The following is a 109,012-nucleotide window of genomic DNA, read 5'->3' as shown; positions in this document are numbered from 1 at the left end:
ATGGGGTCAAGAAGAGTCGGACACGACTAAACAACAACATAGCCGAGTCAGATTGTCTTCCATTAACACGTTTTTTTTTACAGTGAGAACAAGAAATAGATGCAATACTCAAGGCTGTATGTGGGCCACTGAAGGATGGGCTTCTGCGTCAGAGAAAGCCCCAGCATGGCCTCGGGGAAACTGAACCCCCAAAACTGGGGCGCCAGAGGACATGCCATAACTTAGGATCTCGACTTCGTAGGCTTTGCGAGGCGGGACACATGCACACCTATTCCCACGACCAAAATCCCAAACAAGAGTTGTACTGAAGCTTTTGGAAATGTTGGGGAACTCTTACACCTAGCTGAACAGAGCTTTTATCTTCTTATTTTCCAAACAGCCTTTCAGAAAGCAACCCCCTTTTCTCAATCACGCTGTAAGCATAAGAGGCAACTCCTAGGGGATGAGGGGTCTTCAGCCCCCCAATAAAATATTTGAGGGGGCTGCCCTCCAAAGTTTTGATGGCCATTGCCATTCAAATGGTGTGTACATTATGTGATCGATTATGTGGGGCAGTACTTACCTGCCCCCCCATTTTTTTTATTCAAGTTGGCACCCCTGACTTTAAGAGTTGGTTACTTAGCAGGCCTCCTTCCTCAAAGTCTGCTTGCCTAGGGGCAACTCTCCTCAGTTGATGCCATTGCCTGTTTGGTCTAGGTGACTAATATGGCCCTTTTTGCTCCAGTACAAATATTATTTAAGTAACTATTTAGAATATATGAGGCTCCACTAGCTGCCAGGTCTACAACCAGGGGTGGCCATACCATTAGTTACAGTGAGGCTATGTCCTCGAGCCACAAATGCCAAGGGGAGCCCACACTTCCAGGAAGAGGGAGGCAATTTTATGACCAGAAAGGAACAGAGGCACTTGGGCATCTTCTGCCTCAAGTGCCAAAATACCTTAACCAGCCTTGGGTACGACATACTTTGACCTGGGGCAGGCGGGGAGAGAGAGAGAGAGAATTTAAAGCTCTGTCTCAGGCAGCAACATATTTTGGGCTAGCTCTGCTGGCAGCCAGCGCAGTTGTGGCAGGATTGGCCAAATGTACTTCCTCCTCACAATATCTGTATGGCAGGTTCCCTTGCCCCGAACAAAAGCTCTTCTTGATATCAATGACTGGGGATCATGCAGCCCATTGGCCTTCCCTGGAAATTTGAGGAAAAAGAGTGATATTTTTAAAAGTATCTGATTTTCAGAACACAAGATGTAACAGCTCCACAACATAGAAACTGAGAGCTGTTTTAAAATCTCTTGGATGTTTGTCTTGCACTCCGAGGCTGTTAAGGACAAGGAAACTCAACCACAGCACCATATTACTGCAGACAAACAACCTATAATTTCATCCTCCAGATCCAGGAATGACTCTCAGAGGCTGGCAACAGGCTCGTTCCTCCCTGACAATTTAAATGGGCGTTGACTCTGCTGTGGTGTGAGCTTTTGTCTTTCATAGAATGTGCTGAGACCATTTAGGAATATGCTCTCCCAAGGATCAAAATGTATATCCATTGCTAGAACAGAATTGTTTAACAGACAGAATTTCCTCTCTTTCCTTTGTTTCTTCTGAGCTTAACATTCTGAAAACAGCTCAACTCATTTGCAGAACACAGGTTTCTTAATGTGAACAGGTAGGGAAATATACACTTTGAAGTTAAGGCTGCCATAAATGTTTAACTTGAACATGCCAGCCCCCACAGCCCACAAAAGCAGCTTGTTCATGCTGCTCACCTACCCCTCTAATTTATGTCTGATCTATGATACAGGACGCGGGTGGCGCTGTGGGTTAAACCACAGAGCCTAGGGCTTGCTCAGAAGGTCGGCGGTTCGAATTCCTGCAACGGCCAATAAAACAAGATGAGCACCGCAACCCCAGAGTTGTCTGCGACTGGACCTAATGGTCAGGGGTTCCTTTACCTTTACCTTTATGATACAGGAAGACAGGTACTCATGTATGCTGAGACCATTAAGAAATCCAAGGACAGGCATGTAGTGGTGAATACACACAAGTTCTTTTTCCATAGTAATGCAAGCAAACAGGGATGCATTTTACAGTTTAAACCTCAGTTGCTGAAACAAATTAAAGCAAAAGCTGAGATCATTCTGGCCTATACCCTCTCAGGATTATTGCAGGACCTAATGTGCTCTGTCATCCAAAGGAAATCACACCCAGCAGCAATGAACTTGTAATTGCTCAGGGAAATACAGCCCAAGGCCACTCGAGTCCCCAAGGAAAGCATTTTCAGTTCAGCAACTTGGCCATCCGTTTTTGGTTGCCTATACAGACTGAGGCAAAGAAAAGAAAAGAAAAGAAAAGAAAGTCTGTGAGTTAGTTGTTTGTTTTTGGCTTGTTCTTTGCTTTCAGGCTAGCTACCAGAAAAGCAAGGCTCCTCCATGCCCATTCCCCAGCAAATTTTAAAAGATGTGTCCTCTGAGTATACATCTTTGCTGCTTGGCTTTGCCTCCAGAAATTGCAAGAATGAGGACCTGCCTCCCCACAAAAGCCAATTGGGTTCCACCTCCCAACTCAGAGTCGGCTCTGCCAAAAGACCTAGGGGGCATTGCCCCAGAACCCACCCAGCTGTATTTCAAGAATTGGTGACCCTACTCCAGCCCACCAACTGAATAACAACTTTGCAATCAAATTAGAGTTTCTGGCTGGGAAACCTCTGAGTGCATAGCTTCTTTGTGGTGAACAGCAGACTGTACAACATTACCAGGCAAAGGAAGGCAGGAGGATAGAATACTTACTTGGGTCCTGCACTGAAAAGGAGGAGGGCAATACCAATGTACTTTCTGACAATCATATTTTCTACACACTTTGCTTTCTACTCTTGCTTAGATGAAAGTGTCATAGGCAGTGGCAGCTGTGTGTCTGGGAAACCCACAGCAGCAGGAGATTTAGTCAGTGTGGTGGAAAGGAGAAGGTTTGACCCCTGCCCCTGCTATGTGCATTTCTCCTCCAGCCCCTCCAAATTTTCCCCAGCAGGAATCCTTTATACCAGTGTTCCCCAACCTTGGGCCTCCAGCTGTTTTGGACTACAACTCCCATCATCCCTCGCTAGCAAGACCAGTGGTCAAGGATGATGGGAATTGTAGTCCAAAAACAGCTGGAGGCCCAAGGTTGGGGAACACTGCTTTATACTGTTGCTTAACAGAAAACATTGCAACAGCCCTGATCCTTCCCCCTCAGCTTCTTCTCTGCAGACTGCACCCACCTGGCTTTTAAAAAACAGAGAGCACAACGAACATGTAGTCAGCGGCGTAGCGTGGGGGGTGCAGGGGGGGCCGGCCGCACCTGGCGCAGCATCTGGGGGTTAGGGTTAGGGGGCGCAAATCCACGGGTTAGGGGGCGCAAATTACTTGCCTTGCCCTGGGTGCTGACAACCCACGCTACGCCACTGCATGTAGTTCTGTCTTCATGTTGCTTCCACATTAGAACCCTTTAACACTGTAGTAGAACTGATTTTCTGCAAGAAACCAGAAGCAGAATTATCACTGCGGTGACGCACTAGCAATGTCCTTCTCCACAGCTAAGATTCTCTTACATTGTGAATTCACAAATCAATCCCATCCAGGAAAGGCCATTTCCAATGCTAATTAAGTTTCCTCCTTGTAGGTTCACACAGCCTGTTTTATTGCTTTCCAATAAGCATGGGACGCGGGTGGCGCTGTGGTCTAAACCTCGCAGTTCAAAATACAGTGGTACCTCAGGTTAAGTACTTAATTCGTTCCGGAGGTCTGTTCCTAACCTGAAACTGTTCTTAACTTGAAGCACCACTTTAGCTAATGGGGCCTCCCACTGCCGCCGCGCCGCCGGAGCACAATTTCTGTTCTCATCCTGAAGCAAAGTTCTTAACCTGAGGTACTATTTCTGGGTTAGTGGAGTCTGTAACCTGAAGCGTATGTAACCTGAGGTACCACTGTACGTTAAAGTGCAAGTAGATAAATAGGCACTGCTCCAGCAGGAAGGTAAATGGCATTTCCGTCGCCAATAAAGTGAGATGAGTGTGGGGCTGCAACCCCAGAGTCGTCCGCGACTGGACCTAGCGGTCAGGGGTCCCTTTACCTTTACCTTTAATAAGCAAGGAGGTGGGGGAATGAGTGATCAATGGTTTTATTAACTGCATCTCTTAATTGTCCCTGTCAAGTTTGTGATCCAAGGGGAGCCTTTTTTGTTTTCTTTAGAAAAATAGCACTATTTTGCTAGGGGAAATGGAAGGAAAATGTAATGATGAGAGGAAATGAATACGTCTGCCTGCACACACGTAGCAACCGAAACTAACTTTCAGTAACGGGAGGCTGTGATGTCCCTGGTTTAAGAAACTGGATGGCTCTTAACTGGATTGTTGTTCAACCATGTCTGCTTCCACCCACATTGATCTTCTTCCTGAACTATTTAATATTATTTACAGTCCAGGAATAGTAATAATAATTATTATTATTATTATTATTATTATTATTATTTATTCTTTATACCCCGCCCATCTGGCTGGGTTTCCCCAGCTACTCTGGGCAGCTCCCAACAGAATATTAAAAACATGATAAAGCATCAAACATAAAAAAACTTCCCTTAACAGGGCTGCCTTCAGGTGTCTTCTAAAAGTCAGATAGTTGTTTATTTCCTTGACATCTGATGGGAGGGCATTCCACAAGGCGGGCGCCACTACCGAGAAGGCTCTCTGCCTGGTTCCCTGTAACCTCACTTCTTGCAGTGAGGGAACTGCCAGAAGGCCCTCGGAGCTGGACCTCAGTGTCCGGGCTGAACGAAGGAAGGATCTCAGCATTCCATGATTCATTATCCAGATGCTGGATAATTTAAAGTTCTTAAGCTTATTAAACTTATTTAAAGTTGTTGAGAGCAAATTAATTCATCCCTCTGCACTTTCTCAGAGGCACTGGTTACTACTTCCCAAGACCTCTGGCAGAGCACTGCTATTGAAAGAAGATTCTGTTACTGGATCAAACTGATTTTTATTTTATTTTATTGCTTATGATAATATATAGAATGTTGCACCCCACTGTTATTCCTTCTGTAATCTGTTATCCCAATGTGAAGACAGCTCTTCCTACCAAAACAATGTCCGCCAATCCTTTTGTTAAAAAGAAACCTATGCAATAGCTTCTAAACCTACGCTATAATAAAGAAACAATATACAATATGCATCAGTGTTAATGAGAAGCAAACCCTTTCTACTTTGAATATACTTTCTAGCCATTGCAAATCCATTAAAGATGCAGGAAATCCAAAACATCATGTTAATGTAATATGGAGAAATGTCCAGTCAGTTGAACAGATGTTAAAAGCATTGTGCAACCCTCTGCTGGTTATTGCAGCATATGACATGTGCCCGAAATGTTAATAATATTTGTGTCTTGGGACACATGGAACACACAGAGTAAGCACAATTTGATCTTCTTTTAATCCATATAATAATGCAATTAAAATGAGAAAAGCGAGCTTTTAAATCTCACATGCTTAATCATGTTCAGAGCAATATATATATATACTTAAGCTGCAGTCTTATAAACACTTACTGGGAGGAAAGCAGTGGAACTTATTTGCAAGCAGGCATGGAAAAGATTGAACTTCAAAATAGGCTTGATGTTCCTTTTATGCTCCTTTGATGATTTCTGAAGATCAGAAAGTTCAACCAGGTAACCAAGAGCCAGTAGCTACAGCAGACTGAGTGATCACATATGTTTTGTTTTTGCTCACCGGACGACTCAGGACATGGTAATCCACCAGAGACAAAGGATTACTGGTGTGTGTGTGTGGAAATTAAAACTATAAGAGTAAAGTATGTCTTTCCAGTCTGCTTTCAGAAGGAGTCCTGTGCTAATAGTTCACATATTTTAAACGGACACATGCTGGTTGTTATAAGACACTCCTTTATTCTGTTTTGCTGCTCTTCTCTTCAATGATCAGCATGGCAACAATTGTTTGAACCACCCAGACAACTAATTCCTTTTTTTAATTTATTTGTAGTTCTGTTCTGACAATTCACTTCTGGAACTTGGTGGTTGTAAGCTAGAGCAATTCCAGACAGAAGTGTGTTTGGAACAAAGGTGAATAATGGCTACACTGCCTTTCCTCCCCAGGGACCCAGGCCTGGTATGTACAGTACGATGCATCCTGGCAGAAGTTGAGGCGGGAAGCAAGATTGAGTATGGTGTCCCACTCTTGAACATTTAAAGTTAAACTGAAAAAAACAACAGAGGATTTGCTGCAAGTACATTCTTCAATATCAGTAAGGTAGTATGGTAAATGTAAAGGGACCCCTGACCATTAGGTCCAGTAGCGGACGGCTCTGGGGTTGCGGCACTCATCTCGCTTTATTGGCCGAGGGAGCTGGTGTACAGCTTCCGGGTCATGTGGCCAGCATGACTAAGCAGCTTCTGGCAAACCAGAGCAGCACATGGAAACGCCGTTTACCTTCCCGCTGGAGCGGTACCTATTTATCTACTTGCACTTCGTGCTTTCGAACTGCTAGGTTGTCATTAGCAGGGACCGAGCAACAGGAGCTCACCCTGTCTCGGTGATTCGAACTGCCAACCTTCTGATTGGCAAGCCCTAGGCTCTGTTGTTTAGCCCACAGCGCCACCCATTGTGGTAATACGGTAGGCATAGGAAAGAAGCATTTTTTTAAAAAAAGGTTCTGTGCTTTTGACATGTATACATAATGTATAGGAATAGGAGGAACCCCTAATCATTCTTCAGGGCCTAGGGGTACATTAGGAAATCTAAGAAACAGTTATTTTATTGTTTGCTAAGAAAATTATGTGTCTATGGTTATTCCTGTGTGTAATTTGGTATTTGTGTTTTTTTTCTTTTTTCTTGCTATATCAATAAAAATCTAAAAAAACAACAACAAAAAACAGTTCTGGACACCATAAAATACCCATTTCACAAAAGACAGACCAATGATGCCCAGATACACACAATAACAGGCAAAACACCTGCATGCACATTCCATAACAATATCTAGATTGATTTTCATTCTGGCAGACTGGAGCATGGTTTAACCCACAAGCTGTAACAAGACGATGGCAAGTGCTTTTGGAGAAACCATTAGAAGGCCAAAAGCAGGCAGTTCCGTCATTCCATTTGGCAACACTGTTAAGGAGAACTAGATGTTCCCTTCTTATATTGACCCGTCTCTGCTCTGCAACGTATTGCTAGAAAACTGCGCGCTATCTTTGAAATATGATTAGTTTCCTGCTTCTGTAAGCTTACGAAACTGAATTAGGATAATTGTATTTAAAAAGAGAATACATTTTGTGTTCTGCTTATCAAGGGGAAGGAATTGAGAACAGCTTCTTCTGCCCCCCCCCGCCCCCCACTTGCTAGCTTGGCTCCCAAATATGGTGAAAACATTAGAGCAAATCATAGCTTGATACTGAGTCACAGTGGAGACTTGTGTTTAGTTCTTCATGCAGCCATAGTTAAACTATGGTACTCTCCCCCATTCTTAAGGAAATCAGCCGTGAGTGCTCACTGGAAGGACAGATCCTGAAGCTGAGGCTCCAATGCTTTGGTCACCTCATGAGAAGAGAAGACTCCCTGGAAAAGACTCTGATGTTGGGAAAGATGGAGGGCACAAGGAGAAGGGGACGACAGAGGACCAGATGGTTGGACAGTGTTCTCAAAGCTACCAGCATGAGCTTGACCAAACTGCGGGAGGCAGTGGAAGACAGAAGTGCCTGGCGTGCTCTGGTCCATGGGGTCACGAAGAGTCGGACATGACTAAACGACTAAACAACTCTCTCCCACAAGAGGCAGTCATGGCCACCAGCTAGGGTGGCTTTTAAAAAAAGGACTAGACAGCTTCATGGATGAGAGGGTTATTGGTGGCTCTGCTCCGCTTCCACAGCTGAAGGCAGCAAAGCTTCTGAATACCAGTTGTTCTTGTGCTCAAATCCTGCTCCCTGGTTTCTGTAATAAACGAAAACCTGCCCTTATTCCCATATGGGGAACACAAGAGCCCTTATAGAGTCCTTTGCAGGTTCTCCATCACTCAGAGAAAATAACAGAGGCCAACCAGAGAATATTGAGAAGCAAAGCAGCTAGTAAGGCTGATCTTTATTGAACTGTTGCAACAGGGTGCTCCCCTCACACGCAGGAGAAGGAGGAGGAACCCAGAACCATGGTGTGCCTGCCCTTACACAGACATTTTTAATTGCCTGCTCTGGAGTCCAAGACCACCCCCAAGACACATCATACCTAAATCACAGAAAGGGCTGTCTACAACAGAAATCTGAGTGCGTTGTTTACCTCCTGTCTGGCAGGTTACCTGTTAATGCTTGATTGGATACCCTGGGGAGCCTGGCCAGTCTTTTGTAATGATAAATACTTAGTTCCTGAGCCAGGTCACAGGCTCACCCTATTCATACACAGACATACCCTTAAGACAGGATTTGTGAAGGAAAAGACAATGGGGATGCTTTTCCATTTTCCTTGACCTTGCAGAGAAATCATTTGGTCAGTTTGGGAGTCAAAATGGTTTTCAGGGCTATTTTTCTGTGCTGCTTCAGACATGTGGTTTATATATTTATGTACGTGTTTGCTTGGTACATTATGAACATTTATTATATATATAAGACCTTAATTTTTTTATTTCATTTCCCACAGATGGGCCACTGGCATGACCCAGTAGGCTCTTTTTATGTTCTTATATACTTAATTGAGACTCTGGCTGTTAGGGCTACATAGAAAAGAGAGCCCTGCTGGAGCAAACCAAGGTCTGCTTCCAACTGCAGCCTACCAGATGCTTCGAAGAAGCAGCCCCTAAGCAGGGCATGAAGGCAAAAAAAACCCCAAACCCTCCTTCACTGTCTGCATGCCAGCAGCTGGTATTCAAAGGCCCATTGCCTTTGGACAGGGAGATTCCATTGAGCTCTCTCTTTTTGGAAAAGTAAAATATTTATAATTGGCTTTTCAAACATCCAAAGCAGCATTCGTTTTTTCAGCACAACAAGGCAAAATTATAAAACAAAGCTGAGAGACAGCTCAGTTAGTAGAGCATGAGACTCTTAATCTCAGGGTTGTGGGTTTGAGCCCCACGCTGGGCGAAAGATTCCTGCATTGTAGGGGGTTGGACTACAAGAACCTCACGGTCCCTTCCAGCTCTACAAGTCTGTGATTCTGAAAGCAGCAGACAATAACCCCAACCCCAAACTCCTAAATCAACCAAACAACAGCTATTTAACAGACCATTGTATTTTAATATTTTGTTGGAAGCCCCCCAGAGTAGCTAGGGAAACCCACCCAGATGGGCGGGGTATAAATAAATAAATTATTATTATTATTATTATTATTATTATTATTATTTAACTGTCAGCATTTTAACAAGCCCCTGCTGTGCAAAGTTTGATCTATAGATTTCTGCATGTCAAGCTGGCAATCCTACACAAGAGGCTCAAAGCAATTTCTGGGTCTTCCTGTTGATATTTTACCCTAAACCTGGCAGGGCCATTTGTAGCAGCTTTGGCCTGCATTAACCAGCTACCATGGACTTGCTCCCAGTATGTGTGGTTTTCATGATTTTACCAGTCAGTCCAAATCTTGATTTTGGTTATACCCAGAGTCTGGGCTATAGCAACAAAAACAGATTTCTTCTCTTCTGCAACTGTGCCTGCAAACTGCTAGCCAGCCACCAGATCTTACTCATACTGTGTAATCTAAGGTGACTAGGTGCGGTCTGAGGACAGGGCTCTTTATGAATCTTTAACAGGTGTACAGAAGAGGGTACCTGGGGCGTATAGTTGGTGCTTGTTAACCAATGGGGATGGGAGGGGAGAGAAATGTGCTGGACAGCAGCTTTTCTGCAGAAGTTAACACACAAAGCTTTTTCACAGCATGGAGAAGGAGCATTCGCCAACATCTGGCAATCAAGTTGTTGTTAAAAGGCACAGGAGCCAGCTTGTGGGGACTGGTTTTAAAGGTTGGCAGGCTTATTTGGCAGGTGCAACTTGCCATGTAAGGGTTAAAAACACAAACACACACAACCTGATCTTCCATAATCGGCTTATCAGGTGCAAACAGGAAAACTGCCCTGCCACTTTAGCAGTGTGTGATAGAGAACAAAGGAAGGAAGGACTCAGGAACATAGCTGTCAACTTACAGATTTGAAAATAAGGGACCAGCAGCCTCAAAAATAAGGGATCAGCAGCCAAAATAAGGGATTTTGCTATTGTAAAAAGTTACATACATTGGCAGGATTGACAGATGCTGTCAATCCAGCATGAGGCAGTTGCGGCGCCGCGGCAGCCGCTGAAGCGCCTGTCAGCATCGCCCTTGAGCTAGTGCCACCAACTGGACTCACACACTTCAGCCCCGACTGGGCTAGGCGAGCTGGGTAGCACTTCCAGAGACCACCTTCTGCACAGGAACACGTCAAAGTGCTGTGGACTCACAGCTTAGAGTTGTGAGCACCGGATTCACTCCCACAAGAAGACAGTCGTCGCACAGCAGAGTACAGCAGACTCTAGCAGAGTATATAAACAACTCGGAGAGCAGCTCTGTAGAATATCTTCTTTATTCTATCTACAACTATACAAACTATATACAGAGCTTAATAGGTCTAAGCATAAATAAATGCTGCACTGCACTGAGTGTCTGCAGCTGCTCTTAGCAGCAACCTTATCTATACACACGATCTCTAACACTCAGTCTCTCTCTCTCTCTCTCTCTCTCTCTCTCTCTCTCTCTCCCCCCCCCCCCCCCCGACACTGACTGACTGACTGACTGACTCAGTGCTGGAGCAGAATAAGTAGAGAGCAGAACATGCCTCCTCCTCTCTGGAGAATCAGCAGACTCCTCAGGAGATTCTTGGATATGGGAGGGGTGAAATCTCCTCAGCGCCGCCCTTCTGCGTCCCTCCCCATCCCCTCCTCTTCCTCCTCCCTCAGGCTGCCTCCTCAGCTGCCACCACCGCTGCTGCCTCCGGGCTCATGGGCGGCGTGGGCAAGAGTCTCTCTCCCTCCCCCCCTCTCTCTCGGGCAGGGAAGGGCCGATGGAACTCCTCGCGCCAGGACAATGGCGCCAGCGCGCTCTCTCGCACGCGGTGGAGGATCCCGAGCCGCTGCTTCCCTCCTGAGCCGGGCGAGCATGAAACCCGGGAAATTTAAGGGACATCATCAATAAGGGACAGCAGCGAGACACTGGGATAAGGGAGTTTCCTGTCAAATAAGGGACGGTTGACAGCTATGCTCAGGAATCCAGTACCTCAAGAACCATCTCTTTCCATATGAACCTACCCGGACCCTGAGATCATCTTCTGAGGCCCTCCTTTGTGTGCCTCCTCCTTGAAAGGTGCAGAGGGTGGCAACATGAGAAAGGGCCTTCTCTGCAGTGGCTCCCCATCTGCGGAATGCTCTCCCCAGGGAAGTTCACCTGGCGCCTTCATTATACTCCTTTAAGTCCCAGGCAAAATTTTTCCTTTTTAACCAGGCATTTGGTTGATCTGATTTACATCCTATGCCCTTTTAAAATGTGTTTTTGGGGGTGGGGCTATTGGGTTATTATTATTATTATTATTATTATTATGTATTTTGTGGTTTTATATCTTGATTTTATTCTGTAAACCGCCCAGAGACCCCCAGGTATAGGGCGGTATATAAATCCAATAAATAAAGGAATTAAACAATAAATAAAGTGGCGTTTCCACTGGATCTGCTCTTCACCCGATCCCCTTGCCCAACCCCCAGCCAGTCTCCAGAAAAGTACAAGAATCCTGTCTGCTCCAGAAGGTGGGAGGAATTGAAAAGAGCTGGGGGAAGGAGAAAGCGCAGGTTAAGAACATAAGAAGAGGCTGCTAGATCAGGCCTGCATCCTGTTCTCCCAGTGGCTGGCCTGTGGGAAACCAGTGAGGAGAACATGAAGACAATAATAATAATAATAATTTATTATTTATACCCTGCCCATCTGGCTGGGTTTCTCCAGCCACTCTGGGCAGCTTCCAACAAAGTATTAAAATACAGTGGTCTGTTAAACATTAAAAGCTTCCCTAAACAGGGCTGCCTTCAGATGTCTTCTAAAAGTCTGGTCATTGTTTTTCTCTTTGACATCTGGTGGGAGGGCGTTCCACAGGGCGGGTGCCAATACGGAGAAGGCCCTCTGCCTGGTTCCCTGTAACTTGGCTTCTCGCAGTGAGGGAACCGCCAGAAGGCCCTCGGCGCTGGACCTCAGTGTCCGGGCAGAACGATGGGGGTGGAGACGCTCCTTCAGGTATACTGGACCGAGGCCATTTAGGGCTTTAAAGGTCAGCACCAACACTTTGAATTGTGCTCAGAAATGTACTGGGAGCCCTCTCCCCTCCTGTGGCTTCCAGCAACTTGTGTTTGACAGCATTGCTGTTTTCAGCTGTGCATGTAGAGCATAACCATCATAGTACAACAATGGCACATAAAGTACCAGGACCCACAGACAGAACACAGCATCTTTGGCTGTATGACATTTATTCATTCATATCCAACCTGAAAGCATGCAAGGAGCTTTTTAAAACAGTATTCCTCCCTCCAGGCTTCAGAGGTCCTTTGTCCAGCTTTTCTGGCCTTCTACAGGGTCTTCTTGTGGCTCAGACATAGCGTTACTGACATTGCCTGCAGTGGAGGAGTTGTGCACATTCCAGCTGGGATTAATCCTAGGTCTAGCGCGCACACATACACACAGAGTTCTCCTGGCCTCATAAAGCCTGGCATTGTGTGAAGGGCATTGCTGCCTCCACCGAAATATCACTCCCATGCAGTCATCACTGTCGCCAAAGCACAATGGAAGGCCTGCCATGCGCTGCCTCGTCAGCTGCAGAATTCCAGGCGGCCGGCTGCTTCTCCCACATTCACCCACCCGTCACAGCAGCTTCTCTGGGCTTTGCCACCAGCAACACACAGAATCCAGCTTACAGCTAAGGGGTGGGGAGAACATCAGCACTATGATTAGCGTTTATTATATTATTATCTTTTTAAATACCTGAAGGTATCCCAAGTAATTTGTTCATTCATAAAATTATTTATATATTTAAAAAATGTTTTTCCTCGACTGAAGCACTCCTGGGTACAAATACATTGAGAAGTGAAAAGGAAGAGGAGTCAGAGATACTTCCCGATGGATTTGTATTGTTGGGGGACACTGTTTTTATGTGGATCACTCTTGTTCCTCTTCTTCTTCTTCTTCTTCTTCTTCTTCTTCTTCTTCTTCTTCTTCTTTATTCAATTTGTATACTACCCTTCATCCCCCTTCATCTGGATAGCACAGGGTGATTCACAACAGAAAAAAACAAAATGAGAATACTAAGTGCATAATAAAACAAAAACCAATAACTCCCCACAAGCACATTTAAAAATGCTACTACAGTCATACCTTGGTTTTCGAACAGCTTAGTTCTCAAACGTTTTGGCTCCTGAACGCCGCAAACCCAGAAGTGACTGTTCCGGTTTGCGAACTACTTTTGGAAGCTGAACGTCCGATGGGGCTTCCAACTGGCTGCAGGGGCTTCCAGCAGCCAATCAGAAGCTGCACTTTGGTTTCCAAACATTTTGGAAGTCGAATGGGGTTCCAGAATGGATTCCGTTCAACTTCCAAGGTACGACTGTACTGCGGCCCATGTTTCGTTAGCCCAAAATTTGAAAACGAGCGAGGTCCCAACCAAAGAACAACAACTTAAATTGACAGACTATGCACAACTCACAGACTTAACATATAGATTAAGAGAACAAGAACAACATACGTTTAGAGAAGATTGGAAAACGTTTATTGCATATATGGGAAATAACTGTGTACAGCTGAAAACACTGGCAGCAGCGTTAAGATAAATTCAACAGTGTAAATAAGTTTTGATGGATGTAATAATGGAATACTGAATGGTTTAATTTCTGTAAAATATGCAGGGATTTATGATATGTAAAATGAACCATGGAAAGAGAAGAAGGGAAATCATGGATATCTTAAAGATGTAAAAATGAGTATTTTAAATTGTAAAACAGAAATGTTAATAAAAATTATATAAAAAATAAAATAAAAAGCCACTGAATGTTAATCAGCCTGGTTGAAGAGAAACGTTTTCGCCTGATGCCTAAAGATATATATTGAAGGCACCAAGTGAGCCTTTCATCAACATCATCCATGGGCGTATTCAGGATTTCTGTTGGGAGGGCAGAACCTCAGTTAATTAAGTATTTTTATTGATTTACTTGATTTAGGAGGGGCGCCCCTCTTGGCTACGCCTAAGCCGTCGTCATGATTATGGTTACTGTTTAGTATTTATTAAATTTGTTGCTCCCTTTATCTTGCCCAGGGCAACCCAAAGAGAACTTACAACCCAACCAAACTAAACCCAACTCATCATCCGGATTCAATGGGGAAACCGAGAGGAGAATTAAGAACGGGGCGTTCCTCTGCTTCCCAGCCTCTCTTCACACGGGATCGGGATCTCGGCTGGGATCCTATGGGGCTACTCGCTTGCGCGCGTGCACACGTCTGTCCGGCCCCTCGCTCGAGAGAGAGACTGCGACGTCTGTCCTCCCACTTCCTTTCTGTCGGAGGACTTCTATCCCACACCCTCCTCCTGCTGCTGCCTCTGCCTCCTCTCCTTTAAGGCAGCCCAGCTCACCTGTAGACGCAGCGCCCTCACCTAGCCCAGGTGGCTGCCGAGAGCGAGCGAAGAAGGAGAGGAGGAGGAAGTGGGCGCAGCAGGAGCAGCATGTCCGCCTCGGCAGTTTTTATCCTTGACCTGAAAGGCAAGGTGAGTGTGACCCCCAGATCTTCCTCTCAGGTGGGGCAGAGCAGCCTCCACCCTCCAGGCGAAGTTTCCCAAATAACTCCCCCTTCTCTCTACGCCCTCCAGTATTTCCGCTCGCCAGATCCAAGCTTCTGGGTGTTACCTGGTGCAGACCTCCATTCATACTGTGTACCCTTATCCCCCTCTTCACTTTTCAGCCTGGAGAAGTGGAAGTTAAAGCCTCTTGAGACCAGGTGAGGAGCTGAGTAGCACCCAGGTGTGCCTTCTAACTGCTAGGCCACCTTTGCCTCTGGGCACAAGAAGAGAGATGGGTGCTCCTGGCCCTGGTGCCAAGGTTTCTTCCTGCGGCTCCCACCTTCCGGGAGATGGGGCCCACCTGTGCTGCGTCTGGCTGGCACCCCCTATCCCAGAGCTGGGGCTTGTTGGTGCTCCATTGCAGGCTATTTTGTGTACAGCGGGTGTGAAGGAGATTCTTTTTGGCCCTCCTTTTCTAGGCTGAAGAGTGGTCTGAAAATTGTGGCCGCTTAGTGAACGGAGGCAGCCTGGGAATGTTGCTTCCGGAGCGTGTGGACCTGCTTGCTGCCACCCTGCTGGCTCTGGTTGCATCAGGGAGCCTGTTCGACCAGCTAGGTTGCTTCAAATGGGTGAAAGAGCAGGGCCAGAGCTGTAGCAGCAAAGCAGAATGAGCCCTGAGCCCATCACTTTAAGGAACAGAAACTGGAAAAAAAACATTTGCTTTCTCGGTGATAAGCTGTGCACACTGGAACTGCCTGCTGCTACCCGTTCAAAACAACAACAACAAGAACAGTTGATGGCAGGGTTCAGAACAGTAGTAGGCCAATTTGTGGAAGAGAGGAACAGCATCAGAGCTAGCGCAAGGTAGCAGTTAAGAACCTGAGCGGAAAAGTCAACATCTGAACACAAGATCGAGGAGATTGGTGACAAACAGATTTATTTGCTAGACTGCTCGGTTTGTTCAATACTGGAATGAAAAGCATGCTAATACTGTTCAGACATTTACTCCCTGCCCCCCGCTCTTATAGAATCCCCCCCAAAGCAATTTTATTAACAATTACAATTACAGTGGTACCTCGGGTTGAGAACTTAATTCGTTCTGGAGGTCTGTTCTTAACCTGAAACTGTTCTTAACCTGAGGCACCACTTTAGCTAATGGGGCCTCCTGTTGCCACCGCACAATTTCTGTTCTCATCCTGAAGCAAAGTTCTTAACCCGAGGTACTGTTTCTGGGTTAGTGGAGTCTGTAACCTGAAGCATCTGTAACCCGAGGTACCACTGTACTGTGTAATAATGCAAGTCTCAGCGCAGCTATAGCTTTACTACATGTTGTTAGGCAAACGACAGTCTACATCAGGCATAGGCAAACTTGGCCCTCCAGATGTTTTGGGACTACAACTCCCATCGTCCCTGACCTCTGGTCCTGTTAGCTAGGGATACTAGTTTGTCTGCATCACTGCCCCCCTCCCCTTCTGTAATAGGATGGTAATAAATATACATAAGGGGCTGTTATACTCTGATTAAGCATTTTTAAACAATCAAAAAATTCATCTACATGCATATTATTAATAATAATAATAACAACGACTATTAAGGCTGCATTGCTATACCTACCTTCATGGAAGTAAGCCCAACTGAACTCAATGGGACATACTTTTGGAGTAGTTAGCTTATAGGAGTTTGCTGTAAGTGAAGTACTTGGGGAACCTTCTGATGATGGGTGCCCCCTATCTTACACAAAGCTGAGTTTATGCACTGAATAGGATCTTGTGCGGGAAAGATCATGGAGGTACAGTATCACATTTTTTTAAAATAAGTGTGGCATGAAAGGGAAGCCTGGTCCATGACAGAGATAGCTCTGGGGGTGGTGAATATTATGGTACAGCTGCATTTTCCTTTTCCTCCCACCACATCTCTAAAATAACAACTTCGTTGAAGGATGAAAAAGACCAGGGGTGGAACAAGACAATTTGCTGCCTGAAGCAAAGGACGATATTGCCTCCCTCCCTGGCCAGATTGACAGTTGAATCTTACTTCAGCTGTGCCAGGGGGATGGTTTCCTCCATCGCACCTGACAGCAGCTGGCAAGTTTAGAGGGTACATGAGAGGCTTGTGGTGCACATCTCTGTTCTCCCACAGAGGCGAATGCTATGTGGGACTGTGACTGCTGTCACCTGAAGCGATTGCTTCTTTTACCTAATAACAGAGCCGGCTCTGAAAAGCACAAAGGAGAGAACTACAGGCCCGTTAGGTAGAGAAGATCTATTGTTTATTTGACCGGGATGTGCTTTTGGAGCATTCGCGTATGTGGCCAGGGAATATAGGGTGAGACTGCAACCTGGAAGACTTGCATCTAACAGCAGAATTCACTCGGATGTCTGTCCTATTAAGTTCTATGGGTCTTACTCCCAGGTAAGTGGGTAAAGGGTCCCAGTCTAAACCTCCTCCCTGGAAAATGGTGTGTGGGTGAATGACATACATGATGCTACTTAGAGGAAGCATCAGCGATAACGTGAGCAACGCACTGTGGGTGTCTCAGTGTCAGCCATGGAAGGCTAGCGTGACTTAAGCTTCTTTCCCATCCTCCAGCCGCTCATCAGCCGCAACTACAAAGGAGATGTGAGCATGTCAGAGATTGACTACTTCATGCCGCTCTTGATGCAGAAGGAGGAAGAAAGTGCCCTGACGCCACTCCTGTCCCGCGGGAAAGTGCATTTCCTTTGGATCAAGCACAGCAACATTTACTGTATCCTTTTAATTCCGGGGAGAGGGGTGGGATGCTGCAGCCCCTGTGAGGGGCAAAACCCAAGTCCAACTGGATTCAGAAACACTACTGCCTCCAACTGTGGCGCATAGCCAGCAAGGCTGGTAATCTTCGATAGCTTTTTCCTCCATGAATTTGTCTTCTAAAGCTATCCAAGTTAGGGGACCATTACTGCCTTCTCTGGGAGGGAGCACCACAGTCTATGTGCTGCGTGAACGGCACACAATATTCTAAATGCAGTTGCACCATAGATTTGTATAACAGCAATATAATGTTGGCAGTTTATTTTCAGTTAGCCTTGCCCTGTGCTCTTAAGTTTCAGCGAAGTGGAGATTGCAAGCCCTGCGTTTCTGTACTTCTTTGGAATGATGGAGAAAGGGCAATAATGGGGTAGGCAACCTAAGGCCCGGGGGCTGGATGCAGCCCAATCGCCTTCTAAATCCAGCCCGCAAATAGTCTAGGAATCAGCGTGTTTTTACATGAGTAGAATGCGTCCTTTTATTTAAAATGCATCTCTGGGTTATTTGTGGGTCCTGCTTGGTGTTTTTACCTGAGTAGAATGTGTGCTTTTATTTATAATGCATCTCTGGGTTATTTGTGGGGCATAGGAATTCATTCATATATATTTTTTCAAAATATAGTCCGGCCCACCACATGGTCTGAGGGACGGTGGACCAGCCCACGGCTGAAAAATGTTGCTGACCCCTGGGCAAGAATGAAGCATGTGCAGAATCCTTTTGATTAGACAGAAGCCTCATTTTAGGAGATGAGTTGTCAGATGAGAGCTGAAAGGCTGGTCCCAAAAAGGGAAAACTGCAAACTGGTGCAAGATCCAGTCCAAGGAAACAACCACTGAAGAATCCACATGTGGTTTCTGTGCATCCCAATGTTCATCTACTGCCTGGCATTGGTGGCTATGTCCTCTATTTAGGCTAGAGTCCCCCAAAGCCAATACTCCTTCCCGACCATTCCCAAGTCTCTAGTCCATCAGTTCAGAAATCTCTTTCTTTACCCTTAACCTTTTGTGCAGTGGTGGCCTTAACCATGAAGAATGCCAATGCCTCACTAGTGTATTCTTTTCTCTATAAAGTGGTAGAGGTAAGTCAAGGAGCCATTTTTAGATGTACAAAGAAGAACAGGGGACCAAGATAGGAAAGGCTGATGCTATCTTTGAGTTCCCCATTGTGTTATTCTGTTGGCTTGGAGTAGCATGCAGACAACACACACCCTCCCCCATAGGAGCCAACTCCTAGGGGCTGAGATCCCTTAACCCCCCCAATAAAATATTTGATGGGGCCTGCGTGCCCCAAAGCTCATGGGCATTGCCATTCAAATGCTGTGTGTCAACTGCATCATGTGATCGATTGTGTGGGGCAGGGCATACCTGGGGTCCCCCAATATTTTTGTCAGGTTGGCACCCCTGCCCTCCCCGCAAATGATCTTGAGGCTTTTGGTTTCATCTTGGCACTACAAACCCTGATAGTATCTTTTTGGGGCCAGGGATGAAAGGCCAGTTTGCCCTTTGTAGCATAAAAACTGGCCTCTTCTACCCCATTGATTCCAGCCTTTGAAAACTGAACTTGTATGCTGTCTTTTAGTGTATTCACTCTCAAGTTTTGTTAAAAGGTAATAATAACTTCAAGGCACAGCAGGGGTGAAGAATTTGTGCCCTCCAGAAGCTCCCACCAGCCTGAGCCAGCATGGCAAATAGACAAGGATGATGGAAATTGTAGCTTGCAACATCTGGAGAGTCATAGGTTCCCCATCTCTGATTTACAACAATTAAAATAACAGAGCAATTAAAAAACCCCAACATTTTAGCACCAATGGAAACCAGTTTAAAACAACACTCTTACACTTAAGAACTTTAAATGTAAATCCAATTTACTTTGGATTTACCTCCCATTTTAATTCAGAATAAAAGTGTGCCGCTTATCAGATGTTTGGGAAAAACTGAAGTAGAAGTCGCCATCTGGCAAGGCTGCAATGGGAGTATAGCAACCCATATGAAACCAACTCTCTGCCCCTTATGCATACCAGAAGGGCCCATCTGTCTTCCTTTCCCAATGACTAATGCATCCCACACTGGGAATTCTGCAAGAAAGATACGCTTGAGCCAAATGTAGGTGGATCAAAGTTCTGGAATTTGGAATTTGGGTATTGGGGCTGCGGAATTCTAGGCTCTTCACCCCTGGACCGGGGGGGTGGGGTGTCACCACTTCTGTATAAAATCCAGTAGGGTGAAACCTTTCATTCTCTCATTGTCAGGTCTTTTCTGAATATTTCAAAGAGCTGGAAGAAGAGAGCATCCGCGACAATTTTGTCATTGTGTATGAACTGCTGGATGAGCTTATGGATTTTGGGTTTCCCCAGACAACAGATAGTAAAATTTTGCAGGAGTGAGTCATTTGGTCTGCTCCCCCTCTCCTAACCTTTTTTCCCCTGCTTTCCTGCTACCTCTTTCTGACATTGTGCAAATAAATGACCTAACAGGATTTGAAAACTATATGTGCTGAGGATGGGTATATAGGAGTTCAAGTGGAACAAAATGTTTCCCATGTGTAAAATCTCAAGTGTTGAATTCAGATGTTAATCATTCTGCTTGGGCCAAACTTTATTTCTGAGGGGGCCTCAGTTTGGGGGAAATGAGATCTGAAGAGATACTTAAATTTCAGTGTTGGGGGGCTCAGAAGCAAATGTCAAAATCTGAACTATCAATGTTTCAAACATTCCTTTTATTCTGAATTGGCATTTCAGATCAGGCAATGTGAAGTTTTGCTGAGATTCTGCTTCTGCTTTAGATAGCAGAAGGTGCTCTTTACAGTCTTCCGCAATCCTTTGAAAAGGTGTGCTTGCTGGGAGGTGGAATGACTGCATCTTATGAGGGCAGTTCTGGATCTTGATCTCACCCCCTCTTCACCCTGATGTAGGTACATCACTCAGCAGGGCAACAAGCTCGACACGGGCAAATCCCGCGTTCCACCCACCGTCACCAATGCAGTCTCCTGGAGGTCGGAGGGCATCAAATATAAGAAGAACGAAGTCTTCATTGATGTCATTGAATCTGTCAATCTGCTGGTGAGTTATTGCAGGAATGTGGGTCCATCTGGCTCACCTAGGTACGTAGATATCCAGGCAACATTGCGAGGAGCCGAAAAAGTTGGCATGGCCTTTTGTCTTGCGGCGCCTGCCCCATTGGAATTCCCTTCCATTAAGTATTACATGGGCATCAACTCTGGTGGCATGAAGTTGCTGGGTGCTTGGCCTTTCTCAGCAGAGTGCAGGAGGAAAGCTGTGTCGTTGGCAGCTGCTCAGAGGAGGCCGTGTGTGTCTCCCTTGAGATAAATTCTGGTTTCCAATGGTGACGGTGGTGCTCCCACAGGGATGGCGGTGATCTGCTCTGAAACAGTATTTTCTCCTCTTAGAGCATCAGCTTCGACAGCAAACGAGCTTGGAAGAGATGATGATAAGATGAGAAAAGGAAAGTGGGCAAAAGGTAGCTCGGGATCTACTGGAGATCCCTGGGTGATTTCTGGGTTTCTCAATAGCAACAGAAGCTGCTCCACACCCCTTTCTGCTGAAATGAAGGGCAGGAATAGATTTCTCTCTCTTTGTGATTAGAGAGTGTGAGCTCCTGTTGTTCGTTCCCAGCTCCTGCCAACCTAGCAGTTCGAAAGCACGTCAAAGTGCAAGTAGATAAATAGGTACCGCTCCGGTGGGAAGGTAAACGGTGTTTCCGTGCGTTGCTCTAGTTCACCAGAAGCAGCTTAGTCATGCTGGCCACATGACCCAGAAGCTGTACACCGGCTCCCTCGGCCAATAAAGTGAGATGAGCACCGCAACCCCAGAGTCATCCACAACTGGACCTAATGGTCAGGGGTCCCTTTGCCTTTACCTTATTTATTTAGTACATTTCATAGAATCGTAGAGTTGGAAGGGAACCCGAGTGTCATCTAGTCCAACCCCCTGCAATGCAAATATCCCACCTCCCCCCCCCCCAGTACAAAGTGACTTTTATGGTTCTTCCCCTCAGTTCTAGTACTGAGATCCACTTCCTGGGCTGAGCTTGTTCCTTAATTTTGTGTGTTGTTTCTCTCTCCACCCCCATTTTGCACCTAGATCCAGTTGGAGGATCTCTGGTTTCTAGTGCAAAAACAAAGCAGATCTGATATGCCTGAGTCTGCCCACTCATATATGATTTTAGTTTGCACACAGCACATCTAAATACTGAGTAATGTTGTTTCCATGATGTTTTGTGTACTGGTGGGTGACTTCCCTGGGCTTTGAAAGTTCATTTTAAAAAGGGGCTAGTTTGAATTCCAATTTAAGGTGTCCAAAAAGGAACAAATTCCAGTTTATATTCGTCCCTTTAGTTCTGTTCGTGTTCAATTCAAATACATCCAATTATTTTACCCTCGGCATTCAGAATGTTACAAGCTGCTGGGCTGAAGTATAAAACATGCTTAAGAAAACACAGTGGAATGTGAATTGTTTGGCTTGTTATTCCCAACAATTATCATCCTTAAACTTCAAAGCCCAAAGATCAGTAGAAAATGCATGTAGGAGATTGAACCTGAAGCTAAGAAAACATTTAAAAGCTCTACCTCAAAATGAACAATTTACATTCAGTTCACTCGGCAGTTGTGGGAACTACACTAATGGCCAAAGTTGTGGAAACTTTTAGGAAAAAATGCATTTCCGAGGTCTGACGGCTCATAACACGTGATTACCTCTCTAAACACTCATGCTCATTGGCTGCATTAAAACGATGTAAAGCTACTGCATATCAACCTAAGCAAGTTGTGCTTCCTTTTTCTGGTTATTTGGCTATAACTTTTGATAGAATACAGATAATTGAACAAACTTTGTTGCATTAGAAGAAGAAGAAGAAGAAGAGTTTGGATTTGATATCCCGCCTTTCACTCCCTTTAAGGAGTCTCAAAGCGGCTAACATTCTCCTTTCCCTTCCTCCCCCACAACAAACACTCTGTGAGGTGAGTGGGGCTGAGAGACTTCAAGGAAGTGTGACTAGCCTAAGGTCACCCAGCAGCTGCATGTGGAGGAGCGGAGACGCGAACCCGGTTCCCCAGATTACAAGACTATCGCTCTCAACCACTACACCACATTACATTCTTCCTTAAATTATCCTTCTATTGATATGTAATTTTATGGTATTACTCCAAAAAAGTGGGGTTATGAGCCATCAAACCTCAGAAATACACTATTTCCAAATGCTTTCCACAATTTTATAATATAATAATTTTTATTATTATTTATACCCCGCCCATCTGGCTGGGTTTCCCCAGCCACTCTGGGCGGCTTCCAACAGAGCACTAAAAACACTAGTGTACTACAAGGCATAGATCAAAGATTTTTGAACTAATTCAGCAAACTGCGTTAAACTGAACTAGCTCATTCCAAGACTGGTGCTGCAGTTTCATCCTGGCTGTCATCAGGGACAGGAGGCAGAAGCCCCCCTTCTTCCAGGCAAAGAGAGGAGATGGGAGGAGTTGTGACCCTGAGACTCAGACCCTGCTCTGTCTTCCAGGTTAATGCCAATGGGAGTGTCCTGCTGAGTGAGATTGTGGGCTCCATCAAGCTGAAGGTCTTCCTCTCCGGCATGCCAGAGCTGCGTTTGGGCCTCAACGACAGGGTGCTCTTTGAGATCACAGGACGTAAGTCACCCAGTGCCCTGAAAGCAGGAGCACCAGCAGTTGGGTGGGCTGGGCAGAGAGAGCCTCCAGCAGCAGGAAGTGTTGGGCTGAATGACACTAGATTTGGCTGGATTTTGCTTATTGTTGCGGTTTTTCATTTTATGTAGACAAGGTGTAATTTCAGCCCAGGAGCTTATTTTCAAAAGTAGCATTCATACAGGTGCATTTTTTGGGGGGCATCTCTCTCTTTTCACTGAAACACCAGAGCAGCACCCACACATCTGGGTGTGTCTATGAAAAATGCAGTTTCTTTTGTTCATCATTAACTTTCTGGTAACTTTTAATGTGGACCTCGTGTTTTGGGAATGGACAGCCTGTGTTCTTTTCTGCCAAATACTCACATATTTCTGCTGCTTCCAGTCTTTGGGTGTTTGTGTTTTAAAGTTGAGGGCTTTAATAATGACTTTTTAAAAAAACAACCTCCTTTTCAAAGTGTTGGTGCTGACCTTTAAAGCCCTAAACGGCCTCGGTCCAGCATACCTGAAGTAGCATCTCCACCCCCATCATTCAGCCCGGACACGGAGGTCCAGCGCCGAGGGCCTTCTGGTGGTTCCCTCACTGCGAGAAGCCAAGTTACAGGGAACCAGGCAGAGGGCCTTCTCGGTAGTGGCACCCGCCCTGTGGAACGCCCTCCCACCAGATGTCAAAGAGAACAACAACTACCAGACTTTTAGAAGACATCTGAAAGCAGCCCTGTTTAGGGAAGCTTTTAATGTTTAACAGACCACTGTATTTTAATACTTTGTTGGAAGCCGCCCAGAGTGGCTGGGGAAACCCAGCCAGATAGGCGGGGTATAAATAATAAATTATTGTTTTATTTTATTTTTATTATTTGCAAGCACCTTCCCCACTGAATGCTTGGAGTTCTGAGTGTTGGCTATTTGCAGATTAATTGCGCTGCAGAAGGCGTGCTGGGGAGACCACACATTACAAGGAACACAAAAGTAACTTTTGCTAGGTTTTAATAACAAAAACAAAAACTCCTTTTACAGTAAATCAATAAGCATGACCCATCCACCAGGGTACCGAGAGAGCTACATACTGCTCTTTATATACCATACCCAACAGCTTAATTACCACAACTTAACAGCACCTGCTATACTGCTTCACAGCTGTAAAACTAGGTCATGTCATTTGCTCTGGCCTTTAAAGAAATACACATCTTGTGGAACAATAATGAACCTTAAAATTTAAAGAGACCATTCCACACTGAGAGGCCAAGAATCACAAGGACAGGCAGCTGTTTTTCTCTGGTTAGAGCGTAGTCTCTCCCCTGCTATCCCCTGGGCAATTGTGACAGCCACACTTCTGACTTCTCAGGTGGAAAAAATAAGTCTGTGGAGCTGGAGGATGTCAAGTTCCATCAATGTGTGCGGCTGTCGCGTTTTGACAATGACCGGACCATCTCCTTTATCCCACCTGATGGAGATTTTGAGCTCATGTCCTATCGGCTGAACACACAGGTTAGTCTGGGATTCAGACCCCAGGAAAAAGTGATGCCATGGTGATCTCATTGGGTACACAGGCAACTCCTTTGTGCATGGTTGCACTGAGGCAGTAGCTGCCTAATTTTCCCAGATAATCTTTTTCCTAATGATTCATGCCCAGCTAGGTCATTTGCCTACTTATCTATAGGCTGATGCTGCTGGCGAGGAGAGAGTTCTTTGCAGAAGGATGGCAGGTGTTATGTACTGAAGTTCTCACCCTGGGCCAGCAGGGGGATACTGTAGATAGTTATGCAAATGAAGGATCGAAAGTGACGTTCAGTGATTGGATAGTTTGTATGCAAATGAAGGATCGAAAGTGACGTTCAGTGATTGGCTAGTTACAGAAAATGGTTACTGTTGCATTCTAGTGGAGCTCTATATAAGCAGGCTGACTGTGCTCCTCAGTTCAGTTCTGTTCCAGCTTACAAATAAAGAGCTGCTTTGGAAGAATCGCTGTGTCGTCTGATATGTTTGCCCACAACTTAACAGCAGGAATTATGCCCAGCTGACGAACTGGTTCCTTGTTGAGGAAGCCATGTGCGTTATCTTCAGATCTTGAGCCACTCACGGTTGCAGCTGGCTGACCTTGTAGTGGTGCAGATTCTCTATATATAGAGACATCTATTTTCTGCCGCTATAAAACATGTGGAACAGCAATCCTATATATGTACTATTGCACTGTTTGGATAAACCACACTAGAAATAATCCCATCATTTTGTACATTCCCACAGGCATTGCTTTCTTTCTCAGATCTCTTTCCCCCCAGCATGACAGTTAATAGAACTCATTGTTGTTAAATGGTTAAAGCTCAGAGGAAGGCCAGGGATGGTTGCTGCCAAAACTCTCCATAGCTGCCAATGTTTCCCTTTTTTTAAGGGAAATTCCCTTATTCCGAATAGGATTCCTCGCAAGAAAAGGGAAAAGTTGACAGCTATGAAACTCTCTCTTCCTATCAGATGTGCCCTATTGCCCTGGCACTTGTTCAAGCAATTGGAAAAATAACTATTTGTAGTATTTATCTTGCAATCACCAAATGATGATGATAACAGTTATTTGGTGAATGCAAGATAAATACAACCTGGTTCTTAGAGTCTTTCGCCTGGCTGCTCCAAGGTGGCACAAGATTTCTCAAGTATACAGGACTGATTAAGCCGAGATGACAGGATTTGTAGGTGTTCTGAGCTTTTATCATGCCTGACACACCTTTTGCTCTTTGGCTCTAACCTGCTGGAGGCTCTGGAGCCCATGAATGAGATTCTCTCTCTTTGCTTGAAGGTGAAGCCCCTCATCTGGATAGAGTCTGTCATTGAGAAGTTCTCTCACAGCCGAGTGGAGATTATGGTGAAGGTGAGTTTTTTGGGGGGATACTGCTTCCTGTTACCCAAGGCTTCCATAATAAGGGCGATCGGAGGAAAACACATGATAAAGAGGACACAATATATTTGTGTATTTATTGCTATAGATTTTGTTCACTCTTAACAGCTGCTCCAAATCATCCAAAAAGCAGGATTTGTATGGGCTTTGGAGAAATGAGATCACTTCCCAGTCTTCCATGGAGCACTACAGCAGTGATGAGCTCTGCCCCTCCTGGCTCAAAGCTTGCTTTGGCTCGCCTTCTCTCTCTTTTAAAAAATATATATTTTATTTTCATTTTTTAGACAAAATTCATATACATTTAAATCATTTTCAATTTGTACATATCTGAGATTACTTAAATCCCTGGACTTCCCCCCACCTTCCCCTGGTTTCCAATTTTTTCTGTTTCTTCTATTGCATCTAATTACATTTTTCAAATTCATTTTGTATCCCGTTTTTAAACTTAAGTCATATTACATTATAAGTGTTACAACAATCCTGCTAACGTTTTTAGATATCTGCAGTGGTCTTTGAGATACGCTATAATTTTTTTCCACTCTTGACTAAATTTTTTATTGTCTTGGTGTCTGATCTTCACGGTCATCTTTGCCATTTCAGCATAGTCCATCATCTTGGTTATCTACTCTTCTTTGGTTGGGACTTTTTCTTCCTTCTGCTTCTGGGCAAAAAGCATTCTTGTGGCTGTTTTTGCACACATAATCAGTCTTTTTAAGTCCTTAGGTCTTTCATCTCCTGTTAATCCCAATAAAAAGGCTTCTGGGTTTTGGATAAAAGTTACCTTAAACATTTTTTTTCAATTCATTATATATCATTTCCCAGAATTCTTTTACTATTTTACATGTCCACCACATGTGGTAGAATGTACCTTGGCTTGCCTCCTCTTGTGGCAGAGACGTAGTCGGGAGGCGTGAAACACAGACTGTTGTGAGCATCTCTCTGTCTTTCTCCCTTTTGGAAAGGCAAAGGGCCAATTCAAGAAGCAATCGGTGGCCAATGGAGTAGAGATATGTGTCCCGGTCCCGAGTGATGCCGACTCGCCCAAGTTCAAAACCAGCATCGGCAGTGCAAAATACCAGCCTGAGAAGAATGTTGTCGTCTGGAGCATCAAGTCGTTCCCGGTGAGAGAGATGCCCCCTTTCCCACAAATCTCCTCCCCCATTTTGTCCTTTGAATTTTGCAGATGATTTCAAAGATGCAGGTTTAACTCCAGGACATTTCCATTGCATTTGGGAAGGGGGCAATTCTGTTACATGGTCCAGTGCTCCTGCAAGTTTGTTGGGTGGCAATGGAAGAGGTGAGCAGTTGGTACTGGTCAAGAGCTTATACTATTAAGTGTGCTGTAGCTGCTCATGAATCCCTGTCCATTAGGTGCCAGCAAACCTTGAGAAAACATGAATGCAACTGATCCAAAAATCCACCCACCCACCCTCCACTCAAACAAAAAACCAAATCTCACTACAGCCAACCAAAGACAACCAACCACACCCTTGGCCACCCCAACCTCTCTCACCACTAGGGAAGTACAACAAGCGAATAGCAAGAGAACCCATACAAGTGACGCTGACGCAAAACCCCACACATGCACTAAGTAAAAGAATAGACGTATACCCGAAGGAGTGTCTCTACCCCCATCGTTCAGCCCTGACACTGAGGTCCAGCTCCGAGGGCCTTCTGGTGGTTCCCTCCCTGCGAGAAGCCAAGTTACAGGGAACCAGGCAGAGGGCCTTCTCAGTAGTGGTGCCTGCCCTGTGGAATGCCCTCCCATCAGATGTCAAGGAAGTAAACAACTCTCTGACTTTTTCCAGTAGCACCTTAGAGACCAACTAAGTTAGTTATTGGTATGAGCTTTCGTGTGCATGCACACTTCTTCAGATAAATGTGTGCATGCACACGAAAGCGCATACCAATAACTAACTTAGTTGGTCTCTAAGGTGCTACTGGAAGGAATTTTTAATTTTTTTAAATTTAATTTTATTTATTTTGTTTTGCTTTGACTACGGCAGACCAACACGGCTACCTACCTGTAACTACCGGTATCTGACTTTTAGAAGACATCTGAAGGCAGCCCTGTTTAGGGAACTTTTTAATGTTTTATATTTTGTCGTGTTTTTAGTATTCTGTTGGGAGCTGCGCAGAGTGGCTGGGGAAACCCAGCCAGATGGGCAGGGTATTAATAATAATAATAATAAATTATTATTATTTATTATTGCTATTATTATTATTTATTGGCATTACCACCCCACTCCACTCACCATTCTCCCCTCCCCTCTTTTCTTCCCAACCTAATACTGCATGTGATACTAATGTCTCACAACAAATGAAACTGATCCGTAGGAAACGCAGCTTGAAAAAAAGAGACAATGCACGTACTTTTGTAAACTAAGAAATCTTTAATAAAAATACATTTTAAAAACACACAAAAACACACACATGGATGTGATCTGTAAGGACTTCCAGAAATGCCATGGTGGATTTTCTTACCCCTTCCCTGTGGCCATTGATGAACTTCATTCACACTTCTTGGTTATTAGGGTCAGGTTGTTGCATTGGCTGGCCTGCATAACCATTGACTTAAAGAAGAAGACCTTACCTTCTCTTGCATTTGGCTCTGCAGGGTGGCAAGGAGTACCTGATGAGAGCCCACTTTGGGCTGCCCAGTGTTGAGAATGAGGAGCTGGAGGGACGTCCGCCCATCTCAGTCCGTTTTGAAATCCCCTACTTCACAGTCTCTGGGATACAGGTGAGCTGGAGTTGACCGGAAGATGGAGAAGTGGGGCTCTGTACCAGGAGTCAGCAAACTTTTTCAGCAGGGGGCGGGTCCATTCTCCCTCAGACCTTGTGGGGGGCCGGACTATATATTGGGAGGGGGCATGAACAAATTCCTATGCCCCACAAATAACTCAGAGATGCATTTTAAATAAAAGGACACATTCCACTCATGTAAAAACACGCTGATTCCCAGACTGTCCGTGGGCTGGATTTAGAAGGTGATTGGGCCGGATCCAGCCCCCGAGCCTTAGTTTGCCTACCCATACTCTGTACACTTGTGAGAGCTAGCTTGGGGGGGGGGGTTGACTGAGAGGCAAACTGGGTTGACTGCAGACTCCAAGCTGTGATTTAGTGCAAACGGCATGTGGTTGGTTAAAACGTTAAGAGCAAGTAGCTACCATCTGCTGATATAGAGTGGTACCTCGGTTTAAGAACAGTCCTGTTTACGAACGATTCGGTTTACGAACTCCGCAAAATCGGAAGTAGTGTCCCGGTTTGCGTGCAAACTTTACCTCAGTCTAAGAACGGAATCCAAACGGTGGAAGGGCACTGGCGGCAGGAGGCCTCATTAGGGAAAGCGCACCTCGGTTTAAGAACGGTTTCGGTTTAATAATGGACTTCCGGAACGGATTAAGTTCGTAAACCGAGGTACCACTGTAAAATGGTTCTTGGAATTATTCAAGCTCTCTTCCCAAAGCTGCATACGAAAGGGTCATCTCGATTACACTGTAGCTGAGGATTTAAACTCTCTGGAAGTCCAATATTTGATCTTGTTTCAATGGCTCCTGCTGGTGATGGGAGAGAATACACTGGGAACGGACGAGGAGTGAGTGGAAGTACTTAGGGGAATATTTACAAAAAAATTGACCTCAAATAGAAATTCCAGGTAGGGGATATCTTGTGACCAACAGTTGACCGCATGGACGAGAGCACTCCAGGCACTCCTGTCTTCCACTGCCTCCCGCAGTTTGGTCAAACTCATGCTGGTAGCTTTGAGAACACGGTCCAACCACCTCTTCCTCTGTCGTCCCCTTCTCCTTGTGCCCTCCATCTTTCCCAACATCAGGGTCTTTTCCAGGGAGTCTTCTCTTCTCCTGAGGTGGCCAAAGTATTGGAGCCTCAGCTTCAGGATCTGTCCTTCCAGTGAGCACTCAGGGCTGATTTCCTTAACAATGGATAGGTTTGACCTTCTTGCAGTCCATGGGACTCTCAAGAGTCTCCTCCAGCACCATAATTCAAAAGCATCAATTCTTTGGCGATCAGCCTTCTTTATGGTCCAGCTCTCACTTCCATACATCACTACTGGGAAAACCATAGCTTTAACTATACGGACCTTTGTTGGCAAGGTGATGACTCTGCTTTTTAAGATGCTGTCTAGGTTTGTCTTCATTACATACATATATTTAGGCGCCAGGCGGATATGTTTCTCCTCAGCCAGGCGTTTGGCTGATTAACATCCTATGGTCTTTTAAATGTGTCTGTGGGGGGAGGGGTTATTGGTGAGCTTTGCTTTTGTTATGTATTTTGTGTTTCCGTTTTGTATTTTTATGTTGTGAACTGCCCTGTGATCTTTGGATGAAGGGCGGTAATAATGGTAATAATAATAATAATAATAATAATAATAATAATAATTGTAGCCAATATTTCTTTGGGAGAAGGTGGGGCAGGGGCAATTTGCCAAGATGCTGCGTAGATTTGAAGTGCCTTTCATTGTGACCTGATGGCGATGGGTGGTTTAGAGGAGGTTGACGGATGCCCTCCTTTGATATTGTCCTCTCCCCTGCCACCCCTCTCTAACCCAGGTGCGGTACATGAAGATAATTGAGAAGAGTGGGTACCAGGCTCTGCCTTGGGTCCGCTACATCACCCAGAGTGGGGGTAAGTTGTCAAGGAAGCTGAGCTGCATACAGGTTGTACAGACATTGGCTTTCCCTGGCTGAGCACTTTCCGTGTACAGTCATACCTTGGGTTACAGACGCTTCAGGTTGCGTTTTTTCTGGTTACGGACCCGCCAAAACCCGGAAGTACTGGAAAGGATTACTTCTGGGGTCGCACATGCGCAGAAGCGCCAGATCACTATTTGCGCATGCGCAGAAGTGCTGAATTGGTACCCACTCGTGCGCAGACGCGCCACTGTGGGTTGCGAACACTGCAGGTTGTGAACGTGCATCGCGCACGGATCACATTCGCAACCTGAGCTTCCACTGTACTAAAAGCTGTGTGACGAGTCTTTTCTGCTGGAGCCAGTGTGGTGTAGTGCTTAGAGTGTCAGACCATGACCGTGTCTAACAAGTCCCCCTAAAAGACTTGTCCCAAGATTCCCTGTGCAGAAGCTATGCTGATTCCCTTTCAGCAAGGCTCGTTCTTCGCCTATATGTTTCGCAATTCTAGCTGTGAATCTACCCAAGAGAGAAGCAATACAGGTTTGTAATTATTTGGATTTCTCAATCTCTGGAAATGCCCCCCCTTTTTTTAATTGACGCAGTATTGGCCACTTTCCACCATCCTATTAGCCCTGCGGGGGAGCTTGTCAGTGTTCCCATTTCACAGACGAGAAACTTTTGAGAGCTGGAGAGAGCACGTTGCTAAAGCTTCCTCACTCCTTGCAGGTTCGTTCCTGCCTGTCCTGATCGCTCAGCATCTCCTGCAGGCATAACAGCTGCTCTGGGAAAAGGCAGAACTTTCAAGAACCTTACTGGCCCGACCCAGCCCTAACATAGTCTCTACCTTTTTTGTTCCAGATTACCAGCTCCGGACACATTAGTCGTGATCTTGCAGAGCTGGACACCATCAAAAATGAAGAAGCCTGAATGGCCCAAGAATCCTTTGTTGGCACTCTCTGAAGCAAATTGTGTGTGTGTGTGTGTGTGTCCTCCTTCTCTCAAAATGCCACCCTGCTCCTCTGCCCAACCACAGCTCGATTTGGCAGCAGTTCTTGGGCTGGTTTGCCCAATGCCTGCAGGAGGAAATGATGGTTCTGTGGTTGTTGCCTGAGATGGCACCTGCATTGCTTCCCTACCTGAGTGGCAGTGGACTTACCTGTGGCAAAACACCGACCAGCTGTGCCTTTCCAGGATTCCTGGATGGAGAGACTCTTCCAGGTGCCTTGCCTTCTTTCAGAACCTCCCTCCTTTAGAAGGTTCCACAGAACCAGTGGTGATGCTTTGCTCCGAAGGTTTAGCTTGGCGTTCTCATCAGGGGGAGATGCGTTTGGCTTCACCTGCGGGTAGCATTCACCTGAGTGTAGCATTCGGCTCAGCCTGGAAGGTAAGCTGAGCTCCCCACAAGCACCTTGTTGCTCTGCGCCTTAGACTGGTGAAGAGAGAGGCAGGGAAAGCATGCCCTGCCATGGTGTTTAGAAGCTAGAACTAGGAGCTTCTGGGCACAAACTCACTGGGTGGCTGCAAGCAAGCCCCTTCCCCCCCTCAGTCTGTTCCCTAATTGTATGATGAGAATAGTGGCTACCTCATTTTTAAGATTTGTGACTCAAAACTACTTCCCATTGTCCTTTAGACCACAATGAGCTGTAAATAGAAGTTGAAATGAAATTGGGCCATTTCGACAGGGTGACCATGACGCTGTTGTGTGTCATTAGTCCTCATTTCCTTTGGTTTTCTGTTCCACCTTCTTCCTACATTCTAAGCATCCTCACTACAGCCAACAAGTGGAGCTGCTTGCAATCATACTGGCCAGTTCTTACAATAGTGGGAGTTATCATTCTGGACACCTGACAGCGAAAATACCAAATATTATTTGGAGAGGAATGCAGAAGCTCAGGCCTATTTGTCCTCTTCAGAGCTCCTTTTGCCTCTCAGTTGGTTTATTTGAAACCAGATACTCCACATGCAATTTTCCCTTATTAAATCTTTCTTTGGTTTCATCTCTAAGGTCAGGAAAAGAGAATGTCCAGCTGATTAGCAGTTAATCCACTTGCTATTTATTGATACTAGTCTATGCACATTTATATTGGAGTGAGCCCCATTTAATGCAGTGATGTCATGTTTGAGTAAAAACACGCAGAAATAGGATGCAAGAGTCTGATAACCTGTCTACCCATCGTCCTTTGATTTGCTCTTGTCTCAGTGATGTGGTTGCTACGGAAACAGTCTGAAGCTACTGTTGATTTGTACAGGAACCTGAACCTGAGTCGAGCCCTTTGAGAAAAGGGAATTCTAGTTTACCAACTTTCCCTTTTTAAGCCACTAAAAGCAAGCGGATAAAATAAATGTGGTTATACTGTGAAAAAATACCTCAACACAGTGCTTTTTTTCCTGGGGGTACGCATACTCCTAAACATTTTGTGAATCTAAGTTTGGCCTCATTGAGGGGCAGTATTTCAATATGAGTAGGAAAATGAGAGTACCCCTAAACATTTTTTTTAGAAAAAAAGCACTGCCTCAGCATATAAGTGGATCCATGTACAGATCTATTTCATTAGTAATGAAGCTGCCTCAAAGTGAATGCTGTCTATTTAAGTACGGTACAGTGAGAAAAATCCCAGAAAAGGATTTGTTGGTCTGCAGCAACAAGATGGCAGAAAGTAATTGCATTAGAAAGGCCTCCAATTTAAGCCTGTCCCAGAATCTTCCACCTGTTAGGATTTTGGCACTCCCTAATATAATGCAGTTCATGCCTGATTAAGTTCCCCTGCAGATCCAGCAGTACCAACTGCAGTTCAGAGACAAACTTGCAAGCCTCACAAACCAATTCCTGCAAAGTGGTCGGTGGCAGAGCAAATGCAAAGAATATCTTGGCACCTGGGTTCAAGCCTTTAAAATATCTGTGTGTGTCCCCCTCCCCTCAAAAAAACAAAATAGCAAAACCCCACCGTAGATCTTGCATAAAGGAATGTGTGCAAATCAGAGAAATTAGTTCTGGGGCTGCTGGGTAATTTGTTCCAAGTCTGTACAGTCGTACCTCAGAAGTTGAATGGAATCAGAACATTCAGAAACCAAGCCACGGCTTCCAATTGGCTGCAGGAAGCTCCTGCAGCCAATCAGAAGCCCTGTCGGACGTTCAAGTTCCAAAGAACGTTCCCAAACCAGAACACTCACTTCTGGGTTTGCGGCATTTGGGAGCCAAAACGTTCAAGTCGCGAGGTGTTCAACTTCCGAGGTACGACTGTATAAGCTTCCTATCTATGTTCAAAGAGAAACCTGCTAAACACAGCAAGCAGGGGAGCCAAAGCCCTCACCAGCAGATTTTGGCAGGTGCCCACTTCACGCAGGTATATAGGATTGCGTGCTGCTCCAAGCCCTGTGCATTCCTCCCTGAGAACAGTGGTTCCCCAAAGGGTGTGGCAGGGGAGGATGGAAAACATGGCCGGAAGATTCTAGAGAAATCAATATTCTATTTTGGGAAAGATTCATGTTCTTCTGTAGCTGCATTGTTTTATAATTTCTGGATGTCCTACGATCATAATATAAAATAGTTGTGTTCTGTGTTATAAATCAAGCACCGCTAAGAGTTGTTTGTTTTTGTTTCCCAATGTATTTCTTATCAATAAAAGAATTCTGTGTGGCAGAAGCAAATTTTTATTCTGAAAGTGTGGGAAAAAGTTTGAGAACCACTGCTGGGTGGAACATGAGACTCTTAATTTCTGGGTTTGAGCCCCACGTTGAGCAAAAGATTCCTGCATTGCAGGGGGTTGGACTAGATGACCCTCAGGGTCCCTTCCAACTCTACAGTTCTATGATTCTAATGACTCTCGAGTAAACATAACTAAGATGAAGGAATTGTAGGGATGCTCATCACATTTGCAGATGACACCAAACTGAGAGGGGTAGCTAATGCTGCAGAAGACAGAATTGGGATTCAAGATGACCTTAGCAAATTGGAGAACTGGGTCCAAACTAACAAAATTAATTTCAGTGGGGACAAATGAAAGGTTCTACACTTAGGCAGGAAGAACCAGCTGCACAAATATAGAATAGAGGACACCTACCTTGACAGTAGTGCATGCGAAAAGGAGGTAGGGGTCTTAACGTGAGTCAACAGTGTGATGCAGCAGCAAAAAAGGCTCATGCTATTCCAGACTGAATCCACATTAGTGTCCAGTACAAGAGAAGTAATAGTACCACTCTAGGTTAAAGGTAAGGTAAATGACCCCTGGATGGTTGAGTCCAGTCAAAGGAAACTATGGGGTGTGGTGCTCATCTCGCTTTCAGGCCGAGGGAGCCGGCGTTTGTCCACAGACAGCTTTCCGGATCATGTAGCCAGCAGGACTAAACCGCTTCTGGCACAATGGAGCACTGGGATGGAAACCAGAGCGCACGGAAACTCCATTTACTTTCCTGCCGCAGAGGTACCTATTTATCTACTTGCACTGGTGTGCTTTCAAGCTACTAGGTTGGCAGGAGCTGGGACAGAGCAACGGGAGCTCACCCCGTCGCAGGGATTCGAACTGCCAACCCTCTGATCAGCAAGCCCTGGTCAGACTCCACCTGGAGTCCTGTCCCTAGTTCTGGGCACCACAATTTAAGGATGTTGACAAGCTGGAACATGTGCAAACAGAGGTGCCCAGGTAAGCCCCACCCCACTTAATCACAAGATGATGTGCACAAAGACCATTTGAATGGCAATGCCCATCTACCTGGGGGGGGGGTGGCCCCCTCAAATATTTAAGGGGGGGCTGAAGGGACCTCGACCTTCAGAAGTTGGCTCCTATGTGTGCTGATGAGGACGACTGATGAGATGAACCAGGGTCTGAAAACTAAGCCTTATGAGGTACTGTTGAGGGAGTTGGGTATGTTTAGCCTGGAAAATTGAGATTGAGAGGAGGCATAATAGCCATCTTCAAATATATTAAGGGCTGTCACACAGAAAATGGAGCCAGCTTGTTTTCTCCTGCTCTGGAGGGTAGGACCCGAACCCATGGCTTAAGTTGCAAGAGAGGAAATTCTAACTCAGGCATCCCCAACTTTGGCCCTCCAGATGTTTTGAGACTACAATTCCCATCATTCCTAGCTAACAGGACCAGTGGTCAGGGATGATGGGAGTTGTAGTCCCAGAACATCTGGAGGGCCGAGGTGGGGGATGCCTGTTCTAACTAAGTGACAGGAAGGACTTCCCATAGTAAGAACTGTTCGATGGACTCCAATGAGAGGTGGTGGACCCTCCTTTCCTTTTGGTTTAAGTAAAGGTCGAGTGGCCATCTGCCAGGGATTTATCTAGTTGAGATTCCTGCATTGCAGGGGTCCCTTGGCGTCCCGTCTAACTCTACAATTCTACGATCTAAGCGAGCATGTGCAGAGTGCAGGGCCTGGCGCGCAGCCCTGGGAGCCGCCCGCTCCCCGGCCTCCCTCCTCCCGCCCCGCTTCCCGGGGGTCGCGACCTCTGTCGCTCGCCTGGACCCGGCGAGGGCGCGATCGGAGCCGAGGAGCCTCTTCCCGCCCGAACCGCGCGTTTGAATCGCGGAGGCCCGCCCAGCGTCCCGCCCCAGGGCGGCCAATCAGGAGGCGGCAGGCGCCTTCCCTTGCCCGGAGCCGGCTTCCGATTGGCCGGCGGCAGAAAAGGGAAAGCTCGGCAAAGGTTACAATTGTATCCGAAGCCGAGAGCGCAGAATGAAATGGGGGCGGGGCGAAAGAAACAACAAGGCGCGTGGGGGCGGAGCCAGAGGAGGAGGAGGGGCGGCGGCAGATTGCGGCTCCTGTCCGGGCCAGGCTAGGCTCCAGCTCGGTAGGTGGGGCGGGGTGGGGTTAGCAGGCTGTGCCGGCTTCACCCTTTGCACCGACGGGGCGGCCCCCCCTCCCGGCTTCCCGCAGCAGAAGCAGCCGCGGCCCCGACTAGCCAGCCGAGCCCCCCGACGGCGCCGCCGCCCAGGGCTCGGCATTCCAGCGCCGCCTCGCCCTCGGGTTGCGCGAGCGAGAGGGCGATCCTGCGCCTGGAGGAGGAGGAGGAGCGGACCGCGGCGGAGACTGTGTGCGGCAGGGTCGGCCGGCCGGCCGGCTGCTGTCCGCCGGGACCGGGGTCCGTGCGGTGTGAGCAGAGGTAGGCTGCGGCGGCAGGGGGTGGGGAGAGCCGCCGGGCGGCTGGTTGACAAGCGCCGAAGGGCGCGGGGGTGCATCTGAGCTTATGCAGAGTGCTTCTCTCCCTCTTTCGGGCGGAGGTGCATCTGTGCAAATTGGACTCACTGCGGATCTCGTCGTCTCTGGGTGCAGGGCGGGCGGGCGGGCGACCTGCTGGCCCTTCTCACGCCCGGGGCCCTCCCGGCTCTCCTCCCCCGTCCAGGCGTCGTCGCGGGCATGCAGCCGGGGAGCGCCGGGGACCTGCTCAGCGGGGCTGCCGCTCGGGGAGACACCGGCGAAGTGCGGCGCCTCCTCTTCGAAGAGCTGGTGCAGCCGGACGCGCGCAACCGCTTTGGCAAGACCGCGCTACAGGTAGGCGAGGCAGACTCTGGTTTTGGTCCTGGAGATGATTTGGGAGCCCGTCTTCCTTCTCGCTTCCCTTTAGAAATTAGCCCCAATCCTTGTCTGGAACTCACCTTTCCTTTGTCTCCCGGTGGCATCTTCCCCTTTGATTTTGGACCACTGCACCCATCTCTCTTCCCTTTTATTGCCTCCTCCATCTCATCTTAGAATCATAGAATTATAGAGTTGGAAGAGACCACAAGGGCCATCGAGTCCAACCCCCTGCCAAGCAGGAAACAATCTTTCTGCTAGTCTTGGGAAGTTCCTCCAAAGCATAGATACCAACAACTGTTGTTCTGTCAACAAGAGGCAGGCATAGATTCCACAGGCTGCCCTCCTTCCTGCTGGGGCTCAGCTCAGCAGGGTCACTTGAGGGGCACAGAGCAACTGCTTGCAACCAACATGTGGGGGAAAAGGAGGCAGATCCTGCCTTGGCTGAGTAATGGATGCCAGGTGGTGTCTGAGCTGAAGTCTTTAAAGTCGCCCCATCCGGTCCCTTCTTGGTTGCGTGACAATTGTCTCCATAGCAATTTCCACAATAGATAAAATCAAAATTCCAAAATCAAAGAAGCATGGAGTTTGTGCTGCTCTGGCCACAATCCATAAATATGATTATTTCCGTCAGAACGTGGCTTGTCTGCCCATCAGAAAACAGCCTAGCCAATTTGACAGCGGGCCCATCCCTCTCTGATTCCTTATTTCCCCCCCCTAGGTAATGATGTTCGGGAACGTTTTTGTGGCGCAGGAGCTGCTGAAGCAAGGGGCCAACCCTAACGTCCGCGACGAGTCGGGCACGGCGCCCGCTCACGACGCTGCCCGCACGGGCTTCCTCGACACCCTGAAAATCCTGGTGGAATACGGCGCGGATGTCAACGTCGCGGATGCTTCCGGCTCGCTGCCCCTCCACGTGGCTGTCCGGGAAGGCCATGCGGACGTGGTCCTCTTCCTGGCGCCGCAGTCCAAGTTGCAGCACCGAGACTCTGACGGGCGGACGCCGCTGGAACTCGCGCAGCACCTGGGGCTTTCGCACATCCAGGGCATCCTCGAGCAGCTCCTCTCTGCCCCAGCTTAACCCCAGGAGGGGCCACCTTGCCTGGGCAAAGAGAGCTGGATTGGCACTCCTGTGCTTTTAGGCCCCCTTCCCCAAAGACTCTCCCTTTCTTCCCAGGGCCCTGGAACAAAGGCAGCTTCACCTGCCCTACCTCAGAGTGTGTGTTTGATTCTATTTGCTGTTGTTGCTATTTATGTGTATTTTATGAGCTCTCTTATCCGCTTCTGAATTTCTCCCCGGGAGCCAGATGGCCCTTGTACCATCCTGCACTCAGCTTTGGCCAGCGTGCCTTAACTCTAACTACCATTTCCTGCTTCTTGTCTTGGGGAGGCCCTAGCCGCTGGTATACGCATCTCCTTGCAGTATTCAGGTGGGATGGGGAGGTTCTGATGCAGAGAGCATCCCTGAAGGCATTGCTAGGCTGGGGACCTTTGCTTCTCTCCCTTTCCCCACCCCTCAGTCTTCATGAGGAATACCAGCTTATTGGGAGAGCTCTGGGTGTGCTTTCTGAGAGCTATTCCTTCCTCGGCGTTTGGCTCCTCTTCCCCTGCAGAGTCCAGAACTCCACAGCATCTAACTGCACAGGATTCTGTTCCCAAAGAGATCTTTATCCGCCCTGCAATTTCTCCCTAATTTCTGTATGGTCTTCTCTGGGGGGGCCTTGTGGTCCCTTAGCCATTAACAACTGTTTCCATCTCAGCCTTGTAGTAGTTCTCTTCTGTTATCTTTGACTAAAAAAAAGTTTAAGCCTTGTTTTTGGCAGCTTGTTCCCTGTAATGAATTTGTGGATCTGAGCTGTGTATATAGTAGATTTTAAAAGGAGGGCAGATTTATTCTATTTATTGTGATTTGCAAGAGTTTGTTTTATGGGATGATTAATTTAATGATTAAAAAATATTAAATCCATTTGCGACTTAGTGACTTGTGATCCTAGGAAAACTTTTCCGGAGAGGAAGGCGTCAAGAAAGGCCTTCCCGTTGCTCTGTTTCCCTCAGAAAATGTGGATGCGAGTACGAGACTGTTGCTGAGCACCTGAACCCCAGAAAGCACATAGGGTAACATCGCTGGAACATTAGAACTCACCCTATGTAAGATTGATGGGGACACTCGTTAAGCTGCTTCCAGGATTATAATTCCTTGTAATGGGTTGCATTCCTGTGTTCATAGGGAAGTTGCTTTGCTCCTGAAAAGTGCTTAGTGACTATGGGTCCTGGCAGCAGGCAACAGAGGACCCTTAGTTTTTTTCCTCTTCATATTCATATTCCCCCAAGAAGCCCAAGACAGCATTTATGGCATTATATCCTCTTTTCCCTCTTAACAAACCCTGTTAGGAAATTAGGCTGAAAGGAAGCTTTTCAGCTAAGCAGAGATTTAGAGGGTGCGAACTGTCATGTAGCAATTGATCTTGCTGTGCCTTTTTTCAGCAGTGTAGTTAACAAAAAAAATTGGGTTGAAACAAGCCAATGGAATGGGCCTGGCCTTCTGCCCACTGCAGGCTGACTGGGCCCTGATGGCTGTAAGAAATATAGGGGAGCTGCAACTTTTCCTTCTAGGAATGCTGGAAACACTTAGCAGAAGGAAGGAGATGGAAGTGTGAGCTGGGATGGGGAGCCATTTGCAGTCGCACCAAATTTAGAGGAATGGTTCTTAACCTTTTTGGGCTCATAGACCCTTTGGGTATCTGATGAAAGCTGTGAATAACCCATTAACACATATATAAAATATTTTGCATGCACCTTTATTGCATTGGGGAAAGCTTTTTGTTTTTGCACCTGGTTCACGGACCCCTTAGGACTCCTTATTACTTCTGGAGCAGAACCTCAGTGAACAAGCAATTTATGGGTTCGTCATCACTTCTGAAATTTGGCTATAATTTAAACAGCTCCTCTCTGCATAAGTGACATATTCCATGCTGTTCATCTTCATCATCTACTTAGAGAAGCACACTGACCATTGCAACCCTTTGAATGATCCCCTCCTGTTCACACATTGAGCTTTCCTGGTGCTGAAGAGGTTAGTTGAGACTAGTTTCTGACCTTGCTTTCCGGCTGATTCTCCCTTTGAATATGGAGACCGGATTGAGGCCGAAGACGTTTATGTTGGGAAACAACTTTAAATCAGACCCTAAGCACAGCGGTGACTTCTACAGGAGGAAACTACAGAAGCCAAGTTGTTAGTGTTGAGTTTACGGTGCGTCGAAGTGGAGAAATAAACGACAAGGAAGGCTTTGGGTAAATCATGCTGAGAGTTGCATTAAAGCATCTTGATTCCTATGCTCTTCAGATAGAGTACAACTGGCCTAGAAGCTTCATTCTCTCTAGGTTAGCCTCTTGAGCAAGCCTGGAAGGGGTGAGCTATGCCTCAAGTACAACCCACCTCACTGCTTACTTCTCTGATACGTATATTGGTTGCTGTGGTTCGTGGAAGCCCTTGAAGCAATTTCCTGCTTCTCTCTGATGTTTGGGTGGGAGGCAGAGGTTTCGCCCTTTCAATCTGCGGTGGAATTCTACGGAGATCATATGTCCCAATTCTGCAGCAGTGCTGAGACACCAGAAATAGTACAGCGAGGGGCGGCTTTTGTGCCGGGGAAGGCAGACAGGCAGCAGCAAAAAACAACCTGCTGGGTTGAACTTTATCGCCCAGAATAATGTCCCAGCTGCTGGGTGTGGCACCCAGCGATATAGGGAAGGAAGGAAGCCAAGTGTTTTGTAACACCAGTTGTCTGCCTTCTTGCCAAGCGGGGGGGGGGGGGGTGCGTGTACGTGCAACCCCAGACGGAGATAGCAGACGCTTTAAAAATGAAAGCACAAACAGCTGAGCCTGTTTTGCAACTTCACCAGGTTCGATTCTCTGCCAAGTACCCAGCATTTGCCAGGAAACCACTAACAGCTGAGAGTGGGGATTACCGGTAATGCATGAAAAACTACTGCTCCTTGTCTGTGAGCTGGGTGATGTTCTGCCCTTGGGAGGGCTTTGAAATTCCTGGGTTTTATATGTACCATGGTGTTTCTCCTCTCTGCACTCCTCCCAGCAGTCATTCCTCTTCTGGTGACTGCTATGGATCCAGTAGTGATGTCTGGAAGTGAGAGCTGGACCATAAAGAAAGCTGATCGCCGAAGAATTGATGCTTTTGAATTATGGTGCTGGAGGAGACTCTTGAGAGTCCCATGGACTGCAAGAAGATCAAACCTCTCCATTCTTACAAAAATCAGCCCTGAGGGCTCACTGGAAGGACAGATCCTGAAGCTGAGGCTCCAATACTTTGGCCACCTCATGAGAAGAGAAGACTCCCTGGAAAAGACCCTGATGTTGGGAAAGATGGAGGGCACAAGGAGAAGGGGACGACAGAGGACGAGATGGTGGCACAGTGTTTTCGAAGCTACCAGCATGAGTTTGACCAAACTGCAGGAGGCAGTGGAAGACAGAACTGCCTGGCGTGCTCTGGTCCATGGGGTCACGAATAGGCGGACCCGACTAAACGACAACAACAATGGATGCATGACCTGATTTGTGCGTCTTCAAGCACTGTAGTCATCTGCAACGGATTCCCAAACGTTGCCAGCCTTCGCGTCATGTTTGCAGACATCTTTGTAACACAGAGTTGGTTTGTCAACGGGCCTGGTGCCGGAAGTTAGCTCCCCGTAGATCACGTCCTTGAGGAACCTGCCATCTTTTCTTTTGTGGACCTGACCATGCCAGGGTAGAGAAGGTCCACCTTCACCAGCACATCTGCCCCAGCTGCAACAAAACATGTCTCTCCTGTATCAGTCTCTGTAACTCTCCAACGGTTTGACTTCACCCCTGAAGGTGAACTCCATTGCCTCCCGGATGCCAGCCAACCATTGAGGTGGGAGGGGCAGGGCCTGCTGATGCCAGGAGGAAAAGGTAGACTTGACCACTGCTCAGCCCAGAGGCTCTCAAGATAGGTGTGCTCACATAATACAGATTAGTTAACCTTTCTAAATATAATATTTTGCATTGTACTTGGCCCCACTGAGCACACAGTAGCTTCCCACTAAATAAATAAATAAATGGGAGGCAGTGGAAGACAGAAGTGCCTGGCATGCTCTGGTCCATGGGGTCACGAAGAGTCGGACACGACTAAACGACTAAACAACAAAAGCAGCCTTGTTTGTCCATATAAACCAGGGGTCAGCAACCTTTTTGAGCCGTGGGTCGGTCCACTGTCCCTCAGACCATGTGGTGTGCATGACTATATTTTGTGGGGGGAAATGAACAAATTCCTATGCCCCACAAATAACCCAGAGATGCATTTTAAATAAATGGACACATTCTACTCATGTAAAAACACGCTGATTCCCAGACCGTCCGCAGGCTGGATTGAGATGGCGAATGGGCTGCATTCGGGCCCCTTAGGTTGCCTACCCCTGATATAAACGAAGAATTAATAGTATGATTGTTTATATATTTTACTAGAATTAAAACTGCAGCTCCATACAGACTTAAATGGAAGCAATGTCCACTAAGCTTCCTCAGATTTACTTCTTAGTAAACACACTTGAAAATGACCTACAAGAACGGCAAAGCAGTGAACTAGCAAAAAAAGAAAGGGAATAAAAGTATTTCAATTAGATCTACAGTCTGGAAAAAAGTAGTATTCCATCATGTTTTTTCATGAGTGAGTTTTTTAGAGCATCAGACCTGCAGGTGAAGAAGGCAGAGACTGAAAAGTTTTAAGACTTTAATAGCTCTGCTTCGTTAGTCACTGCAAAACTATATAATTACATGACAGTGTGACACGCACGCACACACATACATACATACATAGTGGGATAAAATCACTATGATTTCATTTATTTACTCCACAACATTTATACTTAAAACGAGAAAGCAAAGAAAAAATCCGAAACCATACTTTTAAAACATACGAAGGTAAAAATATTTCTGAATCGGCCGGTGTTTGCATGCGGTTTCCTCCACGCCCCAGATCCTCGGCGACGAACCGAATATTGTTTTCCTGACTCCAGTCCACGATTCGAGACTTTTAAATCGGAATTAGCCGCCCGATCTGCAGAAAGTTCTTCTCCTTCTGCTTTCCCTTTAACGGGGTGGGCGGAGCAGAACGCGCGTTTCGCAGCCGCGCGCATTCACGTGCCGCCTTGACCCGGAAGCGCTCCGTGCCCACGTGCGGGAAGACACGGGGCGGAGGGACCATGTCGGCGCAGCAGGAGCTGAAGATCAACGCGGCGTTCGCGGCGCGCTACGGGCGCTACCGGCGGCGAGAGGAGCTGCAGCGGCGTGAGTGGCGGGCGGGGAGGGAGGGAAGCGGACCGAGCCAGAGCAGCTAGTGTTGCCTGCACTGGCTGGCAGCGGCTCCGCGGGATTTCAAGGCAGGGGAGTCTCTCCCAGCGCTGCCTGGGCTCGAGCCAGTGCCGGATTTACGTATAAGCTAAACAAGCTATAGCTTAGGGTCCCACTCTCTTGGGGGCCCCCAAAATATTTGGGTGTACATTTCCAAAATATAAGATAAATAACAAATAAAATAAACCCTACATACAGCAACAGTGTTTTGTGTTGTGTAGGCTCCTATTTGTTATGTGCAAATGGCTTTAGATACCTATTAGGTCCATAAATTACCATATAGCATATATTCAACACAACATCTTTCCACAGGGCCTGCAAGACAGAGCTGTTCCGCCTGGCCTTTGGTTTGGACTCAGTCTGACCCTTATGTTTCCCTCCCCTTATGGTTTTGATCTGTGGTCTACTATTAAAATGAGGCTGCATTTTAAGTTATATTTTTAACCTGTATTTTAAATTGGTTTCCTCCCTCCCTATTATGTTTTTATTGTAATTTTACTGGTGTTAGCTACCCTGAGCCCGGCTCTGGCCGGGGAGGGCGGGGTATAAATAAAATATTATTATTATTAAAAAACAGCGACAATTTGTTGTTGACAAAAGACAGCTGGACATATAAAGGGCCCCATTACCTTCAGTAGATTAGGACCTCATCAAACCTAAATCCGGCCCTGCTTCTGCCTGGGCTTGAACCCAGAACCTTCAGGGGCTGGAGGGAGGGTTGCCCTTTGCTGTTCCTCTAACATCCTGCCCGGCTCCTTCCCTCCTTCTCTCCCTTCCACCCCTGCAGTGCAGGACCGCTACGGGGATGCAGGCGAAGGCAACGGGTCGAGTTCTGAGTCTGAGACCAGTTCTGAAGATGAGGTGAGTCCTGCTTCTGTTTTCAGCCGCGGAGAAGTTTCTGTTTTCTGTTTTCAGAAGTTCTGTTTTCTCTGCTGGGAAAACTTTTGGATTTTTTGTTTTTTTAAAAATTGGTTTTTCATATTAAAAATTTAAAGAGATTTTTTTCAAACATAAATCATAAAAACAAGATTCCAAGGCAAGGAATCTCCTGGACTTACATCCTCCCCTTTGTGGGTCCTATTATTAATCTAGAGGTCTGGAGGGTGGCAACATGAGAACGGGCCTTCTCTGCAGTGGCTCCCCATTTGTGGAATGCTCGCCCCAGAGAAGTTCATTTGGTGCCTTCATATCTTTAGGTGCCAGGCAGATACGTTCCTTTTTATCCAGGCCTTTGGCTGACCAGATTGACATCCAACACCCTTTTAGAATGTGGCTTTTTTGGGGGGGGGGGTTATTGGCTTATTGCTTTTGGTTTGATTTTTTATGTTTTGGTCTTGTTGTGAACTGCCCTGAGACCTCCGGGTATAGGGCGGTGTATAAGTTGAATAAATAATAATAATAATAATTCCATCCTGCACCTTATTATGATAACCCAAATCTTTTACATCTCCACTGTGTCCAGAATTCACCCTACAAGTGATATTCCAATCCCACTAACAATTTTAACTGTTTACAATGTTTATAAATTTCCCCCGTTCCTTATTAAAATTTTGTTCTTCCTGATTTCTGGCTCTTTCAGTCATTTTAGCCATTTCAGCATAGTGATGGACTAAGCTGTAACTTGGGGTCTTCTGGTTTATTAATCAACTGTTTCTCAATAACCATTATATTTTTTAATAGCTCCTCTTTGTTTCTTTCTTTTTTCCTCTTTAATATGCTATTCTGCTGCAGAAAAAAAACACCCCTCATCACTGCCTTGCTGCCGTCCCAAACAATGCCAATATCAGTACCTTTATTTGTATTCAAATGAAAATATTCTGGAAGATATTTTTGAGCCCTTTCAAAAGTCTCCACATTATCTAATAAATTTTCATTTAATCTCCACCTAAAGGATGATTTATCCTTACCTTTAAAGGCAATTAGTACCAAATTATGGTCAGATAGGGTTTTTGGCAAAATCTCAGCTTTTGTAATTCTTGGACTAAGTTGATGGAAATAATTTGGGTTTTGTTCTTATTGGAGAAGGCCAGGAAGGCAGGTCCTCCTGAATATCTTTTTCAGAATATATCCAATCTTAATTGTGCTCTCTCCTGCGGCAGGAGCTGGACCCCAGATTGGATCGTGCTTTTTACAGCACGCTGGCGTTGCTGAAAACCAAAGACCCCCGGATTTATCAGAAGGATGTCACGTTCTACCGTGAGGAAGGTAATCGCTGATCCAGGTTATGATTTCTTGCCTTGGGGGCAGCTGTGGAACATTCTGGCTTGGCCCAGGGAGACTTTTTGGAGGATTTTCTGAATTAGTTTGGGTCCCGAGAGCAGCTTGTTTTCTGGAATTGTCTGTTGGATCATCGATGATTGCTTCTGTCAGCAGATTCTTCTTCGGATAGCGAAGGTGAGAAGCCGCCCCCCAGGAAGAAAGAAAAGCCCATGTTTCTGAAGGACTATGAGAGGAAGGTCATTCTGGACAAGGCAGGGTAAGGCATGAAAATCAGGGTGCCTGCCGTGTTAAACGTGTTAACCTGGGGATCTTGAGTCTCGAACTCTTATTACAGTGGTACCTTGATTCTCAAATGCCTTGGTATTCAAACAACTTGGAACCCAAACACTGCAAACCCAGAAGTAAGTGTTCTGGTTTGCGAACTTTCTTCAGAAGCTGAACGTGCTCCGTTTTGAGTGCCACGCTTCCGTTTTGAGTGTTGCGCTGAGGTCTGTCTGTTTTTGCTGTTTATTTTGCGTTTTCGTTTTTGCGGCTCTTTTTGTTTTGTTTTTGTGACTGTGGAACCCAGTTCAGCTACTGATTGATTGATTGTGTGACTGCAGTACATTGTTTATTGCTTTCATTTTATGGCTCAAGGGTCTCGTTAGATAGTAAAAATCATGTTAAATTGCTAGTTTAGGGGTTGTTTTTAAAAGTCTGGAACAGATTAACCCACTTTGCATTACTTTCTATGGCAAAGCGCGCCTTGGTTTTGGAACGCTTTGGTTTTGGAACGGAATTCCAGAACGGATTAAGTTTGAGAACCAAGGTACCACTGTATTTGGTCACGTTACTTGGGGTGGGGAACAAATGTTAGGATGAAGCTGTCTATGTTGTTGTCCTTTAATGATGGCAATGCTTATCTCGTGGAACACATGAATAAGTCGTTCTGACTTTCAATCACTGGGTCACTACATATCTGCGGTCAAAAGTGGGAATGGGTAGTTCAATATGTGAAATCCAGCCTTTGTGCCACCACACTCTTCTGGCCACCCTGCTCCAACCCAGTCAGATGGGCTGGGTAGAATAATAATAAGAGTAGTAGTAGTAGTAATAATAATAATAATAATAATAATAATAATAATACGTAGCCACAGTCCATAAACAATACTAGTGTAAAGACACCACTCAGGCTTGCAAATTCTTAAGAAACTGTACGAAACAATTTAAAGAGAGAGGACAAAGATGTGAGCATTAGACCTCCAGCCTGTCTTCCCAAAAAGTTGCTATGTCAAGGAAACTGCGGAGTTATCTTCCAAGATGCTTCATCAGCTGGAAGGCCAACAGCACTCTGAAAAGGGTAGCTCCATGCCAAAGTCCTTTAGGTAGTTCAAAATTTCCTTTATAAAGGGTGAAATTTATATCGTTTCCCACCTAATTCGGAAAATGTTGTTTCCGTGGGCTGAGATGTGCAGATAATATTTGATATTACGGAACATCTGTTTTGTTGGCAGGCTGTGCTTATGGAAAGCTGAACTTTCCATAAAAAGAGGAAAAGAGTGTTCCAAGATACCTTCCCCTGTTTGGGGAAGGGGGCAACTGATACTTCCTAAAATTTCTACTATCGCCGTTGCCATTTGCTTGTTGTGGCAGTGGTCCTGGTTCCCCAGACTCCATGTTGTTGTTGTTTAGTTGTTTAGTCGTGTCCGACTCTTCGTGACCCCATGGACCAAAGCACGCCAGGCACTCCCGCAGTTTGGTCAAACTCATGCTGGTAGCTTCGAGAACACTATCCACCCATCTCATCCTCTGTCGTCCCCTTCTCCTTGTGCCATCAATCTTTCCCAACATCAGGGTCTTTTCCAGGGAGTCTTCTCTTCTCATGAGGTGGCCAAAGTATTGGAGCCTAATCTTCAGGATCTGTCCTTCCAGGGAGCATTCAGGGCCGATTTCTTTAAGAATGGATAGGTTTGATCTTCTTGCAGTCCATGGGACTCTCAAGAGTCTCCTCCAGCACCATAATTCAAAAGCATCAATTCTTCGGCAATCAGCCTTCTTTATGGTCCAGGTCTCACTTCCATACATCACTATTGGGAAAACCATAGCTTTAACTATATGGACCTTTGTTGGCAAGGTGATGTCTCTGCTTTTTAAGATGCTGTCTAGGTTTGTCTTTGCTTTTCTCCCAAGACCAGACTCCATAGCAGACCTGAACTCTGACTTGGAGGCAGACAACTTGAAAGACTTAGCAAAGTTACCTGACACAGAACCTGGTTCCCAAACTGAACATGAGTCTGTGTAGACAGCTTCTTTATACCCATCTACCTCCCTTAGTGCTGCCACCCTTTCAGCAGGACCACAAATATCTCCTCCCTCTGGACCTGTAAGGAGGTGAAGGCCTTCTGGGAAATGATATGTAATGAAATGAAATGTAAAGAATGTTGAAATATACGTTTATTAAAAAAACCCAGAAGCCTTTGCTATTAAGTATTGTTGAGAAATACATAAACAGGATGAAACATTATTTTTATATGCAACAACTGCAGCAAGAATGTTATTAGCCCAAAGATGGAAACAATAAGATTTACCAACCAAAAGAAGAGTGGCAGATGAAATTACTGGACTATGCCAAATTGGCAAAACTGACCGGAAAATTCCGGAACCACCAGGATCCGACTTTTCTGAAAGTCTAGAATAAATTTGTGTTATATTTGAAAGACCACTGCAAACAACTAACATCACTAGTAGGGTTACAAGCCGTTTGTAAGGTTAATTTTATTACTTACTACAGTTAATTTAGTATGTAAACAAGATTATGATCTAATAGCAATAAGGTATACAAGAAAATGCAGTACATAGAGAATAGGTTTGAAAACCATCAGTCGGGGAGGGGGCTCATGAAGGCTCATGAAGCCAAATGTTTTATTCACTTTTGTACACCATGATGTTATGTAAGAAAATATATGTAAAAACCAATAAAAATTATTATAAAAAACAAAAAAAAGTATCTCCTCCCTCTGTCCATCAATTCATGTCCAGCAGAGATTCAAAGATAGAGGGAACAGCACCCCTCTCCTCTGTGTGAGACTTGCTTTGGAGGGGGCGCTTGCCTCCCCGCTGACAAATTATTCTTTTGCCTGGCCTAGATATGCTTCCGACTGTCCCTTTCGCTTGATTTTTATTTTATTGGTGATGATAGTGTTTGATCTCATTTCATTCTGATGCAAGTTCCTTTCCATCGCTCCACGTTTATTTCTTAATATTGAAGGTGAAGAAGATGATGCAAACAATCTCTGCGCTTCACTCAGTCACAGCTACAGTTAGGGTCGTCCCCACCCCCTTTTCCCCTGATTTGTACATCTTACTGACTTTTTATAGCTGTCGTCTCAAAAATTAATAAAGATGCATTTAAAAAACACACACGCTTCCCTGTGTTGTACAGGATGGAACGATCAACTCACTATCCCTCTTTTCCTACAGGAAATATGAAGATGAAGAAAACGATGAAGGAGAACCAGTTAAAAACAGAAAGGTGAGGCTGGGAATCTGGAGATCCCTGGAGATCCCCGCCTGAGAAACAGTTTTTATCCAAATGTGATTTTGGTTTTAAATGCAGTGTAAGGTAGTCTCTGTGGGAGTATATTGTCTTTCATTATGGGGTATCAGTGTTTTTAGGGGGTTAACCAGGCTGGGATAGCTGGGATAGCAGGCTTGTTGGTTTTTGAATGTTTGATGTAGATTTTTTCAGTTTCGTTGTTCTGTATGGGACAATGACAATAAACATTATCGTATTGTATTGTATCGTGAACTGGGGCTTGGTGCGGCAGTTGCTGTACGGTTCTTGGAAAATTGTGCTGTTTCTGGCCGAGGGAATTCCTGGCCCATTCTAGGAAAGGTGCACAGTGGCATGGTGTAATAACCTTCTTCCCTCCCCCCCCCCCCCAATTTTTCAGAGTTATGTAGAAGAGCAGAAGCAGCTTAAGGAGAGGTGAGCTGAGAACTGTGCCGGAGAGGAGAGCCAGACTCGTCAACATAACAGGCTTGCGGACATTATCTCTCCCCCCACCCCCCTTTTGACATTCCTCTTTGAGTGTGCCATCATTTCCCGGTGATGAGGTGCATGAGGGATCAGGCCCCATTCCCAAATGCCGTATGTGGGGGGAGTATGCTGCCATTACATAATGCGGGGGGGGGGGGGAATCACTGCACGTGCACAGCAGCCCCTTGTTGTTGCTGTTGTTTTTAACTTTGAATTTCACTGTGCCAAGCACTGAAAACAGATTCTGAGACTGAGAATGGGCTCCTTCCCTTCTCCTGAGCTGGGCTTTTCCCATCATCCCAACTCCCATCATCTAGCTAACAGGACCAGTGGTCAGGGATAATGGGAGTTGTAGTCCCAAAACATCTGGAGGGCCGAGTTTGCCTGTGCCTGATCTATGTTGACTGTCCCTGGATCAAATGACATTTCTTCTTTAAGTTCTCAAAGCTGTTAACCATCTCAAGGTTGTCATCTGAACTAGCCAGATGTTTAACTGAGAACCAATCAGTCAGTCCATCATTTGAAAAATAAGACTCTAGATCTGTCTTACCCAAAAATGGCAACTAGACATTCTGTTTTGGCAACTGTAACCTTGGTTTAAGGAGTCTTTTGGTGCCTAGCTTATACAGTGGTACCTCGTGTTGTGTAACCTCCAAGCTACAGAAGCTTCAGGTTACGGCTGCGGCAAACCCGGAAGTGTATGTTGCCGGGTTCACTGCTTGCACGTGTGCAGCAGCGCTCTGTGCACCGTGCGCACGCACAGAAGCAACAGCTCTAGTTACAGATTTTTTGGGGTGCGTATGGCACCCCAAAATGAATTAAATCTGTAACCAGCGGTACCACTGTATATCTGAGATTTTAACACTCTAAACCTGACTTTGCCCTCGCCACCCCACTATGCAGCTTCCAAAAGTTTGTGGCCGACAGTGATGAAGATGATGATGAAGGTGGAAGCGCGACATCCTTGCTGCAGAAACGGCCCAAAAGTAAAGAGGAGAAGGTGTGTGTGTGTAAAAGAGATGCCTCAAATTGAAAGGCTAAGGGTGGCGATTCCTTCACCGTCCTGTAGCAGTAGAAGTTGCTTTCCTGGCGATGCTCCAAAATTCAAGCTTGAGCATCAGCAGGCATGCTATAAGGTGACCCTGGTGATACCTGGCTTTTGATGGCCCTGGTGAAGACATCTTTCTTAACGGGAGCAGGAGGTAAGGGGCTGAACGATGGGTATACATATTTTAATAGCCACTAAACTTTGAAATGGGGACGCGGGTGGCGCTGTGGGTTAAACCACAGAGCCTAGAACTTGCCGATCAGAAGGTTGGCAGTTCGAATCCCCACGACGAGGTGAGCTCCCATTGCTCAGTCCCTGCTCCTGCCAACCTAGCAGTTCGAAAGCACGTCAAAGTGCAAGTAGATAAATAGGTACTGCTCCGGCGGGAAGGTAAATGGCGTTTCCGTGTGCTGCTCTGGTTCGCCAGAAACGGCTTAGTCATGCTGGCCACATGACCTGGAAGCTGTCTGCGGACAAACACCGGCTCCCTCGGCCAATAGAGCAAGATGAGCGCCGCAACCCAAGAGTCATCCGTGACTGGACCTGATGGTCAGGGGTACCTTTACCTTTAAACTTTGAAATGTGTTTTAATGTTCAGATAAATGTAGCTGCCTTTAGTCAAGGTCAGGGTGGTGCATTGTTGTTTAGATTTATATACCCCGCTTTGTCTTAAGTTCTCAGGGTGGTTCACAGAATAAAATACAGGATAAAAATAAGCACATAATCTCACGTTGCCACCCTCTGGACTTCACTTGGAGGAGCCACACAAAGAAGGGCCTCGGATGATAAACAGAGAATCTGGGATGATTTATATGGGGAGAGGCGGACTTATAGGTATTGGGTTCCTGAGCTGTTTAAGGCTTTATAGGTCAGAACCAGCACTTTGAATTGGGACCAGAAGCTAGTTGGCAGCCAGTGCAGTCAGGCCAGGATCGGTGTTCTATGCCCAAGCCAGTGAGCAACCTGGCCTCCAGATTCTGTACCGGGTGAAGCGTCCGAACAGTTTTCAGAGGCAGCCCTGTGTATAATCCATGACATTGTTGCCTCGGTTCTACCGTCTCTTCTGTTCTCTCAGGAGCACGAGGAGGCAGACTACATCAGTTGGTTAAAAGGTCAGGAGAAGCCACAAGCAGAGGAAGCGCTCCGGGACCTGGTATGTATAATTATTATTATTATTTAATTTTTTTTTATTTATATGCTGACAAACAAACATAAAACAACACAAAGATGTACAATATATTACAAACAAAATACAATAATATATAAATGTAAAAATAAAAATAGAAAAAGAGCAAAAAGGGAAAAGCAAAGAACATTGTCTCAAAAATAAGATATGTATTAACCTAAATTGGACTCCGTTTTCTTTGTTGACTTCCTTTGTCCTCTACATGGGTCTAATATCAACCATAGTAATCTGCTTTCTTTAATCTTCTTCTTAACTTACTTTCTATTTTAATTGTCCTTATTCTAACCATACATCAGTTTACAGAAGTTAATTAAAACATGTCCAAGAAGTAATATGCGGGCATTGCTTCTTCAGATAATCACTATCTTTCCCCTAGTCTTTCTGAAGTTTTTGTTTGCTGTGGCCCCTGATCGTGTCTGTCAGTCTGGCTAGTTCCATGTAACTGAATAATTTATCTTGACATTCTCGTTTGGATGGAATTGTTTCTTTTTTCCCATTTTTTTGCGATCAGGGTTCTAGCTGCCACCACAGCATACAAGAATAGATTCTAATCTTCTCTGGGTATATCTGTATCAGTTATTTCCAGCAATAAGGCTTCTGCTTCCACCAAAAAAATTAAATCTAAAGATTTTCTTCATTTCTTGAAGGACTAAGTCCCAGAAGCCCTTAACTTTTTCACATTGCCACCACATGTGTATAAGTGTGCCCTCTGATCGGTTGCACCTCCAGCATAAGTTGGATTCCGTGTATACATTTTACAGATTTTTGTAGGTGTCAAATACCACCTGGTATGCAATGGGCTTGGGGACCCGTCGCTTTGGACGACACTGGAAAATGGGCCACAATGATGGGCAGCCCCATCTGGCTCTGTATGACCACTGTCTGGTTTGTTGCTTCTTCCTAATAAATTAAGGCACTGTTTTCCTCAGACCTAGACAAGAATTTTGCAACAGGCTTCCAGAATACCTGCGACTCCCAGAAGCCCATGATTGAGGTTGCAGTGCTTCTCCCAAGAGGCTCAGTGTGCTGGTCTTGATCTTGAGAGTCTCAAGTTAGCTAGGAGAAGGGATCCGACCATTTGCTGTTTCCTTGGGCTGACATAATTTCCAGCCGCCTCAATAAAGTAACGGAATGGAAACACTTATCTTGACGCAAAAAGGATTGGGCTCCGTTAATTTCTGAATCCTGCTAAATCCGCATCTTGAGCGGTTTTCTGCTAGTCTGAGGCTAGCAGAACATTTTTCTGCATGAGCAGGCGCTTCCCCATGTTGCTCCAGGAAAGCATGTGTCTGCCCCATTGATTGATTGATTGATTGAATTTATATACTGCCCTATACCCGGAGGTCTCAGGGTGGTTCACAGAAAATATTGCAGTATATAAAATAAAAATAAAAGCAATAACCCCATAACAGCCCCCCCCCAAGAAAGATCCACATTTTAAAAGGGTACGGGATGTCCATCAGGTCAACCAAAGGCCTGGTTAAAAAGGACCGTTTTTGCCTGACACCTAAAGGTGTATAATGAAGGTGCCAGGCGAACTACCCTGGGCAGAGCATTCCACAGACAGGGAGGCCACTGCAGAGAAGGCCCCGTTCTCATGTTGCCACCCTCCGCACCTCTCGAAGAAGAGGCACACGAAAGAGGGCCTCAGAAGATTATCCCAGGGTCCGGGTAGGTTCATATCAAAAGAGGCGGTCCTTGAGGTATTGCAGTCCTGAGCCGTTCAAGGCTTTATGGGTCAAAAGCAGCACTTTGAATTGGGCCCGGAAACTAATTGGTAGCCAGTGCAGTTGGACCAGGATCGGTGTAGTATACTCAAACCGTCTTGCTCCGGTGAGCAACTGAATTCTGCACTATCTGAAGTTTTTGAACCGTCTTCAGAGGCAGCCCTACTTACAATGTATATCTCACCCTCTTAGGATGAAATGGTCCTTTGGGAGATTTTCTGCACTGTCCCTGTCTTCCAGAGGAGTCTTTGGGTGTGGGTTTGATGGTATGGTGAGCCTTGCTCGGGTCTTGAGGCGGGTGACTTCATTTCGGGTTTCCTCTGTTTCCCCAGGCTCCCCTTAAAGAATACTGGAACGACCCACAACTCGATGAGGGGGAGCGGTTCCTGCGAGATTATATCTTGAACAAGCGCTACAAGGAGGCAGATGATGGAGGGGAGGAAGAGGAGGAGGAGGAGGAGGATGGGTGAGTGCTGAAGGATGGATTTTTGAGTTCCTTAAGGATAGGGCATAACTTTCCCTGGTGTGTCTCCCCCTGTCCCCAATCCAGGTGAAGGTAGATGGAAAGGAAATTTAATTTGTTGAGCTACCCTCTTCCCCCATTCACTGATAGTGCACCTTCATGGGCAAGATCTAACACAATGTCACTTAATGAAGGTAGATAATCTCTGGGCATGCCTTCTATAGTGACACCAGGATAACCTTATTCTTCCCATCTTTATTGGTAGAAATAATTGTTATTTTAAAAAATAATTCCTCCATGCTCTCATGGTCCAGAGGGAGGTGTTCGTGGGTCCATGAGCTAAGTTATTTGCACAGAGTTCTTTTCTCTTAAAGTTTCTGATTTTCACCAGCAATACCAGGAAAGATCATGCTTACTAGCTGCTTTGCTTCTCAATATTCTCTGGTTGGCCTCTGTTATTTTCTTCTACAAATAGAGAACTTACCTAATGACTATATACAGGCTCTTGGGTACCCCATAAGGGATAAAGAAGCAGTTTTTTCTTATAACACTGTCCTTGCGCTATATTCCCTCTTCCTGCTCATGTGCTGCCTTCTCCACAGGCTCCCCGGAGCGCAGCTGGCTATATCGGATTCGTCGGATGAGGGCGAGCTGTTCTTAAAGAAGCAAGAGGATTTTGAGCGCAAGTACAACTTCCGCTTCGAGGAGCCTGAGGCCCAGTTGGTGAGGGGAAATATTCTCTGCCTGCATTGGGAAGTTAGGCTTGCTTCTCTGTGTCCTGGCGCCATAATGTTATGAGTGACAAGAGGGACGTCCTCTCTCTGTGAGGAGACTGGGGTGATGAAAGGGGGGTGCTGCTGGGATCTCTGCTCCTCTGAAGAACGTGAGGCTGAAGAGTTGTTCCTTTTCTCTTCTCCAATACTTGTACCGCCAGATGAAAACATATCCCCGCAACATTGCAACCTCGGTGCGCCGGAAGGATGAACGGCGTAAAGAGAAACGGCAGGAGACTCAGGAACGCAAGAAGAAAGTGAGTTCTGCACAGATACGAGCGGATGATGTTCAGCTCTATTGGGCTACCTAGGAGGGATGAAACTTTTGTCTATTATTATTATTATTATTAGAATTTATATACCGCCCTATACCCAGAGGTCTCAGGGCGGTTCACAGAACAAAATCAAAATATAAAATCACAAAATATATAATCACAATGAAACCAACAGCCCAATAACACGTCCCAAAACCCCCCACATTTTAAAAGGGCATAGGGCAGGGGTAGGCAACCTAAGGCCCGGGGGCCGGATGCGGCCCAATCACCTTCTAAATCCAGCCTGTGGACAGTCTGGGAATCAGCGTGTTTTTACATGAGTAGAATGTGTCCTTTTATTTAAAATGCATCTCTGGGTTATTTGTGGGGCCTGCCTGGTGTTTTTACATAAGTAGAATGTGTGCTTTTATTTAAAAAGCATCTCTGTTTATTTGTGGGGCATAGGAATTTGTTCATTTCCCCCCTCAAAATATAGTCTGGCCCACCACATGGTCTGAGGGACAGTGGACCGACCCACGGCTGAAAAAGGTTGCTGACCCCTGGTATAGGGTGTCAAATCAAATCAACCAAAGGCCTGGTTAAAACAGAACGTTTTTGCATGGTGCCTAAAGGTGTATAATTAATCATTTCATTTCTGTACCGCATTTTTCAGAAAAAAGCTCAAAGCAGTTTACAAACCTACAATAAAACATCAAAAAAGTGATCCAGAATAAAACATTACTGAAGAAAGTCAAATATAAATTATACATTCCAAGCAACGTAAATAACAGGAAACTAAAATATTAAAGATTTCAAAATAAAATATTGCCAAGAAGGTAAAGTATGGAACACACGTTTAATGCAGCAAATTTAACCCAAAAAATTATCTGAAACATTTCAAAAGAAAACATTACTAAAGGAAGTCCAGTATAAAATGCACATTTAAACAGCATAATTAGCAAGGAAACAAAATATAACCATAAACGTAGAGCATATTTGCTGCTGTTACTGCCATTTCTATCAATGGTGGTTCATGGTGGGTGACAGCAATGGAAGCTCAGGCTCAATGACCTGGGTCTGTACTCAGACAGCCAAGATGATTTCTGGTCTCTTCAGCAACCTCAGCTTTTGTAGCTGGAGTCAGTCCAGACCCCGCCCTCCCAGGTCAGGAGGGAAAAGTCCTGCAAAGCGGGGAGCAGATCTCTCAGGACTCACAGTGAAGTATAGGTGGGTTCAGGCATGAGGACGCCAGGAGAACTTCCCTGGGGAGAGCATTCTTCAGACATGGATCTTGGTGCTATATGGGCCAAATAACGGCCTTCTCCCGTAATACTGTGCTTTCTTCACCCTAAAAGGAGAAGGCTCAAAAACAGGAGGAGCTGAAGCAGCTGAAGAACCTGAAGCGCCGGGAGATCCTGGAACGGCTGGGGAAGCTGCGTGAGATCACCGGCAGTGCAACCAGCACCTTCCAGGAAATGGACCTCGAAGGGGACTTTGATCCCACCCAACATGACCAGCTGATGGAGGTGGGTGCATGTTGTATACCAATGCCGAGGGTTCTGGCTGGCAGCCAGAAGACACTGCCCCAGCCCCTCTCCAAAATGTTAGGGCCGTGTTATGGGTGAGTCAGCTGAACCCCGTTCTCCTGCCCCAACGAGAAATTGAGGGAAGTAGATTTGGCTTGTCGTTTGAAAATGTCTCAATGAATTGGTTTGAAACTGGGCAGTGCTTTTGCCTTCTAGGCATTAGCCAACTCTTCTTCTTTTTTAAGAAATCATTTTTATTTGATTTTACAAATTAAATATATAACATTCCAAATGCATATCCATATATAGAGATTACTCTGAATCTCGAGACTTCCCCCTCGTCCCCTTCATGGGCCCTATTGTCAACATTTACAACTGCATATTTATATTCTATGCAGTCGTACCTTGGAAGTCGGAATGGAATCCGTTCCAGAAGCCCGTTCGACTTCCAAAACATTCGGAAGCCAAAGCGCAGCTTCTGATTGGCTGCAGGAGCTTCCAGCTGTTTGGGGACTACATTTCCCATCATCCCTGTCCACTGGTCCTGTTAGCCAGGGATGATGGGTGTTGTAGTCCCAAAACAGCTGGAGGGCCAAGTTGGGCCATCACTGCTTTAGGCAGTAGCCAATGCTTGAATTGATTTGTAGAGTTGGATGGGACCCTGAGGACCGTCTAGTCTAACCCTTCTCCCGGTATGCCCCACAGAGGACCTTAAGGTCCATAAATGGCAACACCCTAGCGGTCCCAGGCCCTAAGGAAGTCAGATTAGCCTCAACTAGAGCCCAGGACCTTTTCAACACTAGTTCCGGCCTGGTGGAACGCTCCGTCTCATGAGACCAGGGCCCTGCAGGATCTGATTTCTTTCCACAGGGCCTGTAAGACAGAGTTGTTCCGCCTGGCCTTTGACTTGGAATCAACTTGATTCCCTCCTCCTCTTTCTTTTCCTTTTTCCTTCTGTGATGGAACTCCTATTTGGGGGACTTCCCTGGCTTTTTCCTGGCCCACGTAGGACCAGTCTGGATAGTTGGCCTTGGTGAAGACTTGACGTTTTCATCCCCCAAAAAGTTTTTTATTTGAGTTTCTACTGAAACAAGGCTGCATTTTAATGTTGTATTTTAATCTTGTTTTTAAGTTGTATTTCAATTGTTTTTATACCTGGTGTTAGCCGCCCTGAGCCCGGTGGGGAGGGGAGGGCTGGGTATAAATAAAAAATTATTATTATTATTATTCTCTGTTTCCTACAGAAATTATTTGGGGACGAGTATTACGGAGTTGGTGAGGAAGAGAAACCGCAGTTTGAGGCAGAAGAAGGAATTGACGGTATGTCGAGAAAATGCCCTGGCACATGGGCAGCTTGACCTCGGTCTGAAAACAAATTTGCTTGTGAGGTCAGCATTGGGATCCCCAATTCTAGAGCAGTCCCCCCTCGACCTGGTGCTGTTCTGGGTGAGGATGGTGGGATCTGTTTGTCCAAACCACCTGGAGGGCACCACGTTGGGAAAGGCTGCTTTAGATGGGCTTTTAATGATGTGTTTGTGGAGTGTTGCATGAAACTGGATCTACTTTGGCTTGATCCAGCAAGGTTCTTGTTAGTCTTCATTTTGGAAGATCTGTTGCAGAACCGGGAGATGTTTTTGGCTGGGAGAATTTTTGCTGAAGAGAACATGAGTTGGGGACATGAAAGGAGGAAGGCAAGCAAGCTGCGAGTACCGTATTTTTCGCACCATTGGACGCACATTTTCCCCTCCAAAAATGAAGGGGAAATGTGTGTGCGTCCTATGGGGCGAATGCAGGCTTTCGCTGAAGCCTGGAGAGTGAGAGGGGTCGGTGCGCACTGACCCCTCTCGCTCTCCAGGCTTCAGGAAGCTCTGCGCAACCCTCGGGAGACCGACTCCGAGGGTTGCGCAGAGCTGCCTGCCGTCCCCGGCTCAGCGCAGCTCTGCGCTGCCACCGGGATCCGGGCGCGAAGTCCCGCCCCGCTCCGGATGGCCGCGCAGAGCTGCCTGCAGTCCCAGGATCAGCGCACTTCTCCCCATCGCCAGCCCCACAAGCTCGGGGGACAGCGGGGAGGCAGAGCGCACCTTCCCGCTGTTCCCCGACCTAGTTCTTCCAGCCCCGCACCTGGGGGGGAAATAAAAATATTTTTCTTTATTTCCCCCCCAAAAAACTAGGTGCGCCCTATGGGCCGGAGCGTCCTATGGAGCGCAAAATACGGTATTTTGCAGAAGCTGCCCACGTAATCTGGAATCTGCCAGGAATGTTAAAATGACTGTTGTGCTTTAGATATCCTCAGGAGTCATTTGGTGTATTCTTGCATGACGCTTGTTTCTTTTTTTATTTATATATAATTTTTATTAAATTTTCTGGTTTACATTTCAAAATATTCATTTAAACAACCTTAATGACTTCCCTTCTTCTCTTTCCATGGTTCATTTTGCATACCACCCATCCTTCATATTTTTCATAAAATAAACTATTCAGTAATCCATTGTTACATCCATCGGAACTTATTTTCACTGTTGAATTTATCTTAATGCTACCAGCATTCTTAAATGAACACAATTTTCACCCATATATTCAGTAAACATTTTCCAGTCTTTTTCCAGTCTACATTCTTTTTGTTCTCTTATTCTATATGTTAAGTCTGCAAGCTGCATGTATTCCATCAGTTTAAATTGCCATTCCTCTTTGGTTGGGACCTTGCTATTTTGGGGCTGACAAAACATGAGCTGCAGTCATAGCATACATAAATAGTCTTTTTTGACACCTGGGAATTTACCTGTGAATTATCCCCAACCAAAAGGAGTCTGGTTTTGGTTTTTTTGGAAAAGTACTTTTAAATATTTTTTTCAATTCATTATGTATCATTTCCCAATACTCTTTTACCCTTTTACAAGTCCACCACATATGATAAAACGTACCCTCAACCTCATAACATCTCCAGCACATGAGACTCGTTTCATGCCTTCAGATGCCTTAACAGGGGGACTCTGTTTCTTTATCCATCCCAACTTTGGTTGAGGGATTCTTGGGCATTACTGCAGGCCGGCTCCTGGATGAGGTTCAGAAAACAATGGGACCAAAGGAATCATTAGCTTAGAAAGCAAAAATGTCTTTTTCGTCTTCATCCCGAATGCAGATGAGTGGAATTGGGACAAGTGGACAGGAGGGGATGGAACTGAAGCAGAAGGTCACCTAGGGCTGCAGGAGGATGAAGAATACCACCCCCACTGCGAGGATCCTGACTTTGTGGTATGTCTGGCTTGCATTCTTAACCAGGGGGCCCAGCTCTGGTTGCTGAGGTGGTGCGGGTCTCAATAATAATAATAATAATAATAATAATAATAATAATAATGCAATGAAACATCAGGCATTAAAAAGTTTCCTAAACAGGGTTGCCTTCAGATGTCTTCTAAAAGTCCGATAGTTGTTTATTTCCTTGACATCTGGTGGGAGGGTGTTCCACAGGGCGGGTGCCACTGCCGAGAAGGCCCTCTGTCTGGTTCCCTGTAATCTAACTTCTCGCACGGAGGGAACTGCCAGAAGGCCCTCGGAGCTGGACCTCAGCGTCCGGGCTGAACAATGGGGGTGGAGACACTCCTTCAGGTATACTTATGGGACAGCCTCTCCTGGTATGCCCCGCAGAGGACCTTAATGTCCATGAATAATCATAGTTTAGAGGTCCCAGGCCCTAAGGAAGTTAGATTATCCTCCACCAGGGCCAGGGCCTTCTCAGTGATGGCTCCAACCTGGTGGAATGCTCTGTCCCATGAGACCAGGGCCCTGCAGGATTTAACTTCCTTCCGCAGGGCCTGTAAGACAGAACTGTTCCGCCTTGCTTTCAAGTTGAACCTGGCCTGATCTTTTGTTCCCCTTTTTGTGAAGATTGCCCACTCTTGGGATCCCACAGCTGGTTCTCCCCTGGGTTCCTCGCTGGCCCAAGTGGGACTAATTTAGCCAGCTAGCCCTGGTGATCATCTAATGTTTATTGGATGGATTTCCCCCCTAAATTGATTTTTGATTTTATTGTTATTTACGCTTTATCCCGTATTTTATGCTGTTTTTTCTGTAGCATCAATTAAGTGTTTTAAATTTGTTGTTAGCCGCCCTGAGCCCGGTTTCCTGAACCGGGTAGGGTGGGGTATAAATAAAAAAATATTATTATTATTATTATTATTATTATTATTATTATTATACTGGGCTGAGCTGTTTAGGGCTTTAAAGGTCAGCACCAACACTTTGAATTGCGCTCGGAAATACTTTGAATTGTGCTTGCGCCCGTTCATGCACTGCAGCCATGGATTGGCAGAAGATGGTGCCCATGAAGGGATGGGCAAATAGATGAGGGAAAGCCACAGTCTCTGGTCAGTGTGACCAGAAAGCTCGCTGCAGATTTGAGGACACTTAGCAAAAATGGTGACATCTAATAACTTAATGGATAGAGGTGGGGAAAGGGGGCAGACTTTGGGCAACATCTTTCATGAGATGATGGCAGGATTTGATGCATTTTTGCATGCAGCTGTCGCATCCAGGCTTTCCTCCCTGAGGACCGGGAACATATTTAATGAAGAGCGGTGAAATCTGGATTTCCCAAGAGCCTTGCACAACCATAGGGGTGCAGTTGGCATTCTGTATGCTGAAGTGGGCAACAGGAGAGATGCCCACACAAATACAATACGATATGATAATCTTTATTGTCATTGTCCCATACAGAACAACGAAATTGAAAATCTACATCAGACATTCAGAAACCAACAAGCCTGCTATCCCAGCCTGGTTAGCCCCGTAAAAACTCTGATACCCCATAATTAAATACAATATACTCCCATAGAGACTACCTTACACTGCGTTTAAAACCAAAATCGCATTTGAATAGAAACTTTCTCAGGCGGCTAGTCCTAGTCTTTATAATCCTGTACCTTCTTCCAGAAGGCAGAAGCTGAAAGAGATCATTTCTGGGGTGCGCACTATCTCTGCAGCTTTCTTATGGCACCTGGAAGCACAGATTTGATCCAAGGTGGGAAGAGTGCACCCAATTATTCTCTCCGCAGTCTTTACAACCCTGGACAGCATTGTTTTTCCCTGACCGTGCAGCTCCCAAACCACACACACAGACCATAAGTTAATACACTCTCAACAGTACAACGGTAAAATGCCATCAACAGGTCTTTGAGGGTTTATTTTATGGGGGCGGGGGCTGGTGAGCGATAAGCAGCAGCTTCTTGCTCTATGTCTGGTTGGGTTCTAGTCTTGTTTTCCCTGCGTGGACTTCTGGCACCAGGGGAGAAGGGAGGTTGGCTCTGCTCTCCTCCCGGGGTTTGTGACGCCCGCGTGAAATGACGCTTGCTTTTCTCTTCTCTTCTCCCCTCCACAAACCACCTCTTCAGATGGATGCCGATTACGACCCCACCCAGGAGCCAGGCCCCTCCAGAAAGCAGCGGAGGCTGGAGGTTCCCCTTCTGGGCAAGAAGAAGCGCAAGTCGCATTTTGCAGAGGCTGTCAGTCGGGAGAAAAAACCCTTTGACCCTGGTAAGGATGGTAGATGAGCCAGCCTTACTTCGCCTGGCGTCTTTTGCCCATAGAACCTCTCCCAGGCCAGGTGGCATCAATTGCATTTGAGAATTGTTGGAACTGAGAGAGAAGGGGACTTGCTCTCTTTGGGTGATGGAGGCTTCCCTGAGAGATTGAACGCTTCTGGGCATTTTTCTGCTTCCCCGTTTAGTGAAAATCTCCTTGCCCAGCCAAACGTCTTTCTCTTCCTCCCTCCCTCTCTCTCTCTCTCTCTTTTTTAAAAAATTATGCTTCTCAGGTTTATACATTTCATTAATTTCACAATCATTTTAACGTTTCAAAATTTGACTTCCTTTGGTTCCTTAAATTTAATTTTAATATCTTCTGCATATCCAAATTCACCTTAATTTGCTCAATTATTTATCTACTTTAAATACTCTTATAAAACTGCAGGTTGTTACAGTAACCCTGCCAATGTTCTTATCTATTTAAAATTTATCTGTAAATATTCAACAAACCATTTCCATTATTTTATAAGAAGTTTGCTATCTTGATTTCTTATTATTCCGGTAAGTTTCGCCCTTTCTGCATATTCCACAAGTTGTTGTGTCCATTCTTCCTTTTCTGGGACTTCTGCTTCTTTCCATTTTGGGGCAGGTAACATTCCTGCTGCTATAGTAGCATACATAAATAAGTTTCTTTTTATTTTATTTTTAAAAATATTTTTATTAAATTTTATTTATCAAATTTAAATTCAAACATTAAACATTCACATCATCATTTAAGCTTCTCTGAATCCTTCGACTCCCCTCCGCCCTTCCATGGTTACAATTATCAATCTTTTTTTCAACTGCTTCCCTTATATTCTCTATTTTTAAAAAAGAATCAATCCATTTTTTACGATAGTTTTTCGTACATTGCAAGCATTACTGCAATCCTGCCAAAGTTTTTAATTGTTTACAGTGTTCTCTTAAATACATTGTAATTTTTTTACATTGGGAAAAAATATGCATCAATAAGTTTCTATACAATTTACGCATTTCTGTCCCTATAATTCCCCAAAGAAAAGCTTCTGGTTTTTTTGTTTTTGTTTTTACAAAGGTTATCAAAAACTCTCTCTCTTTGCAGAGACAAAGACCTTTGAGCAGTACCTAGATGAATTCTACCGCCTGGACTATGAAGACCTGATAGGGGACTTGCCTTGCCGTTTCAAATACCGAACCGTGGTCCCCTGCAGCTATGGGCTCTCAACTGAGGAGGTAGGTAACTTGACCCTTTGGCAGAGACTGAGGCAGATTTCTTTTCTCCCGCTGGGGTGGGGAGGACCGTTGTCTGTTTTGGTCAGACAGTGGTACCTCGGGTTACATACGCTTCAGGTTACATACGCTTCAGGTTACAGACTCCGCTAACCCAGAAATAGTACCTCAGGTTAATAACTTTGCTTCAGGATGAGAACAGAAATTGTGCTCCGGAGGTGCAGCGGCAGCAGGAGGCCCCATTAGCTAAAGTGGTGCTTCAGGTTAAGAACAGTTTCAGGTTAAGAACGGACCTCCGGAACAAATTAAGTAATTAACTCGAGGTACCACTGTATACTAGATGAGATGCAACAAACTGAAGCTCAATCCAGAGAAGATTGAGGCACTGTTTGTGGGCGGTTCCCTAGACTGGATGGATGGAAGATGACCTGCTCTTGATGGGGTTACATTCCTTTTGAAGGAGCTGGTATGTAGCTTGGGAATACTTCTGGACCCATTTCTTGAGACTCAGGTGGCCTCAGTGGCACCGAGTGACGTCTGTCTGCTTTGGCAGGTGGCCCACACATGCCCCTGTTTGGACAGGGATAGCCTAACATCTGCCATCTAAGCTCACGTAACCTTCGGGCTAGATTTTTGCAATACGTTCTACATGGGGCTGCCCCTGAAGACGATTCAGAAACTTCAGCTGGTATAGAATGCAGCAGCCAGGTTGCTCAAGACCAGGGGTCAGCAGCCTTTTTCAGCCGTGGGCCGGTCCACCGTCCCTCAGACCATGTGGTGGGCGGGATTATATTTTGAAGGAAAAAATGAACAAATTCCTATAGAGGACATAGCCACCAGTACCAGGCAGTAGATGAACATTGGGATGCACAGAAACCTCGTGTGGATTCTTCAAAGGTTAAGTCTCCTTGGACTGGATCTTGCACCAGTTTGCAGTTTTCCCTTTTTGGGACTAGCCTTTCAGCTCTCATCTGACAACTCATCTCCTAACATGAGGCTTCTGTCTAGTCAAAAGGATTCTGCACATGCTTCATTCTTGCCCAGGGGTGAGCAAACTTTTTCAGCCATAGGCTGGTCCACCGTCCCTCGGACCATGTGGTGGGCCAGACTATATTTTGAAGAAAAAAATGAACGAATTCCTATGCCCCACAAATAACCCAGAGATGCATTTTAAATAAAAGCACACATTCTACTCATGTAAAAACACGCTGATTCCTGGACCGTCTGCAGGCCGGATTGAGAAGGCGATTGGGCCGCATCCGGCCCCCAGGCCTTAGGTTGCTTACCTCTGCTCAAGAGTGTTTGAGCATACTACACCAAACCTGGCCTAACTCCACTGGCTGCCAATCAGTTTCTGGGCCCAATTCAAAGTGCTGCTTTTGACCTATAAAGCCTTAAACGGCTCAGGACTGAAATACCTGAAGAACCGCCTCTTTCCATATGAACCTACCCAGACCCTGAGATCATCTTCTGAGGCCCTTTTTCATGTGCCTCCTCTGGAGGGTGGCAACACGAGAACAGGGCCTTCTCTGCAGTGGCTCCCTGTTTGTGGAATGCTCTCCCCAGGGAGGCTCATTACATATCTTTAGGCACCAGGCGAAAACATTCCCCTTCAACCATGCTGTGGCCTTTTCAATGTATTTGCTGGAGGCAGGGTTGTTGCTGGTTTTGTTTTGTTCCGTTATGTATTTTGTGTTCTCATTTGCATTGTGAACTGCTCTGTGATTTCCGGATGAAGGGAGGCGCACAAATTTAATAAACAAAGGCCGGGGTGCATGCTTCTGGAGGATCAGGTGCCAATTGGTGCAACATTCGGACTGCCTCACCAGAGTGGTGCATGCTCTGGTTCTCTCTCTTGGACTACTGCAATGCGCTCTGTGTGGGGCTACCTTTGAAGGTGACCCGGAAACTACAACTAATCCAGAATGCAGCAGCTAGACTGGTGACTGGGAGCGGCCGCCAAGACTACATAACACCGGTCTTGAAAGACCTACATTGGCTCCCAGTAAGTTTCTGAGCACAATTCAAAGTGTTGGTGCTGACCTTTAAAGCCCTAAATGGCCTCTGTCCAGTATGAAGGAGCGTCTCCACCCCCATCGTTCTACCCGGACACTGAGGTCCAGCTCTGAGGGCCTTCTAGCAATTCCCTCCCTGCGAGAAGTGAGGTTACAGGGAACCAGGCAGAGGGCTTTCTTGGTAGTGGCACCCGCCCTGTGGAATGCCCTCCCACTAGATTTCAAAGAGAGCAACTACTACCAGACTTTTAGAAGACATCTGAAGGCAGCCCTCTTTAGGGAAGCTTTTAATGTTTGATGTATTACTGTATTTTAATATTTTGTTGGAAGCCGCCCAGAGTGGCTGGGGAAGCCCAGCCAGATGGGCAGGGTATAAATAATATATTATTATTATTATTCAAATAAGAAATGAATGATTCTTTCTCCCTAGATCCTGGCAGCTGATGACAAGGAGCTGAACCGCTGGTGTTCTTTGCGGAAGACCTGTATGTACAGGTGAGGCGCAGGAAGGATGCGGTGTCTGTCAACACTGGAAACCGAATTAAAGGGGGGGGTCCTGCTGTGTGCAGTGTGGCTTGGGGACCAGGACTCCTGGGTTCTAGCCCACTTCTGGTTGCGCTGGTCGCCGCGACTCGTGCTTCAGTTTTTTCGAAGAATTCAAGATTTTCTGGCAAGCGACAATGCACAAAGGGGCCTGCAAGTTTGGGAATGGGGCGGAGGTGTCGGCTTCTGAGCCACAGAGCAATCCACTGCAGCTCCAGTGTCTAGCAAAGAGGAATCTTTGCAGACCTCTTGGTTTTTGGGGGGTTCTGCCCCTGCACAAGGCACCATCCACTACCTGCCATGCTGTTGTCTGCGATGAGATGGTTTTGTTCCTTGCTTTTTCCCTCCCACCCGCATCAGGGAGGGAAGGCAGGGAAGGAGGGCATCTTGCATGTGGCACCTGACAGGTGTATTCTCCATGCAGGTCTGAGAAGGAGGAGCTGCGAGACAAGACGGCCTATGAGCAGAAAGGCCAGAATACTTGGAAGAAGAAGCAGGTTCTCAAATCCCTTCAGTCCGAGTATGTGCTCTATTTTATATCTATATTGCTATTTTATTTGATTTCAAGATTCAAGATTGCATTTTAACACTCAATAATTATACTCCTTCAATGCTAATGACTTTCTGCTTGTCCATCCTCAAAGTTCATAAATATAATTTCACGTAACTACCTTTTAAAGTACCCTTCATCCTCTTTAACAGGTTTCTTAATATAATCTACTATTTTTTCTCCTTAAATTTCAAACCCCACTGTGGACTTCATGTATAAAGAATAACTTTTTAAGTCCGTTTCGGGGGCCTAATCCCGTCCGCTGGTTAGTTTAATCCAGTCCCTGTGGCAGTTTATTTCCTGGGGCAAAATCATTAAAAAAGCTCAACAACTTCAATCCTAAAAAAAGGCCAACAACTTTGGTCGGCCCTCACGGCCCTTCACATCATCAAATCTGGCCCTCATTGAAAAAAGGTTGGACACCACTGTTTTAAGTAAACTAGGAAAGGTCTCCTGTCCTCAACAACAACAACAACAACAAAAACAACAACAATAATTTTATTTATATCCTGCCCTCCCCAGCCAAAGCCGGGCTCAGGGCTAACAACAATAAAGGTAACACAACATTCTAAAATCAATTCATTTTAAAATCAATTCAAAATCAAATTCATGACAACCATTGGACTAGAGTTCTGTGAGGATTACCAAAGGAGGGGGTCAGACTGTGCCTTGGCCAAAGGCCTGGTGGAACAGCTCTGTCTTGCAGGCCCTGCGGAAAGATGTCGTCCCACAGGTCCCTAGTCTCTTGTGACAGAGAGTTCCACCAGATTGGGGCCACCGCCGAAAAAGCCCTGGTTCTGGTTGAGGCCAGCCTAACCTCCCTGTGGCCCAGGACCTGCAAGATGTTTTTGATTGAAGACCATAAGGTCCTCCGTGGGACATACCAGGAGAGGCGGTCCCGTAGGTACGAGGGTCCTAGGCCATATAGGGCTTTAAAGGTTAAAACCAGCACCTTAAACCTGACCCTGTACTCCACCGGGAGCCAGTGCAGCTGGTATAGCACCGGGTGAATGTGATCCCGCAGCGAGGACCCCGTAAGGAGTCTCGCTGCGGCATTCTGCACCCGCTGGAGTTTCTGGGTCAGTCTCAAGGGCAGCCCCATGTAGAGTGAGTTACAATAATCCAGTCTGGAGGTGACCGTCGTGTGGATCACAGTGGCTAGGTCAGGCCGAGAGAGGTAAGGAGCCAACTGCTTAGCTTGGTGGAGATGAAAAAATGCTGCCTTTGTTATAGCTGCAGTCTGCGCCTCCATGGAAAGGGAGGTGTCGAAGATTACACCCAAACTCTTAACGGACGGTGCTGGCACTAATTGCGCCTCCGCAAGAGATGGGAGTTGCAAGGATCTAAGCTTGAATCTCTTATCGGTGCCATCAGTTTAGTCATCTCTGCGTATTCTTTGATTTTTGTCAGCCATTCTTCCTTGGAAGGTATTCTTTCCTCCTCCAACTTACGAGCATAAAAATTTCTTGCCACTGTGATTACATTCCCTCCTGAGGCCATCTCTTTCACTCTGCAATGCAGCAGTAGCCCTCTGAGATCCACACAATGTTTTCATCCTATTTCATTCATCCGTTTGCTCCCCTTTCAGGGCGGAGGAGCCGGAAAGCGAAAAGAAAACACCAGGCAAGAAAGGAAAGAAGGGCAGGGACAAGGCCAAGCGCCAGGAGCTGCCTTCTAAAGAGCTGCGGATGCCTGACACCGAATGCAAGGAAGAACGGCTCCTGCTTCCCAAGGGAGATCCCGGACCGAAACCAGCGCCAGCCTCAAGCAGCCGGGTGGAGACTGCCACTCCACAGGACCCCTCTCCTGCCATCCCCAGAGTCCAGAGGCCGAAGAAGAGAAGCAGGAAGGGGGTGGCGCGGGTGCGGGTGGGCCGCTTGGAGTTCAGCCGCCAGCGACTCCAGGCCTACGGCCTCAACGCAAAGCGCCTGCACTTCCGCCAGCTTCTCCGCGAGAAACGGCGGAGGAAGCCTAAGGAGGGCGCTCCAGACCAGGCCAAGAAAGCAGCTCAGGCCTGAGCTACCCTGCGGCTCAACTTTGGAGCAAAAGTTTCCTTGGACAAGGGATCTGTTTGATGGCTGCAAGCGACGGCCCAGAAGGTAGCACTTGGTGCCTCTGGGCTTCAGGGCAGGATTTGTGCAGAGGAATGATTCAAATACATTGCCAGTTATCACTCTTGGCATTTTGTATCGGCTCAATTGCGTCGTTCTGTTCTTCCACCCCAGTGTTTCCCAAATTTGGATCTCCAGCTGTTTTGGACTACAGTTCCCATCATTCCTGATCACTGGTCCTGCTAGCTAGGGATGATGGGAGTTGTAGTCCAAAAGCAGCTAGAGACCCAAGTTTGGGAAACCTTGTTGTAGCCTTGTTAGTCTGGGCCCATCACAGTGTCTGTTCTCTCGTCAGTCCTTACACAGCATCCAGACCATTTCTTTCCAATACCTGATTGGGGCTGGTGGGTTTCCCATAAAATGCAGTTGCAGAACCAGCTGGGTCCCATGTGGATTGGCAAAATGCTCTCAAAACTTTCCAGAGCTCCTGTGGCATTAATGAAGCATTACTCTTTTTTTCCTCATCCTCTTCTTCTATTTCTTCTTCCTCATCAGTATGGGTAGGAGGTTGTTGGTGAATAGCTCATTAATTTGTCTTTTAATATCTCTTGAATTCCACTATCTCTTTCTGCAGGGACGTGGGGGCCTTTAATTCCTGGTTTCTTTTTCCATTTTATTTTTTGGATAGCTGAATAGCAGTATTTTTAAAAGTGGGAGAAGGAATCGTGAATTAAAAGCCACAGAAACTGATGCTGACATTGGGGCAACGGAGAGGCTGTCACCAATTGTCTACCTAGCTGCTCGTTGGGAAGCAATAAAACCAGGTTGTGAACATCACCCAGGCTTGCTTGAGAGTTAAAATTACAGAAGGCTCATGGTTGTGAGGGAAGGGCATTGCTGGATGATCTGCTGAAATAAGTACTATGTGGAGCCTTCATTTTAATTCTGCTTTCACCTAATTATAGAAAATAAATTCCTGGGCAGTGCAAAAGTGAAGCAGATAGTATTAGATATCTAGTTGCAAGTTGCAAGCAAGCAGGTCCTGCAAGATGTTATCCTTTTGTAACTTGTTCCAAAAACCATTCAAGACGAAACTATTTGCGTACGCAACCACGGCTGCATGGACTCTCTTAGTGCAGAAATGGAAAAATGGTGCAACTCCGACCAAAGAAGAGTGGCAAGACAAAATTGCTGAACTATGCCGAGATGGCAAAGCTTACAGGAAAAATTAGAAATCAGGAAGAGGAGGTATTTAATAAATAATGGGGAAAGTTTATAATTCATTCGAAAAGCTGTTGTAAACAGTTACATACATTGGTAGGATTGACAGAAAACTTGTAGTAAAGAATTGAACTATGGATTGACAAAGGATTTATAAGAAACAGAGTTATGATAGAGGTGCAGAGGGGGAAATTGTTATGTTAAGATCCACAATTTGGGGGGGGGGGTGAATCAGAAGAGCTTATATGTTTATGTGTTTAACTCATTTGTTTATGCAAAATAGAAAATGCAAAAATAAAATTTATTTTAAAAATCAAAAACCATCCAAGAGGCTGTGCTCAAAATAAGATTCACATATTTTCTTTGTGGGAAGGCCAGGAGGGTCCAGAATTAGCTTCCACGGTCACTTAAAGACTCCCTGTTAAGACTGTGATCACGGAAGACAATCTTACTCGGCCACGAGTGATCACCAAAGAAAAGAAAATATAGTTAATGAGAGGCGAGCAGATCAAGAACTACCCTTCCCTCCTGGACACTCGAGCACTCATTCACACATACAATCTGCAAAACAAAGGTGGGATTCAATCTAGACCCTGTTCAGCCCATCTGGTTGACTGGACTGCATGAAATCACAGAAAGCGAGTGCCCCCCCCCCCCATCTTCTTTTCTTAACAAACCCCAGAAGGCAGGCCTCTCCCGCTGGCTTCTCTAGTTTGTGACCTCGAGAGAACTTGCTAAGGCAGCTTGAGGCTGGCATTAAACATGTCCTTGGGATCTGTAATCCTGAAGTGGGTGTATTGCTCCACAGGCGGAGGCCGGGGGAGAATGCAGAGAGGAAAATGCCACGTAGATGGGACCCAGAACAGGTCAGTTCCGTTCTTGAAATTCAACACGCAGCATCTTTTATCGGAGGGCTGCTGTGCGCCTCTTTTCCCTGAGCGCGTTCTTATGTTGTGTTTAGGCCACTAAGTCTCTTAACATCCCTAACAGCTGTGCATTTTGTGTTTGTTATACAGTGGTACCTCGGGTTACATACGCTTCAGGTTACATACGCTTCAGGTTACAGACTCCGCTAACCCAGAAATAGCGCTTCAGGTTAAGAACTTTGCTTCAGGATGAGAACAGAAATCGTGCTCCGGCAGCGCAGCAGCAGCAGGAGGCCCCATTAGCTAAAGTGGTGCTTCAGGTTAAGAACAGTTTCAGGTTAAGTACGGACCTCCGGAACGAATTAAGTACTTAACCCGAGGTACCACTGTATATTGAGATTTGTGCACTGCTGGGAGGTATAGAGTGGTATACAATTTTAATAAATAATAAGAAGAACAGCTGTAAATGTGTGTCGGGACTAAACAACCGACAAGCTTCTTTTTTTCTTTTTAATTTTTAATTTTATTTTGACAAAGTAATAATCATAAATAAGAATAAAAATGTGCACCCCACCCCCAAGACCATTCCATTGTAACCAACCTCCCAAAATTTCAACACCTCCTGCAATAGTTTGACCCCTTTCCATTTTAACGGTACAAATTCTACAAACCCCCTCAGTACCTCCTGAAAATAATTTCTCCTGCATATTCCCCCGTCTTACCTTAATGGCACATTTTAATTTATCATTAATAGCTATACCCCCCACCTCTTTATACCATTCTTCCCTGTTATATTTATTTTGCTTGCCCCTTCCTAGCTATCATAATCCGTGCAGCTGTGAATAAATTTGTGAGCAAGTCCTTCATAGCCTGTGAACCTTCCACCCCATCGTAAACTGATGATAATGCTACCTCTGGATTTTTGGTCAGCTTTAGCCTACCGACTTCTGATGCATTTTGAGAATGTGCATTGGAATCAGTTCTGCTTTCAGGGAGCTATGCAGCTGTGGGATCCTGAAGCTTGTGCTGACATGAAGGTGGAAGCTGGGTGTGGTTCAGCAGCAGGAATGGGGAACTGGTGACAAGAACCTCCCTCCACTGCAGCTGCTGTTGGGCTCCAGGCCCTATTCTCCCAGACCATGCTAGCTAGGGCTGTTGGGAGTCCGGAGGACCACACAATTCCCACCAAATACTCTTTTATATAAATATTTTTAATTAAATTTTCTGTTTTACAATTTAAAATACTCATTTTACATCCTTAAGATATCAACAACTTCCCTTCTCTTTCCACGGTTCATTTTACATACCATAAATCCCTACATATTTTACAAAAACTATACCATTCAGTATTCCATTATCGCATCCATCAAAACTTGTTTACGCTGATGAATTTATCTTAATGCTGCTGCCAGCGTTTTCAGCTGTACACAGTTATTTCCCATATTTTCAATAAACGTTTTCCAATCTTCTCTAAATGTATGTTCTTCTTGTTCTCTTATTCTATATGTTAAGTCTGTGAGTTGTGCATATTCTTTCAACTTAAGTTCTTCTCTGGTTGGGACCTCGCTCGTTTTCAATTTTTGGGCTAACCAAACACAGGCCGCAGTACAGTCGTACCTTGGAAGTCGAGCAGAATCCATTCTTGAACTCCGTTCGACTTCCAAAACGTTTGGAAACCAAAGTGCAGCTTCTGATTGGCTGCAGGAAGTTCCTGCAGCCAATCAGAAGCCACGGAAGCCCCGTCAAACGTTTGGCTTCCAAAAATAGTTCACAAACCGGAACAGTCACTAAGCTGTTCAGAAACCAGGTATGACTGTAGTAAAAAGGTAAAGGGACCCCTGACCATTAGGTCCAGTCGTGGCCAACTCTGGGGTTGTGGCGCTCATCTCGCTTTATTGGCCGAGGGAGCCGGTGTACAGCTTCTGGATCGTGTGTCCAGCATGACTAAGCCGCTTGTGGCGAACCAAAGCAGCGCACGGAAACGCCGTTTACCTTCCCGCTGGAGCGATACCTATTTATCTACTTGCACTTTTATGTGCTAGGTTGGCAGGAGCAGGGACCGAGCAACAGGAGCTCACCCCGTCGCGGGGATTTGAACCACTGACCTTCTGATTGGCAAGCCCTAGGCTCTTGTGTTTTAGACTACAGTGCCACCTGCGTCCCGATGACTGTAGTAGCATACATAAATAACCTTTTTTGATTCCCACCAAATCTCAGCACTCTGGGCTGTTGTTTTTTTTACTGAAGTCCTTTCTGTCGCTTGCAGCCTTGCAGGTATTATTTTTAGGGCACCTTTTCCAGGACCTGGGGCGCCTGTTCCCTGAACTGCCCATCTCCCTTTTCTGATGCCTTTCAGATAACACGAAACCCTCCTCACCCAGGGAGGCTGCGTTACTCCTTTGCAACTCAGTCTGCATTTTATTGAAAACTTGGGGCAAGCGGCTGGGTTTAGTTAATAGGTTTTGGGTACTGCCTTGCCTTGTTGGGTGAGATGTGTCATTCCTTAGCCTCTCACGAAGGGGGTCGGGCTGCTGTCCTGTCCTTTGGGTCCCCCTGTTTAAGAAGCCTCAGCCCCCTGTGCCCAACAGCTGCTCTCTTGAGGCCAGGAGACGTTGACGCGTCAGATCTTCCATCTGCTTGTTTGGCTGCTTTGTATCTCGTAATAGTCTGTGGAAGTTCTGAGCCGCTTTAGGGAGGTGAGGCGAGGTAAGACACCCATTGACTGAGAGGCTTAACGTGGCCACTGGGCGAAAAGCGTGATTTGGTGACTATTCGGAGCTGAGCTGCGCTGAGCGTGGGGAGCCTCTACCCTGGGCCCTGAAATTCCAGAGGGGTGCTGCCTTGCCTAACCACTGCTCTGAAGATGAACTGCTTTTGCCTCTCGGTTGCCATCTGGAGACACCGCTCCTTGCTCCTGGGTGCCATTTTCCTGCTTCTGCTGCTGCTCCTCAGGCAACTGAACAAGCAGTGAGTATTGGTATGTGGGGTACAAGGGAGCTTTGTAGAGAGAACTGTCTTGGTACTGGTACGATCCTGACCTTGAAAGACCATTGCTCACCTCTCTGCTTGATTTCTGAAAAAGGGGTTCAGAGCCAATGCAGAAGAGATGTGTTTTTGAGCAGGTGTTGCGGAATAACCACAGCCAGCTCCTTGAATCTGGTCCCAGAGGGAAGGATTGCCAGTCTGCAAGAAATGTCTTCCATCCTCACTTTTGTGTGTGTGTGTTTAATAAATACATCCCTATCCTGCTCTTCCTCCCAAAGCAGCTCAGGGCACAATTAGAAATTAAGCCTTGTGTAAGAAGACTGAGAAATAAATTAGTCCTTGGTACTGAGGTATCTTTAGCAGCTGCCTTCTGCAAAACTGCCTTTTGGGTTTGTTGGTTCTTTTGGGTAGCTCTAGAGATGTGCTCTAGAGATGGCACTCTGTAATTTTTGGTTCCAAGCGTCCAGATGGTCTCTTTCCGGTCCATGTGTGGAGCTGGTTGTTGTTGTTTTTTATATAGTAATTTTTATTGTTTTACAACACAAATATACAATTTTATCCAATTTTTAACAAACAAATTCTCTCTTTTTGGACTTCCTTCAGCTTCTCTGACAATCATCCATCTGTACCTCATTGTTACGCATTCCTTCTCCTTTAGTATTGTCTTTAGTCTTCCCTCCCACATCTATTGTTTTTGACAATACCTCTTAAATTTCACAATGCTTCTTTAAATCCCACTAATGTTGTTTGCAAATCACATATATTTTTCAGATATTCTACAAATTTTCCCCAGTCTTCGATGAACTTTTGGTCTTTAAGATATCTGATTTTCCCAGTTAGCTTGTCCAATTTTGCATAGTCCGTCAGTTTCAATCTCCAATCTTCTATCGTCGGTATTTCCTCTTGTTTCCATTTCTGGGCCAGTAGAATCCTTGCAGCTGTAACAGCATATTGAAAGAGTTTGCAGTCTTTTCTTCTTATCTCTTTTCCTGTAATCCCTAAAAGAAAAGCTTCTGGTTTCTTTACAAATGTATACTTTAACATCTTTTTCAGCTCGTTATATATCATCTCCCAGAAACTTTTAACTTTCTTACAATCCCACCACATATGATAAAATGTTCCTTCTTTTTCTTTACATTTCCAACACTTATTAGACGTCTTAAACATTTTTGCCAATTTAACTGGTGTTATATACCATCTATAGAACATTTTCATCACATTTTCCTTTAACGCCGTACATGCAGTGAATTTTAAGTTATCTTTCCATAATTTTTCCCAATCCTCAAATTGTATATTATGACCAAAATCCTTGGCCCATTGTATCATTACCGACTTAACTTCTTCGTCTTTCGTATGCCATTCCAACAATATCTTATACATTTTTGACAGAATTTTACAATCATTGTTTATTATGTCAATTTGAAACTTGGAGTCTTTTTCTGCATAGCCACATTCTTTCATATCTTTTTTAAACATTTCATTAACCTGAAAGTAATGCAACCAATCATAAACATATTCTTTAACTTGCTCATATGGTTTTAATTTCCATTTTCCTCCTTCTTTCTTTGTCAGTTCACCATAAGTAATCCATTTACCTCTCATATTAATTTTCTTTACACTCATAACTTCTAACGGAGATAACCAGTGTGGAACTCTTGGTTCTAATAGGTTTTTATACCTATCCCATATTTCTATTAACACAATCCGAAAGATGTGGTTCCCAAAACCTTTATGGATTTTCATCTTCCTACACCATAAGTACGCGTGCCATCCAAATCTGTTATCAAAAAAGTCCAGTAATTCTTTATTATATAGTTTTATCCACTCTTTCAACCAGCAAAGACATGCTGCTTCATAATATAGTTTCAGGTCTGGCAGGGCAAAACCTCCTCTTTCCTTCTCATCTGTTAATAGCTTAAATTTAATTCTCGGCTTTTTGCCCTGCCAGATATACCTTGAAATTGTTCTTTGCCACTCTTTAAAAATCATTACCCCCTTTATTATGGGGATAGTCTGAAATAAAAATAACATCTTTGGAAGCACACTCATCTTTATCGTAGAGATTCTACCCCAAAATGATAATTTCATTCTGCCCCACACCTCTAGAGCTTTTCTTATTCCGTTCCAAACCGGTATATAATTATTCTGAAACAAATCGATATTTTTAGGAGTTAACCAGATTCCTAAGTATTTAACCTTTTTCACCACCTCTATCTCTGTTTGTTGTTGCATTATTTCTATCATACTTTGCTCCATATTTTTTGCAATTATTTTGGTTTTCTTCTTATTCAATTTAAACCCTGCCACCTTCCCAAACTGATCCATTTCCGCTAGTACTTCTTTTGCACTTTCTATTGGTTCTTCAATCGTTAATACCAGATCATCTGCAAAGGCTTTAACTTTGTATTCATTCTGACCAACTGTTATCCCTTTAATTAATTTATTTTGTCTGATCGCATTAAGAAGTACCTCCAGGACCGTAATAAACAGCAATGGCGAGAGCGGACATCCTTGCCTAGTTCCTTTAGATATTTTAATATCTTCCGTAGTCACATTATTTATAATCAACTTAGCTCTCTGTTCTGTATAAGTTGCCTTTATCCCATTAAAAAACTCTTTTCCCACTTCCATAATCTCCAGATTTTTCAACATAAAGTCCCATGCTATGTTATCAAAGGCCTTTTCTGCATCGACAAACATAAGTATAGCTTGTTTCTCATTCCTGGCAGTCAGATATTCCAAAATATTAATTATGTTCCTTACATTATCCTTCATCTGGAAGGAATCCTGCTTGATCCTTATGAATAATTTCTAATATTATCCTTTTCATTCTTCTTGCTAGGATCCCTGCAAAGATTTTGTAGTCTGTATTCAACAATGAAATAGGCCTATAGTTTTTAACTTGAGTTAAATCTGAGTCCTGTTTTGGGATAAGTGTAATGAATGCTTCTTTTCACGTTTCCGGGATGTCTCTTTCCTTTAGAATATTGTTCATAACTTCTTTAAAAGGTAACATCAAAACATCTTTTAGCTCTTTATAGTATCCGGATGTAAATCCATCTGGTCCTGGTGCCGTTCCCCTCTTCAATTCCTTTATAACCTCTTTAATTTCATCCGTTTCTATTAGGGCATTCAGTTGGTCTCTTTTTTCTGCCAGGATCTTTTGCACCTTTTTCCCTTTAAGAAATCTCTCAATTTTCCTCATGTTGTTCTTATCTTTGTTTTTATATAATTGTCGATAAAAGTCCAAGAATCCTTTCCTAATTTCTTTCGGATTTTCTATCTCCTCACCATTCACAATGATTTTATTGATTGTGTTCTGCTCCTTTCTTTTTTTGATTTGCCATGCGAGCCATTTGCCTGATTTGTTAGCGAATTCAAAATTTCTCTGTCTTAACTTTTTAATATTCCATTCCACTTCTTTATTTATTATCATTGCAAATTGTGATTGCAAAGTCTTGATTTCTTGTTTTATCTTAAGGTTGTTTGGTTTTCTGATTAGTTTATATTCATTGTCCATTATCTGCTTTAAGATTTCCTTTTTTCTTTTTTCTCTATTTTTATTCTTCAATGAATTCTGCTGGATAAAAAAGCCACACATCACAGCCTTACTTGCGTCCCATACAACACTCATCTTTGTACCCTTATTGCAATTGTCAACAAAGTAATCAGTTAATTTCTTTTGTGCTTTTCCTACGGCTTTCTGGTCGTCCAGGAGATAATCGTTGATTTTCCACCTGAATGATCTTTCTTCAAAACCTTTTAATTCCATTTTTATTGGATTGTGATCTGAAATTATTTTAGGCTGTATTTCAACTTGTAGGATTCTTGGAGTCAGTTCGTTCGATACCCATATTTGATCTATTCTTTACATTGACTGATTCGATTCAGAAAAATATGTGAATTGTTTCTCCAGTGGATGTCTAAGTCTCCAGATATCAGTCAAATTACAATTTTTAATCATTGAGAAGAAAGACTTGGGTAGTTTCCCTTCTTTTGATGTTCCATCTCTTAATCTGTCCATTTCCAGCGAAACTACCCCATTCATATCTCCCATTATTATGATTTTCTGATCCATAAATTCAAACAGTTTTTCATCCAAGGATTTGTAGAAGTCAGTCTTGTATCCATTAGGTGCATAGATCCCGACAATTATCAAATTTTCCCCTTGCCATTTGATCCGGACTGCTATAATTCTTCCTTCTTCATCTTTAAAAATTTGTTGCGCTTCGATTTTATTTTTGATGTATAAAACAACTCCTCTTTTTTCTCTTTATCTGAAGATATAAATTCATTTCCTAATCTTTCGTTAATCAAAATTTTCCTGTGCTTTTTTGCCACGTGAGTTTCTTGTAAACATATAATGTCCAGATTTTTCTTTTTTTTTAATTGTTCAATTTTATTCCATTTTTCTCTCTCATTCATTCCATTGATGTTCCAATTCCATAACTTTAGCGCCATGATGGTTTCTGATTAAATAAGTTTGTTACGCTTTCTTATAACCTCTCTACTTCTTCTTCTTCTTCCTCTTCCATCTTCTTCCCATTCTCTTCTTCTTCCTCTTCCAATTCCAAACCTCCTTCTGCACCTTTAGCTTCTTCCTCTTCTGTTCTTAGTTCTTTATACTTTGTGTGGAGCTGGTTGTTGGCCAAGCAGTTCTGTAAAAGGCTCTGTAATTTATCACTAGGTCTATTCATTACCTGATCCATCTTTCCTTGAACAATATTGTTTCTTTTTTTTTTTTAAGTGTCAAATAAAACTCTGAACTTCCAGTTGATAGATATAGATGATAGATAGATGATAGATAGATAGATAGATAGATAGATGTAGATGATAGAGGATAGAGGATAGAGGATAGAGGATAGAGGATAGAGGATAGAGGATAGATGATAGATGATAGATATCTCAAAGGGTTTCAACCTTTTTGGGTGCACAGCTCCCTTGACCAACTTCTTTCTGCGGCACCACTGGGGGGCTCAGGAGCCCAGTTATGTCAACCCTTTCCCACAGAGCTGGCAGCCTCTCATACCTTTTTGAACACCCTTGTCTAGGGTTCCCTCAGCCTCCTCTCCCCTCTCCTTGGGAGTCTTCTGGGCAGCCGCTGCTGCCGCCCCAATCTCTGAGCGGGCCCCCCAGCCAAAGAGAGGTGCCTCCTCACACTGCCCCATAGGTGCCTGGGAAGCTCCCCCAGGCCAGCCCCAGAGGCACCATTCACCTGCAGAGCTTGTAGCCAGGGCTGCTGCAACCAACAGCTCTGCAAGCCTTTGGGATAGAGAGACACAAGTAGACATGAGAGGAGAGAGGGAAAGGAAGAGGGACAGAGGTCAGTGTTGCCAGCGGCACCCCTGACCATCATTCAAGACACCCCAGGGTGCCACAGCACACTGGTTAAAAACCACTAATATATATATCAGTGATATTTGCGTGTCATCCTTGTGCAAGGGCCCTGCTGATCTCTGTATCGCTCCAATTTTAGTATATGTGCTGCCGACGCAAGTAGCAGTCTCAAGATAATTGAAATGAAGATGCACCCAGCAGCTATTGTAATGAGCACAACAAGCCTTGTGTTGGGTGTGCCACCATTCTCTCTGCAACACAGCTCCCTGCCTGGATAGGGCCATCTGAATATGGGGAGAGGGCAGTGTCGGAAGCTATAAAGTTTTGCAGATTACTTCCCCATTTAGTTTAAAGTGGCGTAAAATGGTTCTTTTTAAAGAGATGTTATTTTTACCCTTTCCCCTTAGGGTAAATTACAATACTAGAGAGCAGTGTACAGTGGTGCCCCGCAAGACGAATGCCTCGCAAGACGAAAAACTCGCTAGACGAAAGGGTTTTGCGTTTTTTGAGTCGTTCCGCAAGACGAATTTCCCTATGGGCTTGCTTCGCAAGACAAAATGTCTTGCGAGTTCTTGAAAGTTTGTTTCCTTTTTCTTAAAGCCGCTAAGCCGTTAATAGCCGCTAAGCCACTAATAGCTGTGCTTCGCAAGACGAAAAAACCGCAAGACGAAGAGACTCGCGGAACGGATTAATTTCGTCTTGCGAGGCACCACTGTAGTTCACCCCAGCTCTGCTCCTGGGCTCAAATTTCTGCCTGTGGAGGAGAGCAATAGAAGCTTGCTGTCAGGAGCAATTTCTTTGTGTGAAACCAGTTTATCTGGCTTCCAACTTCTAGATACCCAGTAGATCAGGGGTAGGAAAGTGTGGCCATCCAAATGTTGGTAAGCGCATCTCCCGTCAGCCCCCTCCCCACCATGGCCAAAGAGTTGTAATAGATGAAAATCATGCTGTGTGATAAGCCTTCCAAAATCCTCTGCCTTAGGGTTTGCTTAACGAAGAGATTGATTAAGCCAGGCATTCCCAAACTTGGGTCTCCAGCTGTCTTTGGACTGTCAGGCTTTTCAGGAATAGAAATGGAGCTGCACAGGGTATCTGTTGTCATGGATACGGGGAATGGGAAGTATCCAGGTAGGATTGTCAAAGGCCTGTAATGTACACAAGGGACTAGTTTATGAGCATTTAGCACACACCCTCCTGAAGGCATTTCCCAGTTACTAGCAGAGCACAGAACTGTAACACGTGGCATTGTTCAGTCCTGACCTAGTAGCCAGAAACATTTTCTCTCTATCTTTCTTTGGCGATCATTTGTAGCAGAGTAAGATTGTCTTCCATGAACACGGGTTTAACAATGAGTCCATAAGTGACTGTGGAGCTCAATTCTGGATCCACACGTCCTTCCACAGTGGGGACATAGGTTTCTGGGTGGGAGTCGATCACGGTGAGGGTTTGCCAAGCGTGCCTTCCTCTTAGCACGTTTCTCCCTTTTGTCCCGAGTTTGAGCATCTTCAAAGCCCATGACACCTTTGGTAAAGGCTGTTCTCCAATTGGAGCGCTTGCAGGCCGGTGTTTCCCAGTTGTTGGTGTTTATACATTTTCTTAGATTTGCCTTGAGAGAGTCTTTAAACCTCTTTTGTTGATTCACTGGCGGAGGAAGAGGAGTGCGGGGGGAGCGCACTGCCTCTGGCAGCGCGATCCTGGTTGGGTGCCATCGTGGCTGCCCTCCCCTGTCCCTGCTGGGCGCCACGCCTCTGCAGGCGGCGTGCCACACCCCCAGACACGCACCACGCCCCCGGTACGCGCGCCGCCCCGCCCCGCCTGCTCTCCGCCCCCCGGTGCCAGAGCTTGAAGCTCCGCCACTGTGTTGATCACCCGCATTACACTTTCCATTTTAAAGTTTTCTCTCTAACCCACTCAAGACAAACTTCAGATCATTTCTGGTATGTACAGCAAGGAGTTTGGCCATTCAGCCATCACTGAGGGGCAGAGTAGTGTAAAGTAATCCCAAGGCTGGTCCTACTTATACATTATCCTTAAAGCGACTAGACAGATGATTACAAAAATATCCTAATACCCCAAAGATCCCTACCCCAAGCTGTGCTGCTGTGGCCTCTTGCTGTGGCACTCTTGTGGGTGGCACTGCGATCTAAACCACTGAGCCTCTTGGGCTTGCTGATCAGAAGGTCGTGAGTTCAAATCTGTGCAATGGGGTGAGCGCCTGTTGCTCTGTCCCAGCACCTGCCAACCTAGCAGTACAAGTAGATAAATAGGTACTGCTGCAGCGGGAAGGTAAAAGGCATTTCCGTGCGCTTTGGTTTCCTTCACAGTGCTCTGTTGCGCCTGAAGCTGTTTAGTCATGTTGGCCACATGACCAGGAAATCTGTCTGTGGACAAACACCGCTCCCTCGGCCTGAAAGTGAGATGAGTGCAGCAATCCCATAGTCCCCTTTGACTGGACTTAACCGTCCAGGGGCCATTTACCTTTACTAGTAAACTACTGGAGAGCACTGTAGTTCACACCAGCTCTGTTCCTGGGCTCAAATTTCTGTCTGTGGAGGACAGCAATAGCAGCTTGCTGTTAGGAGCAATTCCTTCATGTGTAACCCAGTTTACCCAGCTTCCAACTTCTAGATACTCAGTGGATCAGTGGTAGGAAACATGTGGCCATCCAACGATGTTTCCGTGCACTCTAGCTTCCGTCACAGTGTCCTGTTGCGCCAGAAGCGGTTTAGTCATGCTGGCCACATGACCTGGAAAGCTGTCTTTGACAAACACCGGCTCCCTTGGCCTGAAAGCGAAATGAGCACCACAACCCCATAGTCGGCCTTGACTGGACTTAACCATCCAGGGGTCCTTTAAAGGTAAAGGGACCCCTGACCATTAGGTCCAGTCGTGACCGACTCTGGGGTTGCAGCGTTCATCTCGCTTTATTGGCTGAGGGAGCCGGCGTACAGCTTCCGGGTCATGTGGCCAGCATGACAAAGCCGCTTCTGGCGAACCAGAGCAGCACACAGAAATGCTGTTTACCTTCCCGCTGGAAGGTACCTATTTATCTACTTGCTGGAAGGTACCTATTTCTCTACTTGCACTTTGACGTGCTTTCGAACTGCTAGGTTGGCAGGAGCTGGGACCGAGCAATGGGAGCTCACCCCGTCACAGGGATTCGAACCGCCGACCTTCTGATTGGCAAGTCCTAGGCTCTGTGGTTTAACACATGGGTCCTTTACCTTTTTTTAAACCTCACCTTGCAGAGAAATATTGCGGATCAGCCCTGCAGAAGAACTGCTGAGTCTGCATCGGAGAAACGCATCCACTCGCTCTCTGGCTGTTCAGCAGCCGCAGGGGAAGACGGGCTTGGAAGAGCCGGTGGGCCTTAATGTTGTCTTTCTGAAGACCCACAAAACAGGCGGCAGCACGGTGCAGAACATCCTCTTCCGGGCTGGGGAGCGGCGGAACCTGACCGTGGCCTTTCCCCTCTATTCCTACCAGTTTGCCTACCCAGAGGCCTTCTCCAGGACGTTTGTGGAGGACCTCCCCACCGGGGCCACCCATTTCAACCTGCTCTGCAGCCATATGCGGCTGGCGGTTCGCGAAGTCCAGGCGCTCATGCCACCACACAGCATCTTCCTCACGATCCTGCGCCACCCTGTTCAAACGTTCGAGTCCGTCTTCCACTACTACCTCAATGTCGTGCCTGCCTTCCAGATGCTGGCCAACCACTCCAGGCCGCTGATGGCTTTCCTGGAGGCGTCGGCTCACTACTACGATGCCAGGGATGCCAGTAATGGGCTGGCCAAAAACCCCATGGCCTTTGACCTAGGCCTGAACGCCAGTCAGGAAGAAGCGCCGAGTGGCCGGTGGCTGGGAGAGCTGGAAAGGCTGAATCGGACTTTTCAGCTGGTGATGATCGCGGAGCACTTTGACGAGTCGCTCCTCCTGGCGAGGGAGCTGCTGGGGCTGGACATGGAAGAGCTGGTGTACGTCAGGCTCAATGTGCGCCACAAAGAGGGCGAGCCTCTGCCCAAGGCGCTGGTGCAGAAGATCCAGGCCTGGAACTGGTTGGACATGCAGATCTACAGGTTTTTCCAGGGTGTTTTCTGGCACAAGGTGGAGCGCTATGGCTACATGCGCATGAAGAGGGAGTTGGACGCCTTCCATGCGCTGCTCAGGGAGACGGGGGCCAGGTGCCTGTCGGGGGAGCCTGTAGGACCTGAGCGCATGACCGATGAGCTGCGGCCTTGGCAGCCGGGCAGTGTCACCATTCTGGGCTACAGCCTCAAACAGAACCTCACCTATGCCCAGTACAACGGCTGCTTCCGTATCATCCTGCCCGAGCTCCAGTATCACGCTTACCTCTATTACAGGCAATATGGGAGGGACATGCGCCCTTAGTAGGTTCCTGGCTATTATTTGAGGGATATTGGGTGCAATCCTGCTCTCCTCTCTATCCCTTGACCTCACCTGTCTTACTCATTTGTTTTCCATTGGTTCTCTTGGGTGCGATTCCTGCATTGCAGGGGTTTGGACTAAATGATCCTAGGGATCCTTTCTGACTTAACAACAATTATACCCCACCCATCTGACTGGGTTGCCTGAGCCACTTTGGGCAGCTTCCAACCTATATAAAAACATAATAAATCATTACACTTTAAAAAGCTTCCCTAGACAGGACTGCTTTCTAAAGGTTATATAGCTACTTCATATCTGATGAGAGGGTATTCCACAGGGTGGGTGCCCCTACCGAGAAGGCCCTCTGCCTGGTTCCCTGTAGCTTCACTTATTGCAGGTAGGGAATGGCCAGAAGGCCCTTGGAGCTGGATCTCAGTTTCCAGGCTGAATGATGGAGATGCTCCATCAGGTATACTGGGCCAAGGCCATTTAGGGATTTAAAGGTCAACACCAACACTTTGAATTTTGCTTGGAAATGTCCTGGGAGCCAATGTACTGTAGGTTTTTCAGGACCAGTGTTTTATGGTCCTGGCGGACACTTCCAGCCACCAGTCTAGCTGCCACATTCTGGATTAGTTGTAGACTCTACAACTAAGCAAATGTCAAAGATTCTCCTGGATAAAACACTCGATCCATTTCAATCTAGTGCCCTGCTATACAGAGACAGCATCCAAGCCTCTCTTGGATGACCAAAGAGAATTGGCTATTCTTCTACAGTTCTCCACGGCATACTGTCGTGAACAGGGATTTTCAGATATGAAAGATCAGAAAAGAGAAAGGCTTCTTTGTGCTGATGTCTCAATTGAGATTACCTGACAAATGATTACCTGACAAAAGCAAGCTCACGCCTCTGATTGAGTTTGTATACCTACATGAGGGACATTTGTAAGAGGCTTGTTTATCATTATATTATATTATATTCATGTTATTATGTAGCTGCATTGTTTTATACTCCCTGGATGTCCCATGATCATATTATAAAGTAGTTGTGTTCTATGTTATAAATCAAGCACTGCTAGTAGTTGTCTATTTTTGTTTTCCAATGTATTTTTTATCAATTAAAAAATTGGAGTGCTGCAAGCAAATTTTTATTCTGAAAGTGTGGCCCAGAGGAAAAAAGTTTGAGAACCACTGATTTGAAGTTGTCTTCTGCCACCTCTGGTTAAGAACCCTTTAACACTAGTCTCTTGTTCACCAGCACAGAAGCTAACTGTGAAAAATCTGAAGTTCTAATGTTTAAGTCCAAACTCTATCACCCACAATCCAGCCTGTGATGCAGTGCATTTGCTTCCTCGTTGTCTTCCCAGCCTATTCACCTAGATTCAGAAAGGAAGGGACCATCATGCCAATTCCAAAGCGACTGGCTTGCCTGCCTCGGAGAACTTTCAAGGACAAAGAAGTGCACTCAGGAAGATGGGCAAAGTCTATGAGTAGGAGGAGATCTTGAGGCTCCTCTTAATGGTATTTCTGATTACAAGGAGTCGATCCCATTAGGAACCGAACAAGGGGCAGGATTCAATTAGGCTTCTGCACTAGCATGTCCCATGCTGTTCCCAAACTGGCACCATGGGTGGGAGAGAATGTTCACCTTAGTGCTATGCTGAGTACAACTTGACGTAAACATTTCTTCATTGCAGACTTCAGCTGCGGCCTATGAACTACCCTAATATGGAGGCAAGTAGCCAAAGAGCTTTTTTCTTTCACAGGTAATATAGCCGATAATTTGCTTTGAAGGTACCTCGAGTTTGGTCATGGTCTGAACTCTACAGGCTGGGAGTTTGGGGGGGGGGCAGGGGAGTGGCTGTTGTGCTTGTACCAGAGGCGTAGGAAGGGGGGGACGGTCCGCCCCAGGTGTCATCCTGGGTGGGTGTGTGACAAAATCCCCGGGGCGGATTGTTGCCGCACCGATCTGCCCCCGTGGGTGGCTCGCCCCACCCCTGGGTGCACAGCATGTGCGACGTTCCGGGTGTCCAAGCACCTAGCTCCACTGCTGGCTTGTACCCTGTTTATGGGCATCTAACTGGCCACTACAAGAACAGGGGTTTGGACCAGGTCTCTGGTTTGGAGAAGCAAGGATTTTTGCCAGTAAACTGGTTCCCGAGTCGTAGCCAGGTCAATGAAAAGCTACACCGTAAAAGTACACCTGTTGGAGCAGAGCTTTTATTGATCAAACAGATCTGGAAGGAGGAGTGTTGCCTCTGAAGGGGGGAGTCTGGGTTGCCAGCAGAGTCATCCACACAGCAAAGCTGGCTGACCACAAACACACCTGAGTTAAGAAAAGCAGAAGAGCACCCAAGCCCACTTCTGAGAGTTGTCAGTCTAACCTTTGCTTTAGCAGCTGCTGAAGAAAGACTGATAAGGCAGGAGGAAGTGCAGGGAGGGGAAAGAGAATTCAAGCAACTGTCTCCAGGGTAAAGTATACAGGTGGTTGTTTAATACCCTTTTGCCACGGATCTCTCAACCAGTATGCAAGGCTCTATCTATCCCAGGGATGCATCTCTGTAGGGAATCCTATTCTTCCCCGATACTAACCTGAACTGTCCCCTCCACTCTTCTTTAGCCTCCTTCCAAAGCGAGACCTTCCTCTACACTTTGAAACCATGTCATAATACTAATTATTCAAGCCCACCCAATACATCATTAACCAAACAGGCCTTGTGTCTCTTTTGTTCTTCCCCAGCCACCTGTTAAGAAGTGAACAACCTCTAGCTTGTAAAGTCTTCATCCCTCAATTTAAGTGAATACAGATTTGTCTCTATACATACACCTCAGTTAAAAAATAGACAAGACAAGCTGTGCCCCTCCCTCTTCTTTTATGGGCCTATGGAGTGCACTGAAACAAATTGATGGGGAGAAGCAACCACAAAAGCAGAGTAGCAAAGAACCTCAACTTGAGCGCAATAATGCACGGGTTAATAGCCTGGCCCTGAGTTCAGGACTGAGTTCTCTGTGTAGTTAATGAAGTTGCCTTGAACTCTCAGTCGAAGAGACAGAAACCTACTTTTAGAAAATCAACCCAGAACCACCTTGCTAAAGGTTTCCCTCTCCTCACTGTGAACTGCCTTGGCTCTCGCCATTGTACAGTCATTTCAGTGCTCAATATCGCTTGCCCATGTTCTGCGGGTTATTCCAGTGTCTTGACTTCCTTTTAGCAGCATCCTAACGATCGAGGAGTTTGGTAACCCCCACAAGACATTTCAATTGCAGCCTCTGACATGGAGTGCTACCTGACTGCTACAGGCTGGAGTAGCAGAAGACAAGTCACTGCAAGAGTGACACAGGGACTCTCCCTCTCTCCTGGATCAAAAAGGGAGACGGCTGCCGTAGACATTTACATAAATAAAAATAAATATGTCAGTGGTGTTGGGGCTGCCTCGCCAGCGATCATAAGACGACAAAATCCTCTGTGGTTGCCTTTTTCGCCCTGCCCCTCTTGCTGGGCCGCTGCCCTTGCACAGTTTGCTGGGAGAACCGGGAACAGAGCTCTTCTAAACCATAGTCCTGAGCGCAGCCATCTACAATGGAAAACATGGGGTATTTCTCTTTGGCAGCCGCAGAATTGAGGACCTGCAGTAGACACAAAGGAGGACAATTGGCACAATCCGAATACTTGAGGCAGAGACAACATGAGAAGGTCTCTATGCCGGAACAAAATATAGCTGGAGTCTATTTCTTCTCTGTTTTGTGATAGTCCAAGTACAGGGAAGAATTACAGGGATCTAACACCTTGTGGTAGAACCCCTGTACAAAAGAATTTGCACATCTTCCTCTCCGTTTGTGAGTTATCATAAAAAAACACACCATAGTTCACAATGCCCATGAACCGGAAACAGGGAAGCTCGTGCAGCCAATCAGAAGCTACGGAAGCCGCGCTGAACGTTCCAAAGAATGTTCACAAACCGGAACATTCACTTCTGGGTTTGCAGCATTCGGGAGCAAAAATGTATGAGTGCCAAGGCGTTCGGCTTCCAAAGTACGACTGTACTTCCATCATTGCCTCAAATCACCTCAACCAGATCCTCACCCTCAACATTTCCACATTTCAGAATTCTGCAAACCCTGCTCCCACTAAACCCTAGGAGTGTTGAGTTTTTTCAGATCCACACATCAATTCAAAGCTGGCCCCACTGGCAGGGCTTGGAGTTGCCTCAAGGCAAACATAACCCTCACCTGTGTCAATTCCACGCACAGGCCCTCAAACTCTCTTCTGTGGCTGACGTAGAAGCCAATGGTGCAGCTGGGATCCACCTTGCTGAAGGCTGTTTTCCGGGGTGAGTTGCAGTGGAAGGACTGGAAAAAGAGGATACAGCAAAACGTGACGTTCACAGAGCTGTCTCACATCAAGGTGACCCAGAGACTATGTATTTAGTACCGCCAATTTATACATCACTGAGCACCGTAGCTTCTAAGTGGTGTACAATGAGGTTGCAAAAGATCAGTTAAAATCATCCATGAAGTCAGAAAATCTTGTTCAAAATGCCTGCTGAAATTTCAGAGAGCATTCACCAAGTGCCTGAAGTTCAACCAGGGTGTGTGTGTGTGTGTCCTGTCTGATCTCAGCCAAGAAGGAAAATCAAGTGGAGAAATTATCTTGCACAAGTAAAGCCTTCAATATCACCCTGCATCTCAAAACATGTTTTAAAAATGCATCGGGAGCATATAGACCCAATGATTCTCCTGTTTCTCCTCCATGTAGAGAATTCATAAGTATCAGAAGTGACCTTGAGGGAAAATTAAGATGCCTTTAGTTTTTCACTCCACTGATTAAAATATGCCTTGCCCAGTTTTGTTCCTTCTGTAAGCGTCAGAAATGTAACACCAGCTCTTGCTTTGACTACTTACTTTTTACCATACTTCTCTTAAAAGGGCTATTATGCTTCCTCATGTTTTAGCGACAAAACACATTTATGTTTTGGCAGTTAAGCAGTAAACTCTCCACACCGGATGCAAGGTTAACTATTTTGTCACAGTTGTGCCTAAGGTACAATGATACAAATTGGCTCCCATGCCATCCTGGAGCTCTAAACAGCTGCTTACCTCCAGGGGGAAATTCTCCTTAGTGGTGTCCACAAAGAGCTGGCAATAATGCGGGTCCAGGAACAGAAGTGTGTCATCTGGAAGACAAGAGAAGTGGGAGATCAATTATGGATCCTATTTTGTCTTATGGAAGGACAGATCCTGAAGCTGAGGCTCCAATACTTTGGCCACCTCATGAGAAGAGAAGACTCCCTGGAAAAGACCCTGATGTTGGGAAAGATGGAGAGCACAAGGAGAAGGGGACGACAGAGGACGAGATGGTTGGATAGTGTTCTCGAAGCTACCAGCATGAGTTTGACCAAACTGCGGGAGGCAGTGGAAGACAGGAGTGCCTGGCGTGCTCTGGTCCATAAGGTCACGAAGAGCCGGACACGACTAAACAACAACAACATTTTGTCTTATGAATGAGTGTGGTGGGGGTATGAGGGAGGAAGGGACACCTTTAAACTGTGCCCCACTAGGAAATGTTTACGAATGTTTACGTACCTTGGTTTTCAAACAGAATGCGTTCCAGAAGTTTGTACGACTTCCGAAACATTGGGAAACCAAGGCACGGCTTCTGATTGGCTTAAGGAGTGTCCTGCAGCCAATCGGAAGCCACACCAGACGTTCGGCTTCCAAGGCAAAGTTCGCAAACCAGAACACCTACTTCTGGGTTTGCGATGTTCGAGTTCCAATGTTTGAAACAACAACCAATAACAAAAATGGCAACGTTCTGCATGTTAACTTACATCCAGTAACTTCTGCAATTGCATTTTGGTCCATACTGAGCATATAAGAGTGACCAAGTATGGATGAAAATGTATGCACAGAAATGGATGAATGTCATGCTAACAATTTTGGTGAAGCATTCTGGTGGAGAATTTGGGGTGCCTGCCCTTGTTGGGGAAAAGCAAAGCAGCACGTAATAACCCAACATCTGGAGGAGGAGAAGGGAGACCAGACATTTCTGCACCTCAGCAATGAAGTCTATTACCTTGATATCCAACGAAGTACAGGGAATGCCTTGGTTTTCCTCCAATGATCCCAATACAGAAATCCAGCCTCAGAAGTTCCTGCACAACAAAGGAACTTAAATCACACCACCTTCGACCAGCTCCCTTTCCAAGGGGTCACCCAGTGATGGAAGGAAACAAATAGCTCAGTTGGTAGAGCATGATACTCCTAATCTCAGGGTCATCGGTTTGAGCCCCATGTTGGGCAAAAGATTCCTGCATTGCAGGGGGTTGGACTAGATGACCCTGGTGGTTCCTTCCAACTCCATGAGTCTGTGATTCTACTCTGTGGTATGCCCTGATGCAGAATGACCAGGAGAGACACCAAACACCACCACCCACTTTGAGCATTACGCAGGGCAAGAGGAATGCAACTGGTAAGTGCACTTGGGTGGGCAGGCAAGTAGTCAAACATGTTTAATTCACTGCTCTTCTTGAATAGCTGCATTCATGAGAGGCAATTTCTCTGTTGCGGCTACACAACTTGGCCATCGTTACACAGCAAAGGAACCTCCCACGCCACCCTTCCTTCCACAGAATGGGCACAATCCTCCTTAAAGAACTGTTACATTTTCATTCTATCCCACAGAGCCAAAGAAGTAAAAGACGCCTGTACAGTTAGGTCGTTAAAGGCGACTATGGGGTTGTGGCACTCATCTCGCTTTCAAGACGAGGGAGCCGGTGTTTGTCCACAGACAGCTTTCTGGGTCATGTGGCCAGCATGACTAAACCGCTTCTGGCACAATGGAACATCGTGACGGAAACCAGAGTGCACAGAAATGCCGTTTAGCTTCCCGCCACAGTGGTACCTATTTATCTACTTGCACTGGCATGCTTTTGAGCTGCTAGGTTGGCAGGAGCTGGGACACAGCAAAGGGAACTCACCCCGTCATGGGGATTCGAACCACCGACCTTCTGATCAGCAAGCCCAAGAGGATCAGTGGTTTAGACCACAGCGCCACCCACGTCCCATAGAGCCAAAGAGGCACCCCCCACCATGTCTGCCTCTCTTTTCCTGCTCTTGGCTTGGGAGAAGAATGAGGCATCAGCCTGGATTCCAACAAGGATGTGCCCATTTGAGTCCCGGAGTCCATCTCACACCTATTCCCAAGTCACCTTAACACAGTCCACATAGGCAGGGTTAAACGTCTCTCCCCCTAGCCGCATGGGCACCAGGATGATGACTGCTTTCCATTCGGCGCCAGGGTCCCACGCGGTCCTGTCTTTGCTTCTATTGGCCAGGTTTGCCACATCATCCTTGTACACTATGGGAAGCAGCAGAGCAAGGAATTCAGGTCCTGCAGCCAAGGGGATCTCAGCCCAGCTGCCTGGGCTGTGACCTCCCAGGTGCTTCATGAACCACAGGCAGGGCTGCTTACCCCCACCCCCTTTCAGCTCCTTTTACCTGTGCAGTCCTGAGACACATACACCGCCAGGTTGCCTGCTTCCGAACAGCAATCCACTGCTTTCCTGCAGGGGGGAGAAGGTGCACTTTAGTTGGACACAGCGTTGCCTCCCAACCCCACTCTCCAGCCAGCCTCATCCCTGCAAGACCACCACCAGAGGATTGAGGACAAAAGGAAGAAGCTATAGATTTCTAGCTTCCGAGGTCAGCAAAGGAAGTGGAGCAGCAGAACAGCCCGTCTGTCAGCTTCAGGGCTCCTCTGCTTTTGATGCTTGGCAAAATTCCCTCAACCCCCCCCCCCCCATACAAACAACAACAACGCCAAAGTGCTAAAGACTCAAAGGCAGAAGGCAGGCTGGAATCTGTGCCCCTCCCACTGACTAAACACTGCTGGATCAACACAAGAAGGAAGGAAGGAAGGAAGGAAGGAAGGAAGGAAGGAAGGAAGGAAGGGGGCAGAAAAGATCAACTGTTCCTTTTGCTGAAACTTCTGGGTCCGGACCACATACACACATAGTGCAGAAATACACAATTTAACATTCTGGAGGGACACATATTATCCTTTGATTGCAATCCTTGGCAGCAGGCCAAGACTTGTCTCTTAATTTTAACGCTGTGGTCTCATAGCCCCATTCACGAGATAAAACCTTTGCCTGTTCTCATGGCTTAAACTTTGAATCGCCTGATGCCATATGCAGTGAGATGATCCACAACCCAGTCAAAATGGGGTGGCAGAGGCAGGCCATTTCTGGATGTTCTGTAGATTGGAAAGCCTTTGCAATGCCAAACCTCAAGACACTAAATATTCTTGGCTGAGCATCTTGATTTGTCTTGTGCACTAAGCATAGCCATGCAATAATTGGCAAAAACACACGGCAAATGAGCTTTTACAACAAATATAGGTCTCGTGATCAGAGCTGGCAATTTGCCCCACCCCATTGCACAAATATTCCTGGTGAAAATTTGCCAAAATCGAACACCCCTACCCCCACTTATTTCCTGGAAGTCAAATCATTTATTGTGTCTTATCACCTCTCACCTGATTATGTGGGCTACAATAGAAGGCCCATACCAGTCCCCTGCTTTCTTCCCTGAACTGTGCCCCAGTTCAACCAAACGGTGAATTCCAAAGGGTGCTTGCGGCCGATCGGCAAACCATGAGATAATCTTCCGGTGGTAACGCTCCTTTTCCAGTTCATCAGGACTGCAGGCGCGCCTAGGGGCCTGAAGCTCCCAGGGTCCCCTGCTCCTGTCAGTAGGGATAGGTGGGACCTGGTGCAGGTTAGCTGTGCTGGGGCAGGGCAGAGGGGTGGCTTTCATGGGCTCCATCTCCGCCAAACTGGGGGTATAAAGGGCATCTGACCAGGTCCAATCTGAAAAGCGGAACAGAAAACCAAAAAGCGGGCTAAGGACTTGGGCACCCTTCATTCCCATTAACCACCCAAACATTGAAGCATCCCAAATGCAAGGCCGTTTCACTTGCTCAAGACTGCAAATAATTATAGCCTACATTTTGATTGGGATGGCGGTTGAATCTGGTGGCCCGAGCCATTTGGCTTTGCAAGTGAAATCAACTATGTACAACTCGTAGTGCTATTTGTCCTGCAAAAAACTTTTCCACTGCTCAACTCTCCTTCAATTATCGATTTTGGGGTGGGGTGGCAGGTGCAATGGGAGGAGAGGCTGTTCAGTCTAGATGGCTCTTTGGGACGCTCCGGGATTCTGGGGCACACTGCAGATACCTGCATGAGTGAATGCATGCTTCAAGAAGGGACAGGGGAATGGGAAGGGGCGGGCGAGAGGGATCCCCTCACGACATGACGCACACAGAGCTGTGCCTCTCACCTCTGCCAAGGAAATGGACGACGAGACCCTGAGCCAGCAGCATCTGACCACTGCGCAGCATGCAGCCCCAGCCACAGTCAGTGGTCCACATAGTGCCTTCTAACTGCTGAAATTCCCGTCGGTAGGTTAGCCAGATGCGTGAGGCAAAGTCCTTCTGAAAGCACTCCACATCCTCTGTAAGACAGAACAGAGACCGGTAAGGAAGAGGCCCGGCTAACAGCAGCACACAAACAAGCCCAGAGGCAGAACTTTTCCTTTCTGCATCACAATGCCCCCAGCCATATTTACAGGGAGACCCTCTAGCTCACGGACGGGGAAGTTCAGGACCAGCAGAGGTCTCAGTTTGGCCTGTGAGGCCGTTTTCCCCAAACCATGCTCACCTGCCCTGCACCTAACATCTTATGGGCAGGCGGAACTGTGGCTGCCCGTGCACAAATGTGAGTCCCAAAGTCCTGATTGTGCACTGGCTAGGCTGGCTGTGCTACAGGCAGTCAGCCAGTTCCCAACAGGGCTCTCACCAAGTCCCGACAATTCAGAGTACCTGTCCCCTAACGCGGTTTTTCACAAACCTGTGGTCAGGGATGATGGAAGCTGTAGTCCAACAACAGCTGGACCAATGAAACATTGCCCTAATGTCATTGCGACATCAGATGATCATCAGGTGGGTGACCATGTCCACTTGTCAAATCTGGCCCAGATCCAGTTCCCCACCCCCTTTCTCTAGCTGTACTGTCAAGATAATCCTCTTCATCTAAGTCAGGCTTCCTCAAACTCAGCCCTCCAGATGTTTTGAGACTACAATTCCCATCATCCCTGACCACTGGTCCTGCTAGCTAGGGATCATGGGAGTTGTAGGCCAAAAACGCCTGAGGGCCAAGGTTGAGGAAGCCTGATCCAAGTAGTTAGGATAAATGAATAAGGATCAGAACAAACTGAATTAATGCTATACATCTCAAACGTTAAGGAAATAAAGGGCAGGTATGAGCTTGTATTCCCTCCTTGGCTATCCAAGACAAAGAAGAGGCAGAGAGAGAAAAGCAACAAAGTGCTGGCATGAAAGGACTTCTTGGCCTTGATCTTCAAAGTCACCATCTCCTATCCGTACTCCTGCACTGCTAAGAGGATTGGCAGCCTCTTTCAGAAATGCATCCATTGTCTTCGACTGAGGGATTTTACACCAAATCAATAGTGTCTTGTTGGAGGTCAGAGGAAGAGGCAGGCAGAGGTTGCATGAAGGAACTGCACAATACCACCGCAAAACGAAAATGAACCCAAGTTCTGGGAATCCCCTCCACCCTGCCTCCCAAGCCGCTCACCTTCACGTTCAAAGCGGTAGATGTGTCCAAAGAGGTAGACTGGGGAAAGCTTGCTGAAATTAGTTTTGGTCTTGACCGTCCAACCTCGGGAGGAAAAGGAGACAGGTAGGTTTGTTACAAACCATGTGGCATTCAACACTGGGCCTCCACTTCCTTCCTGCAGATTGGTATGGAGATCCAGGCTTGACCTAACCTCCAAACCAGTGGCCTCCAGTGGCAGAACTCCCCACACCCAACCTGACTGCATAACACTCTGCAGAGGGAACACCTTTCCCTGCACATTTCTGCTTAAGATGTTGCCTTCCATAGAGCTTACCCACCAATAAACATCCACCAATGGACTAGAAGCCACCCCTCAAATGTTATTTATTGCAGTTTGCGTTCTCACATTCACCTCAGTCCTCACGTGCGTGAATGCATGGCTGTAGTTGGGAGCATCTATCCAAGAATAGCCTGCATGAACAGATCTCGTTCTGCACATGCAACAACTTTGTTAAATCTCACCTGGTGTTATTTAGACAGGCCTTTGAAATGGGAATTTTCTTTTAACCAACCACAACTTATGGAAGTTTTTACTGATGCTTTATTGACATTCTTATGATTGTATCTTTTGTATGGTGAACACTGGCTTGTAATTATTACTACTACTACTACTGAAGTGTGGTTTATAAATACTTAAATGAACAGATAAAGTATTCACCAGCATGTGCCTGCAATGGGGAATTCTACAATGTCCTGAAGCTCAGTGCTCAGGTGTAGAAAGAGCACTATAAATGTTTTATTTTTTTCAGCCCCTCAACTACAGATTAAAATCAACCCCATCCAAATTGCCCCTGTTCATTCCTGACAAGAGAAGCTACCTGGAATCATACAAAGCAGGTGCTCTTAGTGCAGGAGAAAATACAGGGAGGGAAGATACAGTGGATTTCTGCTCCCATCGCCAGAATAAAGCAATCAAGTTAAACATTACACAAAAAGAAAGCAGAACTAAATCTCTCCAACCCCACCCCTGCCTCTTGGATTAGTTTTTAAATGCCATGGGGTAAGATATGAAATCCTTATCTGTAAACACAAAACACACAATCAGTGTTGTAAGTAGAATTTAATAGGACATTTTCACCAACCCAGATAGATCTGTGCTCACATTCACTCTTCACAGCCATGATTCAAGGAGCTAATGCAGAAGCAGAAGCTGGCAGGGGAGGTGTTCTCAAACCAACCAGAAAAGCATGCAAGAGGTGACAGCTTTATTAGCCCAGCAGAGGCTAATGACAAGATGACAAGAAAACAGAAGTAGAACCTGCTCTCCAAATCGTATTATCTTCCCCACCCCATGACCAGTAAGGCTAGCCATATTTGTTCAAGGTGTGTAAGCCTCCTACACACATTTGCTCTCTGCTCTTTTCGTAAAAAACACACTTGGCAGCTGTTCTCAGAAACAAATACTGACATATCAAAAGCCTGTGCTCAGCCTCCAAATCTAACAGGGATTTTGGGTAAGCTTGGCATGAAAGTGCCTTTTGTCAGTGAATGAATGCTTTTGTTGCAAGACCTGGAGATTTGCCATATCCCAGAAGACATGGCAGAATTCCAGATCTCAACATATGGAGGAATTTCAGAGGAGCTCTTGCAGCACAAACAAAGGAAGTCACTCCATGGCACGACAAGTCGTGCCAAATAAAGGAAGTCACTTCATGGCACAACAAGACAAAGGCCAACATGAGAATCAGGCCTCTCAAGAGTGCAGGCTACAAATTGTCTTGAAGTTTGGGGCCATCTTGATTCTCAAAGACAACATCTACCCACAAATCTTATGACACTGAAATCTGGGGATATCCTGGGTCTCCCAAAATCATACAAAGCCAAATGCTAATAATTCTACTGAGTACTCCCAGAGCCATACCTTCTATGTCACTGTAGGCTAAAACTAGCACACTGCCAATTTAGTATTTAATTGCATAAAATTTATATGTCACTTGATTACAAAAAACAAACACCTTCAAAGTGGTTTAAAAACAATAAAACAAAATTAGTTCAAAACAACTATTTAAAATATTTAAAAAATAAATTAAACATTAAGTTAAAAACCTGATTAAAACACAATTGAGATGCATACATGTTTAATTTCTGGTTTAAGATTCTAGACATAGATGATTAGTGGCTAACAAAGCTTTCTCAATAAACAATTTTCAATTGTTCATTTTTTAAGATAAGAATGCATTGTTGAAAAAGAGAATCCAACCACTATCCCCCTTTTTGTTCTGACTTAAAACCAGAAACTGCTACTATATTTTGGAATATTGGGGCTAGAAGTTTATGGTTCATTTTTCTAGCTTTTAATATTTTTATAATTGTACGATGCTGCAATTTAATTGTATGCCAACTTTGGTGGGGTTTTCCCTCTTAAAGGAAGCACAAACATTATTTAAACTTGTCAAGTGGAGGACTAAGCAGAAGAAGGATAATTTCCCTTAATTTCCATGCAACAACGGTAAGTCTGACTCACCATATTTCACATTGTTCCAGACAGAGAAGAGCTTGCTTTTGATCTTGTCCACTTCGTCAGGCTCGCTATGTTGGCTGCGTGCAGCACCCCCTCCGGGGAAGAGCCCTGGGTAGTTCCCCCCTTGACTGCTGGACCTGGGATTAAAGAGTTGCCTTCCGTCTGAGTGGCGCAGCTCATCCTGGCTTAAGTACTGCACTGAGGTGGGTGACACGGAATTCATTTAACAACTGGGACCAGTGCAGGCTGCGTCTTCTGTGGGGGGTTGGGATGAAACTTCCATGTGCCTCGCCAGGGAAGCAGAACTGCAGAAGCATCAGAAACAAGGGTGAGAATCTCACTAACAAAGCAACTAAGGAAGCCCAAAGGCCCCAAACATTTTAAAGTACAAATCAATGCATTTGCAAACAAGACTCATGTTACCCCCACCTCTGTCTGTCTGACTCAAACCTTCGTGCTCAGCTGTATGAGATGTGTCAAGGAAAAACGTTTAAGGGACACTAAGCTGTAAAGAGCAAATGGGAGAATTCACCCAAACTCTTGTCTCTTTTTCAAACAATGGCTGTGAATCCCTGGCATCTCCAGTTTAAAGGATCTCTTGCACCAGAATTAAGAACAACTGTGCAGGTGGCTCATCTTAGACTGGACTAAGAGAGTGGAAAGGAATCAGAGAAAATCCTACAGCTCCCCCCCCCCCCCCCCGCACCCTCTGCCTCCTTTAAATGAAAGCTGTGTAAACCAGGGGTCAGCAACCTTTTTCAGCCGTGGGCTGGTCCACTGTCCCTCAGACCATGTGGTGGACTGGACTATATTTTTTTGGGGGGGGGGTTAGGAATGACCGAATTCCTATGCCCCAGAAATAACCCAGAGATGCATTTTAAATAAAAGGACACATTCTACTCATGTAAAAACACGCTGATTCCGGATTGTCCGCGGGCTGGATTGAGGTGATTGGGACGCATCCAGTCCATGGGGCTTAGGTTGCCTACCCCTGGTGTAAATCATGGTTTTTATCAGTCCAAAGACTGACCACCTTCATCTCCCCAGCTAAACCTTTTAGAGCAGCATACAATATTCTGAACCAGTAACAACAGGGTGGGGGGAGAAAGTGAAAGGCACCATATTTCAAGTACCTCGGGTTAAGTACTTAATTCGTTCTGGAGGTCCGTTCTTAACCTGAAACTGTTCTTAACCTGAAGCACCACTTTAGCTAATGGGGCCTCCCCCTACCGCTGCGCCGCAGGAGCACGATTCCTGTTCTCATCCTGAAGCAACGTTCTTAACCTGAAGCACTATTTCTGGATTAGCGGAGTCTGTAACCTGAAGTGTCTGTAACCTGAAGTGTCTGTAACCCGAGGTACCACTGCATTGGGAAGTTTTTAATGTGTTTTTAATATTCTGTTGGGAGCCGCCCAGAGTGGCTGGGGAAACCCAGCTAGATGGGCGAGGTATAAATCATATCATCATCATCATTATGATTACTATTAATATTATTATTATTTCACCAGGCGTCGCAAAAAGAGTGAAGGGAAAGGCGCCTGCTTGATCTCCATAGGCAGGGAGCTCCCAGATGCAGGCGATGCCCCACTAAGCGGCCGAGGAACCCTCTCCCGCTCTCTCCCTCCCAACCCAGCAAGCGCGGCCCTAGCAACCCAACTCGCCCCCAGCAACCAGCGCCCATTCCACCGCCACGGAAACCTTCCCCTCTCCCTCCTGCAGCGACACACGGCCCAGGCGAGCCCCGCTTCCCCCCTCACACCCAACCTGGGTGGGCATGGGACGAGGTAGCCCGTTTCCCCGGGGCGAGCCGCCGCCGTTCAGTCCGCCATGACTTAGGGAGACCCTTCCGCTGCGAGCGGCAGCGACGGCGCCACGGCCATCTTAGATCCCCGGAAGCAGCTGAGAAGCACCCAACGTCCGGGCGGAAGTGGTCCTTCGCCCTCAGACGGCTGCCGGAAGTGGCTCCTCTCCCCGTGGCGAACCTAGAGATAGAAATGTAGAGGAGGAAAAGCTCAACCTTAGAGACTCTCACCACAACAAGACTACAACTCCCATCATCCCTAGCGGGAAGGACTAGGGGTCAAGGATGATGGGAGTTGTAGTCCAACAATATCTTGGGTGGCTCAAGGTTGAGCAAGAATTATAGAATTGGAAGGGACCCACCAGGGTCATCTAGTCCAACCCCCTGCAATTTCAGAAATCATATATATATAGAGAGAGGGAGAGAGAGAGAGAGAGAGAGAGAAAGAGAGTTTATTTATTTATACTTTTCAAGTTTATATATTTCACAAATTTTATACATTGCACTAATTTTACAATCATTTTAACATTTCAAAGCTTGACTTCCTTCCCCTTCTTTCTGCCGTTCCTTAAATTTGTTTTTAATATCATCTGCATATCCAAATTAATTATTCATCTTCTTTAAATATATACTCTTATGAAACTGCCAGTTATTACAATAATCCTGCCAATGTTTTTATCTGTTTATCATTTATCTGTAAATATTCAATAAACCATTTCCATTCTTTTATTTAAAAATTGTTATCTTGATTTTTTATTCTTCCAGTAAGTTTCACCATTTCTGCATATCCATAAGTTTTTGTATCCATTCTTCTTTCGCTGGGACTTCTGCTTCTTTCCATTTTGGGACAAGTAACATTCTTGCCGCTGTAGTAGCATACATGAATAAGTTTCTATACATTTTAGGTAGTTCTGTTCCTATAATTCCCAAAAGAAAAGTTTCTGGGGTTTTTTTTGCAAAGGTTATTTTAAACGTCTTTTTCATTTCATTATATATCATTTCAGAAATCTAAGCTGATGCATCCATGACAGAGAGACAGCTGCACTAAAGGATGAGATAGACGCACAAACCAGACTCACGGTGTACCCTGTTCAATTTGAAACCTCTCTCTCTCTCTATAGTCGTATCTTGAATCTCAAATGCCTTGGCTCCCAAACAAATCAGTTCCCGAACGGTGGAAACCCGGAAGTGGGTGTTCCGGTTTTCGAATGATTTTCGGAAGCCAAACGTCCAACACAGCTTCTGTGGCTTCTGATTGGCTGCAGCACACCCCTGCAGCCAATCGGAAGCCGTGCCTTGGTTTTTGAATGGTTCTGGGAGTTGAACGGAGTACAACTGTATATACTTTTGCATGGGAACTGGGGCTGGCCCAGGCTGTGGCACACCATAAGCTCATGTCTGGAACAGGAGTGAATGGCCAAAGAAGGCCTCAAGGGGAATGGCCAGGAGGCGGATCTGCCTGATGCTGCTACTGTCACCCTCCTCCGTCTGCTGCCTGAGGCAACTGCCCTGCTCTGCCTAATGGTAGAGCCAGCCTTGGACACGCTTTCACCAGTGCACAGAAGAGTCCATGAATTGTAAATGGGAAGTCTGTGTGGAGCTCTTCAACCTTTTCTCAATGACCGGAGTTCTTCAATTTAGTAATAGGGAAATGAAATCCTTGGCTCCACTGTCAGGGTTGGATAGGGAAGTTCTGAACACGGCCTTTGGTTCTTCCCTCTCACTTCCTGAAAAGGACAGCTGAAGACAGGCTTGCATTGCCGTATTTCCAGAAGAGGGACTATCACACTGTGGTTGCAGTGCAAAGTCAGAAGGCTTTCCTCTGCTGGGAATAAGGTTGCTGATTTCTTGTAGTTCAGTCAGTGTACTTGGTATTTTACACAGTAACAAAAGCAAGGGGCAGGGGGAAACTAAATTAAAAGGTCCCCAGTCTCAAAGGATGTACAGTCAAAATTCTGGAACTGAGGCACAAGTCCCCAGTAAGAATACCACAGCCATTGTGTTGCTGAAATACTGTGTTCTTATCTCAGAGAGAAGACGGGAATTTGAGAGTTGATTAACAATTCAGATTTAGAAGTGGGACCTGCAACAACATGTTGCAGTATGGGATGCTCCTTGTCAGGGTTCTAGTAAGCCAACTATGCCTTTTTGGGAGCCAACCCACCCCATGGCTTATTTCATTCTTCCTTGTGTTTCTTTCTTCTTTGGCAATCACTCGTAGCTGAGTAAGATTGTCTTCCATAAACACGGTTTGAACAATGAGTCCGTAAGTGACTGTGGAGGCCAATTCTGGATCCACACGTCCTTCCACAGTGGGGACATTGGTTTCCGGGCAGGAGCTGATCACAGTGTGGATTTGCCAAGCGTGCCTACCTCCTAGCACGTTTCTCCCTTGCGTCCTGAGTTTGAGTGTCTTCAAAGCCCATGACATTTTTGGTAAAGGCTGTTCTCCAACTGGAGTGCTCACAGGCCAGTGTTTCCCAGTTGTCAGCGTTTATACTACATGTTTTTAAGATTTGCCTTGAGACAGTCTTTAAACCAGCATTACACTTTCTATTTTTAAGTTCAGAATAGAGTAGTGGCTTTGGAAGACGATCATCAGGCATCCACAAAACATAACCAGTCCAATGAAGCTGATGGTGAAGAATCATCGCTTCGACACTGGTGATCTTTGCTTCTTCCAGTACACTGATATTAGTTCGCCTGTCTTCCCAAGTGATGTGTAAAATTTTTCGGAGACACTGTTGATGGAATCTTTCAAGGAGTTGGAGATGGCATTTATAAGTGGTCCATGTTTCACAAGCATACAGTAAGGTTGGTAGTACAATAGCTTTGTAAACAAGCATTTTGGTTTCCCTGCAAATTTCCCGGTCTTCAAACACTCTGCACTTCAATCAGGAAAAAGCTGCACTTGCAGAGCTCAGGCGATGCTGGATTTTGGCATCAATGTTGGCCCTTGTGGAGAGATAACTGCCTAGGTAGGAGAGGTGATCAACATTTTCCAACATTACACCACTGAGTTGGATTTGTGGCGCTGCAGAGGGGTTATTTTGTACTTGTTGGTGCAGCACTTTGGTTTTTTGGATGTTGAGTGATAGGCCAAGCTTTTCGTAAGCTTCTGCAAAGATATTTAGGATGGTTTGGAGGTCATCCTCTGAGCATGTGCACACTACGTTGTCATCAGCATACTGAAGCTCTAAGATGGAAGTTACGATAACCTTACTCTTTGCTTTCAGCCTGCTCAGATTGAAGAGCTTTCCATCTGTTCGATATATGATTTCTACTCCAGTGGGGAGTTTCCCTTCGACAAAGTGTAGGATCATGGCAATGAAAATAATGAATAGAGCTGGGGCAATAACACATACTATAGGCTGTACAATCTAGGATAATTCTTGGTGCTTTAACAGGGGTAAACGGTAGTATAGTCCCATTGAGTTTGGTAGGATTTATCCTTGAGTAAATATGCATAGGATTGCTATAGCAGCCATTACTTTTTTTGCCCTCTTAGTGGTACACTGCTTGGGTTTTGCTTGCTAAGCCTGGGAAAGCTCTGTGTCACAGAAGGGCAGTGAAGTCTCCTGAACAGGTTAGCCTGGAAGAGCTAACTATTAGTGCTGGATAAACAATTAAAACAGAGATATATATCAGTGGGGGGAAAGATCAGAGACGTGTCATTCTTGTCCTAAATAGCTGTACATGGCTTGGTCCCAATTAGATAGCTTTATAGAGATGTAATCTGCATCCTTAGCTGGTAGAGAAGAATTGAACACTACCCTGTTATCAGGATAACTTCCTGATAGCATCTGAGGGCAGCACAAACTTGTTTTCTGCTAAGCCCTTCCTTTGCTTCCTCCTCGACAGGCGGTTGTCATTACCTTTTCTAAATATTTGCTTATTTTTCTTACTTGCGCTTTCTTTGTATCAACATGTCTTAGAGACAGAAAAAGCTCTAAGGGCTTTCTAGTTAGACATCCGCTGACTTCAACATCAGCCAACAGCAACCCAAGTCAGTCCTTCCTGGTAAGGCAATTGGGTCCTGTTTCAAGGAATTTCAGCTTATTTCATTTCTGAGCGGGTCTTACAGTGGTCTTTCCACCTGTGACCCTCTTTGTTTTTGTTAAGTTGTGGGTGAACATATCAGACAACACAGTGATTCTTCAAACAGCTCTTGTTTATTCACAGGCCAGAACAGAACTGGGCTGAAGGGTTCAGCCAACCTGCTTATATAGAGCTCAACTACAAAGCAACAGTAACAACTTTATGTAACTATCCAATCACTGAATGTCACTTTCAATTCCTTATTTGCATACGCGGACCTGAGTGAAAACTATCTACAGTATCCCCCTGCTGGCTCAGGCTGAGAACTTCAGTACATAACAGTTTTCTCCCATCTTCATGCATGTAGCAGTCTCTGCAAAGGACTGTCCTTCAGCTAAAGTCTGAATTGAGCCACAGCAGGGGCGCCAACTATAGGGGGCAGAAAGGGCTTCAGCTCCTTCAATATTTGTGGGTAGGGGGGTGAGCCCCCCATTATTGAAGGGGCTGCCATCCCCCACAGCCCGCCGCCACCAGGCAGGGGTGGAACATGCAAAGGGGTGCATGACTTGTATGTGATGTCATGTGACCTCAGGCCCCCTCAGTGTGGGGGACTAGTTGTCGCCCCTGACCCAGAGACTTCCCACCCAGTATCCATTCTTTGAGGGCCCCAAAATCCTAAAATGTCTGCGGTTATCTATCAGGTTCTGAGTCATATGCAGTTGAAAGTGAGCCTCTCTGGAGGACGGAAATGATTCATTCCAGAACAAACTGGGTCATCTCATTCCAGCCATGATTCAGAAATTGTTTTTCTATTGCTTTTAGAAATTGTTTGTTCCTTGTACTCTTATAGACATTATGCAGGCTTTATTATTATGCTACATGCCTCTCTGAGTGCTTTTAGTAAAAGAGCACAATAATATATTACTATTATTAGTAGTAGGAGGAGGACTGGTATTGTTAGTATTATTTCTTAGGGCAGTAAAACACATTGCAGCTCTAAATCAGTCCTGTTACCTAACGATCTGCTGAGGTCCTCTGATATTTTTCCTTCCCCATCCCTTGCTCTGGAAATGTTTGTCTCCCACAATCGTGTGGATCAAGTTTTGCCATAAAATTCTTTTTCTGCCCAGCAGTGGTTTGGTAGGGTAGAAGAGATGAAAAATGAGAGGGCTGAAATGCTTTTATACCATCATGGCTACAGCCAAATATTGAGCCCAGCAAAACAAACAGGATGGCATCTGCCAGAAAGTAGGAGACTATAATTAAGGCCAGAGTTCTAGAAACAGCAAAGGCCCCAGGAAACTATCTGAGAGTTTTTCAGAGCGAACGAACGAGAGAGAGACTCTGTTTCATGGAAGTCTGGGGGAATCTGCTTTTGTGAATGTGTATCATGTGTGTAGAATTTCTGCCTCTTAAAAGTACAGGAGAGTCAAGAGCCATTCCTAGTTAAAGGGAATATAAAGGGATCTCAAGAGGAAGCAGGCTGGGATGCCTGACATCCACTTACACAGTTTGTACACTCTCCGGTTTTGAGTCCCTGGGACTCAGCTAGACTGTCAATTATATTAAAAAAAAAAAAAAAAATCCTTCCAGTAGCACCTTAGAGACCAACCAAGTTAGTTATTGATATGAGCTTTCGTGTGCATGCACACTTCTTCAGATATAGCAGACCAACACAGCTGTTGTTGTTGTTTAGTCGTTTAGTCGTGTCTGACTCTTCGTGACCCCATGGACCAGAGCACGCCAGGCACTCCTGTCTTCCACTGCCTCCCGCAGTTTGATCAGACTCATGTTGGTAGCTTTGAGAACACTGTCCAACCATCTCGTCCTCTGTCGTCCCCTTCTCCTTGTGCCCTCAATCTTTCCCAACATCATATAATAATAATAATAATAATAATAATAATAATAATAATAATTTATTATTTGTACCCCGCCCATCTGGCTGGGTTTCCCCAGCCACTCTGGGCGGATTCCATAGAAACCAAAAATACACTAAAATATCACACGTTAAAAACTTCCCTGATGTCTTCTGAATGTCAGGTAGTTGTTTATCGCTTTGACATCTGATGGGAGGGCGTTCCACAGGGCAGGCGCCACTACCGAGAAGGCCCTCTGCCTGGTTCCCTGTAGCTTTGCTTCTCGCAATGAGGGAACCACCAGAAGGCCCTCGGCGCTGGACCTCAGCATCCGGGCAGAACGATGGGGGTGGAGACGCTCCTTCAGGTATACTGGGCCGAGGCCGTTTAGGGCTTTAAAGGTCAACACCAGCACTTTGAATTGTGCTCGGAAACGTCCTGGGAGCCAATGTAGGTCTTTCAAGACCGGTGTTATGTGGTCTCGGTGGCCGCCCCCAGTCACCAGTCTGGCTGCCGCATTCTGGATTAGTTGTAGTTTCCGAGTCACCTTCAAAGGTAGCCCCACATAGAGCGCATTGCAGTAGTTCAAGCGGGAGATAACTAGAGCATGCACCACTCTGGCGAGACAGTCCGCGGGCAGGTAGGGTCTCAACCTGCGTACCAGGTGGAGTTGGTAGACAGCTGCCCTGGATACAGAATTGACCTGCGCCTCCATGGGCAGCTGTGAGTCCAAAATGACTCCCAGGCTGCGCACCTGGTCCTTCAGGGGCACAGTTACCCTATTCAGGACCAGGGAGTCCTCCACACCAGCCCGCCCCCTGTCCCCCCAAAACAGTACTTCTGTCTTGTCAGAATTCAACTTCAATCCATTAGCCGCCATCCATCCTCCAACCGCCTCCAGGCACTCACACAGGACCTTCACCGCCTTCACTGGTTCTGATTTGAAAGAGAGGTAGAGCTGGGTATCATCTGCATATTGATGGACACCCAGTCCAAACCCCCTGATGATCTCTCCCAGTGGCTTCATATACCGACAGATGTTAAAAAGCTTGGGGGAGAGGACGGAACCCTGAGGCACCCCACAAGTGAGGGCCCAGGGGTCTGAACACTCATCCCCCAGCACCACTTTCTGAACACGGCCCAGGAGGAAGGAGCGGAACCACTGTATGACAGTGCCCCCAGCTCCCAGCCCCTCTAGACGGTCCAGAAGGATGTTATGGTCGATTGTATCAAAGGCCGCTGAGAGATCCAGCAGAACTAGGAAACAACTCTCACCTTTGTCCCTAGCTCGCCGGAGATCATCAACCGGTACAACCAAGGCAGTTTCAGTCCCATGATGAGGCCTGAATCCCGATTGGAAGGGATCCAAATGGTCCGCATCCTCCAGGCGCTCAATCACCTTGCCCAAGAATGGAAGATTTGAGACTGGGCGATAGTTGGCCATACTGGCCGGGTCTAAAGATGGTTTTTTAAGATCAGGGTCTTTTCCAGGGAGTCTTCTCTTCTCATGAGGTGGCCAAAGTACTGGAGCCTATGCTTCACAATCTGTCCTTCCAGTGAGCACTCAGGGCTGATTTCCTTAAGAATGGATAGATTTGATCTTCTTGCAGTCCATGGGACTCTCAAGAGTCTCCTCCAGCACCATAATTCAAAAACATCAATTCTTCAGCGATCAGCCTTCTTTATTGTCCCGCTCTCACTTCCATACATCACTACTGGGAAAACCATAGATTTAAGTATACAGACCTTTGTTGGCAAGGTGATGTCTCTGCTTTTTAAGATGCTGTCTAGGTTTGTCATTGCTTTTCTCCCAAGAAGCAGGCGTCTTTTAATTTCGTGGCTGCTGTCACCATCTGCAGTGATCATGGAGCCCAAGAAAGTAAAATCTCTCACTGCCTCCATTTCTTCCCCTTCTATTTGGCAGAAGGTGATGGGACCAGTGGCCATGATCTTCGTTTTTTTGATGTTGAGCTTCAGACCATATTTTGCGCTCTCCTCTTTCACTCTCATTAAAAGGTTCTTTAATTCCTCCTCACTTTCTGCCATCAAAGCTGCCATCATCTGCATATCTGAGGTTGTTGACATTTCTTCCAGCAATCTTAATTCTGAAAGAAGTATCAACAACCGGCTACCTACCTGCAATTATATTTTTATAACTGTGTTATAAACATGTGGCAACAGGTGGCACCGTAGAGCAGCCCAAATTGCCTCTGGGATTTTACATTATGAGCTTTGGAACGCGTTTTCCTGTAATTTATTTTTTAATGTGCCTAGGGCTAGATCTAGGGAAGGATCTGCATGTCTTGAAATGTGGGTTCATGAAGCAAAACATTTTGGGGGTGCCTTTGGTAGGGCTGCCATACGTCTGGGAATCAGGGTGCGAAATGGCTTCCCGGCGGATTTTTGCTGAATTGGCAAAATGTTCGAGGAGAAGCTCAACAACTTTGTCGAGATTTCCACATTTGGCAGCTCTGTCTTTGGAGTCTTGTTCCTTGTTGTTTGAGGCCATTGCAGTAGTCCTGCATAAGTAGTGTTATCCACCTCTAGGCTTTTGAGAAGGCAGATAGAAGAAAGAGGAGAGAGGGAATCCTTTCAACCATTGTAAAGGAAGAAAACTATAAGGCAATTGAATGGCTGGCCCTTCCAGTTCCCCTTTGGCTTCCATAATCCCTTTTTTGCTTGCTATTTTTTGCTTTTCTAATTGGAATAGAAAGCGGTTTCTCTGTCCCTATCTTTCTGGTGGCAGCAGCTGTTGGGCTTCTGCCCTCCAAGTTGTGTCACAAGCCACCAGGTGTCTGTATAACATTGCTGCCTCCCATTCCCTTCAGACTTCCGGGCGGAGTGAAGAGGGATCGTCGGCTAAGGCTGATTCTCTTGCACCGAGGAATAGTCTTTGTTCCCATTGCCCAGTCCAGAGCTTTTGGTTCTGTTCCATAGGCTTCATCCTGCTGGCTCACAGCCCTGTTTATTTTGGCACATCATGCAGTCTTGGAAAGGTCTTGTTGCATTGGCCTCTCTTAACTGTTCTGCCAAATAAGTAAAACTTGGGGAAAGAAATTAAGCAAAAAACAAAAACAAACCCAAACCCTGAGAAATATTTTGGCTTCCAAATCCATCATTGAATACTGTAATTTAAGGAAGGGAGAGGGCAGTCATCTGAGATAGTTACAAAGGAAGCTGTCTTCTGCCAAAGTAGACCGCTTGGTTCTTCTCCCTCAATAGACTCTACACTGACTGCCCGGCGTTTCAGACAGGGAGTCTTTTCCAGGGGTATCTGGAGATACCAGGGATCAAACCAGGACCTTCTGCAGCCAAACCAGATGTTCTGCCACTGAGTTAGGTCTATTCCCCATCTGGATCAGCTATGGGAGGTTCTCCAACTGTCCCTGCCTGTTCTGTTATTTCCCCTTGCTATCAATAACATCTTCTTACCTATTCAAGCTATATGATGCGTTTGGAGAGGGAGGTGCATGACAGCATATCCACTTTATGTGCATCAACAGAAGGTTGAATTTCTGTAGAGAAATACCTTGGAGGAACAAGCAATCGCACCGAGACTTTTAATGGGAAAATAAGAAAGATGGTTTCGTTATTGGACATAGATATTTTGGATAGAGAAGATCCCTAGCCTAGCTAACTAACTTAGTTGGAGAAACAAAGGCACCCACACTTCCCCCTTTGTTCTCAGGAGAGCTAGATCCCAGATGACCTTGTGTTGAGGTCCAAAGAAAGGTGGGAGAGTGGAAGTGGGGGATGATGCAACCTGAGATTTCCATTCTGCACAGCACAAGATCAAATATACTGAGACAGTCTAGGAAGCTGGAGGTCTCCTACTCCAGGCTTCCTCAATCTCGGCCCTCCATATGTTTTTGGCCTACAACTCCCATGATCCCTAGCTAGCAGGATCAGTGGTCAGGGATGATGGGAACTGGAGCCTCAAAACATCTGGAGGGCCAAGGTTGAGGAAGCCTGTCCTATGCAGTCTGTCTTAACCTCTTGCAAACCTTATACTGTATCTCAGCAAACTGAGTTGCACTCCACTTCCAACAGTTGATAGAGAGATGTTCTTTGTAGCACCTCTTACTTGCCAAACATGTCTCTGAGCCTTGTTTAGAAGTGTTGCAACAACTTATTTTAAAGCTGAATCAGGAAAGCTAGGGATTAGTGTGTTATTATTTGTGGGGGTTTTTTTAAATGTGTCTTTAATGAGATATTTTGTGTTAAGTTGTGGGCGAACATATCAGACGACACAGCGATTCTTCCAAAGCAGATCTTTATTTGTAAGCTGGAACAGAACTGAACTGAGGAGCACAGTCAGCCTGCTTATATAGAGCTCCACTAGAATGCAACAGTAACCATTTTCTGTAACTAGCCAATCACTGAACGTCACTTTCGATCCTTCATTTGCATACAAACTATCCAATCACTGAACGTCACTTTCGATCCTTCATTTGCATAACTATCTACAGTATCCCCCTGCTGGCCCAGGGTGAGAACTTCAGTACATAACATTTTGGATCCATAGTTTAATAATTGCCTT

At 45.8% G+C, this 109,012-nt stretch overlaps 5 protein-coding genes and 1 long non-coding RNA gene across 8 annotated transcripts; 5 read left to right on the top strand and 1 right to left on the bottom strand.

The window, feature by feature from the left end:
- Positions 1-14,583: 14,583 nt before the first annotated feature.
- On the top strand, positions 14,584-34,430 carry AP1M2 (adaptor related protein complex 1 subunit mu 2). Its single transcript, XM_080988239.1, has 12 exons — positions 14,584-14,775; positions 17,377-17,533; positions 18,582-18,649; positions 19,820-19,950; positions 20,482-20,629; positions 23,100-23,226; positions 24,586-24,728; positions 26,029-26,100; positions 27,090-27,248; positions 28,745-28,870; positions 30,702-30,777; positions 31,641-34,430. Exons 1-12 carry the CDS (start codon positions 14,734-14,736, stop codon positions 31,661-31,663), a joined length of 1,272 nt encoding a protein of 423 aa, XP_080844365.1. The 5' UTR covers positions 14,584-14,733; the 3' UTR covers positions 31,664-34,430.
- A 2,031-nt stretch (positions 34,431-36,461) lies between these two features.
- Positions 36,462-39,264, top strand: CDKN2D (cyclin dependent kinase inhibitor 2D; the record flags this gene model as incomplete). 2 transcript variants are annotated; one of them, XM_080987509.1, is made up of 3 exons in its annotated part: positions 36,462-36,576; positions 37,129-37,277; positions 38,020-39,264. In XM_080987509.1, 3 exons carry the CDS (start codon positions 36,462-36,464, stop codon positions 38,377-38,379), a joined length of 624 nt encoding a protein of 207 aa, XP_080843635.1. In that variant the 3' UTR covers positions 38,380-39,264. The 2 variants fall into 2 exon arrangements, with proteins under 2 accessions (XP_080843635.1, XP_080843636.1); XM_080987510.1 differs by having other exon boundaries at positions 36,530-36,888.
- A 4,206-nt stretch (positions 39,265-43,470) lies between these two features.
- KRI1 (KRI1 homolog) lies at positions 43,471-68,964 on the top strand. 2 transcript variants are annotated; one of them, XM_080988125.1, is made up of 19 exons: positions 43,471-43,617; positions 44,468-44,541; positions 45,780-45,885; positions 46,054-46,156; positions 49,360-49,411; positions 49,833-49,867; positions 50,822-50,918; positions 52,042-52,119; positions 54,212-54,345; positions 54,945-55,065; positions 55,277-55,372; positions 56,725-56,895; positions 58,140-58,215; positions 60,035-60,147; positions 62,283-62,424; positions 63,535-63,665; positions 66,108-66,172; positions 66,645-66,740; positions 68,359-68,964. In XM_080988125.1, exons 1-19 carry the CDS (start codon positions 43,533-43,535, stop codon positions 68,786-68,788), a joined length of 2,205 nt encoding a protein of 734 aa, XP_080844251.1. In that variant the 5' UTR covers positions 43,471-43,532; the 3' UTR covers positions 68,789-68,964. The 2 variants fall into 2 exon arrangements, with proteins under 2 accessions (XP_080844251.1, XP_080844250.1); XM_080988124.1 differs by having other exon boundaries at positions 46,051-46,156.
- On the top strand, positions 49,874-50,806 carry LOC308467034. Its single transcript, XR_013981108.1, has 3 exons — positions 49,874-50,114; positions 50,148-50,324; positions 50,655-50,806. It is a non-coding gene; the product is annotated as an uncharacterized lncRNA (long non-coding RNA).
- Positions 68,965-69,111: 147 nt separating the features above from the next.
- LOC308466920 (galactose-3-O-sulfotransferase 3-like) lies at positions 69,112-86,791 on the top strand. The gene is made up of 2 exons (XM_080988241.1): positions 69,112-70,908; positions 82,479-86,791. The coding sequence occupies exons 1-2, from the start codon at positions 70,805-70,807 to the stop codon at positions 83,617-83,619; spliced, it is 1,245 nt and encodes a 414-aa protein (XP_080844367.1). The 5' UTR covers positions 69,112-70,804; the 3' UTR covers positions 83,620-86,791.
- On the bottom strand, positions 85,815-98,700 carry ATG4D (autophagy related 4D cysteine peptidase). Its single transcript, XM_080988226.1, has 11 exons — positions 98,542-98,700; positions 96,781-97,082; positions 94,275-94,358; positions 92,959-93,132; positions 92,153-92,486; positions 91,114-91,178; positions 90,825-90,973; positions 89,690-89,768; positions 88,714-88,790; positions 87,847-87,966; positions 85,815-87,243 (listed from the first exon to the last, which is right to left on the bottom strand). Exons 2-11 carry the CDS (start codon positions 96,998-97,000, stop codon positions 87,061-87,063), a joined length of 1,485 nt encoding a protein of 494 aa, XP_080844352.1. The 5' UTR covers positions 97,001-97,082; positions 98,542-98,700; the 3' UTR covers positions 85,815-87,060.
- Between the last annotated feature and the right edge of the window lie 10,312 nt (positions 98,701-109,012).

This window comes from Podarcis pityusensis (assembly GCF_964106645.2).
Source record: "Podarcis pityusensis genome assembly, chromosome: 17".
Taxonomy (NCBI): Eukaryota; Metazoa; Chordata; class Lepidosauria; order Squamata; family Lacertidae; genus Podarcis; species Podarcis pityusensis.
This window is presented reverse-complemented; position numbering and strand designations above follow the sequence as displayed.

Excerpts from the sequence above, each read along its gene's own strand:
- AP1M2 (XM_080988239.1), top strand. The coding sequence starts at position 14,734 with ATGTCCGCCTCGGCAGTTTTTATCCTTGACCTGAAAGGCAAG. Across the intron at positions 19,951-20,481 it reads GATAGTAAAATTTTGCAGGA|GTACATCACTCAGCAGGGCA; the intron begins GTGAGTCATTTG and ends ACCCTGATGTAG. Across the intron at positions 27,249-28,744 it reads GGAGCATCAAGTCGTTCCCG|GGTGGCAAGGAGTACCTGAT; the intron begins GTGAGAGAGATG and ends TTGGCTCTGCAG.
- KRI1 (XM_080988124.1), top strand. The coding sequence starts at position 43,533 with ATGTCGGCGCAGCAGGAGCTGAAGATCAACGCGGCGTTCGCGGCGCGC. Across the intron at positions 49,412-49,832 it reads AACCAGTTAAAAACAGAAAG|AGTTATGTAGAAGAGCAGAA; the intron begins GTGAGGCTGGGA and ends CCAATTTTTCAG. Across the intron at positions 55,066-55,276 it reads AGGAGCCTGAGGCCCAGTTG|ATGAAAACATATCCCCGCAA; the intron begins GTGAGGGGAAAT and ends TTGTACCGCCAG.
- LOC308466920 (XM_080988241.1), top strand. The coding sequence starts at position 70,805 with ATGTCCTTGGGATCTGTAATCCTGAAGTGGGTGTATTGCTCCACAGGC. Across the intron at positions 70,909-82,478 it reads GTAGATGGGACCCAGAACAG|AGAAATATTGCGGATCAGCC; the intron begins GTCAGTTCCGTT and ends CTCACCTTGCAG.
- ATG4D (XM_080988226.1), bottom strand. The coding sequence starts at position 97,000 with ATGAATTCCGTGTCACCCACCTCAGTGCAGTACTTAAGCCAGGATGAG. Across the intron at positions 93,133-94,274 it reads CTACCGCTTTGAACGTGAAG|AGGATGTGGAGTGCTTTCAG; the intron begins GTGAGCGGCTTG and ends TCTGTCTTACAG. Across the intron at positions 90,974-91,113 it reads TGTGTCTCAGGACTGCACAG|TGTACAAGGATGATGTGGCA; the intron begins GTAAAAGGAGCT and ends TGCTTCCCATAG.